The following is a 144179-nucleotide window of genomic DNA, read 5'->3' as shown; positions in this document are numbered from 1 at the left end:
GAAGTTGGAAAAAATTTCCAGTGCTTCAGAGCAGCTTCCTTGTACAGAGAGGCCCTACCTTATTATTATTATTTTTAACAGCTTTATTCGAGTATAATTGCTTTGGCCCTACATTGTTGATCCCTGCATGTCCTGGGGACATGGCACATAGAAGGTCCTCACATCTGGTAAACTGCCCCTTTTTGATTTTTTTAAATTGAAGTATAGTTAATTTATAATGTTGTGTTAATTTTGGGTGGCCAGCAAAGTGATTCAGTTATACATACGTATATATCTATTTTTTTTCAGATTCTTTTGCTTATACACTGTTACAAAATATTGAGTATAGTTCCCTGTGTTATACAGTAGGTCCTTGCTGGTTATCTATTTTATATACAGTAGGGTGTATATGTCAGTCCCAAACTCCTAATTTATCCCTCCCCTGCTTTCCCCTTTGGTAATCATAAGTTTGTTTTCAATGTCTGTGGGTATATTTCTGTTTTGTATATAACTTCATTTGTATCATTTTTAAAAGATTCCACATATAAACAATATCATATGATATTTGTCTTTCTCTGGCTTACTCCACTTAGTATGATAATCTCTAGATCCATCCATGTTGCTGCAAATGGCATTATTTCATTCTTTTCTGTAGCTGAGTCATATCCCATTGTATATATGCACCACATCTTCTTTATCCACTCCTCTGTCAGTGGACATTTAGGTTGCTTCTGTGTCCTGGCTATTGTAAATAGTGCTGCTATGCACATTGGGGTGCATGTATCCTTTCGAATTATGGTTTTCTTCAGATATATGCCCAGGAGTGGGATTGCAGGATCATATGGTAGCTCTATTTTTAGTTTTTTAAGGAACCTCCATACTGTTCTCCATAGTAGCTGCACCAATTTACATTCCCACCAACAGCGCAAGAGGGTTCCCTTTTCTCCACACCCTCTCTAGCATTGATTATTTGTAGACTTTTTGATGATGGCCATTCTGACCGGTGTGAGGTGATACCTCATAGTAAACTGCCCCATTCTGAACACGATCATAGCTGGATAGATTTTGTGTTAGAACTCATTCAGGTGCAAGTGACAGAAAAACCCAACTCATACTGCCTTAAGCGAAGAATGAATTTTTGGTTCACGTAATTAAAATACCCCAAACCAGGTCTTTCGCCCCCTACCCCTCCCCTTCCCCTCCCCATCTCCCTCTGCCGTATCTCAGCTCAGCTTTCCTTTTGCATGTTATCACCATGTAGTAATTCCAGCAGTTCCTGGTAAAGATAATTTTTTTCTTTTCTCAGCTGTTCTATAAAAGTCCCAGATTTATTTCATTGGACCAATTTGGAGCATGTGCCTTTCCTGAACCAATCACAGTGGCTGAAGAATTTGAATCTCTTATTGGCCAACCTAGATCATAGGCCCAGCCCTGGAGCTATTACTGTCACTTGGATAAGATTGGAAAAGTTGTGGTTCTTCCCCCCAGTATGGGTTTTTTTACTAGAAAAACATAAATGGATACCAGGCAAACAAAAACAACTGATTCCAGGTTGCGTTTTGTTTTTTTTTTTTTTCCTTTACAACAGGTAAATATGTCTATGTCTTTCCCAAGTTAAGTAATCATTCCTCCATTTCCACAAGAAGGAAACTGTTCACACAAAGACTATAGAGAAAAGGGAAACACGAAAGAGGTGAGAGCTGTAGCCAGGCTGACTTCACGTGCATATGCAGCTCTCCTCTTAAAATTGGAAAGCCCTTAAACATTCAAGGCTTTGATATTTTGGCTCAAATTATACATTTCAACACCTTACTGTTTGTGTTTGATGTCTGGGTTAGTAATATTAATGCAAAAAGAACCATCTGGGAAAACATTTTTTTCCTTTCTCATGTGGCTTCTTAATGGATAAGCAAAATGTTAATTATTTAAGCAAAAATGTTTATAAAATGAAGCTGCAATGTTGTTTTGAATAAGGGGTTTTATCACTGTACTATCCACTTCTAGTTACAGAAAAACAGAAGCAGATTGCTTTGTACTCATGAGGAAAGTGTGGAGATCATTGCTAGAAACGCATTTTAGAATTTGCCCCAAATATTAATCTGTAAACACCATTCTTTGTAATTAAGCTCTGTTATAGCATAAGAAAAAAACTCAGTAAACCCTTTTAAGTGATATCTCATAAGATTATACAATTTCTGAAACCATTTTTGGATTAAGAAAGCCACAGACACACAATATTCACAGGGAAAAGAGGATTTTTAAAATAAAATTCTTGAAACTAACAGATTGGCATCATTAAATCAGGTGAGTTCTGGTAATTACTGAGAAATAAGACACCTGGATTCAATAAATATGGAAGCATTTAAGCATGTAGGAAAGCACAGAGAGACAGAGTAAAATGTGTAAATTTGAATTCTTATCCTATTGAAAGTCACAACAATAAGAATCACGTCAAATACTCTTGGCTTCCTGGGCAGAAATGAGCACATCAACACTTCAGGCTATGGCAATACGTATTAATGCATTACAGATAAACCAATTAAAGGGTTTGATTACCAAATGTAAGACAATGAAAAGCAGTGCTTCTCATATAAATGTATGTGGATATTAGCGTACAGGACACTGGCCCTAAAAGCCCCAAGGATCTAGATCCTCACTCTTCACACAAATTCTGTCCTAAACCCATCTGCCTACGGACACCCATCTCCTCCGCCGCCACTATCCTCTTTCTCCCACTTCACCAAAGAAGAACAAACCTCTTATCTTCTTTTTTCTTGAATCTAACCATACTGCATTCTCCCAGGGTAGAAAAACCTCTCATCTAACCAAAGGGACTACTTAACATATAAAATATAACGGGGACTTATAACGGTGGTGCAGTGGACAAGACTCCGTGCTCCCAATGCAAGGGACCTGGTTCGATCCTTCGTCAAGTAACTAAATCCCACATGCATGCCACAACTAAGGAGCCCACGAGCCGCAATTAAGACCCGGTACAAGCAAATAAATAAATAAATGTGTTTTGTTTTTTTTAAGTAGGAAGCTTGTTTATAGAGAAAAGAAATTAATTTTAAAAAACAGATAAAATATTGCCACAGGAAAAAAAATCATCAGTAAGAAATGAGGATCTCGATGCCTTATTTCATGCAGGTGACAAATGATTTTTTTCATCAAAGATTTTTATCTATCACAGAATTAGAATATTTAACTGTGAAAAACATGCTGGGAATTTACAGTCAGCTAAGAAGTGCGTTCTGTCTGCATTTTTACGATTTTCACAGCGAGAATGAGCTGTGGTGATTCATGTTATTAACCTGTGTCTTGGTCTGTGTCTCAGTTGCTTATTTTGCATGATTTCAAGGAAGGATAAAAATGTCCATGTTTACTTGCATCAGATTTCTAAAGGTTATAATATAATAGAAATCTTTGGGTTTTTTTTAATATAGGCACACATCTCCTCCTGTCACTCTTCATTCATTCCATTTATTTATGTACTTAACATTGCTGTGCTGTAGATGATGCAATTAACAGCGATCATTTTATTCACTTTTTGTAAACTCTACAATTATTAGGGACTAAATACCTTCTCTTTGCTGTTAATTCCCAGAAGAGTTAACTGCACTCTTTAAAGTAAAACATCTATTTAGGTATGGGCGTATGACAAAATATTCTCAAAATGCAATCTAGTATGTAATACCCTGAACTTTAGAAAATCATCTTTATTTAATAAGGATTAGTTCCTTCCACTCAGATGTTGATATTTTAATACTGTCAAGTGTGTAATCATAAACTTAATAATTTTCATCCAGGAAATGAAATTTTTAAGCAGTCCATATGTAATAATTCTCAACTGTCTGTCTTTAAAGCCATCTGTCATGCCTTTGTAAGGTCCTTCAAATCAACCTAGAATATTGAAATTGGCATAAACTAGGTCTTTGTTCATGAGTGACAGAAAAATTCTTATAGTCTCCAGTTTCATGAGGTTGTTTTTTTAACCAGGTTTGGTCCAAACCCAGCTCCACAAACAAGATGCCTCTAAAGAGAGTATAGCAGGTGTAACTAACCATCAATTGGTTAAGTCTTGATATAGGATGAAGGTATATTTACCAAAAACTGAGAAACTGAAAGGCTTTTAGTTTGTCTGGCAAAGTACTGGATGATGTCTTGGATATTTTAATATTTTGTATCCCAGTATTATTACCAGTAGTTGAATGAAACTCACCTGGAATGGGTTTGGTAGGCCTCCACTCAGTACTTCCAACTTCTGACAAGTGTGTGCAGGGAAGAGAGCTCTCACTTTAGATCTGAAACATGGGTTAGATCTGAAAGACAGTCCATTCTCTCTTTTACTGACCCTCTTCAGACTGACATAACTAATACTCATCACCCATCAAAGACAGCATGCAGAGCTTTCCTGATAAAACAAACATGGTATCTTAGTCTTCTTGGGCTGCCGTAACAAAATACCATAAACTGGGTGGCTTGAACGACAGAAATTTATGTCTCGCCATACTGAAGGCTGGGACGTCCAAGATCAAGGTGCTGGCTGATTTGCTTCCTGGTGAGAGCTCTCTTCCAGGATTGCAGATTGCACCTCCTCACTGCATCCTCACATGGCCTTTCTTCTGTGCTCATGTGGTGTCTCTTCTTATAAGGACACTAATGCTATTGGATAAAGGCCCACCCCTATGACCTCATTTAACCTTAATTACTTCCTTACAGGCCCCATCTCCAAATACAGTCACACTGGGGGGTTAGGGCTTCAACATAGGAATTTGGGGCGATGCAAATATTCAGTCCATAACACACGGGAAATGATAATTAAGTGCATGCCAAATAAATGCAAAAAATAGAAACTGAGCAGTCCTGCATAACAAACCACTCCAATACTTATTGACTTAAAATAACTGTTTAATACTCACAATTCTGTTGTTCAAGGATTCAAAGAGTACTCAGAAGGGAAAGTTATTTCTGCAGTTTGTGGTGTTGGTTGGAGAATCCCTGATAGCCTTCCTCACGTGTTTGGTTTCTTAGCTATTGCCTGAAATGGCTGGGGGTTGGCTGGGTCTCTCTCTCTTTCTTTCTCTCTCTCTCTTTCTCTCTCTCTCTCTCACTTCCCCCCTCCCTCCCTCCTTCCTAATAGGCTTTTCTACTCCAGAGCCTCTTTCTTTCCACATGCCTCTCTTTACAAGGATTCTTTAGATGTCCTCTGATTTCCCCCATGATTGAAAACAGAAGCTATACAACCTCTGAAGTCCTGGGCTCAGAAATCCCAAACTATCATTTCTGCTGCATTCAGTTTGTCAAAATGATTCACAAGTCCAGGTCAGATCCAAGATACGGGGAGATAGACCTACCTTCTTGGTCAGAGAAGTTGCACAGGCGTACGGGGATGAGATTAATTGTTATTGGCTCTAGTTGCCGACAAATCTACCACAGTCTGCCCTCGGGCCACAAAAGTTTACATCACTTCCACATGTAAACCATAATCAACTCCTCCAAAGACTCCCAAAGTCTCATCCAATTTGACATCACGTTCTATGCCCAGAATTTCTTGATCTGTGTTGATATATATTTTTATTTATTATTCTTTAGAAAAATTTTCTTTTTGAAAATGGTTTTTGAATTGAATGATTTTATAGGTCAACAAATATAAGAAAAATAATTATTTGTTTCATAAGTGAATTTTTCTAAAAACTGCAAATGTCCCGGTATAGATTTTTAATGTCATAGTCACCATTCCACAGTTGTCTAGTACACTGCTTTCTGCAGTGATAGAGATGTTTTGTAGCTGCACTGTCCAATGCTGTAGCAATTAGCCACATTCGAATATTGAGCACTTGAAATATGGTTTATGTGACCGAGGAATTAAATTTTAAATTGTATTTAATTGAATCAAGCCAAATGTGACTAGTGGCTACTATACTGGATGGTTCAGGTCTAACAAGTCCTTTTGCTAGTTAAGAGGTATATAATTCTTTTCTTTCAACAGACTTAAAGAAGAGCATAATTGTGTTGTCCAGTGATAGACTGAATGAGTCATGGCAACCACCCATGGTCACATGGCAAGAAAAGTATGGCATATGCACATTAGAATAATTCCAGGAAGATTTAATACATGGACTATTGATAAATGTAAGCAGGATGTAGGGAAACTCCCAAAATAGTGCAATACCTTAGGGATAGTAACAGGAAAGTTGTTACCATCTTTGGGCCAGAAGGGGTAGGTGGAGGGAGAGTTGACCAGAACCCAGAAGGAAACAGGCAATGTAGAGAGGGTCACCTTGAAAGGAGAGAGACCCTTGCAGGGAAGGAGCTAGGAGAACAAATATTCATCTCTTCTCTTCCTATCACCTCCTGCCAAAAGATCTTCATTGGCCAAATCCGACTGGAAGCAAGAAGGAAAGAAAGTACATTGGTGTAGTCTGTACAGGTCAGCCTCTGGACAGAAAGTGGGGTTAAAGAGGATGACATAGATGTAGAAGGATAAGTAGAAGATGCCTCATACATAAAAACATTAAAATAATTTTGTACTATAAATTATTATGTGTTTTTGGCATCCAACTCAAATGGAATTCAAGGAATTGAGTGACATTGCTATAATTAGACTCTTTCTATTTCATTTACTTATTTATGTAAGTAAGATTTTCTCAATCTGAGGTCTGTATAATTTGAGGAATAAGTGATTCATCCAAAGGTATACAAACTGAGTGGAAGGGAAAGCTCCATTCATCTCACATTTTACAAAAATATAATTAGACTTGGCAAATGTTTTATGTATTTAGATTCTTAAATCAATGATGAGTTTTATTATCATAATTATTAGCTTCAGGTGAGTGAGACTTTTCAAAGGAGGTGAATGGAAGCATCAGCAGTCCGTGATGAGAGGCAGCCAGTGGGGGCTCAGACTCTGGGCTGGGTGGCCTCGATTCTAGTGTGCCACCATTTGTTTGCTATGGAGCTTCAGGCAAGTTCATTAACTTCTGTGCCTCAGCTTCCTAACCATAAAATGGTGATGATACTAGTACTCACCTCATAGGATTATTGTGAGGAATAAATGACCTGATGAACATAAAGAGCTTTAGACAGTACTGTATAAATATGTGTTGTATCAGTCAGCCATTGCCACAATAACACTGAGTAACAAAAAAACATAAAATTTCAATGGCATAAAACAATAAGCATTCATTTCTCACTGTGCACTTGTGGATTGCTTAGAGTTGCCTCAGGCTTCAGGTTGAGCCCAGGTCTGCTCCAAGAGTCTCTGATCCTCCTTGGACCAACAGCTAAACAGAGCATGTTCTCCTCATGGCAAAAAGCAGGAACATGAGGAGATCTTAATCTCCTTCTCTGAAGTTAAGAACTTTTCTGAAGTAACTTTTTGCTTAAGTTTTAAATTTTCTTTGGTTGCATATGTCTTTCTGAAATCTTGTATTTTTATTGTAATCTCAATAGAGAATACATTGTTAACTGAAAAAAATCCTTGATTTTGAACCAAATTCATGCTTCATTCAAAAGACCAGTATATTCCATTCTTTGCAAGAGTCTGCATCGTGTCTGCAGCAAACAAATGACATGAATCCTGGACAACATAAAAGAAAATGGAGAGAGATCATTTTCCTTGGATTCTAGATTCGTTTTGAAAATAATTTTTTCTCTCCTTCTTTTGATAAACCTGTCTGTGGACTATCTGAGCAATTTCATAGCATCTACTGAAGATAAATAATTTGGCAAACACATCACATGTGCTAGCTAAGAGATTAATCTTGCCCCTGAGCAGATGAAGTAGGATTCCAGGGGAAATTACGGATCTGTCCATCGTTTGGCCTGCATGTTTTATTATCAGAAGCCAACGAAGTTTTAATTTCACCTTCTTCTGTTTTCTGGTGAGTAAACAACAACTGTAAACAGTGCGGCAATGAACACTGGGGGGCACGTATCCTTTCGAACCATAGTTTTCTCCACATATATGCCCAGGAGTGGGATTGCAGGATCATATGGTAGCTTTATTTTTAGTTTTTTAAAGAACCTCCATACAGTTTTCCATAGTGGCTGTACCAATTTACATTCATACCAACAGTGTAGGAGAGTTTCCTTTTCTCCACACCCTCTCCAGCATGTATTGTGTGTAGACTTCTTTGATGATGGCCATTCTGACTGCTGTGAGGTGACTGATATCTCATTGTAGTTCTGATTTGCATTTCTCTAATAATAAGTGATGTTGAGGATCTTTTGATGTGCCTCTTGGCCATCTGCATGTCTTCTTTGAAGAAGTGTCTGTTTAGGTCTTCTGCTCATTTATTTTTTTTAACATCTTTATTGGAGTATAATTACTTTACAGTGTTGTGTTAGTTTCTGCTGTATAACAAAGTGAACCAGGTATATGTATGTGTATATCCCCATATCCCCTCCCTCATGCATCGCCCTCCTATCCTCCTTATCCCACCCCTCTAGGTGGTCGCAAAGCACTGATCTGATCTCCCTGCACTATGCAGCTGCTTCCCACTAGCTATCTATTTTATATCTGGTAGTGTATATATGTCAATGCTACTCTCTCACTTCGTCCCAGTTTACCCTTCCCCCTCCCTATGTCCTAGAGTCTATTCTCTACGTCTATGTCTTTATTACTGTCCTGCCCTTAGGTTCATCAGAACAATTTTTTTATTTTTTTAGATTCCATATATATGTGTTAGCATATGGTATTTGTTTTATTCTTTCTGACTTACTTCACTCTGTATGACAGACTCTAAGTCGATCCACCTCACTACAAATAATGCAGTTTCGTTTCTTTTTATGGCTGACTAATATTCCATTGTATATATGTGCCACATCTTCTTTATCCATTCATCTGTCCATGGACACTTAGGTTGCTTCCATGTCCTGGCTATAGTAAATAGTGCTGCAATGAATATTATGGTACATGACTCTTTTTGAATTATGGTTTTCTCAGGGTATATGACCAGCAGTGGGATTGCTGGGTCATATGGTAGTATATTTTTAGTTTTTAAGGAACCTCCATAGTGTTCTCCATAGTGTCTGTATCAATTTACATTCCCACCAGCAGTGCAAGAGGATTCCCTTTTCTCCACACCCTCTCCAGCATTTATTGTTTCTAGATTTTTTTGATGATGGCCATTCTGACTGGCGTGAGATGATACCTCATTGTAGTTTTGATTTGCATTTCTCTAATGATTAATGATGTTGAGCATTCTTTCATGTGTTTGTTGGCAGTCTGTATATCTTCTTTGGAGAAATGTCTATTTAGGTCTTCTGCCCATTTTTGGATTGGGTTGTTTGTTTTTTTGTTATTGAGCTTCATGAGCTGCTTGTAAATTTTGGAGATTAATCTTTGTCAGTTGCTTCATTTGCAAATATTTTCTCCCATTCTGAGGGTTGCCTTTACACCTTTTTTATGGTTTCCTTTGCTGTGCAAAAGCTTTTAAGTTTCATTAGTTTATTAAGTTCATTAAGTTTCACTAGGTCCCATTTGTTTATTTTTGTTTTTATTTCCATTTCTCTAGGAGGTGGGTCAAAAAGGATCTTGCTGTGATTTATGTCATAGAGTGTTCTGCCTATGTTTTCCTCTAACAGTTTGATAGTGTCAGGGCTTACATTTAGGTCTTTAATCAATTTTGAGTTTATTTTTGTGTATGGTGTTAGGAAGTGTTCTAATTTCATCCTTTTACATGGAGCTGTCCAGTTTTCCCAGCACCACTTATTGTGGAAGCTGTCTTTTCTCCATTGTATTCTCTTGCCTCCTTTATCAAAGATGAGCTGACCATATGTGCATGGGTTTATCTCTGGGCTTTCTATCCTGTTCCATTGATCTATATTTCTGTTTTTGTGCCAGTACCATACTGTCTTGATTACTGTAGCTTTGAAGTATAGTCTGAAGTCCAGGAGACTGATTCCTCCAGCTCCCTTTTTCTTTCTCAAGCTTACTTTGGCTATTCGGTGTTTTTGTGTTTCTATACAAAGAGTGAAATTTTTTGTTCTACTTCTGTGAAAAAATGCCATTGGTAGTTTGACAGGGATTACATTGAATCTGTAGACAGCTTTGGGTAGTATAGTCATTTTCACAGTGTGTATTCTTCAATCCAAGAACATGCTATATCTCTCCATCTGTTTGTGTCATCTTTAACTTCTTTCATCAGTGTCTTACAGTTTTCTGCATACAGGTCTTTTGTCTCCTTATGTAGGTTTATTCCTAGGTATTTTATTCTTTTTGTTGCAGTGGTAAATGGGGGTGTTTCCTTAATTTCTTTTTCAGATTTTTCATCATTAGTGTATAAGAATGCAAGAGATTTCTGTGCATTAATTTTGTATCCTGCCACTCTACCAAATTCATTGATTAGCTCTAGTAGTTTTCTTTAGGATTCTCTATGTATAGTATCATGTCATCTGCAAGCAGTGACAGCTTTACTTCTTTTCCAGTTTGGATTCCTTTTATTTCTTTTTCTTCTCTGATTGCTGTGGCTAAAACTTCCAAAACTATGTTGAATAATAGTGGTGAGAGAGGGCAACCTTGTCTTGTTCCTGATTAGAGGAAGTGGGTTCAGTTTTTCACCATTGACAATGATGTTGGCTGTGGGTTTGTCATATATGGCCTTTATCATGTTGAGGTAGGTTCCCTCTATGCCTACTTTCTGCAGAGTTTTTATCATAAATGGGTATTGAATTTTGTCAAAAGCTTTTTCTGCATCTGTTGAGATTATCATATTGTTTTTAATCTTTCAGTTTGTTAATATGGTGAATCATGTTGATTGATTTTTATATATTGAAGAATCCTTGCATTCCTGGGATAAACCCCACTTGATCATGGTGTATGATCCTTTTAATGTGCTGTTGCATTCTGTTTGCTAGTATTTTGTTGACGATTTTTGCGTCTATGTTAATCAGAGATATTGGTCTGCAGTTTTCTTTTTTGTGACATCTTTGTCTGATTTTGGTATCAGGATGATGGTGGCCTTGTAGAATGAGTTTGGGAGTGTTCCTCCCTCTGCCATATTTTGGAAGAGTTTGAGAAGGACAAGTGTTTGCTCTTCTCTAAACGTTTGATAGAATTCGCCTGTGAAGCCATCTGGTCCTGGGCTTTTGTTTGTTGGAAGATTTTTAATCACAGTTTCAATTTCAGTGCCTGTGATTGATCAGTTTATATTTTCTATCTCTTCCTGGTTCAGTCTCGGAAGGTAGTGCTTTTCTAAGAATTTGTCCATTTCTTCCAGGTTGTCCATTTTATTGGCATATAGTTGCTTGTAGTAACCTCTCATGATCCTTTGTATTTCTGCAGTGTCTGTTGTTACTTCTCCTTTTTCATTTCTAATTCTGTTGATTTGAGTCTTCTCCCTTTTTTTCTTGATGAGTCTGGCTAATGGTTTATCAGTTTTGTTTATCTTCTCAAAGAACCAGCTTTTAGTTTTATTGATCTTTGCTATCATTTCCTTCATTTCTTTTTCATTTTTTTCTGATCTGATCTTAATGATTTCTTTCCTTCTGCTAACCTTGGGTTTTTTATTCTTCTTTCTCTAATTGCTTTAGGTGTAAGGTTAGGTTGTTTATTTGAGATTTTTCTTGTTTCTTGAGGTAGGATTGTATTGCTATAAACTTCCCTCTTAGAACTGCTTTTGCTGCATCCCATAGGTTTTGGGTTGTCGTGTTTTCATTGTCATTTGTTTCTAGGTATTTTTTGATTTCTTCACTGATCTCTTGCCTATTTGGTAGCGTTTTGTTTAACCTCCATGTATTTGTATTTTTTACAAGTCCATCCTGTAACTGATATCTAGTCTCATTGCTTTGGGTCAGAAACAATACTTGATACAATTTGAATTTTCTTAAATTTACCAAGGCTTGATTTGTGACCCAAGATATGGCCTATCCTGAAGAATGTTCCATGAGCACTTGAGAAGAAAGTGCATTCTGTTGTTTTTGTATGGAATAGCCTATAAATATCAATTAAGTCCATCTTGTTAATGTGTCATTTAAAGCTTGTGTTTCCTTATTTATTTTCATTTTGGATGATCTGTCCATTGGTGAAAGTGGGGTGTTCAAGTCCCATACTATTATTGTGTTACTGTCAATTTCCCCTTTTATGGCTGTTAGCATTTGCCTTAGGTATTGAGGTGCTCCTATGTTGGGTGCATAAATATTTACAATTGTTATATCTTCTTCTTGGATGGATCCCTTGATCATTATGTAGTGTCCTTCGTTGTCTCTTGTAATAGTCTTTAGTTTAAAGTCTATTTTGTCTGATATGAGAATTGCTACTCCAGCTTTCTTTTGATTTCCTTTTTCATGGAATATCTTTCTCCATCCCCTCACTTTCAGTCTGTATGTGTCCCTAGGTCTGAAGTGGGTCTCTTGTAGACAGTATATATAAGGGTCTTGTTTTTGTATTATTCAGCCAGTCTGTGTCTTTTGCTTGGAGTATTTAATCCATTTACACTTAAGATAATTATCGATATGTATGTTCCTATTACCATTTTCTAAATTGTTTTGGGTTTGTTTTTGTAGGTCTTTTCCTTCTCTTGTGTTTCCTGCCTAGAGAAGTTCCCTTAGCATTTGTTTTAGAGCAGGTTTGGTGATGCTGAATTCTCTTAACTTTTGCTTATCTGTAAAGGTTTTAATTTCTCCATCAAATCTGAATGAGATCCTTGCTGGGTAGAGTAATCTTGGTTGTAGGTTTTTCCCTTCATCACTTTAAATATGTCCTGCCACTCCCTTCTGGCTTGAAGAGTTTCTGCTGAAACATCAGCTGTTAACCTTATGGGGATTCCCTTGTATGTTATTTGTTGCTTTCCCTTGCTGCTTTTAATATTTTTTCTTTGTATTTATTTTTTGATAATTTGATATTTTTTGATAATATGTTTCTTGGCATGTTTCTCTTTGGGTTTACCCTGTATGGTACTGTCTGTGCTTCCTGGACTTGGTTGACTATTTCCTTTCCCATGTTAGGGAAGTTTTTGACTATAATCTCTTCAAATATTTTCTCAGACCCTTTCTTTTTATCTTCTGCTGGGACCACTCTAATTTGAATGTTGGTGCATTTAATGTTGTCCCAGAGGTCTCTGAGACTGTCCTGAATTCTTTTTTCTTTATTCTGCTCCCTGGCAGTTAGATCCACTATTTTATCTTCCAGCTCACTTATCCATTCTTCTGCCTCAGTTATTCTCTTATTGATTCCTTCTAGAATATTTTTAATTTCAGTAATCATGTTGTTCATCACTGTTTGTTTGCTCTTTAGTTCTTCTAGATCCTTGTTAAATGTTTCTTGTATTTTCTCCATTCTTTTTCCAAGATTTTGGGTCATCTTTACTATCATTACTCTGAATTATTTTTCAGGTAGGTTGCCTATTTCATCTTCATTTATTTGCTCTTGTTGCTTTTTACCTTGCTCCTTCATCTGTAACATATTTTTTTGTTGTTTCATTTTTTTTTTTTTTTTTGATGTGTGGTGCTTTATTCCTGTCTCACTGGTTGTTTGGCCTGAGACATCCAGTACTGGAGTTTGCAGAAGGTTGGATAGAGGTGGGCCTTGGTGCTGAAATGAAGACCTCTGGGAGGCCTCACTCCAATTTATATTCTCTTGGGTCTGAGGTTCTCTGTTAATCCAATGGTTTGGACTTGGAGCTCCCACCACAGGAGCTCGGCCTGACCTCTGGCCTGGGAACCAAGATCCCGCAAGCTTTGTGGCATGGTTAAAAAAAAAAAAAAAAGGAAGAAAGAAAGAAGAAAAGGAGCAGTACAATATCAAAGAATAAAAAACAAAATAGAATTAGAAAGATAAAAATTATATTAGGAAAAATAAAACTGTAATTGAGACAACTGCAACAAGGTAAAATAAAACCACAACAGAAAAAAGGGGAAAAAAAGAAAAGGAGGTTACAAGCCAAAAGGAGAGAACAATAATGAAGTATAAAGAATAAAATAAAATTAGAAAAATAAAAGATATATTAGAAAAAATAAAAATACAAAAGAATCAACAACAGTGAATCAACAAGGTAAAACAGAACCCCAATCTAAAAGTGGAGAAAAGAAAAAATAGCCTTGGCTATGGGGACGGAGTTTAGGCAGGGGTGGAATTTAGAGGCAGAGTTTAGGTTGGGACAGGACCTAGGTGGGTGGGGGGCTGATGTTTGAGCGTGGGGCGAGGCATTGGCAGGGCGACGTTCGAGCGTGGGGTGGGGCCTCTGCTTAGGACCTGAGTGGAAGGGGAGAGGCAGCATGTCAAAAGGAGGGCCTCTGGAGTGTGGAGTTCAGGACCTTTGAACTAAGGCCCTGAGTGAGGGTGTGTGGGTGGGGTTTAGGCCCAGCTCGTTGGAAGGGGTCTCCCAGTGTAGAGGTGGGGCCCTGGGTGGGGCTGTAGGGGCAGGGCTTGGGTTCTGTGCTGCAGGAGGGAGGCTCAGAGGGCAGAGGATTAGGCCCGGGAGCCCAACAGGCTCCTTGGTGCCTAAGTGGACAGGGAAAGCACTGGCCGCGTTCCCTTTCATTCCTCTGTGCCCCTCACCCATCTCCCCCACCATCTCCCCCATCACTACTGGACCCCTAACCATGGGTGCATCCTATTGGGTGTAGGAACTCCTCCCCTCCCCCAGCCACCCCTCAGGGGTGCCGGTTCCAGAGGTCCAGCCTTTACTTTTGCTCCCCCTTCCCTCCCTCCCACTCCCTCAGGACCCGCGTGGCTGGAGGGGGCCTAGGTGGGCAGAGGATCAGGCCCAGGATCTCAGCAGGTTCCTGCGGACCTATGTGGGCAGGGGAAACCTGGCCATTCTCCCTTGTGATCATGTACCCTCCCAATGGTTCCCCAGTTTCCCCCTTTTCCCCTCCCCCAGCTGCCCCTCAGGGGTGCCATTCCTGTCCCGCCTCCACTTCTCCTCCCCCTTCACTCCCCCCATGCCCCACATCCTACCCGTTTGCTGGGGGTTCCTCCCATACCCTTAGTTGTCCGTGGTCCCCCTCCAGGGCCTGGTAGGTAGTTGTCAGGAGACATGAATTCCACATCCTCCTAGTATGCCATCTTGACTCCGCCCCGCTAGGTCTTCTGCTCTTTTTTTTTTTTTTTTTTTTTTTTGGTGTGTGAGTGTGTGTGTGTGGTACGTGGGCCGCTCACTGTTGTGGCCTCTCCTGTTGCGGCGCACAGGCTCAGTGGCTATGGCTCATGGGCCCAGCCGCTCCACGGCACATGAGATCTTCCCAGACCAGGGCATGAACCTGTGTTCCCTGCATCGGCAGGCAGACTCTCAACAACTGTGCCACCAGGGAAGCCCCTGCTCATTTTTTGATTGGGTTGTTTTTTTTTTTTTTTAATATATTGAGCTGCATGGGCTGTTTGTAAATTTTGGAGATTAATCCCTTGTTGGTCATTTTGTTTGCAAATATTTTCTTCCATTCTGTGGGTTGTCTTTTTTTTTCACTTAAGGTTTCCTTTGCTGTGAAAAAACTTTTGAGTTTAATTAGGTCCCATTTGTTTATTTTTGTTTTTTTCTAGGAGATGGATTGAAAACAGTATTATGCAATTTATGTCGAAGTGTGTTCTGCCTATATTTTCCTCTAAGAATTTTATAGTATCTGGTCTTACATTTAGGTTTTTAATCCATTTTGAGTTTATTTTTTTGTGTGGTGTTAGAGAATATTTTAATTTCATTCTTTTACATGTAGCTGTCCAGTTTTCCCAGCCCTATTTATTGAAGAGACTGTCGTTTCTCCATTGTATATTCTTGCCTCCTTTGTCATAGATTAATTGACTGTAGGTGCATGGGTTTATATCTGGGCTTTCTATTATTTTCCATTTATCTGTATATCTGTTTTTGTGTCAGTACCATAATGTTTTGATTACTGTAGCTTTGTAGTATAGTCTGAAGTCAGTTAGGCTGATTCCTCCAGCTCCATTTTTCTTTCTCAAGATCGCTTTTGCTATTCAGGGTCTTTTGTATCTCCATACAAATTTTAAAAGTTTTTGTTCTAGTTCTGTGAAAAATGTCATTGGTAATTTGAATCTGTAGCCTGCCTTGGGTAGTGTAGTCATTTTGACAATATTGATTCTTCCAATCTAAGAACATGGTATATCTTTCCATCTGTTTGTATTATCTTCTATTTCTTTCATCAGCATCTTATAGTTTTTCAGAGTACAGGTTTTTTTGCCTCCTTAGGTAGGTTTATACCTAGGTATTTTATTCTTTTTAGTGTGATGGTAAATGGGATCATTTTTTAAATTTCTCCTTCTGATCTTTCATTGTTAGTGTACAGAAATGAAAGGGATTTCTGTGTATTAATTTTGTTTCCTGCAACTTTACCAGATTCATTAATGAGCTCTAGTACTTTTCTGGTCTCTTGTGATTTGATGACTAACTTTACTGTTGTGTTTGGATTCCTTATTCTTGAGTGTGTGTGTATCTATTGTAGATTTTAACTTTGCAGTTACCATGAGGTTTTGATATAGCAGTCTGTATATAAACAAGATTGTTTTAAGTTGCTGGTCTTTTAATTTCAAATGTATTTCCAATATCCTGCACTTGCACTCTCCTCTTCTCATGATTGCTGGTTTTGATATCATATTTTTGTGTGGATGATTTTCTACCTTTACTGTATGTTTCCCTTTACTGGTGAACTTTTCCATTCATAATTTTCTTGTTTCTAGTTGTGGCCTTTTTTTGCTGCCTAGAGAAGTTCCATTAGCATTTGTTGCAAAGCTGGTCTGGTGGTGCTGAATTCTCATAGTTTTTGCTTGTCTTCTCCTTCTCCTTCTCCTTCCTCTTCGAGACACTACCTCTTGCAAATGCTTTTTTTAAAGGAATTCTTGCCAGGAGGCTCAGTGTGAACAGTAGGTTAAACACAGGGCTGCTTTGGTAGAGGTGAAGCGGAAATCCCTGCTTACCCTTCCCCCTTCCCACACCCAAGGGATTCTGCACAGACCAGCTTTCAAGGGCCATGTGGGCAGTGTGTGTGTGGGGGGGGGGGGGGCCTGCGGACCTGTCTAGAGGTGGGCTGGAGAGGAAAGAGATTCTATTGTTCATAAAAATGTAACATGCTCAACAATACCCCCCTCCTTTTTTTCTTTTCTAAGTTACTTGCTTTTGTATTCTGGGCTCCCTAGAACTTAGATTGACTTGTAACTGAGCAAATACTTGTTTAGTTCTTGCTGAGCTGCTATCATGATGTGAGGTTTTAGAGAAATATATGGAGCAGTCCTGCCCCCAGAAAGTATATAATCTAATTGGGAAGCCAAGACGGTCACCGTCCTGAGAGTGGTTCCAAATTTACAGGTTTTCATTTCTGATCTCTTGCCTGAATTTTAGCTCTAATACTTTACCTGTCTGTCTGCCTCCTGGACAGTCTCTGCTTGGCTGTCCCACTCTCACCCGAACTCAAAATTTCTAAACCTGGAGCTATGCTCTTTCTCAGAAAACCCAGAAAGTTCACAACATCAACATCAGAGTTGTCTGCTAAGAGAACAAAAGCACTGAGGAGCATCAGGAGACAGCAGGATCATCAAAGTGACAAAAGCAACACAGATAATTGGGGAGAGTTGCCATTAAATATGTGAAGCCCATCATGCATGACAGGGAAGAGGTGTGTCCTGCAGGGAATGTATACGAACATCATCTCGACTAGTCTCAGACGTCTTGTGAGACTCTCTCTCTATTAATGTGATGGTAGTATTAAAAAACAGGTGTTTTATATATAAATGGCCTTTAATTGCTTGTCAACAACTACCACCACTGTTCAGCCACAGAAGTAGAAATCTGTTCCAAAAATGGAGGGAAAACTGGCCACGACAGATTTTCTCCAAGATGGTATTATGTACACAAAACCGTATTTACTATAACTTCTGGGTGGTGACTGGGATTTTCAAGGGTAATATTGACCTCGTCTGCTTACTTTATTTTTTAAATTTTTTATTGGAGTAGAGTTGATTTACAATGTTGTGTTAGTTTCAGGTGTACAGCAAAGCGAATCAGTTATACATATGCCTACATCCACTCTTCTTTAGATTCTTTTCTGCATAAGCCATTACAGAGTATTGGGTAGAGTTCCCTGTGCTATACAGTAGGTCCTTATTAGTTATCTATTTCATATATAGTATCGTCTGCTTACTTTAAAATGAAAATACTCCATGAATTGTGACTTCATTGTATTTGATTTTGCTATAGAGGACAAACCGAGGCTGCAGGTAGCAGACAATTGCTCGGGGTAAGGGAGAACTGCTAACAAGACAGCTGCCCAAAGGCACACTGGGTGGCGGCGAGAGCAGTGTGCTTTCCTCCCAATTCAGACACAGGCCAGGATGAATTCCTGCATTTGGAGGGAGGCTGAATTGAAAAGCCTCCCAAGTTCCTTACAACTAAACATTTTATGAGTGTATGAATATGAGCTCCTTTGGAGGTCAGAGAGGTGAGAAACTAAAATTAGGAGGCGTTTTCGCAGAGGGGCCTTCCTGATGGAGGAGGTTATTGGGGCTTGCTTTGAAGGACTGCAAGGTTGGGGAGGTGAGGCAAGGAAAAGCGTTATTCTGGGTGTCAGAGGTGTGGAAGAGGCTAGGCAGGGGCAGGGGAATGAAGAGGCCAGCTGATGATGATGGAGGAAGAAAGAAAGATGCTAGAAAGAGCCCCCTTGAGAGAGAGGATGAGTTGAACTGTGTTTGAGGCAGTGGTGAGCTTAGCCAAAACCTGACAGCTGTTCATACATTATCTGAGAGACCTGACAGTTGCCTGAGGACACGTGAAGTTTGGAGCAGCTCTGAAATGAAAAGAGGTGGGAAAACTGTACGCTGTGTTAAAGCTTCCTCCGTAGAGCTGAAGAACTGGGGTTTTCCTAAACACAGGGCAGGGCTACCCATCAGAACTCCCAGTAGGTCCAAGGCCAAGTAATTTGCTCTTTTTAGGTATCTCACCCCTCTGTCTATATTGAGATGAAAGGGCAGCGAGAAAAATCTGTGAACATCCCACTAAAGTCAGGACATGACATTTTAAGAACTTTATTTCCCCACAGAGGTGAAAAGGATTTTTTAAGAATATGATAAAGATGTTTTGTTCGTGAACAAACAAGTACAGAAATGGTACAAGATCATTTATAACATAACTGAAAGCAATCCTGACATGGAACTGTTTCAAAAGGACCTTTGAATGATTATCCATTTAGTAACTCTACTCTTGTATTTATAATGAAAATCATACAATAAAACCATTATTGGATAGTTTGCAGTAGTGTGCAGCTTTGAGCGAGGGTGTATCCTCTGGACTATAAATGACCAATCTCTGTTGTCACCCAGTCCCACCTGAGCCTCTAGAGATATGGCTGTGCATGTTATGTAGGTGATCAAAGAAATATCATGATGGTCTTGTCAGAAACTCAAAAGCTGTGATGGTTCTAAGTAGTTTGCCTGTCCATGTTTTCGTGTTATCGGGTTACCACTGTGTAACTCTGTATTTTTATTTTATTCCTTTTATCTATACAAAGGAAAGAAAGGAATACATTCAGAAAATTGGGAGCGACACAAATAACGTTTCAATCAAAGAGACCTCAAATCTAGAAATATCATTAACCTGGAGCAGGTGAAGTCCCAAACGATCTACTACGACCATCCTGTTGTCCAGGTGTGAGGAAAACACTGGTGTGAGCACAGAGGACTAATCACAGCACTCATCATTGGGATAATGAGGCTCCTTGGTAGAATAAAACATCAGGAAATTATGCTCACTCTGAGGAATAGACATAAGACTTTTGTAGCTTGGATGCTGGCAATACCCAGTATTGTTTATATCCCATTACCTTCTGCTATAGAATATTATCTCTCCTTGGGTCCTACCAGTTTATGATGAACCTTGATTTCAAATGAGTTTTCCAAGACATTGTAGTTTTTCCTCCTCTCTTTTCAAATGTTCATACAAGTAGGATTTGGATGAGATGAGGGGAAAGGGACACTCAGGGCAAGGGAAGCAGCCTGAGTAAAGACAGTATATTCAGGTAGGAGGGAAACCAGAGGGGGAGCAACCAGGCTGGGACAGATGATTCCTCCTGGAGGGGGAATAGTGGAAGGTTAAGGAGAAATATTTTGGTGGGCGATCTTATATAGCAGTGGACATGCTGGGTTATAGAGCAGTGAGATGGGGGCCAAAGAGGGGATGTGGCAGAGGAGAATATGACAACTCCTAGGCGGGTCATTATGAGGAACAATGTGGGCAACTGGGTGGCTTCTGAGTGTGGAGCTAGGGAACAGTCCACGAGACCACCCTCATGCAGACGACGAGTTCAAGTTTGGGGGGCCCCAAGGCCAACTTCAGTTTCAATATTTTGCTAGTAAGACTCACAAAACTTACTGAAAGTTGTTATACATGTTAAACCATGGTTATGACGTATTACAGTAAAACAATACAGATGAAAGTGAACCCATGGAAGAGATGCGTGGGGAAGAGTCCAGGAGAGTTCCAAACTCAAGAACTTCCAAATGGAGTGTGGAAAGCATTAACATTTCCAGTAACAATGTGAGACAATGAGCACAAATTATTGCCAATCAGCAAAGCTCACCTAAGCCTTGGTGTCCGGAGTTTTTATGGGAGCTCAGTTACATAGACCTGAATGGCCACCCACATTGCTGACCTCAGTATCCAGCCCCTCTGGAGGTCTAGCTGGTGCCATGGGACCCAAAGCCTCCACCCTTAATCACATTGTTGGAGTACTGGTGTGGCCCATGGCCCTCAGACACTCTGATCAGACATGACATTCCAAGGGTTCAGAGGTCACCTCCCAGGGACCAAGGGAAAAAGCCAGATCTCACTTTTGGGTGCAGTTAATTCTTTACTACACACTGAGGTAACACACTTTTGCTCCTTTTTTCTCCTCCCTCACATTTCTGTCCCTTCCTTCTTCCTTTCCCTAAATCTTTTAACGTTCAAAACGATCCATGTCCCGAAGGACTTCTTCTCAGCTGCTGTCAAGTCAGGCTACAGTCATAGTGACTGGCCTCCAAAAAATGAGAGCAGAGTCAGTGGCGTGTCTTCCTCCTCAGCCTGACAAACTCCATGGAGGGCACTGGGTAGACCTCGTGGTGCCAGGTCCCTGGAGAATGTTATCTGCAAGGATGACTTCTACTAACTTGGGAAATCACAACAAATAGAAATTACCTCCGAGGCCAAGGACTAAAAGTCTGATTTCCATGGTAACATAGAGATCGCACCTCTCTGCTAGGGATGGAGAATATATGGCCCCAGAAGACTTATTCTGGGGCCATATATTCTCAAACAATGAGATTTCTTTGAAAAAAAAATTACCCCAAAGAAAGTGACGATGTGATTTAGATCAGGCTGCCTCAAAGCCTTAGGACAGTTCCCTTTAGAGCTCTCCCAGGTGGCTTTTTGTTTTACTTACGATTTCTTTCTTGGTCAACTTGTTCCCTTCATTGAATGCTTAGCCCAGAGAAAGCCTTCTCAGATAATGGGGAGCTTTTTCTTCCTGCAGATGTTGCCATCGTGAATCATAGTTCATCTTCAGGCTTGCTTAATCATCTGTAGAGATTTCTATGAGGGTTGCCTGCCTTAAACATTTTTTTAAAATTATTTGGAAAAAGCAGGTTTGTCTCAGCTTTGGGCTTAGGGCTGCATGATAACTGCTAAAGGGCTTTATTTGCAAATAAAATGTTTTCCACGAGCACTTGTCTAACCAAATCACAGAGCACAAAAATAAGAGGACTTGAATTGACAAAAACGATCATTATTTGCCAAGGGAAACTCTTTCAAATGTCCTTATACCTATCCACATCTGGTTTTTGATCTTGGGGCCAAAAACCCTCTTGATTTAAGTGTTTTGCCTAGGGTGCACTTATCTCAGAATTGTGACATGAAATAAATAGGGAAAGTAAACAGCATTATTTTAAAATAATGCAATTTGTATCTAATGTGGTCATGTGTGGTACTCTAACTTATTATGTGGAGCTGTAATTTGAAATACTTCATATCCTACATTTTAAAACTAACCGAGGGTTTTCTCCGACGTTTTCAAAAGTCACTATTATATTTTCATATTGTCATTAACATTGATTATGCTACCATTCTAGTGTTCTGCTTTATATATTTTAATTAAATGTTTTATATTGTGTACTTGAACCCTGAGGCAATTTTAACATGAAGGGGACAATTTTATAAATGGAAAAAAATAAAACCTTACAAAATGATTGGTGTGTTCCCTGCTGCACAGAACATTTAAGAGCCATAATTCCTGCCTCAAAATGTTTCCAGGCTAAGTAAAATTATAAGGAGAATTAGATGCTTTCAAAATGTCAAGAGTTAGCTCTTTTATTTGGTTTGATTTTTGGTTTGTTTGATATAGGCATGAAACCTTTTCTCCTTAAAGAGGAGTCCCTTTTTGCTGAAGAGAAGGTAGTATAAAGGTTTATTATATGATTATTTGTAATCATTTAAAAATTGGATACAATATAGGTGTCCCAAAATAGGGGGCTAGTTGCCTGGTTAGGTAGCATCCACACCACGTAATAACACGTGTTTACTATATGTTAAGAGAAAAAATCAGATCATAATCAGTATACACAGAAGAGTCCTTATTTTATTAAAAAATATGCAGAATATGAATAATATGTGTAAATATGCATGGAAAACCCTAAAAGTCTATTTGCACCAGGTTAGTAGTGGTCTCTCTGCATGAACGTGACATGATTTGAACGATCATAAATCCCTAAATCTTAGAGTTGAAGATCATTTAATTCAGTTTCTCATTAATTAACCAGATAGCTCATTCCATTTACAGACTGATCCAAGTATTCGGGAGTTCTCTCTTAAATGGAATTCCTACCTGCCTCCCTGTAGGTTCCACTAGCTGCTGCCCTCTCTGCCCTCGGGAGACGTGTGGAATGAATCCAGTTCCTTATACATCACTGTTCTTGAGCTATTTAAAGATTGCTACTCCTTCTTCCTAAATCTTCTTTTCTTCAGGGTAACATCCCTAATTTATTCAATCATTCTTTGTGATTTCCCAACTCCTCCTGTGGCCCCGATTCATTTTTCTGGAGGTCAGGGAATTGTTGGCATATCCCTCTTAAGATGGGTCATCCAGAACAGACCCCCATGTTCAAGTGCACTCAAGCCAGCCCAAATCCAGTGGACCTTGTTTGCTCCTTTGATCTCTAACCAGTAAAGGCCACGGTTTGTACCAATTTGAAGTCAACGAAAACTTTTCCAGAGATCTTCTATATGAGCGACTGTTAAGGGCCATGTTCCCCAATTTGAATTTATTCTATTAATTCTTTGACTCCAAAGCAGGATCTATACAGCTATAACAAGCTGCAATTCAGCTTCCAGCCTTTCTAGTAATCCTTACTAAGCCATATCTTATTTGTTTTATTCTATATCCAAGTCTGTCAAACTCACTTCAAATCTTGATTCTGTCCAGCAATGTGTTACCTCTTTTTCAGGTTTTTGTGCTTCCTATATTGATAAGTAAACCATCTCTATCTTTAGTCATCTCTGAAAATCATTTTTAAGGGCAAAGACTAGAAGTCTCTGAAATCCCAAATCTGCTTTTCACACAGCACTCGACGGTACAGTATTTCATTGGACGTCCCCCTCTATTCACGACCTGCAACTCTGGGGTGAGCCAGCAAGCATCCCCGATGAGATAGCACGGGCAGCAGCTGGGGAGGAACGCAGCCCTGAATTTCCTACCACTGGGCACAGTAAAAATGTCTTGTGCTTTTCCCACCACCAGGCACAGGAAAAAGAATATGAAAGCCAAAAGTGGAGACAAAACTAAAGAGAGGGTATTTTCCTGAAAGAAAGGAAATGTAGTAAAAGAACGGAGTCCCTGGTATGAATCAGCGCTTCCATGCCACTGACAAGCTAAGACCCTATAAACAGAGTAACGGGTTGGACCCCTGCCTAGTTTCCCCTGTAAATGCCACCCATGTCTGGCCCATTTATTTGAAATGTGGTCTCCAGAAAAATCTTGGATGGGGGAACCAAGTTCCTGGGAGAATTAGTCAGCTGTGAGTTTCACAGACTTTTGTCTTTACTGATTCTGCAGCGTCCCCATGGAGCTCTGGTTCCACACGTCCAAGGTGAGGGAGTTGAACGTGACCCGGTGACCTTCACGTCTTCTCCGTTCAATACTTTTGATATGAAGATAAGTTTGATGCATGGTCAAGGGGCAATTTCCAGTTTTTCCTCATTATGCTGTTCAAGGTTATCTGTGAAACACAGATTTGATATTTCCAGAGCTTCTCTCCTTTTAAAAAAATTTTATTTTATTGAAGTATAGTCGATTTACAATGTTGTGTTAATTTCTGCTGTACAGCAAAGTGATTCAGTTATACACACATATCCAGAGCCTGTCCCTTGCTCAACAGTTCTCTCACATATCTCAAATAGGCTCCCTTCTTTTTCCACGCCCCTCAGGCACTGCTTTCTGCCCCTGCATCCTCCCTGTTTCCTGAGAAAATCGCAGAGCTCTAGCCTGATGGCTAAGGGCAGCTACGGCAGCCTCTCAGGCCTGGACCTCTCAGGCCTGGACTGCACGCCCCTCAGCTGTGAATTCTGCTCCTTCCTGCGAGGGACCCAGCCCACCACTAAATTTCTTACAGCCTCAGTTTACTTATATAAAATGGGGATGATAATTCTCACAGGACCATGGTGAGGCTATGTCAAAGAAAGAGTGTAAACTGTTAAATATATTGTCTGGCACATAGAACACACACACATGGATGTTAGCAAAAAAACCAAAACAACCAAAACCAAAAAAACCAAAACACATTTCTCTGCATCTTCACCCTATCTGATCTGAGAGTAGGATACATATTCTTTTTCTGAGGTGATCACAGTTCCATTTGTACTGATTACTGGCTTAAAACAATAAAGAGGAATTACAGGTTTATGTAAGCGGAGGTCCAGAGAGAGGACAGAATACTGACAGCAACTTGAGGTTAAGGTGAGGGCCCCTCGGGGTCATGAGATGGCTGCAGAAGTTCCAGCACCTCATCCTTCATTTTGCACGTTCAGCAGAGAAAGAGAGTTGCTTCCAGAACTTCACTAAGAAGAGCAAAGCAGCTTCTTTTTCAAAAGTCTAAAGAAAACTCGTCTCATATCTCACTGGTCTAAATGAGATGAAATGCCTTCCCTGGGCTTCCCTGGTGGCGCAGTGGTTGAGAGTCCGCCTGCCGATGCAGGGGACACGGGTTCGTGCCCCGGTCCGGGAAGATCCCACACGCCGCGGAGCGGCTGGGCCCGTGAGCCATGGCCGCTGAGCCTGTGCGTCCGGAGCCTGTGCTCCGCAATGGGAGAGGCCACAACAGTGAGAGGCCCGGGTACCGCAAAAAAAAAAAAAAAAAAAAAAAAAATGCCTTCCCTAAATCAGTCGGGTGACAAGTTCATGCTATTTTAGGCTTGAACCCCATACTCTATTTCTAGAAACAGGGTGGAGTCAAATTTCCCCATTGCATATAGGGTTTGGGGTACCCAGGCAGCATTGTCCAATTATATAGTTTCAGGAGGCCTGATCCCTATGGATTTCTCTTCTGGAACTGTGTTCTATGCTATCCACATAAAATGCAATGGGAATAGTGCTCTGTGGAGTTACTCAGCTGGAAACATTGGACTTGGAAAGAGGTACATGAGTCCCCTACCTACAAACCTTCAAATTGTGAACTTTCAAAGATGTGAATATGCGTTCGTATGTCCAATCACGTAAGTTAGTTCATGTGTCTGGTGTATATTGTCATGTGCGTGCATCCTCTACAAGTGGTTGTGCTTTTGTATCGATCTGCAAGAGGATGACTTCATTGAACTCCTTGCTGTGCAACACAAGGGGCTTACTAATGAAGACCTGATGGAATTGGAGGCCCAGAGAAGGGACGAAGAGAGACAAGAGGAAGAAGAAGTAACTGAAGAACTGAAGAGATTCACGTTGCAGGAAATGGCAAGGGGATTTTCTGTATTTGAAGAGGCACTGTTAGTTTTTGAGGCACAGGTCCTGAACGTAGACGGTACACGAAGGTTGCAGCAGCCGTTCAGAATGCAATCCAGTGCTGCCGTGTCATCCATGGTGAGAAAAAAAGAGCTACTACCCAGACATCCCTGGATCATTATTTCAAGAGGGTAGATAGAATTGAATCCAGCAAGGAACCAGAACCTGTGCCGTCAGCGTGAGGTGTGAGTGAAATTGCAGCCTTCTGTCTCCTGTTGCTGACGATCCTTCAGCTCTACCATCTCCCACCTCATCTCCCTCCTCCAGTCAGTAACTCTTCTTGCCTGTTCCCTCGATGCCAGCCCCTGTGTGCCAGCTGTTGTACTGTACTACTGTACTATTCAAGGTACTGTACTGTAAGATTAAAAATGTTTCTTTATTTTTGTGTTTGTTTTTTATGTATTATTTGTGTGAAAAAGTATTATACACCTATCACAGTACAGTACTATATAGTCGATTGTGTTAGTTGGGTACCTAGGCTAACTTTGTTGGACTTAAGAATAAATTGGACTTACGAATGTACTCTTGGAATGGAACTCGTTCGTATGTAGGGGACTTACTGTACTTGAAGTTCAAGGAAGTTACCACAGAGGTACTAGATATTGGCTAGCTCATCACAAAGGTCATTCCACTAGTGCCTGAGTCCATCTCCTCCTCCTTTTCCTACGGAACATTCTCCTGTTAATTTATCCTTTTTCTTGAATTGGCATCAGCTCCCTTTTTTATTGGGTCACTTGCTTATGCTGATTCTTCTTCATCCAAAACCAAACAAAAATTAAAATTAAATTAAAATTAAAAAATCAAAGCTTCCCCAAACCTGCTATTCCACCAAGCTACCTTAACTTCCCTATCACAGTTCCTGAAAGCACGGTCTGTATTCATTGCCCCAGGTCAATCATCTTGCTTCTGCCTCAACCTCTCCGCTGAATCTGCTCTCTCAGAATCATTTCTCTGTAAATGAATCGAAATGTCAGGCCAGTTCCAACTTCTCTGATCACCACATCCTCCTTCGTGAAACTCTCTCCTCCTTCCTATCCATTTATTTCATCAATATTTATTGTTCACCTGCCACATGTTAGACACTGGGGTAGATGCTGAGAATGCAAAGATTAAAAGAATCTGGTTCTCAAAGAGGTTATAAGGCAGTGGAAGGGCAACCAATGAAACAACAGGTGAGAGCCTGAGTGGAGGAAACATCTAAATCTACTAGGAATAGGAGAAGCTTCTAAAAAGACAATTCTTGGACTGTTTTTAAAAAGCTAGGCGCCTGTTGATTGGAAAATGTCAAAGGCACAGGGAGAAGCATGGTACAATCAGGAAACTACAAGTGGCTTGGTATGGTGTGAAGGATGGCAGAAACTCTGGGGCGGGAGGGAGATAAAGTTGTTCAAGAAGGTAGAAGCCAGGTCGGTCAAGGGTTTGGACAATGTGACATAGATCGTGGGCAGCTGCTGAAGAATTCTAAGCCATTTAATGACATGATCCAATTCGTATTTTACAAAGGTCATTCCAGTGGAGGACAAAATAGGCAGGCCCAGAAGCTGGAGGACAAGTAAGGAGGATGCTAAAGAATTTGGATAAAAATGATGATGTTTCTGAACTACAACTATGGTGGGGGGGCTGTTAAGGTGGTAGAACAAATTCAAAAGATATTGAGGAAATGAAAATATACAGCATATAATATGGGATAGGAAGGTAGGACCAGTAAAAAATGGTGAAACCAAGTGGGAAGAGAAATGCAATAATATAGTGGAGAGGTTAGTCAAGAAAAGAACATAGAATATTCTTGGTTTCCTCGTTACTTCTATGACCAGTTCTTACTCATGCTTAGGTTCTTAGCCCTGCCCCTGAGCAGGGGTGCTTCCCAGTGAAAAAGCCGGAGCAGATCTGCATTCTTCCCTTCACAACACCATCTAATCTTATGGCTTCGACCATCACATCTGTGTCCTAAGCTCCGATTCTACTCATCTGAGTCCAAATTGTTTCTCAAATTCCAGTGTCAGTTTTCAGTGCTTCCTCAGTGTCTTTTGCTTGGATGTCCATCTCTGCATTCTAACTAAACTGAAATCATTGCCTTTTCTCCAAACATATTCCTTCTCCCCTCTTTCTTAATCTGTTAACGCTGCTGCCCTCCTTTTAGCTGGACAATTTACTGTCACCTTTGCATCCTTATTAGTTCATTCATTCACTCATCAAATATTACCGAGTGCCTATGATAGCTCTTGAACTCTTCTAAGTGCTGTAGATATAGTGATGACCTAAACAAAGTTCCTGCCCATATAGAGCTTCATTCCAGTAAGGGAATACATATCGTATTAGATGAGTGCAAGAGGGTAAGAGTGACAGAGTGCTTGCTTGCGACATTCAATAAGTTGGTGAGACCTTTCACTTTAATGTCTTTTGCATTTATCCTCATCCTCTATTCCAACACTGTACCAAAGTTCTGCCTTCAGTGTCCCTCAGACAAATGGTAATAGTGTCTCGGTTTAATCCAATTCATTTGAAATAATATGTAGGGAGCCCTTACTACATGCTGGATGCTTGGGTTGTTACAGATCCCGAAATGAACTCTAAAAACTTTGCAATTTAGAAAAAGTGATGAAATGACCACCTAAACCACTTAAATACAAAACATTGATAAAATTCCACATGGAAATTCTACCTAACTAGCCAGGGAAATTCACAGGATGGGTAGATCACTTCTGAAGTGGGCTCAGTTGAGTTAGGGGTATTCAAAATGCCACTCAAAGGATAGATTGGACTTTTATTGGGTCTGGGGTGGCAGCTGGGGAGGAAAATGCATTTCAAGGGGAAGACACTGGATGAGTAAAGGAAGGAATGTGGGAAGGCATGGGTGTCCAGGTAATAGTGGGGAGTGCCATTTTCTGGGAGCTTCAGTTACTGATAGAGGAAGCTGAGGCTAGGAAGACAGACTAGGACCATCCTGTAAAGAAGCATAAAGGCTGGTCTGATGAATTTATATTTAAATTATGAAAATCCATCATTTTTTCTCTTATTTTTATTATACACATGACCTTTTTATTTGTTAATTTGCTTATTTATAGAACACTTGTGGAATTACTACCCACTACTATCCCAGAATATTGGTAATTTAGTAAAAAATTGCTATACAAGACCCATGTGTTGAAACAGTATCTTATGATATGAAAGTTAAATGAACTCTGGTAGACGGTGGCATGAATGTATTTATATCTGAAAAATTATGTTTCTGAGCTTTGAAATATTTTGGGTTTCCTATTATTTTGAAATTAGATAAAGAATAATTTGGACGCTAGCAGTGAGCTAGCTTCCAAACTTCTATTTTTGCTAACTTCGTAGAATGAAAAAAAAGAAAATTTCTCTCCTGTGGGCTTTCTCAAAATTCTATGAATTGGAAAAGGCTATGAAACATGAGAAATTTGAAGAACAAATCTGAGTAGAATAGCTCCAGACTTTAATAAATGTCTGAATGAAAATACCAAAAATATGGTTTCTTCCAAAAATATGTTAATGATTATCCATTTCTAGAATGAGACATTAGTTTCTAAAGAGGTGCTAATTTGTCTTTCTAAATAAAAGATTGAGTTGTTTTAAGTTTTGCATCACCTTATAAAAGGAAATTCCCATTCAGAGGATTTTCAAAAACAAATAAACCAGTTGAAGTTTCCAAATATAGAACTATGTGTGTTCTATTGATGACATCTCCTGACAACCAGCTTTCTGGTTTAGCTTCTGAATTATTCTGTACATGGACAATCTCTTGAAAGTATATATTTGGTAATGAGTATCATACTGATATGCTCCTATGTGAGTAGATCTGAAACCCAGTATGATTTCAAAATTGGCCAACTTTACCAAGGAAACATGAAGGTTTCCATGGTTCCAGAGAATCAATAGTGCCCTCTAAAGGAAATCCACGTGAGGTGCAGCCCACATCCAGGTTGAATTCAGCAGTTAATCTGCCAAAACGTTACTCAATTGTAAATCCAAAAATGGATTCAAAATTATAAAAAGAAGGCAGGCCAGCCCTCATCGTAAGTCCCCTAGGTAGCTGCCCACCCCACTTTGGGACTGTTGGAGCAGAAAGACCATTCTTCAGCCCTAGTTGCTTCTTCGTGCTGAGAACTGTTTGTCACCACCCTGGTGGAAAGTTCCTGGAAAGGGAAAAGGTGATGGTTTCTAAAGGGAATCCAGGTACGTGTCTTGGGCAAGTGTGTTACGTGTAAGGAAAAATGTGTAGGATAGAGTTTCGAGGAAGCCTTGCCAGCTCTGTGCCCTGGGCCAGCTCAGAAACCCGAAGATCGGGAAGAGAGCCCGACCAGCTGAATTCCAAGGGGACAGACAGTGTGGTCTGGCTGAAACGCATGGAAATAAGAAGAAGTGATAGGAAACATTTGTGGATATGCGTCTGTCCATCTAATTTTGTGGTTTAATCTTACATTTTTGTCTTCTATCCATCTTGCATGATACACAGAGAAATAGCCACAGATGACTTGATAATGTTACAAGAAATATTGGGCAAAATTTTATATTGTTACTATTGATTAGTAGCAGGAGAAGCCTTGGAGATTAATATCTGCCTTAGAGGCATAAAAAGTCAATAAGTACAGAAGATGTTAATCCCAAATATAAATTGCTGAAGCAGGTTATTATTGTCATAATGAGATGGCTGAGAATGAAGTTTACAATATTTCCTTTCTTCTGTTGCTGAAACTACATGTATAGAGAATTGGTTATATTTTTAAGATTTTCCTTCAGCATTCAGGTCCCGTTTTGTCAGACAATAAATATCACGGTGAAGTTGTCACTCGGCACGTACACCTGTACCTGACAGCTTACGTGGCACCTCCAAATGTAAGACTTCACCTGAGCCTCACATTGACCTTGTAAGGTCAGCAGGTCAACTATTTATTTTTAATTAGTTAATTATTTATTTTTGGCTGCATTGGGTCTTCGTTGCTGCGCGTGGGCTTTCTCTAGTTGCGGCTAGCGGGGGCTACTCTTCGTTGCGGTGCGCGGGCTTCTCATTGCGGTGGCTTCTCTTGTTGCAGAGCATGGGCTCTAGGCACATGGGCTTCAGTAGTTGCGGCACACGGGCTCAGTAGCTGTGGCGCACGGGCTTAGTTGCTCCATGGCATGTGGGATCTTCCTGGACCAGGGCTCGAACCTGTGTCCCCTGCATTGGCAGGCAGATTCTTAACCACTGCGCCACCAGGGATGTCCCAGGTCAACTATTATCATAGCAGAGATGGAACGAAATCTCATGAGCATTTAATTTCCCAAGATCCTTTTTTCTACTTATTGATTAGAATATTAAAACACCTGAAGATACATTAGGTTAAAGATGAAGGGAATTTTAAAATCTGCTAAGATGATCCATCAGCCACAGCAAAGCTTTCCCCTACCTTTCGGGACAGTCCAGTTGAAGGGACACATTTCCACAGATATGGCTGTGGTTAGTAGAGTGAGTACCATCTTAATTAGACGTGACCCATTCGTCTAAAGGAATCTGAGAATTATGGCAATTAGAGTCATTCTTAGCAGGTTCCTCAAACTACGAGCCAAGCTAAAAGGTGCATCGTCAGAGCAAGCAGGTGTGCGAGAGCTGACAGGACATGCTGGCTCACTTATAGCACTACGTCTCCTCACAAGCCTCCTAGGATGCATTTGAACTTCACAGGCTAGAAGTTAAAAGGGGTTTTAAGTGTTCATTTAGGTTTCCCTTCCAAATGGCTCTGGGAAAAGACAAATCCTGGAAACTACAGATTTCTTTAAATCTCCAGGGCAGGAGGTTACACAAAATCCCTCCTCCTATGACTTATCCTTTTCAGCTAAGAGGCTATTTTAAAGTAGGTGCCAAAGATGTACTTCTAAGGGTTTATCACCACCACAGCCCGGCACAGTGGCTGGTGGGGCCAGGATCACAGAGTTCTCTGGGTCTGACTGCCCGTCTCAGTGTGGAGTGGGATGTGGGCAGCCTTCTTCCAGCATTTTTGGAATTCTTTTCTGGAACCAAGGCCCCACTTTGGGAACAATGGCTCTTGATGGAGTTTCTGCTCACGGGGGGCCTCTGGCGGGGTGAGCAAGAAAGCTTCTAGCCTGGGACACACAGAAACAGCCTAGGTACAACCGAGGGTCAGAAGCTGTCTGCCTTCAGTGCCTTGGCCACTGAACAGAAACAGTACTTTCTATTTTAGGCACTAAACTCTGTATGAGGTCAGAGCCCGTGGCTCTGAGAAGGGTGCTGTTCAGTTCGTACTGACTCCGTAACTACTGGGTCTTCTCACTGTCACAGACCAGTTTCTCCTTGTCCTGTGAATTATAATTATCATGCTGTTCTGTGTGGTTGTCATACTTGGACATGGCATGGACAGCAACTCCAGAAGTTAGGAGGGCAAGGACTATTATCCCCACCTCGCTGCTGGGAAACCAAGGGTGAAATGAAATGATTGGGCCTGAGGACACTCGGCTGGCTGAGGACACTTGGCCCCACCCTGTAAGCAGTGCTCTTTGCTTTATATCATCTACCCACCCTCCTTCCCTCCTGTGCCACGTGTCCATGAGGCAATGTGATAAAAGAACTAACACGGATAGGATGAGATCAAAAGTGATTCCCCCTTGGTCTCTCTTCTTTAAGATCTTTCTGGAGACAGTATCTTTAAGTGTTCACTGTCTTGGTAAGAATTTGAGGCTGGAAAGGATAGCATTTTCTTGTGGCTTTTGGGGATGATGAAAAGCAGTGAGCAAATGCACACCTTTAATTTTCTTGTATAGGATGTTCAGGAACACACTACAGGTCTTTCGGCTGTTCAACAAAACTGGCCCAGGCACTAGGATTCTGCTCTGCGTTGGGCCAGGGGGACTAGGTGACAGGGCATGGGCGCTACATCGGTTAGACAGAGGATTGTGACCTGTATGTATGGAAACCTTCTGCCAGAACACTGTAGTTGTTCAATGATAGAGTCATTCAGGATGTTTCATGTGGATAATGGGGCAATGATCGCACATTTCATTTCCATTTTACTGGATTTGAACATTGCTTTGGTGACTGGAAGAGCAGGAATAGTTTGGGGGACGGTTTTGAAGTGCAGTGAGAGGGTGAGGAGAGAAGAGCAGGCAGGAGTCAGTGGACCCTTTACCTAAATGAGTGGTTCAGAATATGCATGGCCCACAGAATTGCTTTCTCAGTCTGCTGCTAGAGAAAGCAAATAAATCCTGAGGACTATTTCTGAAGCCTTACCCGTTACAGGGTCAATCACTGGAGGCACTGGCCTCCATTAAACTGGTTCATCCCAGTAGTCTAAGATTCTACCAATCAGGAAGCCACCATTTTCCTGACCTCCCAAAACTGGAAAGTGAAAAATGACATTCCCCAGACTTGTACGTACCTAGGGTTCTGGACGCAATGAGGTGAAGGTTATCTTCTTTCAGTTTGGGGCACTTTTTTTTTTTTGCTGGCAGCCAAGACTGCGGAGACCCCTATATATACCCTCTAGATGCTGTAGGGGCAGCAGGAACTAGACTCCAGGCTCCAGTGTCCAGCAATTGTGGTGATGTTGCTTTCCAATAATGGCTTTTAATTCCCTGAATTGAAGCAGGGATAACGCGTTCTTGAAGTCGGGGGGCCCTGCCTGTGGTGAGGAAGGGGTGCCCTGGGGGATGAGTCAGGCAGTGTTCTGGAAGTCAGCTGTAGGAGCCCAGTCTACAGCCCACTCCTCCAGTTCTTCTGTTTTCATAAGCACTTCATTCCCAGTGTTAAATCCTTTCTGTTCAAGATCTCTCGAGTGGTTTCTGTCTTATGCTAAACTTGTTCTGATACACAGGGTACCAGAAAAAATAGGAGAGGCCTTCAGTAAACATGGCCCATTGACATTTTTATTTCAGTAATAAGGAAAGAAAATCTAGGCAAACAAAGAAGTTACTAAGGGGAGGAGATTTGAATTAGAGTAATAGTTCTCTATAATACTAAATAGCAAGAGAATTGGAGTGGTATCAAATTTAGGAAATGACGCACACTCCACTTACAGATTCATAATATGTAATTGCCTGGTACAGACTCGGAGAAGCTTGCAACAAAGAAGCATGCTTAATTTTGTTTACCCTTGTATTTCCCAAAGTCATTCAGAATGACAGTCATTATTTGGGAAATGCTAGTTTACTTCAATCTGAGGTAAAAAATATAGTCTTAATAACTATTCTTAAAGTAGATTAGTACTTTGTAGTAACTTACTAAGGAAATACTTGAGATGCACACACACAAAAAAATCATGATTTAAAAAGCAAAGACAGGCTATAGAAGAAAAGTCAGCAAGCCATAAAACCAATAAAATAGTGAATGTTGAACTAATTGTTAATGTGGCTACTAAACTTAAAATGCATATTAAGCAAAAGTCTTGAAAGGAAAGATAAAGTAAAATGCTAATAATAACTATAAATTTAAAATCCTCTAATATTTGAACAAAAAACTAAGCAGTAGGAAAGGAAGAATGAAGAAAGTATGTTAATGTTTATATTCTACACTGGGGGGCAACAGATTTGGATTTGTTCTTGATGCTGATAGGAAAATTTAGGAAATACATACATACATACATATTTAATGCTTTAAGTAACAGAAAAGTATTTGGATTAATAGCTTTTTAAAAAAGAGAGAGAAAGAAAGAAAACCTAATAGAGAAATAATATCAAGAAATTCTAGCATTAGATGACAAACATAAAATAAAACCCAGTAGTGACACCTGTAAGTGTAAAAAGCAAAAACACACTGGCTTTTAAAGAAATCCAACTATATGTTCTTTATAAGCAATCTATCAAAACCAAAATCATATAGAAAGCAGAAAATAAATCAAGGGATAAACAAAGATATCACGAGAAATGCAAACCGAAAAGAAGTAGGAGGTCTTGGTATCAACACCCAAATAAAACTCAAGGTAAAAAAAATTAACTGGAGAAAAAAAGGAGATTTTAATGTTGCTAAAAATTACACAGTGATGACAAAGGGGAGAGATGCCATTGTCTTCCTCTCTGAAATAGGAGCTCCCCAGCTCTCAGAAGTGTTAAGGCCCAAGCCTTCAGAAGTGCTTTCCCCTTTGCTCTCCTATGTCCCTTCCAAGGGACGCCTCATTTGATCAGTGAAATCAGAAAAGGATCATGTGTACTCATGGACTCCACTCTTGGCACACTTTCTTAGAGCCACCTACCTAAAAGCACAATGAGTTCCACATGGGAATCTCCCTGGAATATAGAATGATTCCATTGGCGAGTGGCTTTGGAGAAATCCAGCCCCTCCTCACTGAAGCCACTAGAATGAAGAGTGAAACAGTGTGCTTGCTCTGCAGACACGGCTTCAGGATCTGCTCCCTGGCATGCTGTGCCAACCTCACTATACAGAATCACCCCAACTATATAGAAATCCTGGGCTACTGCCTTTTCTGTCCTGGCTACTCCGTTAATGACTAAATGAATTCAGTGAGTAGAGGAAGGTCTATTTTGGCTAGAAATCCCAAGCTAAATCCTCCAATTCAGTTTAGTATGCAATGAAGTTAATATTTTATCCCAATCTGATTTCTGAGTATCTTTACCAATTAGTTTATAAACTAGAAAGGAGAGAGCTGTGGGTACTTACAGCCTCCAAACCTCCAAAATGGGGGCCATTAACTTTAATGAAAATATATTAAAGCAATATATAAGAAGAAATTGACAAAACCACATTCTAGAAGGGATACTTAAAACACTCTGTTTCAATCCTTAACTGAATGAAAGGACAAAGATTACGACAGGAGATAGAGAATTTGAACAAATAATAAGAATATGAATACATCAAAATTTGTGCTCTATGAACAGAGAGGATATGCATTCTTTTCATATATTTATGGAAAAATTTACAAAATTTGATCATATACTAGCCCCAGATAGAAACTCAATAAAATTCAAAAAGTGACAGTTCTTCCTGTTATATTCTCTGACTGTAAAACTAAAACTGAAGATTAACAATACAAGCAACAGTAAAATAAAATTTTAAATGAATTAAAAATATTGAGTAATCCTAAACTTCCAGTCAAAGAGACAATTCGAATCACAGTTTCAGAAAGTTGAAATAAATTACATCAGATGCCGCCTGTGTACCTTACATCCTTCTTGGTTTCACCTCTGATTCCATCTGTATCTGAGACAAATATTTCCACACAGGTTTCAGCCTGTTATGTGCAGATAACCATGCCCCTCAAGGGTGGGTCATACTTAGTACTCACGGATTCTCAACCAGGACGTGTGGGGAAGTTAAGGCCTCAACCAATGGGGATGGGAGTCAGTGGAGAAATAGTTCTTCCTTTTGTCCTTTGGGGAGACAATTCTATGACACTTTCAGTACAGTCCTCAGAATATCCCTATGGGATCAAGGACCACTTTCACATACTGATCATCAACTCAATAACAAATACACACCTTAAATGTCCCTCTTTTCCCTATTTCACTCTCCCTGGTCTCTCACTCCTACTCCTGGTATCACTTCCCAAATAAACTACTTGTACACAAGCTCTTGTCTCAGGCTTGCTTTTCCCTTTCCCAAGAACACAAGGTAGGGGAAGCATGGTCCTAGAAAGCTCACCCTTGGGATGGTATCTGGAACCCAATTCACCAGGCAGATGGCAATAAGAACCCCACTGTGGTGAAATGAACTTCAGGTAACTGCAGGAGGACTGAGAATATCACCACGAAAGGATTGCTGCCTATGAGCACTGAGTATATTTACCTATAGAATTAAGACTAAAGCAAATGAAGAACAGGGTATCAGAACAGAGTGTAAATGTTTTATGTCCTGATATTACGGAAATTATTAAACTTGGGAAAGGAAGGGAGAAAGAAATAGGAGCTATTGTAAGAATATTAATTTCTTCATCTGTAATAGTTTAGAGTTAAAAGATATCATTTAAAGCTGATGGCCCAAGAATCAGAAATATAATAATATTTAACAATACAAAAAGAAGATATTATCAGCTAAAATTTGTTTTTAGAGAAAAGGGGATGGGGGGAAGAAATATGCTATTTTTTTTTAACACTGCAGGGTAGGAAATGAATAGATATTGTCCAAAGTAGTAGAAGACTAAGTAAGGGTATTAGGTAGTAGGGAAAAAACTCACAAACCTTTAATATCAGAAAAAGAAAACACACACACACAGAGGCATATGCATATACAAAGAAAACAAGCCACATAATGAAAGACATTTTAAAAACTGCTAAAATAGAGTACGTAAAATAATACAGTGGAACAAAGGTCATCTGAATATCAATAAATTTAATTTACATATCGAAAGAAAGATTTTCAGATTAGATCACAGAATAATCCCCAACTCTATGCTTTATACAAGAGGCATATCTAAAACAAAACAATCTAGAAAGGTTCAAAATAAATACTAAGCAAACACTTCCAAAAATAAAAATAGGGTCAGGATCTTAATATCAAAAAAGGTGGAATTCATACCAAAAAGCAGTAAACAAGACACACAAAAAAGGACTTTTTTAAACCTAACAGGCACAATCCACAGTGAGTGTATACTTAAGAATCTTTCATGTACCAAATAATGTTGCTGCAAATGTTATAAAGCAAAAATTGCAGAACCTACAAGGAGAATTAGAAACACAGTCTACTAATATCGTTCACCACATTATTAGACCATTCATATAATCCTATCTATTGTTACGAAAAAAGCATTTGGAAAACAACTGAACAATCATTCTTGATTACAAATACTCAAGTAAAATGGGAAAATATGATTATTTGCTTAACCTGATAAATCTATTTCAGCCCAAAAGTCAGCATCATGCTTAAAGGGAAAACAATAGAAGCATTCCTACCAAAAATTATGTGCAAAACGAGTATGACCACTGTCCTGACTATTATATAAAACTGTGCTGGAGGAAGGAGCCAATGCAATCAACCAAGGAAAAGAAATTAGACACATGTGGAATGAAAACAGATAAAGCTACCGTTATCAACATGACCACAAACCTGGAAAACTCAAAGAGTCGCTTTGACATATACAAATAGTAATCAGATAAAATATATGATATGAAAGTAAAGTTGCTATTTACAGTAGCAGCAAAAAGATTAAAAACCTAGGAATGAACTTAACAAGAAATGTGTGAGACCTTTACAAAAACAATAACAACAAAACTTTAAAACATACTGAAAGATACAAAAAAAATTGAACAAATGGAAACACATACTATATTCTTAGATAAGTCAGCCAAATATTAAAAGCATCAATTTAACACAGTTTTAATAAAAATACCAAAAATTTAAAAAAAATAGACAAAAATGATTCTAAAGTTTTTAAGGCAAAAAGCAATATATATCAAGCAAAACTCTGAAAAACATGAGGTGAGAAATGCAGTGGAGGGTCTAGTACCACTAGATATTAAAATATATTTTATAGTTTCAAAAGTTAAAACAATGTAATATTGGCAAATGAATAGACAGACAACCAAAGGAACATAAAAATACCAGAAATACATTCAAATACATAAAATAATTTAGTATATGATAAAGGTAGAATTTCAAATCAAAGTTCAAAGACAAACTTTTAACAAATAGTGTCAAGACAATTGGATAGCCATCTTGAAAAAAAAATTACATTGAAACCCTGTCTCACAGTATATACAAGTATTGATATAAATTCTATCGAAAATGAGACTAAAAAATTGTTAGATGAAAATAGAGGATTCTATTATAACTCTGTGATTCAAAACAAAAGACTGATAAATTTTACATAAAAATGAATCATGCATGTTGAAAAGAAAAAAACACATAAGCAAATCAAAAGACAAGGGATAACCTGGGGGAAAAGTTTCCAAGTCATATCACGGGTAAATAAAGAGTAATAACCTAATAGAAAAATGGAAAGATTATGAACAGTCAGTTCAGAAATGTAAATGGCTCTTAAGCACAATCCCACACTTACTAAGGGAAATGCAAATGAAAACCATATTGAGAGATCTTCAGAAAGGCAAAACAGGCACTTACATTGCTGAGTGTGTAAACTGGTTAAAACCATGGAGGGTAATACTGTAGTATCCATCAAAATAACAAATTATATATCTTCTGGCCCATCAATTCCACTTCTGGGACTTTGTCCAAATGAAGATATACTTAGATATACATAAAACTGATGTACAAAGTCATTCAATGAAGCATTGTTTGTCAGAGCAAAGACTGGAACAATACAAATGCCCATCAATAGAGGGCCAGTAAATTAACTCTGGTTATTCCTCACAATGGAGTACCGTGAAGCTATTTTTTAAAAGCAAGGATGCTTTCTATGTAATAATGTAAAAAGATCATCGTACTAGTTTCTCAGGGCTGCTGTAACAAATCACCACAAACCGGGTCGCTTTCAAACAACAGAAATTTATCCTCTTACTGTTCTGGACATAAGAAGTCTGAAATCAAGGTATTGGCAGGGCCACATTCCCTCTGCAGACCCTAGGAAGCATCTGCTCCGTGTCGTTCTCCTAGCTTCTACTGGTTGCAGGCAATCCTTGGCGTTCCTTGACTTGTAGGCATCACTTTAGTATCTGCCTCCATCCTCTTATGGTGTTGTCCTCTAGATTAGTGTTCGATTGAACAACTGGGTACTACAGCTAGCCAAGTTGACACATAAAATTAACCATCACAATCACCAAGAAATATATTAAGTGAAAAATAATTCAAGATACACAGTAGTATGTAAAATATGCTACGTTTTATTTACAAAAGGGTAAGAATAAGAATTCATATTGCTTGTATTTGCATAAGTTCCGGAAGGATTCTCGTGGTTATCTGTGTGCATGTGTAACTGGTTAGATTAGGGACAAGGAAAGGAACAAGAATTTACTATAAACCTTTTCATATTATTTTAATTTTTGAACCATGGAATGCATTACCTAGGCAAATGTTTAACTTAAAAAAAGAAGATGCAACAGTGAGATCTGTGGTACTGATGTAAGAAAAGGCAGATCATTAGAACAAGATACAAAGTCCAAAAATAGACACATACACACACCCCGTTTAATTTTTTTTCCTATCCGTATTTTTTATTTCCTCAGTGAACTTGTTTCTTCTGTGGCGCTAGAAAAACAATTAAATGTCCTTAATCCCTCTCGGAAAGTTTAGCAGAGACGATGATGGATCAAAGCCTTTTGAGAATCAGAGAATTAATCTTCACAAAAATGTTTAAAAACTGATAGCCTCTCCTATTTTTTTTAAAAGATACATTTCTTACCTTGAAGGATTTGAAGGGTGAAAGAAAACAGAAAGGTCCAGCAACTTCATTATCTGTACAGTTCATGTATTTATGAAACTCAGAATTAAAAGTGAGAACTGATCTTTAGGGAAACTGACACGATCATCTCTGCTATTACCGATGTTTGCATTTGCATCTTTTACATATTTTGTAACCTTGTGCAGACCCATGGCTACGAATTCCAGACATGTGTGATTGAGTCCCAGATCAGTATTTCTGGTGTGTCTCTTCCTTCAGTTTGCCAGACATGTCCATATGGACAAAAAACTCAACATACTTAAACTGCAGTCACCCACCCCACCTCCTACCTCACACACCTGCTCTTTTCAGTCCCCATTTCAGTCTGTGTCACTCACCTCCTCAGTGACTTGGGGCCTCTTCTCTCTCCCGCCCTCCTGTATCTAATGGATTACCAAGTGCTGTCAATTCTCTCTTAAAAAATAACTCTACAATTCATCCATAGTGTAGTCCTATTGACTCTGTCTCTTGTTATTTCTATTTTTCCAGTTTTATTGAGATATAATTGATATACAACACTGTATAAGTTTAAGGTGTACAGCATGATGGATTGACTTACATGCGTTGTGACATGATGAGCACAATAGGTTTAGTTAACATCCATCATCTGATAGAGTTCAATAAGAAGAAAAAGCAAAAAAAGGAAATGTTTTTTTCCTTGTGATGAGAACTGTTAGGATTTAATCTTCCGAGAACTGTCATATGTAACGTACAGCAGTGATAGCTACAGTCATCATGTTGTACATTATATCCCTCATACTTACGTTTCTTATAACTGGAAGTTTGTGTTTTTGACCACCTTCCTCCAATCGCCCCCGCTTCACCCTGCCTTCTTTGATAACCGCATACATCACCTTTTTCTATGAGTTTGTTTGTTATTATATTCTACATATAAATGAGATCATATAGTATTTATATAGTCATTTATAGAATGACTTATTTCACTTAATTTCACCTAGCACAGTGCCCTTGAGATCCGTCCATGTTGTTGCAAATGGCAGGATTTCCTTGTTTTTTATGGCTGTTTTATTATATCTGTATATCTACAGATACAACTATAGATATATCTATATAAATATATAAATATAGATATATCTATAGTTATGTCTCACAACTTCTTTATCCATTCATCCATCAATGGACACTTAGGTTGTTTCCATGTCTTGGCTGTTGTAAATAATGCTGCTATTACATGGGGGTACAGATATCTTTTTGAGTCTGTTCTCATTTCCTTGGGATCTAGTCCCAGAAGTGGAATTACCAGGTCATATGGTAGTTCTATTTTCAATTTTTTGAGGACCTTCCATACTATTTTCTACAGTGGCTGTACCAGTTTGCAATCCCACCAACAGTTCACAAGGGTTCCCTTTTCTCCACACCTTCGCCTGCATTTGTCGTCTCTTGTCTTTTGGATGGTGACCATTCTAACAGGTGTGAGGTGATCTCTTATTGTAGTACTGTTGATTTGTATTTCCCTAATGACTAGTGAGGTTGAACATCTTCATGTACCTGTTGGCCTTACATATATCTTCTCTGGAAAAATGTCTATTCAAGTCTTTTGCCCATTTTTAAATTGCATTATTTGAATTTTGCTATTGAGTTGTATGAGTTCTTTATATATTTTAGATATCAACCTCTTATCAGATATATGGTTTGCAAATATTTTTTCCCTTTCCATAGGTTGTCTTTTCAGTCTGTTGATCTGTTAAGAAATCTGCTCGTTGTCTTACGGGGTTTCCCTTGTATGTAACTTCTCACTTTTGCTGATTTTAAAATTCTTTGTCTTTGACTTTTGACAATTTAGCTATAATGTGTCTCGGTAGAGCGTATTAGGGTTCAACCTATTTGCGTCCTTTGGGCCTCTTAGATGCAGAGGTCTATTTCTCACCACAAGCCTGGGAAGTTTTCAGCCATTATTGCTTTAGATATACTTTCTGTCGCTTTCTCATTCTCTTCTGCTGGAATTAGCTTCCCTACCCAGGCTCATCAGCTAAGTATCTCTAAGGCCACTAATGATCTTTGTGGTCTTGACTCAAGTCAGCCTGCACCCCAGTTTCACTGGCTGAACAGGTGCTACTGACTTTGCTCTGGGGGCCACCGGTTCTGCCCACTCACCTGCCTGTCAGCTCAAGAGTTGCTGGGTTGTGCAGCTTCCAGATGTTCTTGTCAGCCCTTCCCGTAAGATAGGAGTAGGTAAAGACCACACTCTACAGTGGGCGGGGCTGTGACCCAGACTTCTGCCTGGGTGGGACTGGGAGAGACCACTTCAGGCAACTCCCTAGTTTTTTCTGAACAGGATTTCTGGTAGGAGGCTGGGGGAGGAGCTAAGACTCAGCTCTTCTGCTGGGCGTGGGCAGACCAGGCTCCAGGGCTGGCGGATCTCCTCACTGGAAGACCCGAATTAGGCAGACTTGCGCCCCACCAAGCTCCGTCGTCAGACTGTGCCACCAAATGGGCTGCAGAAGAGCAAAGCTGCTGGTTGGGTTGACTCTTTGGGCTCTGCAGGCAGGAGCTCAGTCTGCCAAGATCCGAGTGCTGCTTGTTGGAAGCCCCTCCTCCGTTTCTCCATCACAATCAGATTCCCAGTGGTTGAGCCCACAGATGCTCCTGTGAGCCCCATGGGGTGAAACCAGAGTAGGGGTTCCCATGAAGTGACCCGCGGTGCTGGATGTCACCGCTGTGTTCTCTTTTGCCACTGGAGGAGCTGTAGGCACGGTGCTGTGCTGGCCCAGGGAAAGGGCCATGCGGTCAGCGTGTAGCTGTTCCTCTCACCCTTGAATTCAGTCTGTCTTGGTCTGTGTGGTGCAGGAGGTGTTTCAACCTCACTCCCGTGTTCTGAGATTCTCTGAGTGATGTTTTATTCTTGCATAGTTCTTAGTTGTTCTTCTTGTGAAACGGAGTCAAATCAGGTATGACCTATATCACCATCTTGGTGATGTCATTCTCTCATTATTTCTGATCTGCAATTCCTTAACAGTTTAATCCATTTTCCACATTAGTATAGAACTTATTGCTCCACAATGAAACTCTTATGTCATCAAAACTCCTCTTTTGACTTCTATTAAGTTCCATTTTGTATAATAGAATCTCCATAAACTCTTGTTAAATGAATGAAGAAGTGGACAACTGGATGATAGGCAGTGAGTAGATTTAGGCACAGTTATTTTCAGACTTATTAGCCATAAAACAATTGTTAGAAGAAATGCCAGCTACTTAAACCATTTGCTAGAACTTAACCTCTGAAACAACTGTCCATATCACATCAAACTATTACAGATGAAGTTATTTTTCTTTGTAAGTTTCTTGATTTTATTTCATTAAATCAACCAGAGACAATGATGGCAACTTTATGAAATTTTGGAATTGAAAAGACCAGTAAATAATAATCATAATAATCACAATAGGATTTCTGCAGTACTATAGACACAATGGAGATGTATTTCCTAGTGGTGATTTAAAATTCAGAATTCTTTCAGCTCCAAATCCATATATGTTGTGCAACACAAAGGAACACTCTCCCTCAAAAGAAGTGACTAATTCGCATCCACTAAATTGTTTAAAAACACATTCTTTATAAGTGTACCTGCACACATTTCTGTAAAGCTAAAAGCGTCCAGAGATATAGAGCGCTCATCTTGCTATAAATTTAAATGTAATCCTGACCTGTATTTTTATGAATTAATAAAAATTTTACTTGGGCAATCTGGGTTTTGCAGTTAATCAAGAGAATTGTACCTTTAAGAGAGTATCCTAGCAACCTCTCAGCAGCTAAGGAAAGACCCAGCTGACAATATACACAGATTTAATTACTCTGCTGGTCTCCATCAAACTTCGCAGTTAATCAAAAAGATACTTAAAAACAGAAACAGAAATTAAGCCACAGCTGAAAATGAGAACTATTGGTAAAAGGGCATAAGGGAAGAATTTTCTTGACTATAAAGAGAACTTTTTACTCTGCAACATGTTTATCAAGAAGCAGAGTGGCCATGAAATTGGTAAAGTTATGATTGCAGTAGGGGTGTCAGAACCAATATATTATTACTCTAAGAGATTGCTAGTTCCAGGGTCAAAATTACATTGGAATCATCATAGCTTTACAGATATTCTCAAACTTGAAACCCCACTACATTTCAAGGCACTGTCTAAATGTACACTTTCTAGTGGTGATGCATTAAGGGAGCTAAGCCCTGGAGAAACATGTTTCTCTGGAGGACACATTTGGAAACAGAGCTAATTTCATCACCGCTACGTCCTACGTCCTTCAACCACCAGTCCAAACCCCCCATAATCACCACCGTTATTCTACATGGCCTGATATTCGGCCCCATCTTTCTCTCTTTATATCTATATATGTTTATAACAGATTACACAGAAACAGGTCTGTCCGAGATGAGGTAGGGGATTTTTGGGTAACAGATGCATAGATCAAGGAAGCCAGAGAAAGACAGATGGAGACTTTGTACAGCAAACAAAATCCAAACTTGTGAAAACATGGCCTACTTTGTCTAGAAATAAAAACTTCCCCTGGATGTATATAGGCATTCTTGTTTATATACATGTCTTCAGCAATGCTAAGGAGTGGACATGAGAAATCTGAATACTTAGTTCTAATTTTTCTTTTATTTAACATATTCCCTGTATATAGGCTAATTTAGATAATTTTAATATTTCTTAAACCTCAGGCACAGAAAGCTACTTGCCTGGATCATCAGGTACACACACACACATACACACACACACACACACACATCTGAAACTCTGAGAGAGCTCAACTTTTAGATGTAATGTCAAATTTAAACCACATTGATTAGTTTTCCTTCAGGGAGTGCTGGAGGATGTTTGGAAAGTTTTTCTGGAAGCTTGGGGGTTATAGGCTGTGATGGAGGAATGACATATGAACTAACTAATCTTTTTGGTGCTGGTTGTTCCAAAGGCGTTTCTCTTCCCTGACTAGTTCAAATCTTCTGATATATTAGCCACAGAGAGCTAACAGACCATATCTGGTTATAGCCGTAAAGAAGTGGCTTATTTCTAGCCTAGGTGGCACGCAGTGTGAGGGGCAAAGGTGAGTCCAGATCCAGCACCTGCACACTGTAACCCCAAGCCCTCAGTGCTAAGATTCGAATTTGCAAAAACTTGCAGGCAGCCACTTCTGTCTCTGTAGGAACGTTTCCCCTCACCACCACCTCCTATTGTTAGCTTAGAGCAATAGTTCTCAAACTTCAGCTGCAGTGCGATCCCCTGGAGGGCCTCTTCAAATACAGACTGACCCACCTCTGGACTTTCTAATTCCAGAGGTCTGGAGTGGAGCCCGGGAACTAGCATTTCTAACAAGTTCCTCAGGGGACACTGCTGCAGCTCTGGGTGGGTTTGGGGACACACTTTGAGAACTACTGCCTCAAGTTTAAAGCAAATGTGTCTATTTAAATGATGCTGAATCTGTTCTTCAAGAGAAAAACCATGGTTATTGTTCAGAGAGATACCATTATTTCCGGCTTAGAACCAAGGACTGCATATTTATGATAAAGCTTGACTTCAGAGTTATGCGTGCCATTGTTTCTGGACCCCGGTGATAATGTTTGAGGTGATAACATGACAGATGTTCCTGGCCCCTGTTCTTTGGTTCTACTGATTCTAGTTTTTACTGAAAATATTTTAAATAAAGAACAGATACGTGCTGATTAAGTCAAGGAGGTCCTCTGTAAGTGCTTAGGAGAGTAAATAGTACAGATATCATTGAAATTAGAAGCAAATATTGAAGCGGAATTTAAGATCTGGGGGTAAGTTCTTATAGAAGAACAAAAGGACTTCAATAAACCTTTGTTCCCAGGTGTACCCAGAAATTTTCAGTATCCACGATTGCCTAGGTAGGGTAACTCTTGGGTTCTTTTTATCAGGATAAAAAAAAAAAAAAGATGTGAAATCTATGATGTCCTGTTATATATATAGATTGTATGAAAAGTATGCCTAGCCAGGATCAATACCCACTGGGACAGGAGTTCTGAAATTTGATATTTAGGTCAGTTACACAGAGAGAGGCAAGGCAGCTGCTTTCGGCCATGCTATTCAGGGCGATCCTCGCTCTGTGGCAGGGAGGCTTCACCCTGAATTTCAATGCCCTGTCTTCAGAACACAATGTGGGCTCCGGATTTCCATCTATTCCTCCTCCATGGAAACGGCTAGTGAAGCAAAACTATGTGTGTAAAACTGCTTCTCCCACAGGCGGCTTGTTCCCAGAAGCAGCAAAGTGCCTTCTGTGGAAAAACTGTAACCTCCGCGTGGCTCTGTAAAGACAAGAGCCATTTCAAAGATGGCAGATTATAGGGTGAAATAGCACGTTTAGTTTTTAAAATTCCATATTAACAAGCATCTGCTATTAAACAAAAGTTTGGGGCGTTGATACGGAAGTAAAGTACTGACGAGGTGATGCTCTCCCTATGCTGACATGCCACTGTTTTACTTATTCTCTTCTCTCAAGAATACATCCTTTTATTAATCCTCACAATAACCCTTGTAAGATATGATCTGCCCTACTCCCCATCCGAGGAACCTTAAGTCAAATAATTATAAGGTTGTAATTAGCAAGTGACAAACCCCAAAGCCTGTGTTCTTTCTACCCTACCCTGGCTACCTATTTCTAATTTTTGTTTTGTGCTGGACTGAGACAGAATGTCTTCATTTATATACAGATATAGATTTCGCAAATGTAGCATTTAGTATGGGAAAATATGTATCTGGATCTCTAAGCCTTTTCTATGAACGTAGAAAAGCGTAGTTTAAATGTCTTGCAGACTCACCTACCGCTGAAATTGCTCACCTTTAACAACAAAGTGAACTTCATAACACAAGCATGGTGAAATCCTATCTTATCACAGAAATGGCCTGTTCCTAGGAATAAGGCGTATGGAGTAAGCAGCTAAAGCTTATTCCATTAAGAGCCTTTCAATGTTTTTTTCTGTTAAGAGCCATTCATTTTTTTAATTAATTGGGAAATACAGTAAATATGATTTTCTTTTTTATGCCCAAAGTGTCTTCATCAGGGAAAAATGCCTCCCCCACTCCACAGAAATACCAATCATTCCAGGAAGAGGGCTAAGAGTAGGGAGTCCACGCCTCCCATGCATATGCCACCAGCCCTACAGGCGAGCACGTAACATAAACTAGCCAAGCAGACCTTTGCCAGAACTACAGGAAAGATTTTCTCTTTTTGAGGTGGGTGCCAGCTGAAGGGATGCTAGGGCTTGGGGCTGCCAATTGCAATACTGTCAGCAAATGCAGAAGTTATCTGGAAATGATACCCAGCAAATGATATGCTAAGACGTGGACAGAGTAGGCACTACTGTTTTAACCTCCAGAGCAAACCACATTTTCTTGAGCTTTCCAGATTCAAGGCAAAATTAATTTCCTTGCTCTGCTTCAGCTAGTCTTATTTGGGTTTCTGTCACTTACCACTTAAAGAGCACTACTGCAAAACTCTTCCTAAAATACTTTATTTCTTTGGACGTCTTAAATTGAGACTATTGAATGCAGCCTGTTACCTGTGTAATCTATCATATATTACAACCCGTTAGTCTCAACTGTCAAATGGGAGCAGTAGTAAGTGCCTTCTTTAGAGAAAGCTTTGGGAGGACCACGCGAAAAAAACACCAACTGCCAATTCTATATATAGAATTCAACAATACCACTTCATCCCCCCTTTTCTCCGTTACCTTTCCAGAACATCAACAATTTGAGCATCAAATGGTTCTAAGTTTTTTCACGTAGGAACTCATTTACTGTATGCAACTACCATGAGGTAGGTACTGTCATTAGCCCCACCTCGTAGAGGGGAGGGGCGGTATGCAGAGGCTTTGAACATATCCAAGGACACACGCAGACATTGACGGGGGAGGGAGCTGGGCTACAAATGGTCACATTCTGCAATCCAAGTCCGGTGTTTCCTGGATTTCATTGTCTTTTTGCTATGAGGCTAACTCTCTACCTCTCCTTATGTCACTAAAACTGTCTTCGGAAAAGCTTTCCAAAACTTAGCTGTTCTACTTACTCTTTTGTAGATTAGGAAGCCAGCTCATCAGTCATACACAGTTAGTGCCGAATAAAGGGACATTCTAAGTGCAGACCTAAGAGGCACAATATATTCAGTACAGATATTGTATGTTAATTTGGAGGTTTAGAAGCTCTTTTTGCTTGTATCTTACTCAAAGTATAATGTCAATGTATTTTGTATACATTACCTATGCTCTATTTTTTCCAAGTAGTCCCTAAAGGAAATTCATAACAACTGTGATAACAACAGCTGATGTTTACTGAGTGCTTATAATGTATCATGCACTCTGCCAAACATTAACCTAAGTATTTAAGGTACTCCTCATAGCCACCCTAGGAAGCATTATAAAAGACTAGTGATTGCTAAGTAGCCCAAGGACGCCTAGGGAGTGGATGGAAGGGCAGGGATGCAGCCCGGTTCGTGTCCACACTGAGGGAGAGGCAGGGCCTTACTCTCCCGGCAAGGTAGTGCCGCGCACCCCGCAGGGAGCACGCAAACAAGCAGTCGGTGAATGAATACATGATGTGCTCTTTGCTCAAAACCCAGAACAGAAAAACACTTTCAAGTGATACGAAAGGGGACTTGAAGGTGAAAGGGGCATTTACTGTGTAGAAAGGAAAAAGCTTTAAAAGCAGATCCTTTCTTGACAATTTATGGTAACTTTTTTAATCCTAAAAAATCCACACTGTCACCGTAATACAAGTTTCCCATCCCCTTTTCACCAGGCCGACTTGCAGGCTCTACCCAGGTTAACACCCAGCCAGGGACAGCAGAAGTTTCAGCGTGTCTGAAAGTGAGGTGGGGATGAGCATCAGAAAGCCAGTGCGTCAGCCCTGAAGTGTTTATTTTGATTCAATCTAGTCCCCCTTACCGCCGCCTTTTAATATTATAAGCAACATATGCCATTATGACAGCTATTAAGCGTGAAAGAATTCATTAAGACTATAATTATCTGATAAGGCTAAGCATACTGTCTAACCCGACTTAAGGCAGATTCATCTACTTCAACTAAAAATTCTGAATAGGAAAATTTTAAAAGGTGAATAATGAAATAAAAACCCTGCAGGTCCTATTTCCACTATATATTTCCCAAGTGACCTTAAGGAAGGTACCATTCAAACAAAGAGTCAGTGTGTTTTACATTTTTATTAATAAGAGTTCTGAGTGCAAATAAATTTAACTTGACATTTAGAAAAAGAAAGTTATTCACTAAGGTTTGTTCATAAAGAAAAACTTGTTCTGTATAATCTCCAATTTTAATGCTTAACACTATAATGCTAAGTCTATAACTTAATTTTAGGTTTAATTTAATAATTCTGCCTTATTGCATCTGGTTAAAAAGACTAGAAAACATCAGGTAGAAAAAAGCAAGAGACTAACTAAAATGACCTGAATATAAAACTTTACTAAAGGACTTTTTACAAAAGCCTTTAGAACAAAAAAAACCCCTAAAAATTAGAATACTTTTGGCTGAAAAGTTAGCAGCTATGAACAAAATTAACATTACATAATAATATTTTATCAAGAACTGCACTACAATAATATTGTGGTTTACATATATTAGAATGATTTACAATATACTAAATGCTTATTTATATCAGTCATAGAAAACTCTTTATTAAAAAATTTTTAATATACTTTAGCACTTTTGAGAGATTCAGTTCCCAGACAGGAACACAATTTAGAAGATGCTAGGTGGTAACATCTTTTAATTAGAGACCTAACCAGGTCAGTGTTGTCAAAGAATTATGAAATTATATTCAATAATAAGCATTTATAAGAACTCAAGATAAAACAGTAACTCTAGTCCCCTCATCAGTATGTATGCTTGGCATGAGAAATAGTACTATGAGCAAATATGTAAATTCTTGAAAACAACAGTTCACTTTAGAATTAGTGCCAATCAACATTATTTATTCTTCCCCTGACGCACTATTTCCACCACTCTTCATCTGAACTGTGTTTTCTCCTTGCTTGGTGGTGTATTACTGCTTCTTAAAGACCAATCATGCCCAGCATAACCCAAGGTCATCAGCTCCTTTGCAGCTGAAGTGAGCTACAAACAGCAAAAGACCAAACACTTTTCAACAGAAAATCAACCACCCTACTCCGCAAGGCAGGAGCCCCATCTCTTAAACAATTTTTACCAAGGTTGCTTTAAAATTAGCCCTGTAAGTCCAATAGTATCACACTATCGTTGTCTCTTTGGTTTGACAGTAAGTTCAAATCTTAAAAGTACGTATTAAAATTTCCTAGTTATGTTACTCTGGAAACATAATTGAGTTGAAAATCTTGCTATTTTGGGATGAAATTTCTTCTATTCCGTGTATTTGGTATGAACTCTCACATCTAGTCACTGAGATATAAAAAGCGTAGGAGATCAAGAAGACGAATTACTGATTACACTGCACCCAAGCCTCTGGGAGCCATGACAGGGAACTGTCCACCCAAACAAACATCTTCTGAATCCAACCTAATGTATTAGCACAGTTGTAGGTAAGTGATTTAACGAGACTCTGTAATTGGGAAATGAGTAGCATTTAACTGTGGTTGCTTCCAGAGGAATGGGAAGTCCCCATGTTGTCACTGTTCCACTTAAGAGTACCCTCAGCCTTGCCACACTTCCCAACAGAGCCTCTCACTCTTCATTTCCATTCGACAATCAGCAGGAAGACTGTATTTAGCTCAGAGAGGATAGGGCCAAAAATAAAATAAATAAATAAATAGGGATAAAATAGAAAATGAATACGTACGCCAATGGAGTAAAACTCCCCACTGAGCTGATTCAGAGGTAAAACCTATTTGTAAAAAGAAAGTAAGATGCATCTCTATTTTCGGTTTCAGTCAAAAGAGCATGCTTCATTCTTGGCAAACTAGCTATGTGGTGTGATATGATCTACTTTTTATTTCCGCTGTATTTATACTTTAAAAACTATTGCTTAATAAGGACGTCTTAATATTTATTAAAAACTCTGTTTATAATAAATACTGTATTAAAACATTTTAATATTTACAATTGGAAAAAATATATACTCTAGTCAGTCATCTCAGTGCTACTTCTTCAATTTCATCTTCTACAGAATCACCTTTTACTGCTGGTTTATTGTTTGCATGTTTTAATTGGTGTCTATTTGGATTAAAACTTCTTCCTTCGCTGAAGAAAAAGTCATTGTCATCATCATATTCCCTACCCCTGCTGCTTTTATCCCCAGGGAGAAAATTTAGAGGGTCAAAGTCTCCATTGGTGGCAGCCAGAGAATGTGGGTCACTGCTTTTAGAGGAAATGCTGCTGCCACCACTGGCCCCAAATAGCTGTTCCATCAGATTAGCTTTTTTCTCTTTTCTTGTAATTAAATCGCCACTGTCTTTACTAAATTTCTCTATATTGTTTCTTTGGAAATCCAAAAGGCTACTCTTGTGGCTAACTGGACTTGACTTGCCTAACGTTTTCGCAAATGAAGGCACATAGCTACCAAATGCAAGCCCATCTGGCGAGGCTGGTTTTCTGATACTGCCCGGATTCTGACCATCGCCTTTTGTACTGAAAAGCCTGATGTCTTGCAAATGATGCCCATTAAATGATCTCTCCGAGGATTCAAAGAATGCGTGTGTTTTGGGGTTTCTCTCTGGGGAGCGCAGTTTTGATTCCAAATCACGAAGCAATGGCAGAGAAGGATATTTTAGATTCCGAGAACCTTGGAGTTCTCTGCTGATTTCATTCAGTTTAGCAAGTAGCATTTCTCTCTTTAGCCTTTCTTCTTCCTCTTCTTCCAATTTGTCAGTATTTTGAATTTGGTACGTTTCCATTCGGTATCTTCCAGTTTCCAACACTGGCTTTTCTTCTCTCTCCAACAAAGATGGCTTTTCCTTTTGCTTTTTAGCAAGTTCTTCTCTTTCCCGCTCTGTATAAAATCAAATTTTAAAAATGGGATTTTACAGTAGTCAGTATTTTCAAATAAGAAAACTCAACTCTCATCTTTTACAAAACAATAATAGCTTTATCTAATTTGTGTATGATCAGTACATTGAGGGTGGACACCATAAATTTCATTTTTATACTTGATATTTAGGGTTTCAAAAAATAATATATACTTAACATATATTTAAGATTCACAATTATAGAAAAAATTTTGTTCTTCAAGTTAGGGGTGAGAAAGAAAGTTCTCTGCCTATTTTTTATACCTAATAGTGTGCTGTACACTGAATGGAGGATGGTGGGATGGGTGGAGCAAAAACTTTTAAATTTAAAAATAAATTGAACCTTTGGATGTCATACCCAGAGAGGGACACAACATCACTTATGTAGTGTTCTGACAGAAGATGCAATAACCTGAATTTAATTAACAGAAAACTTCAGATAAACCCCAAACAAGAAACATTTTATTAAAAAAAGGGGTCGGTGTTCATGAAAAATGTTAATCTCACAAAATATTTTTAAAAGGCTGAGAAGCTGTTTTAGATGAAAGCAGATTGAAAAGATATGAGACCTGAATGCAATTCATGATCACATCCTAAAGGGAAGAAAATGCAGAGATGGCGAGGAAGATGGCAGACGAGTAAGACACGGAAATCACCTTCCTCCCCACAAATACATCAGAAATACATCTACACGTGGAACAACTCCTACAGAACACCTACTGAACGCTGGCAGAAGACCCCAGACCTCCCAAAAGACTCGACTGGTGATTGGTGTCTGAAGCAGGAGGGAGGGCAGTCGCAAAGGACCGAGCCCTGGACCTGTGGAATCTGATGCCATCTCCAGCCATGTGGATGAAAGGCTCTTGGTGCTGCAGCCAGGAATCAGTGCTGTGCCTCTGAGGTGGGAGAGCCAACTTCAGGACACTGGTCCACAAGAGACCTCCCAGCTCCACATAATATCAAACGGCGAAAATCTCCCAGAGATCTCCATCTCAACACCAACACACAGCTTCACTCAACGACCAGCAAGCTACAGTGCTGGACACCCTATGCTAAACAACTAGCAGAAGAGGAACACAACCCCACCCATTAGCAGAGAGGCTGCCTAAAATCATAATAAGTCCCCAGACACCCCAAAACACATCACCAGACGTGGACCTGCCCACCAGAGAGACAAGATCCAGCCTCATCCACCAGAACACAGGCACTAGTCCCCTCCACCAGGAAGCCTACACAACACACTAAACCAACCTTAGCCACTGGGGACAGACACCAAAAACAACGGGAACTACGAACCTGCAGCCTGCAAAAAGGAGACCCCAAACACAGTAAGATAAGTAAAATGAGAAGACAGAAAATCACACTGCAGCTGAAGGAGCAAGATAAAAACCCACCAGACCTAACAAATGAAGAGGAAATAGGCAGTCTACCTGAAAAAGAATTCAGAATTATAGTAAAGATGATCCAAAATCTTGGAAATAGAATAGAGAAAATGCAAGAAACATTTAACAAGGACCTAGAAGAACTAAAGATGAAACAAACAACGATGAACAACACAATAAATTAAATGAAAAATACTCAAGATGGGATCAATAGCAGAATAACTGAGGCAGAAGAACGGATAAGTGACCTGGAAGATAAAATAGTGGAAATAACTACTGCAGAGCAGAATAAAGAAAAAAGAATGAAAACAACTGAGGACAGTCTCAGAGACCTCTGGGACAACATCAAACGCACCAACGTTTGAATTATAGGGGATCCAGAAGAAGAAGAGAAAAAGAAAGGGACTGAGAAAATATTTGAAGAGATTACAGTTGAAAACTTCCCTAATATGGGAAAGGAAATAGTTAATCAAGTCCAGGAAGCACAGAGAGTCCCATACAAGATAAATCCAAGGAGAAATACGCCAAGACACATATTAATCAAACTGTCAAAAATTAAATACAAAGAAAGCACATTAAAAGCAGCAAGGGAAAAACAACAAATAACACACAAGGGAATCCCCATAAGGTTAACAGCTGATCTTTCAGCAGAAACTCTGCAAACCAGAAGGGACTGGCAGGACATATTTAAAGTGATGAAGGAGAAACCTGCAACCAAGATTACTCTACCCAGCAAGGATCTCATTCCGATTTGATGGAGAAATTAAAACCTTTACAGACAAGCAAAAGCTGAGAGAGTTCAGCACCACCAAACCAGCTTTAAAATAACTGCTAAAGGAACTTCTCTAGACAAGAAACACAAGAGAAGGAAAAGACCTACAATAACAAACCCAAAACAATTAGGAAAATGGGAATAGGAACATACATATCAATAATTACCTTAAATGTAAATGGCCTAAATGCTCCCACCAAAAGACAGACTGGCTGAGTGGATACAAAAACAAGACCCATATATATGCTGTCTACAAGAGACCCACTTCAGACCTAGATACACATACAGACTGAAAGTGAGGGGATGGAAAAAGATATGCCATGCAAATGGAAACCAAAAGAAAGCTGGAGTAGCAGTTCTAATATCAGACAAAATAGACTTTAAAATAAAGACTATTAGAAGAGACAAAGAAGGACACTACATAATGATCAAGGGATCGATCCAAGAAGAAGATATAACAATTCTAAATATTTATGCACCCAACATAGGAGCACCTCAATACATAAGGCAAATACTAACAGCCATAAAAGGGGAAATCGACAGTAACACATTCATAGTAGGGGACTTTAACACCCCACTTTCACCAAAGAACAGATCATCCAAAATGAAAATAAATAAGGAAACACAAGCTTTAAATGATACATTAAACAAGATGGGCTTAATTGATATTTATAGGACACTCCATCCAAAAACAACAGAATACACATTTTTCTCAAGTGCCCATGGAACATTCTCCAGGATAGATCATATCTTGGGTCACAAATCAAGCCTTGGAATATTTAAGAAAATTGAAATTGTATCAAGTATCTTTGCCGACCACAACACTATGAGACTAGATATCAATTACAGGAAAAGATCTGTAAAAAATACAAACACACGGAGGCTAAACAATATACTACTTAATAACCAAGTGATCACTGAAGAAATCAAAGAGGAAATCAAAAAATACCTAAAAACAAATGACAATGGAGACACGACGACCCAAAACCTATGGGATGCAGCAAAAGCAGTTCTAAAAGGGAAGTTTATAGCAATACAAGCCCAACTTAAGAAACAGGAAACATCTCGAATAAACAACCTAACCTTGCACCTAAAGCAATTAGAGAAAGAAGAACAAAAAACCCCCAAAGTTAGCAGAAGGAAAGAAATCATAAAAATCAGATTAGAAATAAATGAAAAAGAAATGAAGGAAACAATAGCAAAGATCAATAAAACTAAAAGCTGGTTCTTTGACAAGATAAACAAAATTGCTAAACCATTAGCCAGACTCATCAAGAAAATAGGGAGAAGACTCAAATCAATAGAATTAGAAATGAAAAAGGAGAAGTAACAACTGACACTGCAGAAATACAAAAGATCATGAGAGATTACTACAAGCAACTCTATGCCAATAAAATGGACAACCTGGAAGAAATGGACAAATTCTTAGAAATGCACAACCTGCCAAGACTGAATCAGGAAGAAATAGAAAATATGAACAGACCAATCACAAGCAATGAAATTGAAACTGTGATTAAAAATCTTCCAACAAACGAAAGTCCAGGACCAGATGGCTTCACAGGCGATTTCTATCAAACATTTAGAGAAGAGCTAACACCTATCCTTCTCAAACTCTTCCAAAATATAGCAGAGGGAGGAACACTCCCAAATTCCTTCTACGAGGCCACCATCACCTTGATACCAAAACCAGACAAGGATGTCACAAAGAAAGAAAACTGTAGGCCAATATCACTGATGAACATAGATGCAAAAATCCTCAACAAAATACTAGCAAACAGAATCCAACAGCACATTAAAAGGATCATACACCATGATCAAGTGGGGTTTATTCCAGAAATGCAAGGATTCTTCAATATACGCAAATCAATGTGATACACTACATTAACAAATTGAAGGAGAAAAACCATATGATCATCTCAATAGATGCAGAGAAAGCTTTCGACAAAATTCAACACCCATTTATGATAAAAACCCTGCAGAAAGTAGGCATAGAGGGAACTTTCCTCAACATAATAAAGGCCATATATAACAAACCCACAGCAAACATCATCCTCAATGGTGAAAAACTGAAAGCATTTCCACTAAGATCAGGAACAAGACAAGGTTGCCCACTCTCACCACTCTTATTCAACATAGTTTTGGAAGTTTTAGCCACAGCAATCAGAGAAGAAAAGGAAATAAAAGGAATCCAAATCGGAAAAGAAGAAGTAAAGCTGTCACTGTTAGCAGATGACATGATCCTATACATAGAGAATCCTAAAGATGCTACAAGAAAACTACTAGAGCTAATCAATGAATTTGGTAAAGTAGCAGGATACAAAATTAATGCACAGAAATCTCTGGCATTCCTATACACTAATGATGAAAAATCTGAAAGTGAAATCAAGAAAACACTCCCATTTACCACTGCAACAAAAAGAATAAAATATCTAGGGATAAACCTACCTAAGGAGACAAAAGACCTGTATGCAGAAAATTATAAGACTGATGAAAGAAATTAAAGATGATACAAATAGATGGAGAGATATACCATGTTCTTGGATTGGAAGAATCAACATTGTGAAAATGACTCTACTACCCAAAGCAATCTACAGATTCAATGCAATCCCTATCAAACTACCACTGGCATTTTTCACAGAACTAGAACAAAAAATTTCACAATTTGTATGGAAACACAAAAGACCCCGAATAGCCAAAGCAATCTTGAGAACGAAAAACAGAGCTGGAGCAATCAGGCTCCCTGACTTCAGACTATACTACAAAGCTACAGTAATCAAGACAGTATGGAACTGGCACAGAAACAGAAATATAGATCAATGGAACAGGATAGAAAGCCCAGAGATAAAACCACACACATATGGTCACCTTATCTTTGATAAAGGAGGCAAGAATATACAGTGGAGAAAAGACAGCCTCTTTGATAAGTGGTGCTGGGAAAACGGGACAGCTACATGTAAAAGTATGAAATTAGAACACTCCCTAACACCATACACAAAAATCAACACAAAATGGATTAAAGACCTAAATGTAAGGCCATACACTACCAAACTCTTAGAGGAAAACATAGGCAGAACACTCTATGACATAAATCTCAGCAAGATCCTTTTTGACCCACCTCCTAGAGAAATGGAAATAAAAACAAAAATAAACAAATGGGACCTAATGAAACTTAAAAGCTTTTGCACAGCAAAGGAAATCATAAACAAGACCAAAAGACAACCCTCAGAATGGGAGGAAGTATTTGCAAATGAAGCAACTGACAAAGGATTAATCTCCAAAATTTACAAGCAGCTCATGCAGCTCAATATCAAAAAAACAAACAACCCAATCCAAAAATGGGCAGAAGACGTAAGTAGACATTTCTCCAAAGAAGATATACAGACTGCCAACAAACACATGAAAGAATGCTCAACATCATTAATCATTAGAGAAATTCAAATCAAAACTACAATGAGATATCATCTCACACCAGTCAGAATGGCCATCATCAAAAAATCTAGAAACAATAAATGCTGGAGAGGGTGTGGAGAAAAGGGAACACTCTTGCACTGCTGGTGGGAATGTGAATTGGTACAGCCACTATGGACAACATTATGGAGGTTCCTTAAAAAGCTACAAATAGAACTACCATATGACCCAGCAATCCCACTACTGGGCATATACCCTGAGAAAACCAAAATTCAAAAAGAGTCATGTACCAAAATGTTCATTGCAGCTCTATTTACAATAGCCCGGAGATGGAAACAACCTAAGAGCCCATCATCGGATGAATGGATAAAGAAGATGTGGCACATACATACAATGGAATATTACTCAGCCATAAAAAGAAACGAAATTGAGCTATTTGTAATGAGGTGGATAGACCTAGAGTCTGTCATACAGAGTGAAGTAAGTTAGAAAGAGAAAGACAAATACCGTATGCTAACACATATATATGGAATTTAAGAGGAAAAAAAATGTCATGAAGAACCTAGGGGTAAGACAGGAATAAAGACACAGACCTACTGGAGAACGGACTTGAGGATATGGGGAGGGGGAAAGGTGAGCTGTGACAAAGCGAGAGAGAGGCATGGACATATATACACTACCAAACGTAAGGTAGATAGCTAGTGGGAAGCAGCCGCATAGCACAGGGAGATCAGCTCAGTGCTTTGTGACCGCCTGGAGGGGTGGGATAGGGAGGGAGACGCAAGAGGGAAGAGATATGGGAACATATGTATATGTATAACTGATTCACTTTGTTATAAAGCAGAAACTAAGACACCATTGTAAAGCAATTATACCCCAATAAAAATGTTAAAAAAAAAAAGGGAAGAAAATGCTATAAAGGACAATACTGTGTCAACTGACAAAACAGTACTGTGGACTGCAGATTGAAGAAATGTGTTGTATCAAAGTTAAATTTCCTGAAGTTAAACTATACTGGAATGATAGAAGAGAATGTCCTTATTTTGGAGAAATACATATGATAGTATTTTAGGATATGGCCATGAAGTATACAACTTACTCTTACGTGGTTCTCTGGCTATTATTGCCACTTTACTATAATTTTGAAAGGATTTCTAAAAGAAAAAACTAGAAATATTAAACATGTAAGAACACTATGCATTTGGTAACTTTATAAATGGCACATATTCTCACTGATAATCAGATCATTCCACACAGACTCCAGGAAAAAAAAAATCAGTCAAAAATGACTAAGAAGAGACAGTCTTCTGCTACTTTATTCCTTTTCCTGGTTCCTAGACAGAACTGACCATAATACCTATTTTCTACTCTATAGTTTAATATGTTGCAAGCGTGTCTTCCTTTGTGGTTTAGCCAACATTGATATAAATGTGGCTTCTATTTCAACTGTTAGATTGTTTTAAACACACACACAAAAATATACATACTCTAAGCAATAATTAGGTCATGATTTTTTGTTAACTTTAAGGGAAAAACAGTATTTCTCTGTAAGCAGCTAATACATAATTAATAAAATACATGCAAAGGATTAGAGTCTGGGATCCTTCTCACTTATACCTTTAAGACATTTTATCCAAATGGAAATGAATTTATTCCTGAACTTCATTTCCAGTATCTGAAACTATGTGAATTGGTTCACTAAACTTCCACATTAATGGTTGAATATGTTAAAGATTTATTTTATATATTAAAACTGAAGAAAAATTATAGGAATATATTCAAGGCCTCACAATTCATTGATTTTAATGTTTGGGCTGGTCTACAGACTAGACAGGCTCAAGGGCAAGCCAATAAACAGGGTTGTCTTTCAGTTATCTCTTCATCAGGCTTTAGTTATACATAAAGAATTTTTTTCCCCTTTCAAATGAATTCTACTTTATCTGAATTTTCTGAAGGTAACTTGTTTCTATCCCCTAATCCCAAATAGCAACTGACTTACAGTCTTCATTCTTTTTCTTTCCTTAGTAACTTCATTCAAAGGTTTGTGACTGCTTGATAGACTCCCCCCACCACTGTATCAACCTTTTCTTGTTCTGTATAACCAATTCACTGTTCAGCTGGAAGATATTAGGGAATATTAACCCTTTCTTTTCCAAGGCATGCTGACTTATCACTTGCTTAAACTCTTTCTTACCATCCTCCAGCTTCTCAGCCTCCTGTTTCACAGCATGGAGTCCTTGATCTTTAACAAATTTGTCTTCTCTTTCCACAACTGGGTTTAGAATCCCTGCTTCTTCATGATCACCTCTCTCTTGAGATTCCAGATCCTATTATACATTTTTTTTAAAATGCAAGTTCACATGCAGGAAAAGGGGGAAAAAGCAATTTAAATATCATAGATTTATCTCCCATTAAGCACAATCCCAACTGTTAGAAATTAAAGCAAATTTTCCATTTCTAAAGCAGCAAGTTACAAGTTACCACCTTTGAAGATTTTCAAAAGCACATAAGATTCTTACTTTAGTTAAAATTTTTAAAGAGGCATTTGGAAAACATATCAGAACCAATATAATGGAAGCAAAGCCAATGCCCTACATAAAATTCTTAAGAGACAAGTATCAGAAGTATCCTTACTGGGCTTCCTTGGTGGCACAGTGGTTAAGAATCCACCAGCCAATGCAGGGGACACAGGTTCGAGCCCTGGTCTGGGAGGATCTCACATGCCGCAAAGCAACTAGGCCTGTGCGCCACAGCTACTGAGCCTGCACTCTAGAGCCCACGAGCCACAACTACTGAAGCCCACGCACCTAGAGCCCATGCTCCGCAACAAGAGAAGACACCGCAATGAGAAGCCTGCGACCGCAACAAAGAGTAGCCCCCATTCGCTGCAGGTAGAGAAAGCCTGCACGCAGCAACGAAGACCCAACACAGCCAAAAATAAATAAAATAAATGTTTATTAAAAAATAAAGAGGTATCCTTACTTTGCATATTTCACAACAAAATCTGATGAATTCAGTTAACCAATAAAGGCTATTCATCAACTATTAAAGGCCAAGTGTTATGGTGCTGAGCTGTAACACCGACAGTGACAATGGCATAGAATCTTTCAAGTTTATACTATGCCCAAGGTCTCCAGTTAATAAATCTTATAATATTTAAATCAAATAAAAATGTAAACTTAAAATTTATTGTTTCTTATGGTCCCTTTCACGTGTGTGTGTAATTTTTCTTAATAAAAGTAAAATTTATTACTAGTGGATTTGTAGAGAATTGTCTCCTAGTATCCATTTTCCCCTTCTTCCTTTTTGTTACAGAATCCCTTAAGTTTTAGCAGAGCAAGGGCTGCCTAACTGGAGACCACATTTGCTAGCCTCCCCTGCAGCTAGACAGGACCAATGGAATGTGAGTGGACGTATGTATGCAACTTCTGATCACATTTATAAAAACAAAAGCTGCTTGCCCTCCACTTCCTCATTCCTCCTTCTCCCAGGTATGATAAGACAATTGCAACCACACAGATGTGGTTACACGCTTCATGATCAAAAAACAATGAGATAGAGAATGGCTACCATGGAACAAAGGTGTCTACCTATCCTGGGGACTACCCACTGACCTTCAGTTTATTACAAGAGAAAGAATCTTATCTCTTGCTTGAGCCACTGTATTCTGGGTCTCTTTTCCAATAGCAACAGCCTATACTTTTACTAACAGAGCTCCCATTTGCTGGGACCCCTCAAAGTGACAGGATTAGTCTTAAGGGCTTTATAAACTTCGTGATTAGTTATTACCACAACCCTGAAGGGTAACCCACCCTTGTTTTATAGATTAGGAAACTGAGGCTCCAACAAGTCACACAAGTCACTAAAATGTTAGAACTGTAATTTAATTAAAACGCAGTGCCAACTCCAGGGCTATATCCTCTTTCACTATATCAGGTTGCTGCTTCTGCTGAATCTTATAAAGGGCAAATTTTTTAACCCTTCTAAAATTAAGAATTACTTTGCTATTCCACAATTTGCCTTTTCAAAAAAAAAAAAAATTAACATGATCTAGTCTCAAGGATTTGTAAATATAGGAAGAAACACACTTAGCAGATACAGCTAACTTATCTAAATTGTAAAACAAAAACAAAATAAAGGAAAAAAACAAAACAAAACTAGAGTACACACAGGAATCAATTCAGTCCACACACAGGTGATCTCAGGATCCCTGGGATACTTACAAGTAGTATCAAAAATACAGCATTATATGAAATATGCAGGATCCCTCGTATATTGTTTTCTTTAGAGTTTCAACTGTAAACACTAAAGATAAAACCCTATTAGAGAAAAGGACCTTCCAGTACTCAGTATGAGTCCTTTTAAATGAAGATGCAACACAGACCTCCTGAATTCCACTCTAATTTGAATGATATAAAGTCAGATTCCACTGCAATTACTTTGCTCGACATTCAGCTAAACTATAAAATTCTCTTACATAGGAAGCCAAAAAAATTAAATGTAGTCAAATTCTAACAAATCATTTGAAAGCTACTATAACTTGCTATTAAACATAAAAGCCAGAAGGATTTTTAGAGACTATCTGGTAAGAGACATAAAAGGTAAGAAACTTAGATAATTTTTTCTTCTTCCTCCAACCTAGAGAGTACAATTGACATTTCTGAAGCATCTGAAAGATGCAGTGTTAACTAAGAGTCAATCCAAAGGAGTTTAATAAAATGCACAGATGTTATCTCTCTCCCTGTAAAAGGCTAGTTGCGTATTTATACAGCTATGGCACTAGCTTCATTGCTGAAATTTTCAAATGTTTGATATTGTGCATTTAGGAATAACTTCAAACCTAGAGTTTCGTACCTAATCATATTGCTAAACTCACCAAAGAAAGACGTTCAGGTTCTTTCCATTTGTTTTCATAACACATAACTGTTTGTGGTGTTATAGGATATTCCTCCAGCTCGAAGTCTTCACTGGTTTGTACTTCTTTTGTACACTGGTTTGTAAAATCACTCTGGCATGCAGCTACCATGAAAATTATAAAAGAATTTTTCTAATCGTATTGAACAGTGCTAAGATATATGGAATTCAATTGGTATATGTTCACCCTCTAAATGAGAAAATGCATGTTTCTCAGCTCCATGACTACTCACTATTACTGTTTTTATTTCTAGGATTTACTGGCAATTTTGTCATTTGAGGACAACTCTGAGGGATAAATCTATTAAACTTTTACAAAGTTTATGTTTTTAACTTTTTGCAAACCAGAGAAGAAGGAAATTATACTTTTGTTTTTTGAAAAAGTAAGAATATGCATAAAAATAGCAAAGTATTTATGAGTGAAATGAAATGACAGCTGGGATTTGCTTTAAAGTACTCCAGAAAAAAAGTAGAAAAAATAGGTGAAATAAAATTAGTAAAATGTATAACTGTTAAAGGTGGTGATACCTAAATAAAGGTTTATCATACTATAATCTCCTGTTTAGGGTATGCTTATAGTTTTTCATAAAAGTTTAGAAAAATAAGTTATAATTAGAAAAAACATTTCAATTATGTAAAACATAACTGTAATGACCTCAAGGGAAAAAACTGAGAAAGTGAAAGGATTTCTGAAAAGTACCTATAAGGAAATCTATTTCAATAAAGTTCTTTCCCTTCATCTTCCTTCTACTTCAAAATTAATTTATTTTATTATTAATAACTACAATATTTTTCAACAATAATAACTACTATACCATTTTTTTTTGATGTAATTTCTTTTTCTTTCTTTGGAGAAGACTTTGGCAGACGATTAGAATATATGTTTTTTAAGTCCAGTTCTCTCTCCTTTTCCTGAAAACAAACCCAACACAATTAAGAATGTAGAGTCTCAGTTTAAAATAAAAAAAAAATCCTCATCTTTTCAACTGGTATTTTCCTCACCAAATTGGAATATACCTAAGTTCAGCTTCCCTTTGTAACTACCAATTATAGAAAGGAATGTCTTTAGGACATTTAGGTTACGGTAGAGCAATGATTCTCCATTGAAAGTCCAATATGTACTAGCAGTCATGAAAATCAGAATAAGGCCAAATTCATTTTCTACCCACTCCTACATGATATAGTAATGTCTTCAACTGACTTCCAGGCTTAGCCACACAAAGAATTTAATTAGCATCTCTCAAATGTGGGTTCCAAATTAATGGCGAGTTAAAAATTAGACCATTTTTTAAAACACAAGTGTTCTTCACCATTTTGCGGCTATGGCTTTCTCTGAGAATTTGATTAACAAAATGAAAATTCTATGCAAGATAATGCATAAACACTTAATGTTGCACAAAATTTCAACCCATCAATGACCTCTGGATAGAATTAAGAAACACCTACTTTAACAGAATTAATTAATTCTAATGCTTCTTCTAAACACTGCGAAAAGGAAGGGCATTATTTGGAACAACTTTAAAAATAATCAATCATGGGGTTATCTGAGGAAGAACACTGAACTATTCAACCATGCAACACAGAAAAACTCTAGTTCCCATAACTTTCTTGCAGGATTTTATAACTTTTTTCAGTTATATCATTCCTATTAGTGTATCTAATGTCTCATTTTAACAAATATTTTCTTTATAAGTGCCAAAGAAAATATTAGAATTTTGTAAATGATATTGTACCAAAGTTCCAAATATAAATGATAACAACGTTTTAAAATAGAGTCTTCATCTAATATATAACATAGGGAGAAATGATGCCATTTAAAATAAAATGCTTACCTTTAATTTGTGATGTAGTTGTTGTAGCTCATTTTGAAGAATTTTATTTTCATCATGAGCCTCATATGCCCTTTTCCTTTCAGCAAGCAACTGTCGCTGGAAACTGTTAGTACTTAGCTCAAGGTTTCTTGATAGTTCCTATGATATGTGTATAAATACATTAAAAAATAGTACTTAAAAAATAATTCAACAGTAAAATACTGCACTTAGTGTCAGAATGACATTTTCAGTGGTACTAAACAAGACATACAAATCAGGTTGGCCTTAGTGTTCATAAACATACAATAAAACGGAATATAGATTTACCAACAATTTAGTAAGATACTTCACCTATTATTCCTCTCTTTGTTTTCCACAATGATTTGTAGATAAATTGTTAAGCAGTTGCATCCAGAGCACATGGATAGTCATTTAAGTTGGGAGCAAGAGACAGCCAAAGGATGTGACGAGAAGCACTGGCATTTGGGAATCATTGTTTGGGCAAACAGAACCTGAGGCAGCCGTGCAAAATTACACAGCACTATTCAAGGTGCAGCGACCATCATCCCAGTTTTTACTTATTTCAGCTCTAAAGACACACAGGATCAAAGTGAAAGGATGGAAGATGATATTTTAAGCAAATAGAAACCAGAAGAAGGTGGGCATAGTCATACTTAGATAAAATAGACTTCAAGGCAAAAAGGGTAACAAAAGAAAAAGAAGGTCATTATCTAATGATAAAGTGGTCAACACATAAAGAAGACAACAATCGTAACACATACACTCCTGGGACTTCCCTGGTGGTCCAGTGGGTAAGACTCTGCGCTCCCAATGCAGGGGGCCCTGGTTTGATCCCCGCATGCATGCCACAACTAAAAGTCTGCATGTCGCAACTAAGAAGTCCACATGTCACAACCAAGAGTTTGCATGCCACAACTAAGAAGTCCTTATGCCACAAGTAAAAGATTGCACATGCTGCAACTAAGACCCAGCGCAGCAAAAATAATAAATAAATAAATAAATATTTTTTAAAAAACACATACACTCCCAACACCCAAGCACTGAAACATATTAAGCAAATACTGATAGTTCGTAAGGGAGAAATTGACAATAATACAATAATAGTAGGGAACTTCAATACCACACTATTAGCAATGGAAAGACTGTCCAGATAGAAAATCAGCAAGGAAATGTTGGAACCACACTTTAAAACAAATGGACTAACAGACATATACAGAACACTACATCCAACAGCAGCAGAATACACATTCTTCGCAAGTGCACATGGAACAGTCTCCAAGATTGATCATACTGACCACAAAACAAATCTTAGCAAATTTAAGAAGAATAAAATCATACCAACTATCTTTTCTGACCACAATGGTATGAAAATAGAAATCAACAACAAGAAGAAAGTGAAAAGATTTATAAATATGTGGAAATTAAACAACACACTTCTAAACAACCATTAGGTCAAAACAGAAATCAAAAGGGAAATTTAAAAATTATCTCAAAACAAATGAAAATGGAAATACAACATACCAAATCTTGTGGGATGCAGTAAAAGCTGGAAGTTTAGAGCATTAATCCATATATTAAGAAATTAGAAAGATCTCAAATAAACAACCTAACTTTACACTTCAAGAACTCGAACAAGTTAAGCCCAAAGTTAGCAGAAGGAAGGAAATAATAAAGATCAGAGTGGAAATAAATGAAATAGAGACCAGGAAAGCAATAGAAAGGATCAACGAAACTAAGAGCTGGTTCTTTGAAAAGATAAAATTGACAAACCTTTACTTGGACTAAGGAAAAAAGAGAGAATTAGAAGTGAAAGAGGAGACATTACAGCTGAACTACAGAAATGCACTGAATCATAAGCAACTAGTATGAAAGATTATATGCCAAAAAGCTATGTAACCTAGAAGAAATGGATACATTTTTAGAAACACACAACCTACCAAGACTGAATCAGAAAGAAACAGAAAATCTGAACAGACTAATGAGTAATGAGATTGAATCAGTAATCAAAAAACTCCCAACATGGAAAAGAAAAGATCAAGATGGTGGAGGTAAGGGGACGTGGTGCTCACCTCCCCCCATGAACACATCAAAAATACACCTACAGGTGGAACAATTCTCACTGAAAACTAACTGGAAACTGGAAAAAGGACTGAACAAGGCTATAAGGAAGAGGTAACCACACAGGAATGGAAGAAAAGCGATCAGGTAGGGACCTGTGCTCCTGAGAGGGAACTCAGAGGAAATAAGAAATTGCAAAGGTGGATACCCACCCTGGGTATCCAGGAGTGAGTAGGTCAAGCCACAGACTGGGTGTCCTGGTCCTGGGGTCCTATGTGGAGGAGACAAGCCTCCTGGACTGCTTGGACAGATAGAAAGGCTGGAGAAGCCTGGACTCTATTCATGAGGTGTGAGCACTGGCCTGCCTCTGAAGCAGGGTGAAGAGAGGTCTGCTCTAGCAGCTGCCGGATTTCCCACAACCGTGCCACTCTGGGCCCCACTGTACCACACCTCAACACCTCCCTACCCCATAAACGCAGAGAAACTATTCAGGCTCCGGAGGCTGGGAACAGTAACCAGCTGTGAGGGGAAAAGGGGTCTTGCCTCTGAGGAGAGGTCTGGGTGGTTGCTGGGTTTCCCACAGCCACCTCACCGTGCACCAGTGAATGCTTTGGCTCTACTCAGTCTGTGCCACAGTGCGGCACTGGATGTGGGACAGCCACGACCAGGAAAAAGACTCTACCATGGGTTGCATCTGAAGGAGCCACAGACACCTACACAAGCAGTGCATTGAACCTTTGTATGTGAAAGGCCCCACTTGCTTCAGCACTCCCTACTCTGGGGCAAAGGTCTTGGTGCTGGGAGAGAGAAAAACACACACGAAAAGGGAACAGAGGCAGCTTGAGCCTGACACAAAGGGCTTCTGCTTCAGCAACTTGGGATCAGACCCCGCCCCTGACAGAGAGGTGACAGCCACTGAACAGAGAGAAAGTCCCGTCTCACACCAGGAGCCAGCTCTAGCCCCTCCATCCCCAGTCACACCCCACTACCAAGGTAAGAGCTGCCAGCACAACATCAGGAAAGATGTGACTGGCATCCACATCAAATCCAGCCCTCCCACCAAAGGCACTGGGCATGTGCAGTCTGCACAGGGACACTCCCAAATAAGAACACCCCTTCAAGTCCACAAAAGGTCACTGCTTCACCTTAGTTCATAGAAGCAGAGAAAAGTAAAATTAGGGCTTCCCTGGTGGCACAGTGGTTGAGAGTCCGCCTGCCGATGCAGGGGACACAGGTTTGTGCCCCAGTCCGGGAAGATCCCACATGCCGAGGAGCGGATGGGCCCGTGAGCCATGGCCGCTGAGCCTGCGCGTCCGGAGCCTGTGCTCCGCAACGGGAGAGGCCACAACAGTGAGAGGCCCACATACCGCAAAAAAAAAAAAAAAAAGAAAGAAAAGTAAAATTAAAAGGCAGAGGAACTATTCTCAATTCAAAGAGCAAGAAAAACACCCTGAAAAAATAATGAAATGGAAATAAACAACAGATAAGTAATTCAAAACAATTGGTAATAAAAAGCTTAACTGAATTAGGTAAAACAATTGATCTAAACACTGAACATTTTAACAAGGAATTAGAAACATTAAAAAAACCCCACCAATCAGAAATGAAGAACTCAACAGCTGAAAAAAAACACACTGAAAGGAATGAATAGCAGGTTAAGTAATACGGATAATTGCATAATTGACCTGGAAGATATAATCATGGAAATCACCAAATCAGAACAGCAGAGAGAAAAACACATTTTATAAAGTGAAAGCAATCTAAGAGATCTCTCCAATAACATTAGGTGTTCCAACATTTGCATTATAGGGGTTCCAGAAGGAGAGAGAGAGAAGGGGATCAAAAATGGATTTGAAGAAATTATGGCTGAATACTTCCCAAACCTGAAGGAGGAAACAGATATCCAGATACAGGAAGCAGAGAGGGTTCCAAACAAGATGAACCCAAACAGACCCACACCAAGACATACAATTAAAATGGCAAAAGTTAAAGAGAATTCTAAAGGCATCAAGAGAAAAACAAAGTGTCATATATAAAGGAATTCCCATCAGGCTATCAGCTGATTTCTCTGCAGAAACTTTGCAGGCCAAAAGGGATAGGCATGATATATTCAAAATCCTGAAAGGGAAAAACCTGCAACCTATGATACTCTGCCCAGCAAGATTATCATTTAGAATAGGAGAGATAAAGAACTTCTGAGACAAGCAAAAACTAAAAGAATCCAGCATACTAAACCTACCCTAAAAGAAATGTTGAAGGGTCTTCTCTAAATGGAAAAGAGGTAAGAATCTGTAGGAAAGGGAAAATCCCAGTAGGAAAGTCAAATACACAGTAAGGATTGAAGATCACTTAAATAAGCCAGTATGCAGATTAAGACAAAAAGACTATAAAAGCAACTATAACTAAAATTAAATAGTTAAGGGATAATCAAGAAGATGTAGAATATGATATCAAATACACAAAATGTGGGTTACGAAGGTAAAACATGTAGATCTTTTAGAATGTGTTTGAATTTAAATGATTACCAGTTTAAAACAAGTAGATATAATTGTGAGTCAACATATATGAACCCCATGGTAACCACAACTGGAAAACAAGTAATAAAGTGGCAATAAGTATGTACCTATTAATAATTACTTTAAATGTCAATGGACTAAATGCTCTGATCAAAAGACATAACGTGGCTGACTGGATTTAAAAAAAAAAACAAGACTCTTGAATATGCTGCCTACAAGAGACTCACTTCAGGGGTGAAGACACACAGAGTGTGAGAGGATGGAAAAAGATGTTTCATGCAAACAAAAATGACAAAGTGTGGGTAGCAATACTTATATCAGACAAAATCATATCAGACTTTAAAATAAAGACTACAATGAAAGACAAAGAAGGCCTTATACAATGATAAAGGGATCAATACAAGAGGGTATTACACTTGTTAACATAAACACACCCAATACAAGAGCACCTAAACATATAATGCAAATACAGACATAAAGAGAGAAGTTGACAACAATACAACAATAGTATGAGATGTTAACACTCCACTGACATCAATGGACAGATCATCAAGACAGAAAATCAGTAAGGCACAGAGACCTTAAATGACACAACAGACCAGTTAGACTTAATTGATATCTACATGAGACTACATGCAAAAAAAGAATGCACATTCATATCAAGCACACATGGAACGTTCTCCAGTAGAGATCACATACAAAGTCACAAAACAAGCCTCAACAAATTTAAGAGGACAGAAATTATTTCAAGCATCTTTTCCAACCATAGCAATATAAAACTAGAAAATCAACTACAGAAAGAAAAGTGGATAAAGAACAAACGTGGAGATTAAACAACATATTACTAAAAAAAAATGGTCACTGACGAAATCAAAGAGGAAATAAGAAAATACCTCAAGACAAATGAAAATGAAAACACAACTTTCCAAAATCTATGAGATGCAGCAAAAGCAATTCTAAGATGGAAGTTCATAACAATACAGGACTTCCTCAAGAGCAAGAAAAATCTCAAACAACCTAACCTACCACCTTAAAGAATTAGAAAAAGAGCAAAGCCCAAAGTCAGCAGGAGAAGGAAATAATAAAAATCAGAGGAAATAAAGATTTAAAAAATGTAGAAAAAGATCAATGAAACCAGGAGCTGCTTTTTTATAAAGATAAACAAAATTGATAAATGTTTAGCCAGGCTCACCAAGAAGAAAAGGGAGAGGACCCAAATGAACAAAATAAGAAATGAAAGATGATAAATAACAACCAATACGACAGAGATACAAAAAATCCTAAGAGAACACTGAACAGTTATATGCAAACAAACTGGACAATCTAGAGGAAATGGACAAACTTCTAGAAACAAAAAGCCTGCCAAGACTGAGTCAAGCAGTTTTTTTGTAATAAAAAAAAAAAAACCCAGCAAACAAAAGTCCAGGACCAGATGGCTTTACAGGGAAATTCTACCAAGCATTTAAAGAACTTATACCTATCCTTCTCAAACCATTCCAAAAAACTGAAGAGGAGATAACACTGCCATATTTATTCCACAAGGACACCATTACCCTGATGCCAAAACCAAAAGAAGACACTACAATAAAAGAAAGTTACAGACCAATATCTTTGATGAATATAGATGCAAAAATCCTCAGGCAAAGTACACGCAAACTGAATCCAGCAATATGTAAAAAGGACTATACAACATGATCAAGCTGGATTTATTCCAGGGTCACAAGGATGGTTCAATATTTGAAATCAATGTGAACACCACATTAACAAAAGGAAAGATAAAAATCATATAATCATCTCAAAAGATACACACAAAAAGCATTAGATAAAATTCAACATGCATTCATGATAAAAACTCTCAACATAATAATGGCTATTTATGACAAACCCAGAGCCAGCATACTCAATAGTGAAAAGCTGAAAGCCTTTCCACTAAATTTAGGAACAAGACAAGGATGCCCACTCATGCCACTTCTATTTAACACAGTATTGGAAGTTCTAGCCACAGCAATCAGACAAGAAAAATAAATAAAAGGCATCCAGATTGGAAGAGAAGAAGTAAAACTGCCACTATTTGCAGATGACATGATACATTACATAGAAAACCCTGCAGTCTCCAACCCAGAACTATTAGAATTAATGAATTCAGCAAAGTTGTAGGATACAAGATACGTATACAAAAATACATTGCGTTTCTATACACTAATATTAAACTATCAAAAAGAGAAAGTAAAAAAAATCCTGCTTAAAATTGCATCAAAAATAATAAAATACCTAGTAATGAACTTAACCAAAAAGGTGAAAGACCTACACTCTGAAAACTATAAAACACGAATTGAAGATAAAAAAAGAAATGGAAAGATATCCCATACTCTTGGACTGGAATAATTAATATTGTTAAATGACCATACTACCCAAAGCAATCTACAGATTTAATACAATCCATGACATTTTTCACAGAACTAGAACAAGTAATCCTAAAATTCATATGGAAACACAAAAGACCCCAAATTGTCAAAGTAATCTTGAGAAAAAAGAACAAAGCTGGAGGTATTACCCTACGAGATTTCAGATTATATTACAAAGATACAGTAATCAAAACAGCATGGTACTGGCACAGAAACAGACACATAAATCAATGGAACAGAATAGAGAGCCCAGAACTAAACCCATGCACCTTTGGTCAATTAATCTATGACAAAGGAAGCAAGAATATACAATGGAGAAAAGACGGTCTCTTCAATAAGCTGTGCTGGGAAAACTGGAAAGCTACATGTCAAATAATGAGATTAAAACATTTCCTTACAACATATACAAAAATAAACTCAAATGGATTAAAGATCTAAATGTAAGAACTGAAACCACAAAACTCCTAGAAGAGAACATAGGTGGAAGCCTCTTTGACATAAATCCTAGCAATATTTTTTTGGATCTGTCTCCTATGGTAAAAGAAATAAAAGCAAGAGTAAACAAATGAGCTGTAATTAAACTTAAAAGTTTAAAACTTAGAACCCATTCCATAGGTTGTCTTTTCATTTCAACAGAAATGAAACAACCAAAACCAAACAATCTGATCAAAAAATTGGCAGAATACCTGAGAAGACATACAGATGGCCAAGAGGCACATAAAGAGATGCTCAACATCACTAATTACTGGAGAAATGCAAATCAAAACCAAAATAAGATATTGCCTCACACTTCTCAGAATAGCTATCATCAAAAAGAATACAAATAATAAATGTTGGCAAGGATGTGGAGAAAAGAGAACCCTTGGTGGGAATGTAACTTGGTGCAGCCACTATGGAAACCAGTATGGAGTTTCCTCAAAAATCTAAAAACAGAACTACCACATGATCCAGCAATTCCACTCCTGGGTATATGTCCATAAACAAAAACACTAATTTAAAAAGATACATGCACCCAATGTTCATAGCAACACTTTTTACAATAGTCAAGACATGGAAACAACCCAAGTGCCCATCAACAGATGAATGGATAAAGAAGAAGTGGTATGTATATATGTATGTACGTATGTGTGTGTGTATACATGCACACACATAATGGAATATTCCTGTCATAAAAAAGAATGAAATTCTTCCAACTGCAGCCACGTGAATGGACCTAGAGGATATTATGCTCAGTGAAAGAAGTCAGAGAGAGAAAGACAAATACTGTATGATACCACTTATATGTGGAATCTAAAAAACAATACAAATGAATGTATATGCAAAACAGAAACAAACTCACAGATCTAGAAAGCAAATTAGTGGTTACCAAAGGGGAAATGGAAGGGGAGGGGGCAAATTAGGGGTACAGGATTAAGAGATATAACCTACCATGGGTAAAATAGACAACCAACAAGGACATATTATATAGCATAGAAAATTATAGCCATTATCTTATAACAACTTTTAATGGAATGTAAACTGTAAAAATACTGAATTACTATGCTGTACACCTGAAACTAATATAATATTGTAAATCAACCATACTTTAGTTTTAAAAATTTTAATTAAAACAAACCAGGGCTTCCCTGGTGGCGCAGTGGTTGAGAGTCCGCCTGCCGATGCAGGGGACACGGGTTCGTGCCCCGGTCTGGGAGGATCCCACATGCCGTGGAACGGCTGGGCCCATGGGCCATGGCCACTGGGCCTGCACATCCGGAGCCTGTGCTCCGCAGCGGGGGAGGCCACGGCAGTGAGAGGTCCACATACAGCACAAAACAAAAAAACCCCAAAAACCTCCCAACATGGAAAACTCCAACTCCACGATTTCACCGGAGAATTCTACCAAACATTTAAAGAATTAACACCAATCCTCCTCAAACTGTTCCAAAATATCGAGGAGAATGGAACACTTCTGAACTCGGAAATTCTAAGAAGCCAGAAATATCTTGATACCAAAATTAGATAAGGATACCATATAAAAAAAAGAGAAAACTATAGACCAATATCCCTCATGAATATAGATGCAAAAATTCTCAACGAAATATTAGCAAACTGAATTCAAGAACACATTAAAAGGATTATACACCATGGCTTAGTGAGATTTATCCCTGGGATGCAAAGATGCAAATACAAAGATGCAAATACATCACATCAATAAAATGAAAACTAAAATTCATGTGATCATCTCAAAAGATGCAGATAAAGTATTTGACTACAATATCCTTTTATGATTAAAACCCTTAACAGATTGGGCATAGAGAGAATGAATGCATCTCAACATAATAAAGGACATATACAACAAACCCACAGCTAACAATATACTCAGTGGAGAAAAACTGAAAGCATTTCCTTTAAATCAGGATCAAGAGACAAGGATGTACACTCTCACCCCTACTATTCAATATACTACCAGAAGTCCTAGCTAGAGCAATTAGGCAAGACAAAGAAATAAAAGGCTTCCAAATCAAAAAAGAAGAAATAAAACTGTCACTATCTCCTGATAATATAATCATTTATATAGAAGACCCTGAAGAGTTAATCAAAAAACTGCTGGATCTAATTAATGATTTCAGTAAAATGGTAGGATATAAAATCAATATACAGAAGTCAATTGTGTTCCTTTACACTTAAAATGAAGCAACTGAAAAAGAAATAAAACTATTCCATTCATAATAGCATCAAAAACAATAAAATACTTAGGAAAAAATTTAACAAAGGATGTGAAAGATCTGTACAATGAAAACTACAAGATTTTGCTGAAAGAAACCAAAGAACACACAAACAAATGCAAAGACATAACATATTCATAGATTAGAAGAATATTGTTAAAATGGTTATACTACCCAAAGCCATCTAAAAATTCAATGCAACCCCCATCAAAACACCAAAGACATTCTTCACAGAAGCAGAAGAAACAATCCTAAAAATTTATGTACAACCACAAAAGAATCCAAAAAGGCAAAGCAATGCTGAGAAAAAAGGACAAAACCAGAGATATCACACTTCCTGATTTCAAACTATACTACAAAGCCAAAGTAATTAGAACGGTATGGTACTGGCACAAAAACAGATACCAGGATCAATGGAACGGAACAGAGAGCCCAGAATTAAGTCCCAGCACATACGGTCAACTAATATTTGACAAGACAGCCAAGAACACACAATGGGGAAAGGATACTGTTTTGAACAAATGGTACTGGGAAAACTGGAAAAAAGACATGCAGAACAATGAAGCTGGACCTTTATCTTACACTGCTCACAAAAATTAAACTGAAACGGACTAAAGACTTAAATATAAGACCTGATACCATAAAACTCCTAGAAGAAAATGCAGAGAAGCTCATTGCTATTAATCTTGGCAATGATTTTTTGCAAATGACCTCAAAAGCGCAAACAATAAAGCAAGAAATCAACAAATGGAACTACATTAAATTCAAAAGCTTCTGAAGAGCAAAAGGAAAATTTACAAATTGAATAGACAACATACAGGATGAGAAATATATAGGATAAGAGGTCAATATCCAAAATATATAAAAAACTCAGTCAACTCACTAACAAAAATACAAACAATCCAATTTTTAAAATGGGCAGAAGAACTAAATAGACATTTTTCTAAAGAAGGCATCAAAATGGCCAACAGGCACATGGAAAGATGATCAATAAAGGAAATACAAATCAAAACCACAGTGAGATATCACCTCACACCTGTTAGAATGGCTCTCAAGAAGGCAAGAGACAATAGGCGCTGGCAAGGATGTGATGAAAAGAGAACACTTATACACTGTGGGTGGGAATGTAAACTGGTCCAACCACTATGGAAAATGATAGGGAGGATCCTCAAGAATTTAAAAATAGACCTACCATACAAACCAGCAATTCCACTTCTGGGTATATACCCAAAGGAAATAAAAACAGGATTTTCATGAAATACATGCACTCCAATGTTTATCACTGCATTATTCACAATAACCGAGATGTGGAAACAACCCAAATGTCCATCAGTGGATGAATGGATAAAAAGATGTGAATATATATACACATAACAAAATTTTTTTTAGCCATGAAAAAGGAGGATATCCTGCCATTTGTGACAACATGGATGTACCTTGAACACAATATAGTAAGCAAGATAACTGAGACAAAGAAAGACAAGTACTGCACAATATCACTTATGTGTGGAATCTAAAAAAGTCAAACCTGTAAAAACAGAGTGTAAAATGGTGGTTACCAGGGGATGAGGGCTGGGGGGATAACTGATGGTGTTTAAGGGTACAAACTCGTAATGAGGAGTAAATAAGCCATAGACATCTAATACATCATATAATGAATGTAGACAATAATACTGCACTATAATTATGTAACACTGATAAACATCACTACAGTGAATCACATTACAATATTTAAGTGTTATCAAAGTAACACACTATACACCTTAAATTTATTTAAATTTATTATACAATGTTACATGTCAAATTTATTCAATTAAAAAATTTTCTTTTAAATAACTTAAGTTGTCAAGATACCATTTCTAACATCTGGATGAAAAAATGCCTTTTATTGATATAATTATAAAATTTTACTACAAATGTAATAAGTGTTTACTTTAAAATATTAAAAAATCACAAAGAATAGAAAATTTTAAAAAGTGACAGTCTATCACTCTGTGATAATCACTGCCACCATTTTGGTGTGTATAATTTGAGACTTTTATACATTTTTCTCAGTAAATAATATCATAAATGCCTTTCTATGTCAATAAAAACACTAATATCACAACACTTTTTAAGGAGATAACATTCTATATTATAGATTATCAAAATTTATTTAATCATATTCTCCTCAACATTTGAGTACTTCCAATTTTTCCTATGGTGAACATCCTATTACACATAAATTTAAGCTTATTTTTTATTATTTCCTGAGGGTAAATACTAAGAAATTAAGTTTCTGGGTTGACAGACATTTATACGATTTTAACGCTTTTCAAAAGCATTACCAAAATGACTGCTGGAAAGATTGCAACAATTTACATTCTCTTCAAAAGTCTACTAGCCTTTTACTATATATTTTACTATATTCTATATTATATTTTACTATATTCTTGAAATAACTGGATATTGAAATTTTTAAATCTATTGGACTAGCAAAAAAGGATATTAATATTTTAATTTGTATTTCTTGGATTAATACTTAAGTTAATTTTTATGTTTATTGGCCATCCATATTCTTTATAAACTTTTTATATAGTGTAATAGGAATTTAAAAGATAATGACACAATAGGGGAAAAAACAATATTGAAAAAACAAAAAGACTAAGAATTTCCATAAAGAAAAATATAAAAAGAAGATATAAAAAGAGAGAGCTGGAAAAACCATCACAATTAAGACTGGATCAGGAAAGAATCATCAATGGATGTTAAACTTTGATGGGAAATAAGATATATAAATTCCAAGTGGCTCATCACAGACTGCTTATTGGTTTCACTGAAGGGGAAAAATAGTAATTGTATATATGGTGTACAAATCAAGAAACATCGGTAAAGTGATCAAAATTAACATCAAAAATAAAGGATAGGTGAAGATCATGTACCTCCAGCTGTGATATCTTAAGAAGGAAATTACATCACCTATTCAGTATTCTAGCCAAGAATACAAAAACCTCAGTCTAATAACAATAAAACATCAGAGGGCTTCCCTGGTGGCGCAGTGGTTGAGAGTCCGCCTGCCAATGCAGGGGACACGGGTTCGTGCCCCGGTCCGGGAAGATCCCACATGCCGCGGAGTGGCTAGGCCCGTGAGACATGGCCGCTGAGCCTGCGCGTCCGGAGCCTGTGCTCCGCAACGGGAGAGGTCACAACAGTGAGAGGCCCGCGTACCGCAAAAAAAAAAAAATCAGAGAACTGCAAATTAAGAACATTCTATTAAATGAAAAGGGATGGGGTACCATATTCTTCAAAAATGTGAATGTTGTAAAAAAGACAACAAAAGTATGAGGAAATGCTCCAGATTAATGAAGGCTAAAGACATCTAGACAACCAACACACTACCTGACTCTAGACTGGACCTTGTACTGAAGGAGTGAAGTGGCATAAAAGACAATATTAAGTCAACTGAAAAAACTATATTGTGGAGAGATTCGAGAAAATTATTTTACAAATGTAAATTTATATCATAATTATACTATGTTTATACAAGGGCATATCCCTATTATTAGGAAATAAAACCAGTGTATTTAGGGGTAAAAAGCATGATGTGTGGAACTTGCCCTCAAATCGTTTTTTAAAAATTTACCTATGTACATGTATGTCTGTGTTCACATGACAGAGAGATAGCATGTGTACATAAGACAAATGGGGTAACATGTTAACAAAAGGTGAATCTGCGTAAAGAGTATGAGAGTGTTGTTAGAACTACATATATATTTACAACTCTCTGTAACCTTAAAAGTAATCCCATATAAAAAGTTTATTTAAATAAGTGTACCCTTCGATATTTGGAGGCAAAACAGGAAACCACTATACATAAAGAAAAAATGTTGAAAGCTACTGGAATTAAAAAAAAATCAAGTTCTAAGTGATAATAACTGTCAACCTAGACTCCAAGACCCAGTAAAATTATCATTCAAGAGTGAAGATAAATTATGTACAAAGACTAGAAAATTTTACCACTCAGAAGCCCTCACTGAAAGTATCACCAAAAGATAAGAAAGACAATGAACCGTGAATGAAAGGTGCAGTAATGAGCAACGGTGATGTGCAAGTAACAATGGTGAGCAAAGAAACTAATGGTAAACCTCATAAGCATGGTTAAAAAATTGAGGAGTTTCAAAATAAGGTAAATTAAGACAGACAATAATAATGTGGAAGATGACATGAGAAGAGACTGGAGAAAGAAAGTGTTCTACTGTCCTGAGAGAATTTGAAAAAAAAATAGATATTAATTGCTTTAGACTTCCTTAATTCAAGTACACATATCTTAAAAATTCAAGGCTAAACTCTAAAAGAATAGTAGAATCTGTCATTCTGAAATCAATGGAAAGTCAGGGTAAAGGGTTAAGAAGCAGGAAGTAAAAAAAAAGAAGCAGAGAGAAAAATGATAATTTTGTTTTTAAAGATAACCCACGTAGATCTAACAATCTCAGTAATCCCAAAAAACGTAAATAAATAATTTTGTGGAACGAGATATTCTTATGTTGGATCCTTTTTAAAAATGAATTTAGTCAAATATTGTACAAGCACAGAGATAAAACATTCACACACAAAAAGATGAAAGTAAGGGGCCTCCCTGGTGGCACAGTGGTTGAGAGTCCGCCTGCCGATGCAGGAGACACGGGTTCGTGCCCCGGTCCGGGAAGATCCCACATGCCGTGAAGTGGCTGGGCCCATGAGCCATGGCCGCTGAGCCTGCGTGTCCAGAGCCTGTGCTCCGCAACGGGAGAGGCCACAACAGTGAGAGGCCCGCATACCGCAAAAAAAAAAAAAAAAAAAAAAGATGAAAGGAAAAGAAAAAATATATTAGGCCAAAAAAAAAAAAGTAATGTAGATTAAATAGGCTTTAAGACAAAAAGCATTATTAGGGAGAGAGAGGAATTTTTATTCAACATTGAAAAAAAAAAATCACCAGAAAGGCAAAACAACCCTGAATATGTTTTAGTTTCAATTCTGAACCTATAAATAACACAGCTTCCAAACATGCTACGTTTTTTGGCAAGCTTTATCAAGAAAAAGAAGAGGTACATATTAACTACATTAGGAATAAGAGTTGGGTATGTAACTATAGAAGTGACAGAAATTTAAACATCATAAATACTATGAAAAACCTAATGCCAGCAAATACAAAATCTGAGATAAAATGAATAATTTCCCAGAAAAATATAAATTATTAAAACTAAAAATATAAGATCTGAGTCAATCTACAAATGAAGTGAATAAGTAGAAAAAATTAAAAAAAACAAACTAGATCCAGGTTTCAGAAGTGATAATCTACAAATTTTAAGATAGAGATATTTCCTATCTTTTATAATCTGTGAAAGAGAACAGAAAGAAGAAAAAGCTCTCCAAGTCATTCCCTGTGAGAACTTATATAACCTTGATGCCAAAACTGGATCAGGACAGCTTGAAAAAATACATCATTTTTACATATCATTTTTATATTTTCCATTCTTACATATGCATATTGCTGCAAAAATCCCAAATATTAGCAAAAGGAATTCAGCAATGTACAAAAATTACATCACAAGAAGCACTTCTCCCATAAAAGCAAAGCGTAAGAGTAATGTAACAGTAAAAATATATAAATGTAATTTTCCATGTTAATTAAATGAGAAAAAAATACTTGATCACTTCAATAGTCGCAAAAAAAGGCATTTGAACATTTGACAAAATTCTCCACTATCTGTGATTTAAAACAAAAATCTTAGGAAGCTAGTAATAGAAAAGCTAGTAATTCTTCATCTATAATACATATTATACACATACACAGAAAAGATCAAGAAGGATATACGGGCTTCCCTCGTGGCACAGTGGTTAAGAATCCACCTGCCAATGCAGGAGACACGGGTTTGAGCCCTGGTCCGGGAAGATCCCACATGCCGCGGAGCAACTAAGCCCGTGCGCCACAACTACTAAGCCTGTGCTCTAGATCCCACGAACCACAATTACTGAGCCCATGTGCCACAACTACTGAAGCCCGCGCGCCTAGAGCCCGTGCTCCGCAACAAGAGAAGCCACTGCAGTGAGAAGCCCATGCACCACAACGAAGAGTAGCCTCCGCTCACCGCAACTAGAGAAAGCCCACGCGCAGCAACGAAGACCCAACGCAGCCAAAAATAAATTAAAAAAAAAAAAGGATATACACTAAAATGCTAAAACTGATGATATCTGGGTGTAAGAATGTTTTTATTTTTCTCAAGATTTTAAAAATGTGTATGTGCTACTTATATAAAATAAAAGGACAATTTCTAAAAATACATTTAACTGTAAAAAGTCAAATAGGAAGAAGATATATCAACTTCAGAATAGTTACTTCTGAGGAGGGAGAGTAGAAGAGAGATGTTTTGGAGAAAGTGTACAGGGGAACTTTAACATCTTATTTTTTAAAATATGACCTAAAGCAAAATTAACAAAATATCAAGTAGGTAGATGAATGTTTTAAATATTATTCTCTTTTTTATACGTTCAAAATATTTCATAAGAAAAAAATTAAAAGTGCTTTAAGAAATTAAAGATATGGAATAGAAAAAGAAGAAAAATTTTTGGAAGGACTATGGGTGTTTTTCCCCTACTTCACTGTAAGTCTAAAAATGTCTTTAACAAACATTTTTATAATACAAAAAAAAAGTTAAATAACTTATTTTTTTCCAAAAGGAAAGAGCACAGAATTCTAACTGTTTAAAAGAGAGAAATAAAGGTTTACATAATTTAATTTTTGCAAGCAAACCCAAAGGATAACTGAACTTACCTTCACTTATTTTATTAATTAATAGAGCAATACATACTTAAATAACAACACTCCATTTGTTAAAACAGGTCTATAAATGTCAGTTGTTTTATTCATTGCTCAGTGTTACTGTAACTCAATTCTGAAGGCTTAGACCCTTGTATAAGCAAGGAACCTATAGCTGTGGTCCCCAACCTTTTTGGTACCAGGGACCGGTTTCGTGGAAGACAATTTTTCCACGTACTGGATAGGGATGATTCAGGCGGTAATGTGAGCTTCACTCACTCGCCTGCCATTCACCTCCTGCTGTGCAGCCCGGTTTCTAAGGGGGCGGGGAACCCCTGCCCTATAGGAACAGTTTTTACATTCCTAGTAGGTGGTCATGCAGCCTCTGTACAAATACCTGTGGTGGCAGGAAAGCTCAATAATATAAAGGGTACTGATTTCATTATCATTGGACTATTAGGAAGCTCTTGTTTATAAATGAGTGGAAACCTGCTTCCCAGAAATATCCATTAGGTTCATGTTGCCTTCAGGAACATCCAAAAGCATATCTGTTTCTCCTCTTTCACACAACAGCTCTTTAAATACTGAAGTTACATTTTCCCTTAATTTGAATCTTATCCATAATTTCATGCTTCTTCCACTGTTCCTTATATGCCAGTTCTTTGACCCCTTGGTTCTTCTGCTTGCTCTCTACAGGTCAGTTTGTTACCTAAAATTGGGTACCTGTTATCAGATGTGATCTGGCCAGTAAAATAAGTTATTATTACCTTGAGAGCCTGGGCACCGCCATACTCAATTAACTTTTTTCTTTATCTTTTTAAACAGTTATATGATTATAGGTTCCTCAACTGAAACCTTAGACTTTTTAAAAAACTGAATAACTTTCAAGCCAGGTCTCCCCATATGGTATCCATAAAATGGATGGAAAAAAATTGAGGACTCAACAGTTAACTTGATTAAATTTTATCTTGCTTGTTTTCTGCCAGATTTTGAACCTAAGGAGATCAATTCAATCTCAGTCTTCTCATCCATCAAGTTAGCTGTCCCTTCTATTTGTGAACCTGTCCACAAATGCCACTTTATTTTATTGATCTATCCATCCATTCATTCCTTTAAGAGACACTAAGTCTAGCCAGATAGTGTATCAAATGTTGCAAATACAAAATCAAATAAGACTTGTTCTTGTCCTTAAGGAGCCCACTCAAATACACTGATAAACATGCTGAAAGGGGCAGGGCCTAACATGGCACCCCAAACACCCACCTAGAAATGTTCTCTCCAAGCTGACAGCTGTGTGTTTATTTGCACTCTCTGGGTTCAGTTACTGATCCAACTGTAATGCTTTCTAACATTATTTTCAACCAGTCCACATTTCTCCACTAAATCACAAATATGAAAGATTTACTGTATCTACTGTATATCAAGATATATTCTACTTATTATATATCAAGATATACCTATTAGAATCCAGTAGATATAGTATATACCTACAGAATATAGATGTATGTAGTATATATACTATATAAATGGTATAGTATAATCTGTAGTATATATTGTATAGTATAGAGCATATAGTTTAGAATATGGATGTATACATATACTATATGTAAATAGTAGAAATATAATAAAGTATACCTCACTGTACCAATCTACCAACCTCATGGGGAAAAAAGTGAGGATACTTCTAAGTGAGAAATATTTTCCAAAACATACTCAAAAATTTGGTAGAGACTGGCATTAAGTATACTGATTGATAATTTCTAACATCTACTTCCACCTATCTTTGAAAACACTGGTACTTGTTTTTTGTTACTTTTCTTGCCTTTCTTACTCTTCCTAACTCCACAAAGAATACTGACAAAGATTCTGAAATCACATTCACAGGGTTCTTCAGTCCTCTGAGGTATAATTCATCTAAATCTGGAGACTGAGATTTTTAAATGAGTTACCCATCACTTATTATTTCTTCATCTGCCTCGAGCAGGAAAAGAAAGAAGCAAAACACAGAATCCAAAAGTTATGTTTCCTTTGAGCATTTCAAGTGTTGAGTTTCGGTAGAATTACTCTAATGAAACTTCTACTGTTTTCTTTTAAAATGTTTGCAAGCCTTTGCTTACTCTGAGTTTTTGTCTTCCAACATTGTTAGATTTTACTCCACAGTATTCACCACAGTTAGCGCCAAAAATAAAACAGATTTCCGAAGTGTTACCTACTCAACAAACTGCATATAGAAAATTAATATGAGAGATTCTGAAAAAATGATTTGTTTCTTTAACAGCATGTGGATACTGATAAAACAGCCAAGGTTAATTTTAATCTTAATTCATGCTATCGTTAAAAATTATGAAAAAAACACAAATGCACTATAAGAGGAACATATTATTCAGCATTTAGATACATGATAAAATCCTAAGGCTTTTACTAAAATGATAATAAAATAATAGAGCAACAGAATGGGAGACAAAAGACTGCAGCTCTAGTTCCAGACATGTGGTCCTAATGACCTGTGCGACTCTATGTAACCTAGAACATGGTAAATAACATCTGTCTGTCATAACCTCCTCAAATGTAAAATGCTTGAGTTGGACTAGAGAGTGCCCCATGAAGGAGTTTCATGGGCTGCCTCAGATTGCTGGGCAAGTGACTTTCTAAAGCCCTCTCTGCAGCCTGACTCACCAATCACCACACAGAATAGTTCAAGTTCACCCTTTGTCTGGTTTTCTATGAAGAACTGCTAAAATTTGAAAAACAGATGGACCAAATCAGTAGTTGTAAACTTAAAAAAAAAAAAAAAAGAACGCTTAAAGTCCACTGAGCTCAATTTGAAAACCAATGCACTAAACCATTTCTATGGTCCTTTCAAATTGTAGGATACTAACTGTAATGTACTTATTTTTAAATAGTGTACTTTTCCCTCAGTGTATTTTTTCTTTTTCAATTCATATATTAGGTGCCTGATAAATACCAGGCACTAAGCCAGACTCTTTATGAATTTTATCTGTAAAATGGTTCATCACCACCTGCAAGGTTTTACAGACTGAAAACAGAGGTTCAGATAATCTAAGTGGTAAAGCACATCATAAAGCTAGCCCGGTATAGAACAAGACTTGGAACCTGGTTTATATAATGTATGTCCATAAACTTCCAAGTTTCATTAGGATATAACAGCTTAAGAGGTAGGTATTAATTAACAGAATAATTAAAAGAAATAATTGTTATGTGGCCTTGAATGCTAAGGCCATATTTTCTAACAACTAAGTTACAAAATTCAACAGTTTTCATATTAAAGATGCTTACATAAAAATGCATATGTTTTAAAATCTTAGGTGATATTAATCACAAGGAAGGCCAATTTGATCCTTCAAAAAACAGAATAATTTACTTTATTACTCCAAGAAAAACAATTATCCAGCAACCTTCTTTAGGACCTTATATTAACAAGTAGCAAAAATGATTTTTAAATGACTTGCTGATCCAGAAACTTTAACTTGCAGAAATTTTGCATTAGTATACTTATATATGCATGCAAAGACTTATGTTCCCTGCCATGTATATTAGACTACCCCCAAAACAAGAAACTAATATATATATTAATAAGGGAAAGGGTCAACATAATATATATACACAATTGAATAATACAAAACCTTTAAAAAGAATGAGAAGGTTAGAATGACATAACCAAGATGATGACGTAAGTTGTTCCTGACTTGGCTCTCCTTTACAAGAAAAACAACTAACAACTATGCAAGAATAAGACATTACTTAGAGAGTCTCAGAACATGGGAGTGAGGCTGAAGCACCTCCTGCACCACACAGACCAAGACAGACTGAATTCAAGGGTGAGAGGAACAGCTACACGCTGACCGCATGGCCCTTTCCCCGGGCCAGCACAGCACCGTGCCTACAGCTCCTCCAGTGGCAAAAGAGAACACACCGCCAGCACGGGGGTCACTTCATGGGAACCCCTACTCTGGTTTCACCCCATGGGGCTCACAGGAGCATCTGTGGGCTCAACCACTGGGAATCTCATTGTGATGGAGAAACGGAGGAGGGGCTTCTAACAAGCAGCACTCGGATCTTGGCAGACTGAGCTCCTGCCTGCAGAGCCCGAAGAGTCAACCCAACCAGCAGCTTTGCTCTTCTGCAGCCCATTTGGTGGCACAGTCTGACGACGGAGCTTGGTGGGGCGCAAGTCTGCCTAATTCGGGTCTTCCAATGAGGAGATCCGCCAGCCCTGGAGCCTGGTCTGCCCACGCCCAGCAGAAGAGCTGAGTCTTAGCTCCTCCCCCAGCCTCCCTACCAGAAATCCTATTCAGAAAAAACTAGGGAGTTGCCTGAAGTGGGCTCTCCCAGTCCCACCCAGGCAGAAGTCTGGGTCACAGCCCCACCCACCAGAGTGTGTGGCCCCCAGCCCCATCTGGAGGAAGGGCTGACAAGAACACCCAGAAGCTGCACAACCCAGCAGGTGAGTGGGCAGAACTGGTGGACCCCAGAGCAAAGTCAGTAGCACTGTTCGGCCAGTGAAACTGGGGCACAGGTTGGCTTGTGTCAAGATGACAAAGAGCATTAGTGGCTTTGGAGATACTTACCTGATGAGCCCGGGTTGGGAAACTAACTCACAGCCCCACTTATTGCTGAAGACAGACTTCAGCCCGCCTGACCAGGGAACCTCACCAGAGCACACAGGGGGGCTGCAGAGCCCAGCCAACATCCCTGCTGACAGTAGCACTTGAACAGAGAGCACGGCCCATGGCTTTCCCTGTCTGCAGAGCAAAGCTGATGGCCTCACCTGATTAGGATATTCAGCGCACACTCTTGCCTGATCTGGGTCCCCAAACAATGAGGCACCCAGGCATCCTGTTACCCCACCACGGCAGGGCCGCTAATTCATAGTCCCATCCACTGCTGAGTGTATCTCCCAGTCTGTACTGTCTGGTAAGCCTCTCCAGATCCAGGCAATAGCAAGGCCATCCTACAGCCTCACGTGGTCAGGGAACCAAGCCAGCAGGCCTACCCAGCTGCTCTCCACCAGTGGCACACCCCGCCACTCCTGACCTCAGAACTCAAGTAGTTGCCTCAGCCAAAAGTAGACCCTAAAAGCAGGCCCTGCCTGCTCAAGGATGTGACCAGCAGAAACATCCAGAAACCCAAACTGAGCTGACGGGTGAAGAACTGTCTCTGCCAAAGCAAAGCTGCAAAGTCTGGAAGAAGGCACCACTTAACGCAAATGCACAGACAACCAATGCAGGAATCAAGGATCTCACTCACACACACACACACACACACACACACACACACACACACACACACACACACACACACATCAGGTAAATATGACACCACTGAAGGGAACTATTAAAGCTCTAATACCTGACCCTAAGGAAACGGAGAGCTATGAACTGTCAGACTAAGAATTCAGAATAATCTTCTTAAAGAAGTTTAGTGAACTACAAGAACACACAGACAACTAAAAATATTAGGAAATCAATGCATGAACAAGACAAGAAGTTTATCAAAGAAACAGAAACCATAAAAAACAAATGAACAAACTGAAATTCTAGAGCTGAACAATACAATAACTGAACTGAAGAATTCAATAGAGAACTTCAAAAGGAGAGTCAACCATACAGAAGAAGAAATTAGCAACCTGGAATTAGGATACTTGAAATTATCCAGTCATAGGAGTCAAAAGAAAAGGGAATGAAAACAGTGAAGAAAGCCTATGGGACTTATGGGACAAAATGAGAAGAAACAATATTCAAATTATGGAAATTCCAGAAGGAGAAGAGAATGAGAAAGGGACAGAAAGTATATTTAAAGCAATAATGGCTGAAAACTGCCCAAGCTTGTGGCGTGAAACAGACCTCTACATCTAAGAGGCCCCAAAGACCCCAGATAGTCTGAACACTAATAAGGCTAGACAGAGACACATTGTAATTATATTGTCAAAAGTCAAAAACAAAGAATTTTATAAACTCAACAACAACAAAAAGACGTTACATACAAGGGAAACCCCACTAAGACTGCTGGCAGATCTCTTAACAGAAACTACTCAGGCTGGAAGAGAATGGAATGACATATTCAAAATATTAAAAGAAAAAAATCCCAACCAAAGATACTATACCTTGGTTATAGGTTATAAAGTTATCCTTCAGAAGTAAAGGAGGGAAAAACACTTTCCCAAACAAATGAAAGCTGAGGGAATATATGTATACCTGAATCACTTTGCTGTACAGCAGAAATTAACACAACATTGTTAAACAATTATACTTCAGTAAAATAAATTTTGAAAAAAACTGAGGAAATTCATCACCAATAGACTTGCCTTACAAAAAATGACTACGGAAGTTCTTTGAGAAGAAGTAAAAAGATGGTATTAATGTCATAAAAACAGAAGGTAGTAAAACTCACTGGTAATGGTAAATATATAGTCAAATTTGGATTCTGTAATATGGTAATGGTGGTGCATAATTCACTTACAATTCTAGTTTAAAGTTAAGGAAACAAACTCAGTAAAAATAATCATTACTACAATAATCTGTTATTAGTTACACACTATAAAAAGCATGTAAACTGTAACATCAATAACCTAAAATGGGAGGTAAGAGAGAAGTGAAAGTGTAAAGTTTAGGAATTTTACTCAAATCAAGTTGTTACTAGTTTAAAATACAATGTTATAACTTTAAGAAATTTTATGTAAGCCTAGTGGTAACCACAAAAGAAAACTCTACATTTATTGCCTCAGAGAACATGATAAAGTCAAAGCATAATGATACCTCAAGATATCAAAACACACACACACAAAAAGACAGCAGGATAAGAAACAAGGAAGAGTGGATCTACAAAACAACCAGGAAACAGTTAACAAAATGGCAATAGTAAGTCCTAACTTATTAACAATTACTTTAAACATAAACAAATTAAATTCTCCAATCAAAAGACACACAATGGCTGATAAAAACAAGATTCAACAATATGCCACCTACAAGAAGCCATTAGCCTTAAAAGACACACATAGACAGAGTAAATAAAGGGATGGAAAAAAATATCTCAAGCAAACGGTAATAAAAACAAAGCAGGGGAGAGGGGGAAGATGGCGGAAGAGTAAGACGTGGAGATCACCTTCCTCCCCACAGATACATCAGAAATACATCTACATGTGGAACAACTCCTACAGAACACCTACTGAACGCTGGCAGAAGACCTCAGACCTCCCAAAAGGCAAGAAACTCCCCACGTACCTGGGGAGAGCAAAAGAAAAAAGAATAAACAGAGACAAATGAATAGGGACGGGACCTGCACCAGTGGGAGGAAGCTGTGAAGGAGGAAAGGTTTCCACACACTAGAAGCCCCTTCACGGGCAGAGACTGCGGAAGCTTCGAAACCGCGGAGGAGAGCGCAGCAACAGGGGTGCGGAGGGCAAAGCAGAGAGATTCCTGCACAGAGGATCGGTGCCGACGGGCACTCACCAGCCCGAGAGGCTTGTCTGCTCACCCGCTGGGGCGGGCGGGGCTGGGAGCTGAGGCTTGGGCTTCGGTCGGATCGCAGGGATCGCAGGGAGATGACTGGTGGTGTGAACACAGCCTGAAGGGGTTAGCGCACCATGGCTAGCCGGGAGGGAGTCCAGGGAAAAGTCTGGACCTGCCAAAGAGGCAAGAGACTTTTTCTTCCCTCTTTGTTTCCTGGTGCAAAAGGAGAGGGGATTAAGAGCTCTGCTTAAAGGAGCTCCAGAGACGGGCACAAGCCGCGGCTAACAGCGCACACCCGAGAGACGGGCATGAGGCGCAAAGGCTGCTGCTGCCGCCACCAAGAAGCCTGTGAGCGAGCACAGGTCACTATCCACACCTCCTCCCCTCCTGGGGGCCTGTGCAGCCTGCCACTGACAGGGTCCCGGGATCCACGGACAACTTCCCCGGGAGCTGTGCAAACAAAGAAGGGAAAGGGAAATTTCTCCCAGCAGCCTCAGGAACAGCGGATTAAATCTCCACAATCAACTTGATGTACCTGCACCTGTGGAATACCTGAAGAGACAACGAATCATCCCAAATTGAGGAGGTGGACTTTGAGAGCAAGGTTTATTATTTTTTTCCCCTTTTGCTCTTCTTGTGAGTGTGTATGTGTATGCTTCTGTGTGAGATTTTGTCTGTACAGCTTTGCTTTCAACAATTGTCCTAAGGTTCTGTCCGTCCGTTTTGTTTTTTTTCACTTTTTAAAAAATTTTTTTTCTTAATAATTATTCTTTATTTTAATAACTTTATTTTATTTTACCTTACTTTATTTTATTTTATCCTCTTCCTTTCTTTCTACTTCTTCTCCCTTTTATTCTCAGCCATGTGGAAGAAGGGCTCTTGGTGCTACAGCCAGGAATCAGTGCTGTGCCTCTGAGGTGGGAGAGCCAACTTCAGGACACTGGTCCACAAGAGACCTCCCAGCTCCACATATCAAATGGCGAAAATCTCCCAGAGATCTCCATCTCAACACCGACACCCAGCTTCACTCAATGACCAGCAAGCTACAGTGCTGGACACCCTATGCCAAAAAACTGGCAAGACAGGAACACAACCCCACCCATTAGCAGACAGGCTGCCTAAAATCATAATAAGTCCACAGACACCCCAAAACATACCACCAGACGTGGACCTGCCCACCAGACAGACAAGGTCCAGCCTCATCCACCAGAACACAGGCACTAGTCCCCTCCATCAGGAAGCCTACACAACCCACTGAACGAACCTTAGCCACTGCAGACAGACAACAAAAACAATGGGAACTACGAACCTGCAGCCTGCAAAAAGGAGACCCCAAACACAGTAAGATAAGCAAAATGAGAAGACAGAAAAACACACAGCAGATGAAGGAGCAAGATAAAAACCCACCAGACCTAACAAATGAAGACGAAATAGGCAGTCTACCTGAAAAAGAATTCAGAGTAATTATAGTAAAGATGATCCAAAATCTTGGAAATAGAATAGAGAAAATGCAAGAAACATTTAACAAGGACCTAGAAGAACTAAAGAGGAAACAAACAACGATGAACAACACAATAAATTAAATGAAAAATTCTGTAGAAGGGATCAACAGCAGAATAACTGAGGCAAAATAACGGATAAGTGACCTGGAAGATAAAATACTGGAAATAACTACAGCAGAACAGAATAAAGAAATAAGAATGAAAACAACTGTGAACAGTCTCAGAGACCTCTGGGACAACATTAGACACACCAACATTTGAATTATAGTGGTCCCAGAAGAAGAAGAGAAAAAGAAAGGGACTGAGAAAATATTTGAAGAGATTATAGTTGAAAACTTCCCTAAAATGGGAAAGGAAATAGTTAATCAAGTCCAGGAAGCACAGAAAGTCTCATACAGGATAAATCCAAGGAGAAACACACCAAGACACATATTAATCAAACTATCAAAAATTAAATACAAAGAAAACATATTAAAAGCAGCAAGGGGGCTTCCCTGGTGGTGCAGTGGTTGAGAGTCTGCCTGCCAATGCAGGGGACACAGGTTCATGCCTCGGTCCGGGAAGATCCCACATGAGGCGGAGCGGCTGGGGCCGTGAGACATGGCCACTGAGCCTGTGCGTCCGGAGCCTGTGCTCCGCAACAGGAGAGGCCACAACAGTGAGAGGCCTGCGTACAGCAAAAAAAACAAAACAAAAGCAGCAAGGGAAAAACAACAAATAACACACAAGGGAATCCCCATAAGGATAAGAGCTGATCTTTCAGCAGAAACTCTGCAAGCCAGAAGGGACTGGCAGGACATATTTAAAGTGATGAAGGAGAAGAACCTACAACCAAGATTACTCTACCCAGCAAAGATCTAATTCAGATTTGATGGAGAAATTAAAACCTTTACAGACAAGCAAAAGCTGAGAGAGTTCAGCACCACCAAACCAGCTTTACAACAAATGCTAAAGGACCTTCTCTAGGCAAGAAACACAAGAGAAGGAAAAGACCTACAAAAACAAACCCAAAACAATTAAGAAAATGGGAATAGGAACATACATATCGATAATTACCTTAAATGTAAATGGATTAAATGCTCCCACCAAAAGACATAGACTCACTGAATGGATACAAAAAGAAGACCCATATATATGCTGTCTACAAGAGACCCACTTCAGACCAAGGGACACATACAGACTGAAAGTGAGCGGATGGAAAAAGATATTCCATGAAAAAGGAAATCAAAAGAAAGCTGGAGTAGCAATTCTCATATCAGACAAAATAGACTTTAAAATAAAGATTATTACAAGAGACAAAAAAGGGCACTACATAATGAACAAGGGATCAATCCAAGAAGAAGATATAACAACTGTAAATATTTATGCACCCAACATAGGAGCACCTCAATACATAAGGCAAATACTAACAGCCATAAAAGGGGAAATTGACAGTAACACATTCATAGTAGGGGATTTGAACACCCCACTTTCACCAATGGACAGATCATCCAAAATGAAAATAAATAAGGAAACACAAGCTTTAAATGATACATTAAACAAGATGGACTTAATTGATATTTATAGGACATTCCATCCCAATACAACAGAATACACATTTTTCTCAACTGCTCATGGAACATTCTCCAGAATAGATCATATCTTGGGTCACAAATCAAGCTTTGGTAAATTTAAGAAAATTGAAATGGTATAAAGTATCTTTTCCGACCACAATGCTATGAGACCAGATACCAATTACAGGAAAAGATCTGTAAAAAATACAAACACATGGAGGCTAAACAGTACACTACTTAATAACCAAGTGATCACTGAAGAAATCAAAGAGGAAATCAAAAAATACCTAAAAACAAATGACAAGAGAGACACAACGACCCAAAACCTATGGGATGCAGCAAAAGCAGTTCTAAGAGGGAAGTTTATAGCAATACAATCCTACCTTAAGAAACAGGAAACATCTCGAATAAACAACCTAACCTTGCACCTAAAGCAACTAGAGAAAGAAGAACAAAAAAACCCCAATGTTAGCAGAAGGAAAGAAATCATAAATATCAGATCAGAAATAAATGAAACAGAAATGAAGGCAATGATAGCAAAGATCAATAAAACTAACAGCTGTTTCTTTGAGAAGATAAACAAAATTCATAAACCATTAGCCAGACTCATCAATAAAAAAAGGGAGATGACTCAAATCAATAGAATTAGAAATGAAAAAGAAGTAACAATTTACACTGCAGAAATACAAAAGATCATGAGAGATTACTACAAGCAACTCTATGCCAATAAAATGGACAACCTGGAAGAAATGGACAAATTCTTAGAAATGCACAACCTGGGCTTCCCTGGTGGCGCAGTGGTTGAGAGTCCGCCTGCCGATGCAAGGGACATGGGTTTGTGTCCCGGTCCGGGAAGATCCCACATGCCACAGAGTGGCTAGGCCCATGAGCCATGGCCTCTGGGCCTGCACGTCCGGAGCCTGTGGTCCGCAACGGGAGATGCTGCATACTGCACAAAAAATTAAAATCTTCCAACAAACAAAAGCCCAAGACCAGATGGCTTCACAGGCAACTTCTATCAAACACTTAGAGATGAGCTAACACCTAACCTTCTCAAACTCTTCCAAAATATAGCAGAGAGAGGAACACTCCCAAAGTCATTCTACAAGGCCACCATCACCCTGATACCAAAACCAGACAAGGATGTCACAAAGAAAGAAAACTACAGGCCAATATCACTGATGAATACAGATGCAAAAATCCTCAACAAAATACTAGCAAACAGAATCCAACAGCACATTAAAAGGATCATACACCATGATTAAGTGGGGTTTACTGCAGGAATGCAAGGATTCTTCAATATACGGAAATCAATCAATGTGATACACCATATTAACAAATTGAAGGAGAAAAACCATATGATCATCTCAACAGATGCAGAGAAAGCTTTTGACAAAATTCAACACCCATTTATGATAAAAACCCTGCAGAAAGTAGGCATAGAGGGAACTTTCCTCAACATAATAAAGGCCATATATGACAAACCCACAGCCAACATCGTCCTCAATGGTGAAAAACTGAAACCATTTCCACTAAGATCAGGAACAAGACAAGGTTGCCCACTCTCACCACTCTTATTCAACATAGTTTTGGAAGTTTTAGCCACAGCAGTCAGAGAAGAAAAGGAAATAAAAGGAATCCAAATCGGAAAGGAAGAAGTAAAGCTGTCACTGTTTGCAGATGACATGATACTATACATAGAGAATCCTAAAGATGCTACAAGAAAACTACTAGAGCTAATCAATGAATTTGGTAAAGTAGCAGGATATAAAATTAATGCACAGAAATCTCTGGCATTCCTATACACTAATGATGAAAAATCTGAAAGTGAAATCAAGAATACACTCCCATTTACCATTGCAACAAAAAGAATAAAATATCTAGGAATAAACCTACCTAAGGAGACAAAAGACCTATATGCAGAAAATTATAAGACACTGATGAAAGAAATTAAAGATGATACAAATAGATGGAGAGATATACCATGTTCTTGGATTGGAAGAATCAACATTGTGAAAATGACTCTACTACCCAAAGCAATCTACAGATTCAATGCAATCCTTATCAAACTACCACTGGCATTTTTCACAGAACTAGAACAAAAAATTTCACAATTTCTATGGAAACACAAAAGACCCCGAATAGCCAAAGCAATCTTGAGAACAAAAAACAGAGCTGGAGGAATCAGGCTCCCTGACTTCAGACTATACTACAAAGCTACAGTAATCAAGACAGTATGGAACTGGCACAGAAACAGAAATATAGATCAATGGAAGAGGATAGAAAGCCCAGAGATAAACCCACGCACATATGGTCACCTTATCTTTGATAAAGGAGGCAGGAATGTACAGTGGAGAAAGGACAGCCTCTTCAATAAGTGGTGCTGGAAAAACTGGACAGGTACCTGTAAAAGTATGAGATTAGAACACTCCCTAACACCATACACAAAAATAAGTTCAAAATGGATTAAAGACCTAAATGTAAGGCCAGAAACTATCAAAGTCTTAGAGGAAAACATAGGCAGAACACTCTATGACATAAATCACAGTAAGATCCTTTTTGACCCACCTCCTACAGAAATGGAAAGAAAAATAAACAAATGGGACCTAATGAAACTTCAAAGCTTTTGCACAGCAAAGGAAACCATAAACAAGACCTAAAGACAACTCTCAGAATGGGAGAAAATATTTGCAAATGAAGCAACTGACAAAGGATTAATCTCCAAAACTTACAAGCAGCTCATGAAGCTCAATAACAAAAAAACAAACAACCCAATCCAAAAATGGGCAGAAGACCTAAATAGACATTTCTCCAAAGAAGATATACAGACTGCCAACAAACACATGAAAGAATGCTCAACATCATTAATCATTAGAGAAATGCAAATCAAAACTACAATGAGATATCATCTCACACCGGTCAGAATGGCCATCATCAAAAAATCTAGAAACAATAAATGCTGGAGAGGGTGTGGAGAAAAGGGAACACTCTTGCACTGCTGGTGGGAATGTGAATTGGTTCAGCCACTACAGAGAACAGTATGGAGGTTCCTTAAAAAACTACAAATAGAACTACCATATGACCCAGCAATCCCACTACTGGGCATATACCCTGAGAAAACCATAATTCAAAAAGAGTCATGTACCAAAATGTTCATTGCAGCTCTATTTACAATAGCCCGGAGATGGTGACAACCTAAGTGCCCATCATCAGATGAGTAGATAAAGAAGATGTGGCACATACATACAATGGAATATTACTCAGCCATAAAAAGAAACGAAATTGAGCTATTTGTAATGAGGTGGATAGACCTAGAGTCTGTCATACAGAGTGAAGTAAGTTAGAAAGAGAAAGACAAATACCATATGCTAACACATATACATACAATCTAAGAAAAAGAAACAAATGTCATGAAGAACCTAGGGGTAAGATGGGAATAAAGACACAGACCTACTGGAGAATGGACTTGAGGATATGGGGATGGGGAAGGGTAAGCTGTGACAAAGTGAGAGAGTGGCATGGACATATATACACTACCAATCGTAAAATAGATAGCTAGTGGGAAGCAGCCGCATAGCACAGGGAGATCAGCTCGGTGCTTTGTGACCACCTAGAGGGGTGGGATAGGGAGGGTAGGAGGGAGGGAGACGCAAGAGGGAAGAGATATGGGAACATATGTATATGTATAACTGATTCACTTTGTTATAAAGCAGAAACTAACACACCATTGTAAAGCAATTATACTCCAATAAAGATGTATAAAAAAAAAAAGCAGGGAGAGCTATACTTACATCAGACAAAATAGTCTTTAAACTAAAAATGGTAAAAATAAATAAATAAATAAAAACTACATCAGTTTGCACATTCTAATCACTTTCCAGGATCAAAAGGGAGATTTTTACTTATATAATAGTCCTAGTGTATGCAGCTGGTAAAACCAGAGGCTACAATCCAGTATTACTGCTAAGAGACATTTTTCATCCACCAATGTTGTACACGTATGAAAATGGTGTACAGTACAATAATGTAAATCCTAAAAGCACCACTCTTTTAGCATAATAGAAGAAAGTCCGAAGAGCTCCTATACAGACTACTGTAGATAACTTCACTTCTTTGATACTTGTAGCTTATTGTAATTTTTAAAAAATAAATTCAAGGTCATTCATTGTAAAAAAAAAAAAAAAAGACAAAGGTCATAATATAATGAGAAAGGGTCAATACACCAAAAAGATATATCAGTTGTAAATATTTATGTACCCAACATTAGAGCACCTAAGCAAAAGGAGAAATAAACATCAATATAATAATAGTTAGGGACTTTAATAATGCACTCCCAACAACAGATAGCTCATCCAGACAGAAAATCAGTAAGAAGACCACAGATTTGAACAGTACTATAGACCAAATGGACCTAACAGACACACACAGAACATTCTATCTGACAACAGCAGAATACACATTCTCCTCAAGCAGACATGGAAAACCACATGCTAGGGCAGACCACATGCTAGGCCACAAAACAAGTCTTAGCACATTCAAGAAGACTGAAATTATACCAAGTATCTTCTCTGACAATGGTATGAAATCAGAAATCAGTAACAAGAAGAAAACTGGGAAATTCACAAAACATGAAAATTAAATAACATTCTCCTGAACAACTAACGGATCAAAGAAAAACTAAAGAGGAAATTTAAGTGTATCAAGACAAACAAAAATGGAAACACACCATACCAAAACTTACAGGATGCCCCAAAAGCAGTTCTAAAATAGAAGTTCAGAGCAATAAATGCTGACATTAAGAAGCAAGAAAGATCTCAATAAACAATAACTCTATGGCTAAAATAACTAGAAAAAGAAAAAACTGAGCCCAAAGTTAGCAGAAGAAAGGAAATAATGAAGATTAGAGCAGAAATAAATGCAGTAGAGAACAGGAAAACAATAGAAAAGATTAACCAAACTAAGAGTCCGTTCTTTGAAAAGATAAAATTGATAAACCTTTAGCTAGACTAACCAAGGAAAACAGAGGATCCAAATCAACAAAACTGTATGAAAAAAGGAGACATTACAACTGATATCACAGACATACAAAGACTCCTAAGAGGCTACTGTGAACAACTATATACCAACAAACTGGACAACCTAGAAAATGTACCAATTCTTAGAAACATACAAACTACCAAGCCTGCTAGTTCTATTTTTAGAGAAACCTCCATACCGTTTTCCACAGTGGCTACCCCAACTTACACTCCCACCAACAGTGTATGAGTATTCCTTTTTCTCCACATCCTTGCCAACATTTGTAATTTGTGTTATTTTTGATGACAGCCATTCTGACAGGTGTGAGGTGATATCTCATTGTGGTTTCAATTTGCATTTCTCTAATGATTAGTGATGTGAGCATCTTTTCATGTGCCTGTTGGCCATCTGTATTTCTTCTTCAGAAAAATGTCTATTCAGTTCTTCTGCTCATTTTTTAATCAGGTTGCTTTTTTTTCATGTTGAGTTCTGTGAGCTGTTTCTGTAGATTGTATATTAACTAACCCCTTATTGGTCATATCATTGGCAAAAACTTTCTCCCATTCAGTATGCTGTCTTTTCATTTTGTAGATGGTTTCCTTTGCTGTGCAAAAGGTTTAACTTTATTTAGGTCCCATTTGCTTATTTTTGCTTTTATTTCCTTTGCTTTAGGAGACAGATCCAATATTGCTACAAGTTATGTCAAAGAATGTTCTGTTTTTTCCTCTAGGAGTTTTATAGTATCCAGTCTTACATTTAGGTCTTTAATCCACTTTGAGTTTTTTAATCAATATATAGTGTTAGAGAATGTTCTGATTTCATACTTTTACATGTAGCTGTTCAGTTTTCCAAGCACCACTTACTGAAGAGACTGTCTTTTCTCCATTGTATATTTTGCCTCCTTTGTCACAGATTGACCATAGTCTGTAGGTTTATTTCTGGGCTCTCTATTCTGTCCCATTGATCTATGTGTCTGTTTTTGTGCCAGTACCATACTGTTTTGATTACTGTAGCTTCGTAGTATAGTCTGAAGTCTAAACTACCATATGACTACCATATGACTACCATATGACCCAGCAATTCCACTCCTGGGTATATATCCGAAAAAAACAAAAACACTAATTCAAAAAGATACATGCACCCCAATGTTCATAGCAGTATTTACAAGTGCCAAGATATGGAAGCAACCTAAGTGTCCATCAACAGATGAATATATATATACCACATCTTCTTCACACACACACACACACACACACACACACACACACACACACAATGGAATACTACTCATACATAAAAAAGAATGAAATTTTGCCATTTGAAGCAACATGGATAGACTTTGAGGGCATTATGATAAGTGAAGTAAGTCAGACAAAGACAAATACTGTATGGTATTACTTATATGTGGGATCTAAAAAATACAACAAACTAGTGAATATAACAAAAAAAAAAACACAGATTCACAGATATAGAGAACTAGCGGTTACCAGTGGGAAGAGAGAAGGGAGAGGGGCATTATGAGGGTAGGGGACTAAGAGATACAACCTATTAGGAATAAAATAAGCTACAAGGATATACTGTACTACATGGGGAATATAGCCAATATTTTATAATAACTATAAATGGATATTAACCTTTAAAAATTTTGAATCACTATATTGTACACCTGTAACTTATACTGTACAGCAACTATACTCCAATTATAAAAAACAAAGACAAGGGGCTTGCCTGGTGGCGCAGTGGTTGAGAGTCCGCCTGCCGATGCAGGGGACACGGGTTCGTGCTCCGGTCCAGGAAGATCCCACATGCCGTGGAGCGGCTGGGCCCGTGAGCCATGGCCGCTAAGCCTGCGAGTCCAGAGCCTGTGCTCCGCAACGGGAGAGGCCACAGCAGTGAGAGGCCCGCGTACCGCAAAAAAACAAAAACAAAACTACCAAGACTGATTGAAGAAGAAACAAGTCTGAATAGACCGATTACTAGTAAGGAGATTGAATCAGTAACCAAACTTCCAATGAAGAAAAGCACACGACCCAGATGGCTTCACCAGTGAAGTTTGCCAAACATCAAACTCTTTCAAAAAATCAAAGCAGAGGGAACACTCCCAAGCTCATTTTACAAGGCCAGCATCACACTAATACTAAAGACAAAAAAGAACAGTACCAGAAAATAAAACTACAGATCAATATCCCTGGTGAACACAGATGCAACAATTCTCAAGGACATACTAGCAGACCAAAATCAGCCCCATATTAAAAGGAACATTCACCATGATTAGGTGAGATTTATAGCTGGGATGCAAAGACGGTTCAATACATGCAAATCAATAAATGATATACCACATTAATAGAAGGAAAGAAAAAAATCATATGCTCATCTCAATAGATGCAAAAAAAGGAGTTGAGAAAATTCAACATTTGTTCTTGATAAAAACTCTTAACAAATTAGAAGAATTATTCCTCAACATAATAAAGGCCACGTATGACAAGCCCACTACTAACATGATACTCAATGGTGAAAGCTTGAAACTTATTCTCTAAGATCAGGAATAAGACAAGGATGCTCACTCTCGCCACTCCTATTCAATATAGTACTGGAAGTCCTGGCCGGAGCAATCAGGCAAGAAAAAAATAAAAGGCATCTGAGGGCTTCCCTGGTGGCACAGTGGTTGAGAATCTGCCTGCTAATGCAGGGGACACGGGTTCGAGCCCTGGTCTGGGAGGATCCCACATGCCGTGGAGCAACTAGGCCCCTGAGCCACAGCTACTGAGCCTGCGCGTCTGGAGCCTGTGCTCCACAACAAGAGAGGCCACGATAGTGAGAGGCCCGCACACCGTGATGAAGAGTGGCCCCCACTTGCCACAACTAGAGATAGCCCTCGCACAGAAACAAAGACCCAACACAGCAAAAATACATTAATTAATTAATAAACTCCTACCCCCAACATCTTCTTAAAAAAAAAAATTTCTAATTTCCAAATTAGAAAGGAAGAAGTAAAACTGTCTCTATTTGCTGATGACATGATTTTATATAGAGAAAATCCTAAAGACTTTAGCCAAAAAACCGTTAGATCTATTCATTGAATTCAGCAAAGTTACAGGATACAAAATTAACATACAAAAAATCAGTAGCATTTCTATACACTAACAAATTAGCTGGAAAAAAAGAAAATAATCCCATTTACAATAGCATCCAAACAATAAAATACTTAGGAATAAACTTAACCAAAGAAGTGAAACATCTCTTCTCCGAAAGCTAAAAGATACTGACAAAGAAATCAAAGAAGATATAAGTAAATGGAAAGGCATCCAGTGTTCATGGAATGGATGAATTAATATTTTAAAATTGTCCACACTTACCCAAAGCCATATACTGATTCAATGCAATGCCTATCAATATTCCAGTGGCATTTTTTTTTTTTTACAGAAGCAGAAAAAGAATCCTAAAATTTATAATGAATGGCAAAAGACCCCAAAGAGCCAAAGCAATCCTCAAGAAGAAGAACAAAAAGCAGGAGGCATCACACACATCCAGACTTCCCGCTAATACTATAAAGCTATAGTAATTAAAACAGTACAGTAGTGACATAGAAACAAAGAGATCAATGGAACAGTACTGACAGCCCAGAAGTAAACCCAAGCACACACAGTCAAAACTAATATTTGACAAGGGAGTCAAGAATACTCAGTGGAGAAAAGACAGTCTCTCCAACAAATGGTGCTGAGATAATTGCATATTCATATATAAAAGAAAGAAACTAGACCCCTATATTACACCACTCACAAAAATTAACTTGAAATGGATTAAAGACTTAAATGTAAGACCCGAAACCATGAAACCCCTAGAAGAAAACATTGAAAATAAGCTTCTTAATATGGGTGTTGGCAATAATTCTTTGGATATGACACCTAAAGCACAGCAACAAAGTAAAAAATAAACAAGTGACACTACATCAAGCTAAAAAGCTTCTGCACAGCAAAGGAAACAACCAAGTGAAAAGACAACCTATGGAATGGGAAAAAAATATATGTAATAAGAGAATAATATCCAAAATATATAAAGAACTCATTCAACTAAACAGCAAAAACCACAAATAATCCAATTAAAAAATAGGCAAAAGACATTAATACACTTTTTTCCAAAGAAGATATATGAAAGGCAAACAGGTACATGAAAATGCTCAACATCACTAGTCATTAGAGAAATGCAAATCAAAACCGCAACGAGTTATCACCTCACACCTGTTAGAATGACCACCATCAAAAATTGAGACAACAAATGTTAGTGAGGATGTGGAGAAAAGGGAACACCTGTGCACTGTTAGTAGGACTGTAAACTGGTACAGCCACTATGGGAAACAGTATGGAGGATCCTCAAAGAATTAAAAATAGAGCTACTATATGATACAGCAATTCTATTTCTAGGAATATATCCTAAGGAAGTGAAAACACTATCTCAAAAAGATATCTGCACCCCATGTTTGTAGCAGCATATATTTACAATACCCAAGACATGAAAACAACCTTAGTATCCACTGATGTCCATTATTCATCAATGGATAAAGAAGTTGTGGGGTGTGTGTATAAATGATCTTAAAAAACAACAACAACAACAAACAAACTCACAGAAAAAGAGATCGGATTTGTGGTTACCAGAAGTGGAGGTGGGGCAGGGGGCAGTGGCGGAATTGGATGAAGGCAGTCAAAAGGTACAAACTTCCAGTTACAAAGTAAGTACTAGGCATATGATGCATGTATAGGATGATGACTATAGGTAACACTGCTGTAGAATATACATGAAAGTTGTTTAAGAGAGCAAATCCAAAGGGTACTCACTACCAAAAGCAAAACAAAAAATGTTTTTTGCTTTTTATTGTATCTATGAGATGATGGAGGCTAACTAAACTTGTTACAATAATCATTTCACAATATATGTAAGTCAAACTATTTTGCTGTACACATTAAACGTATACAGTAATATATGTCAATTATATCTCAATAAAACCTGAAAAATAAAAATGAGGCCGATTTAATATATGTGTATGTGAGTGTACACACATATATATATTACATATACATCCACAATGATATGTAAAGAACACCAAAATATGTGAAAAAAACACACATTAAGCAATGTGTATGGTACACTTTCATTTGTAGTTAGAGAGTAAAAAAAGGGACATACACATATATATGTATGAATTTGTGCATGTAAAGACGATTTCTTAACAGCGATTACTTCTTGAGAAGAGGCCTACAAAAGGATAGCATAGAGGGATACTGATGTTTCACTGTATACCTCTCTGTATTATTTGAATTTTTAGGCCCTTTTTTTAGTACTTCTATTACTTTTTCGATAGAAGGTTTTTACTGTAAATATTAACACAAAATTGCTGTAATAATTGTTCTACCTAAATGGTTAGTTTCTAAGCACCCTACCAAATTTATTCTCTGCAATGGTTTTAAACTTTACCCTTCAATCACAGATCTCATAATTTCATTGTAAATCTTCTTCCACCAAAAATGATAAAAATTTTGTAAATAATATAATAAAATCTAGCCAATTAAGGATCTCAATGGATGCTATTTTATTTCACAATCAGTTCCTTTCTTCAACATTAGAAATCTTTCATTTCTCCAACTTCAATAATAAGCCTAATAAGGACTTAATTTTTTTTAATAAATACGGTTTACCATGCTAAAAATACTTTTGACACATGAAAGGTATAAAAACATGATTTAGACTCTGATTCAGATTTCAGAACTGAGAGGGGCCTCAGAATCATTTAATTCTGCAAACAAAGCAACCAAAATCTGGGCATTAAGAGGGCTGCACAACGTCAGAATAGGGCAAAAACTGAGCTGAGCTCCTGGTCTGACCTCCATTACTCTGTCCTAATTAGCTTTTTTTTTTTTTTTTAAGAAACAAAGCAGGTAGGTGAGGCAAAGGCAGGCCTTCTGGATTTGGGTTTCTGGAGGGTGAAAGGGCAAAAAAAACATTTAGAGCAGAAACCTAGCCACTGGAGTAAGGTATGGCAGGGAAAGATACAGGAGAAGGAATCTACCTAGCCAACACTACACAGCTCAATTCTCATTCTGAATCAACTAGGAAGGGTAAGGGAAGACAAAGCTGAATCAATTCTTACTTTTGAAAATGATTTACAGTGGAGGACAATATTATTTTTTTATCGACAAGAAACAAATACCTGCTTGAGGGCAGCTCCAGGGCCAAGGGAATTTGAATGCCAATCTGTTACAAGAAAAACTATCAAAAGAAAAAGAAGTCTATTCAAACTTCATTTTAGAGCTCTATGACATTCAGGCTACTCAAATCATTCCCCAAAATCTTCAGAAATTTCTAAAAAGTGAGAGAAAGCCTTGTTAACAGTTTCATTATATTTTTCTGACAAGGTAATTCACTCTGTGCCAATTTAATGTTAAAATAGAGTTGGATTTTTTTTTTTTTTTTTTTTGCGGTACGCGGGCCTCTCACTGCTGTGGCCTCTCCCGTTGCGGAGCACAGGCTCCGGACGCGCAGGCTCAGTGGCCATGGCTCACGGGCCTAGCCGCTCCGCAGCATGTGGATCTTCCCAGACAGGGGCACGAGCCCATGTCCCCTGCATCGGCAGGCGGACTCTCAACCACTGCGCCACCAGGGAAGCCCTAGAGTTGGATTTTTTAATGCATTAAAATGTGTGCCCTACAGCTTACTGGAGTATTTTAATAATTATGTGCATGCTATTACATTTATGATCTTTTCATAAAACTTAGTAGATAACTTCCCATTTAGTGATTAAGGATTCTTATGATAGTTAGCAATTCATGATATTTGCTTTATGACAGACTGTTGATCATATCTCTGACTAATCTGCTACTGCATCCTGAGATTGGGAATGCAACCCCAGCTGTAAGGCTTTCTTATGAGGGACAGGACAGAATCGGTGCCTTTACCTTCAGCCCCTACTGGAGGACAGTTCCAGGCCCAGTAAACAATAGTGCAGTTTGGCAGTCATCAATAGAAACTGCAAACTGGGGGAATCGCTAATGAAGTTGCTAACAAAGAACCACTGATACTCAATCAGTGATTCTCGAAGAGTGGTACAGGGACCCCTAAAGGTCTCTGAGACACTTTCGGGAGTTTGCAAGGTCAGAACTACTTTATAATACAATATTATTTGCTATTTTCACTCACTGTCATGAGTGTACGATGGAGCTTTCCAAAGGCTATATAACGTGATATTATATAACGAAACATGTCAATGTTTGGAAAGTGTGCCTAATGCAATGAACGAACATTTTCCAAATAACGAACGTTTTCCAAATGACTAATCCATGATATTACAAAATCATTCATGAGTAAAACATTCATTCAAAGGAGAAGACCGATGGATTTTAAGGCGACAGAGTACAAAAAATTCTTTGACACGGTTTTAGATTCCACATTGCAACAAACCTTTGAGAACACCACTTACTAAGTTTTGATGTAGTATCAAAGAATATCCAGTTATCTGAAAAGCTTTTAAATATTCCTCCATTTTCTAACTCCTATAGACATCTGTGTGAGGCTGAATTTTCTTTTATTTATCAAGCGTAACAACATATTGCAACAGATTGAATGCAGAAGCAGCTATGAGGACCCAGCTGTCCTCTATTAAGTATGACACTGAAGAAATTTGCAAATATATATCAATAAAATGATGCCACTCTTGTCCCAATTTATTTTGGGTTTAGAAAATAGATATTTTGCATTAAAAGATTTCATGATACCATTTAGTGAGTTATTGTTTATTTTAAATAAATTAAGAAATATTTTTGAATGTTCTCAATTTTAATTTCTAATATGGTAAATATCAACAGGTATAGCCATATAAACAAAAGCTCCTGTGGTAATGGTGGGGGGGGATCTGCAATAATTTTTAAGAGTATAAAAGGGCCTTCAGAACAAAAAATTTGAGAATCACTGCATTATATAACTAAAAATATTTTACTGCTGCAAATGTTAGCACTTTAACAGTTTTTTGCAGCTTTTTTACAATTTGTTGTTTTATTTAAATATTAATAGATATAGCTATTAATATTAAAATAAACATATTTAACTGGGGCTGCTACTTTGATAGGACCCTACTCAATAAACTTATTGAAGTAAAAGCCTAAATGAAGGTATAAAGCCAACGCTAAATAAAGAAATAAACATGTAGTCTGATTTAGCTGTCTGTACCTTTGTACAGAGCTCAACAAATTTAACCCGATCAAGCAGCTCTTCATTCCTGGTATAAGGCCCAGGATCCGGCAGACCACGGGGCGCAAGGCTGGTGAAAAACAACTGCTATGGGTGATGGATTGTCCCTACTCGTATTTTAAAAGGTTGTTTGTCTAACCATGTGTCCACTTCTAAACCACAGTACTCTTAAATTACTCAGACTATGCATTCTGTCACTTCCATCAACTAACAAAATAAACTTGTATCCAACTTACAGAGGGTGAAGAGGGAAGTTTTTCACAGCTCAACTATTTAGAGGTAACCTTGAAGAATGCTTCCCTGCCGCCCCTCGCCCCCGCCCCAGGAAGAAAATGTAACACAAGGGGAATAAGAATTTTGGCCTGAAATCCTTTCTGGGATAAGGCAATCTATAAACAAAGTTGCCTGTCACAAACTCCAGCTTAAGGACATATTCCTAAAATAAACAAACAACACCGTACAGATAGTCATCCTTAGTAAAGAATAGCACAAAACTTAAAGACAGCACTACTAGGATTTTACTGCAATTTCAAGGGACACTCGGGACTTTCTCAGGTTTTAGTTAATTTGCAAAATGAAACACCACAATTGAGCTCCTAGATTCTTCCCTTACCCTTAAACTCAATGGTACCGAGTCTGAAGAAAAAAGATTAACTTAGTGTTAAATAAACTTTGAAAAACTGAATGAGGCATGAGAACAAAAGCTAACAAAAGCTAAATTTCACACTAAATTAAGACAATAGTAAATATTTCGAATTCTGGATTGATTACTGAGATTATGAAAGATAATTTTCTTTCAAAATGAAAACTTTAGGAAGTATCAAAACTTTAGGAAGTATGAAAAGGTAAGCTAAAAAGCAGAGAATAATTACCCTCAGGTGGGTTGCAGAGGCTCCTCCATTCATAAGAGAGCTAGTTTGATATGACAGCTGACTTGAGATTGATTTGAGAGTAGGTTCATAATAACGTATTAAATGTTGATTCCAATATAATTTACAACAGAAATGAAGCAGTTTAGATCTCCCAAACAAACTTTGAGGCTTGGAGCTAATAAACTTAACATTCCTGAAACTTGAGAGTAAACTTCTAAAGCTAGGCCATTCCTTTATGTGCATTAAATAGTCATAACCCCTTGTGAAAATGATTTTTGCAATAAAAATGAGCTTTGAAATTTGAAAATAAAAGTTCAAAAATAATTTTCTCATCCAGAAAAAACTGAGACTATTTACAGTTGCTTCAAACAAAATGAAATATTTAGGTATAAATCTAACAAAACCTGTTTCGATCTGAATCCGGAAAATTAAAAAATGATGATGAAAATAATCAAAAATGGAGAAATATACTGTGTTCAAGAATTGGAAGATTCGGGGCTTCCCTGGTGGACCAGTGGGTAAGACTCCATGCTCCCAATTCAGGGGACCCAGGTTCGATCCCTGGTCGGGGAACTAGATCCCGCATACATGCTGCAACTAAGAGTTCACATGCCGCAACTAAGAGTTTGCATGGCGCAGCTAAGAGTTTGCGTGCCACAACTAAGGGTCCGCATGCCGCACCTAAGAGTCCACATGCTGCAGCTAAAAGATCCCATGTGCCGCAACTAAGACCCAGTGCAGCCAAAATAAAAAAATAAAAAATAAATATACTAAAAAAATTGGAAGATTCAACATAATAATGATGTCAATTCTCCACAAATTGATCCATGTTTAATGAAATTCTTATCAAAATCTCAGGAAGGTGTTGGTAGACAGAGACAAGTTTATTCTAAAGTTCATTTGGAAAGGTAGAGGACCTAGAGTAGCTAAAATAGGTAAAATTTTAAAAACAAAGCATAACATGAGATGAATCCCTCTACCATAATCATATATATATGGTTTACTATGTAGTCTGTAATGAGGAGAGTGTGCTATCATCAGAGGGACAGACACATATATCAGTAGAATAAAGAATCCAGAAATAGACCCACAAAAATAAGTCCAACTGATTTTTGACAAAGGTGCCAGATTCAGTGGAGGAAGAACAGCCTTTTCAACAAATGGTACTAGAGCAACTGGGCACTAAAAGGTGGGGGGAAAAAAATGAACCTCGACCTAAACCTCACAACTTATACAAAAATTAACTCAAAATGAATCATGGACTTTAAAACATAAAACCATAAAGCTTTTGGATAAAAACACAGTAGAAAATCTTTGGAGCTACAGACAAAGGGTACCAGGGATAGCAAAGAATTCTTAACTTGACACTAAAAAGCACAATCCATGAAAGAAAAATCTGATAAACTGGACCACATCAAAATTTAAAACCTTTCTTCTGAAAGACCCTGTGAAGAGGATGAAAAAACAAGCTACAAACTGGGAGAAAATATTTGCAAACCACGTACCTGACAAAGAACCTGCATTTAGTATATATATAAAGAACTATCAAAATTCAACAGTAAAAGCACAAACAATCCAATGAGAAATATAGGCAAAAAACAAACAAAATGAATAGGATCTTCTGATGGCAAATAAGCATATAAAAAGATGTTCAACATCATTAGCCATTAGGAATAAAGCAAGTTAAAACCAAGAAATAGTGCTAAAAACCTGTAAGAATGGCTAAAATTTTAAAAATTGTAACACCAAATGCTGGCAAGGATGTGGAGAAAGTGGATCACTTATACATTGCTGGTAAAAATGTAAAATGGTACTGCTGCTCTACAAAAGAGAAAGGCGGTTTCTTACAAAACGTGTGCTTATCGTACAATCCATCAAGTATACTTTCATGCATATATTCCAGAGAAATGAAAATTTATGTTCACACAAAAATCTGTACATGAATGGTCATAACAGCTTTATTAGGTAATAGCTAAAAACTGCAAACAATCCAAATGCCCTTCAACGGGATATACCATAACACTCTGTTGTATATCCATGCCATGGAATACTACCTGGGAATAAAAAAAGGAACAAGCTATTGATATACGCAACAACTTGGATGGAGCTCAAGGGAAAAAATGAAATCTGCCAACCGCAAAAGGTTAAATACTGTATGATTCCAGTATTTATATTACATTCTTAAAATGATGAAATTATAGAAACGGTGAACAGATCAGTGGATGCCACAGATCAGAGAGCTGGGGAAGCCAGGAAGGTAACTGTGCCTATAAGGTGGTAACACAAGTTCCCTGTGATGGAACTGTTCTGCATCTTGACCACGGTGATGGTCACATGAATCTACACATGTGATAAAATTGCATAGAACTAAATACATACACACACAAACAAGTCCAGGTAAAACTGGTGAAATCTGAATAAGGTTGATGAGTTGTATCAATGTATTACCACCAATTTCCTAACTGCAATATTATATTCTAAGTATGCTATATGTTACCACTGGAGAAACTGGATGAAGGATCTATGCGATATCTCTACATAATGTTGTTAAAACTTCATGTCAACCTAAATTAACCAAAAATAAAGTTTTTTTAAATTTCTTAACTCCACTAAGAAAAAAAAGTAAGAATTGAGGACACTATACAGTTAACAAGTATTTCAAAGACTTATCATCACAGATGACTGATTTTCAGCTCTCAAGTGGGTAGCCACATAATTCAACTCCATCTACAACTCAGAAACCACAGACTTATTCCATTTTTCCTCTCTTCCTTCTTTCTCTTCCCTCCTCTACCACTCCATCAACCCCCTTCATAACTGGCTATAAGAGAGAACTGCAGTATGTGTATATGTGTGTGTGTGTGCGCGTGCATGCGTACTGCAACTCCGTGTTCTCTCTAGTTTTATATAAACACGCACAGAGGTGTGGGTTGTTTTCAACCATACTTATTAATTAGCATTCTGGGCTCTTGGTTCCTAATTTTAAAATCCATTATGTGGCACATTTTATACTTCCCTTTAAAAATCATTAAAATGTCAGCTATTTGTTTATGACAATAGTTGCTTCCATCCCTACCCCCACCCCACTACATAGGAAAGTGGTCCTTAAAAAAAAGTTTTCGTATGTTGCTCTGAAGTTCGAGTTGATCACTGGTGGAACCTATACAATAAGATATCTTCTGTGCACTGAAACAGAAGTTAATGATTGCTAATTTTGGAGAATAAGCTAGGCACTTTTTCTGGTCACTGATATACACTCCATTTAATAAGTCACTGTCTCTGGGCATGGCATTGGTAGATTGAGCCTGGCATACTATACAGACTACGAAGTACTATTATCATACCATGTACTAAAAACATCTAATTAATACACTGCAGAAAGCTAGTTTATTTATAGTTCTGACTTTCCCTTGCTCAGAGAGCTCTCACAGCAGGCATTATTCTCATACTTTTTCCCTACCTTTGCTTTCTAAACTACTTTGTCAATTCTAAGTAATTCTAAGCCCTGACTCAGGGCTTCTGTTTGATACACACAGACACACAGACACACACACACACACACACACACACACAGCACCACATTTCAGTGGATGTTTAACTCCATGGATCTTAGTCACTTGCGGAAAATATAATATTTGATTTGAGATATATATGTATATATGTGTGTGTGTGTGTGTGTGTGGGTGTGTGTGTGTGTGTGTGGGTGTGTGTGGGTGTGTGTATGTATCTCACAGGTATCATCTAATATAAGTTTTCCATATAACAGTCATGGGGTAGTACTCTTTTCCTAATTATAAGAAAAAAATATTTTTATAAGATCTGCTGTATTCTCAGACCATTAACTCAACATCATTCCACCCACCTCTCACATCAGTTTTTATTTGGGGGAGTAGAGGCACACCCTGTCCCAAAATATATCTTTCACAAATGTTCAAAGAAATAAAAACAGAAAGTATTATTCATGTGGCATTTCTTACACAATGGCCCCAAAATGTCAGTTTTCTACACTATAGCTCTTATAGTATCATTTTCAATTTCAGAGAAACAATCACATAATCAAATAGCATATTTCCCCCAAATGGTCAAGATCCATGGAATTAAATATCCATTAACATGTGGCCCATTAATGTACACAATCTTTTACATCTTGCTCTTAAAGATAAAATCTTAAGTTTTTCCTAATCTCTTACTCAGAAAGATAATACCAAAAAAATAGTTTTCATTTCCAAGCAATGCAGAACTGCAATAAGCAGTCTTAAAAGAGCACATTAAATGCCCAATGAAGAATAACACAAAACAGCACAATTAGAAACTGTAGAAATTTTACCTTAATTCTTCTCTCGGTGTCATCTAATTTTAACTCTGCTGAAACGAGTTTCTTTGCTAAGTCATCTCGTTCAGGTAGGTGTCTAGCTTCAGAGATCTTTTTCAGTTTCTGTAAGGAAAGTTTTGTCCTAAATAGTTCACCTTCTGTATCTTTCACCCTTTTCTCAGTTGCCCGTTCTTTCTCTCGAGATTTTCTTAAGCGTTCTTTGAGTGCTGTAATCTCATTGTTATGACGAGCAATAAGTTGTGAGATTTCATTTTCTGTATCTTCAAACTTATTCAGGGCTTTCTCCTGCCGATACTGAAGCCTTTTCAAAGCCTTATTTTCTTTTAGCAGCTCAGCTAACTTGACCTGGAGTTCAGTTACTTCATTCTGCAATTCATTGATTTTTAGCAGTCTTGCAGAAAGAACCCGTTTTGTAACAAGATCAGTATCTTTCCGAAGTGGCTCCCTATTGAGGCCCTGGGAGTGAAATCCCGCTGGGACTCCCCTTCTGTTTGGTGGACCCTTAGGGCTTGGTTTCCTAGGGACTAAAAAAGAAACAGTAATAATGTAAAGTGAAAGCTGTACCAGATGTAGTATTATTTACTCATCCTAACACAAGTGGATCCACAACATTCTTTAGTTATCTTGTTTCCTTAAAAAACGATTTTACAATATTTAATTAGATATCAGGTTTTACCTAGAGCTCTTAATATAATGGTTTTATAAGAAAGGTTTGAAATCTTTTAAGAAAGTTCAAGAATTATATTCTGATCCAGCAAAATAATATCCCCATAGTTTATAGGGAATTATTTTACCATTTTTAACTTTACAGATAAGATAGCCAGCCAGCATTTGAACACAGGCACCGTCAGCACTAGCATGGTGCCTAATAAATACTGGACAAAATATTGTGATACTCAAGTCATTTGTCCCAAGATATTTGGGATCATTATTTAAAATGTGGAAATGTATGGGTTTTTTAAATTAGTTAGAAATCTTTATTTGGGGAAAGAGGATGACAACATGACAGCAAGAAGATTTGCGACTCAGATTTACCACTTAATAAATCCTTGAGCAATTCAACTTAAACCTTTTCCAGGTCTATCTTCCCTACCCACAGAATAAGGATAACAACTCATTTGTTGTCGTGAGGATTAACTGAAGTTTGCATGTAAAACAGAAAGTTCTCCACAAATATTCTCTGTCAGCGACAAAAACTTAATCCCAGGTATCAGTGATTGGAAACAGAAAACACTTCAGCAGTACAGGTGTGATTCTAAATGCTTTCTCAGAGGCTTTCTTTTGTGTGATGTTCGAATCAAAAACATCTGGCATAATTTAAGAACAAGATAAACAAAAAACTCCACCCTAAAAAGTACAAGCATGTGAAATCTTTAAAGTTAACTAATACACATTAATCACAATATTTCACAAAAATTTGGAATGTTTTTTTTTTCTTTTTACTAAAAGTTCATTAAACTTAAGCCTCAATATACAAAGCACCTGCCCTTTAAAAGAGGCATCTGGAAGTCTGCCACAGTTGAGAATAACGAACTTTAATCTCCAAGGTGACTGCATTTTTTCAAGAAGGAAATGCATTCCAGAGGGAAAAAAAAATGAAGAAAAACTAGAAAATCCAATGTTTCCCTACCCGTTTTACCAGCCATGGATACCCTGATTTCATTATGTAAACAAGGGTAAGAGTAATATTTACAATTTAACACTATAAAGTTTCATTAAAGAGATGGAAGTTTTATAGAAGCTATTTTGAATGTGTAACTGATTCGGGATTGCAGCTCTATAAATGCTTGAATATATGAAAGGAAGTGGTAATAAAAAGAAATGAGGGAAAACCTACTTGTAACTCTGAAACTATGCTATCCAATATAGTAGTCACTAGCCACATGTGCCTACTGAGAAACTTGAAATGTGGGTGGTCCAAACTGAGATACCCCGTAACTATGAAATACATACCAGATTTCAAACACTTAGTTTAAAAAAAAAAGGAATGCAGAATATTCCACACACTATGTTTTATATTAACTATATTTAGAAATGATAATATTCTGGATATGTTGGGTTAAATAAAACATATTATTAAAATTAATTCCACCTGCTTTTCTTTTTAAATGTGGCAGTAAAAAATTGTATATGTGGCTTGCATTTGTGACTTGCATTATATTTCCATTGGAGAGATTGCTCCAGTTTTAAATTGGAGCACCCATCATTTCAATTCTTTTTCTTTCCCAACATACTGAATTAATAGAGTTTTAGTATCTATATGCTATTATAGAATATGTATTCAGCTCTTGGAGTGACAGAAACTTTATACATAAAAATGACTGTACATAAGGAAGAATGTTAATCATTCCAAATCTCTGATTTTTATGTATAAAATTATATTGCTCAGCAAACACGACTTCATACAAATGGAAACTTAATTTGAAAAGTTAAAGCCTAGATATTATACGAATCAGGATAAAAATTTTCCACTAATATTTTATTGAACAATTTAGCCAGAGAGAAAGGGCTTCCACAACCAACTTTTGACATCCTAAAAATCTGAACATTGATTTTTAGCATATTCTATTAGTACATCTACAGACAAAGTACACTTAACCAGAACTCAAAAATATTTCTTAGCGTTCATCTACCTCTTTCATTTTTAAAACTATCAAGATGAAATACAGGGCTAATAGGAGTCGGAACAAAGATGACTTATTGTTGTGTATATCATTCTTCATCTCCCCCTTGTTAAGTCACCACCAAAAAGAGAGTGGGCAAATAACTGCTTTTTTCCTTCCATCAGGTGTTAAAATTACGGTATGACTCATTTAAAAAACATGTAACAAAGATAAACTATGCGTCTACCAAAAACTCAGTGTTTATATTACTGATAAAACAAGAAATAGAATAAGTATGTAATATGTAATACACAAAGATGTATAAATTATTAAATTTTATTATAACTTCTGATAGAGCACAAATTTTACTTCTGATAGAGCACAAATAACTTCTGATAGAGCACAAATAAAGCATGCTGAAATTTAAAAGGAGGAAGAATATGTTATCAAACATGAAATTCCACAAATTCAAGTGTTAAAGATGCTTTTTTAATCACATTTGTTCTTTCCTTAATTTAGTCTACACTGATGATTGTGACTTAAACCAAAAGGAATTAACTTAGTGTTTAAGGAAAGTTATCAGTTTGGTTATGTTGTTTGATCTAAGGTAGACAAATTACCACAGATTTTAATTCAAAAGATAATGCAAAGCAGAAAACAGTACAAGTCAGATTGAAGACAATAACCGAAATTTTTCTGGGTGATATTAGAACTGTTTCTCATAGCTTTTTCTCAATTATCTTCTTAAATAAGATAAGGTGTAAGAAGTTCTGACTCCTTAATTGGGTAGCCTCCTAAACTGCTTCTGGGTAACAAGTGAAAAAGTATTCTTGCCAGTAATTCCCAAGGTATGTAAATGATTTCTTGGGAATAAACAGTCATTTTCTAAGGTTCAATCCTAAGGTCTGTTTGTTCTTAATTATATAGCAAAAGTTTAATATCAGATCATGCTCTCAGTCACAAAATCAAAGCAAGAAAACTGCACTGAGACAGATTTGGAGGAAGAGACTAAGAAACCTGCAGCATTGTACTTGCAGGACAAACAGACAAACAGAAGAAGAAAATGCACCCAAATTGTTCAAAGTATCAACATCCCTGGGAAGCTAGATCAGGGATCCATGAGAGGGCTGCTTTCAAAAGGAACATACACTCTTCTAAAAAAGCAAATGTTACTTTTCAAAGTAAAAATCTGTAAAGGCAAATTTAATCAAACTCCTGAATAAAACTTTTCAATAGCTAACTATTCTCCTGTACAGAAACAGTCAATATCTTAACACAAGATTCCAGGTGTTTCATTGCCTTGCCCCTGTTTTCCTTTTCATCTCCCAAACTTACCACTCCCTGCCTTGCAATCTTACCATTCTAAGCTACTGCTGTTATATTGTGCTGTATTTATTAACATATATTATAAAACCTCATTTACCTTAGCTTACTTTTCTATGATATACTCCTTACATATTTTGTTACTAAGTACACATCAGGGTTTTCTTGACCAGGGATTTATTAAGATGAAGAAGAGATTTCTAGAACATTATCTCGTCAAATATATATTAATAACTAGTTCCAGACTAGTAACATTTTAGTAAGAAAAATTATTTCTAATGATTTATGTTGTTTCCATTATAACACAGCTTAATAGAAAACAGACTGGTGGACCCAAGCCCCAAATTCCAATTCTAGGCTGAATTTGAACTTTTGTAATAAGTAGGGAAAGTAATTTTACTCAATCTATAAAAATGCCCCTTAACCACTTTATATCAATGCTTCTCACTACTTTTTGAAATTGAAGATAAAGGAAGGTCCACGTGTTTTGTGGGGCTTTTTGTGGTTTTTTTGCCTTTACAGTACCTCACAAACTCCAAGATAATCATTTATTTAGGAACAAGAGAAAACAAAATGAGAAGCCTCAGTTATGGTTCTTTCTTTGGTATACCGTATGACTTTGAATATAGCAAAGGATAATACACAGTACCATAAGCAACATTTATAAAAATATATCCTATTCTAAATGTAAATCATCCCATTTCCATGCACATATCCATATACATATTAATAGAAGAGTTTCATTCATACATGTTTTCCTTAAGCATTCAAAATGAATTTTCTAGATCTACTGGACTTTTTTAAAGGATGCTTACCTTGATGACGCATTTGGCTGTCTGAAATTTGTTTTTTAGGATTTTTTCCCTTAATACTTGCCGGTGAGGACGGATGGACCAGCGATGACCGGCCAGAAGACTGTGGCGTAGCTCCAAAATCAGATGAACAGTAAGAGTAATAATGTCTGCCTGCCTTACTTTCTTTACCAGTACCTGGACTTCTTTCTCTTTCCCCCATGGCTTTGAAAAATGGCCTCTATTCACATAATTTCACAGATTCTTTTCTTCAGAAAAATCCACGGCAATCCTGAAGAGCATTTTTTAGAGTCTTCAGATCCCGGGGGTAATATTCATGTATGTGCAATTTGTTTTCTCTCTGTATCTGTGGTCCACAATTCACAGGAGGGACCAGAAAATACACTTTTTCCCCTACAATTAAGGAAGGGGGAAGGAAACTCATCATATTTCATGAAATAGATTTCTACAGTTAATTACAATGAAATATACTAAAAGCAAAATAATATACTGCTTATAATTTTTAAAAGAGGCTGTAATTTAATTCATCTATATTTTCACACAGTTGTTTACAGTATTTGGAGAAAAGACAAACTGTCATAGCCTAGACAGAGAACATGTAAAGTACCTGACATATACTTGCTTCTGAATAAATGTTAACTGCACTTGACTCCCTTGAATCTTAAGATTTAAAATAAACACAAGTGCTGATTTTTAACAGGTGAATTATGATCAAATCACCAATTTCTTTCTTTTTTTGGGGGGTGGGGTGTTGGGGGATGGTGGTAAAGGACAAGACTGCTAACAAAACCAAAGAAAAATATCTAAAATTGCATAAAAATGTAAAACTGAAAGTATGTAAAAAAATTAATCAAATTAAAGCACTTGATGAAAAAACGTTTGCAGCACGACAGAAAAATGGTTACCACCCTTAACAATAAATACCTCATATCATGCCATAAGAAAAATATGAAGTCCAAAGATAAATGGGCAAATACATATTAAGACCCACAGCAAGCAATACAAACTATAGGCACATAATAACATTCAACCTCAGATACCATTTTTAAACCTATCAAATTGTCACAGATTTCTCAACAGTCAATGCTTCCAGAATGGATGTCAAGAAAATACTGGGAAAAAAGTTGGCAAAATATATTAAAACTTTAATTATGCTTTTAACCTTTGATCTGATAATTCCATTGCCGGATACCAAGAAAATTACCCTAAAAATAGGGGGAAAGTTTATGCACAAATATTTAATGCAGTACAATTAAAAAAAAAACCAAAAAAGGAAGCAACCTAATCTAACCACTGCAAAATAACTAACAAAATTAAGGAAAGTATTGAAAAAATCAATATAGCCTAGTATCATGCAACTGTTAGAAATGTTTACAGAAAGTTTGTGTTAACAACGAAGATGCTTATACTATTACAGTAAAAAGAAAAATTCAAACTGGTGTATAAATATGATCTCAACTACACACAGTCATTGAAAAATACTGAAAACACTGAGTATTCTTTTTAACTGAACTCAGGAACTGAAAAAAAATTGCAAACCAAGGTATACATAATATACCAAAATAACGTCTGGAATTGGATTACTTTTATAATTATAATTGTTCTTAATATTTACAAGAAATGAAAAGCCCATTGATGAAATTAGTGTTAAAAGTATATACTAGTAATAAATGAAAATGACACATGCACAAGGTAGCACTACTACTATTCATGTAGCACTTTTGTAGGGGCAAAGGACTAAAACAATCAAAATGACCATCAATAGGGAACTGGCTGCATACACTGTAAACCTCCACACAGTGAAGTACAGTACTATGAAGCTATTAAAGGAATGCGGATTACCTCTGTATATTCTCTGCAGTCTGAAGTGATCTCTAGATTAAGAAAAGGAAGAGGGAGAAAAGCATGTATAGTACGCTACCATTGAATGAAGAAGGAGGGTTATAAATTTATATACACAACTTTTTATATTTTTAAAAAGTAGAAGAACAAATTAAATAATGAACAAACAATGGGTTCTCTAGGGCAGGGCTGTCCAACAGAACATTCAGCAAGAATGGAAATGTTCTAAAATCTGTTCAGTATGATAGCTAGCCACATGTAGCTACTGAACACCTAAAATGTGGCAAGTGTGAATGAAGAACTAATTTTTAATTATGCTGAATTTTAATTAATTTAAATGTTAAAAGCCACATGCACTAGTGGTTAGCTGATTGGACAGTATAGCTGTAGAGGAAAGCAGGAAGCAGAGTTCAGGGATAGGGATAGGAGTTAGACTTCTTTATAACTTTTGTAGACTCAACTTTGGAAATAATAATTTTTAGAAATTAGATTTTTAAAAAGCATTTCCTACGAATCCAAAGAAAATGAAACAAATAAATGTAACTATATATACAGTTGGTGGCAAAACCACACAGATTAACCAATTCTAATGACTTTAAAACACAATCCCTAGTGAGATATATCTTACTGACAAAAAGGTACAAAATTTTTCTAAAAACTAGTTTCAATAATCACATTGTTGGCATTGTTATTCTCAGGCTACTACATGTGCACTGTGAGATAAAGCAAACAAGTAATTACATTGGTTCGGTTAGGTATTAGAATTTTCTAAAACAAACAAGTATAAGCCAATACGAGTTTTAAAATTCTGGAGCCCAAAAGGTGAATTTTGAGTATCAGTATGAATTTATAACGGATTTTACATTAAAAAAAAAAAAAACACTGTTTCCCAGCTCTGTCCACTGAAAAACCCTAGAAGCAAGAAACGAATTAATAGCAACAAACATTCCCAGCACTCAAATGTAGTGTCTAAATACCGTTTCCCTTAGAAGAAACTAGAACTCCTTGTAAAACGTCTTATTCCACATCTAAGAGAGGAAACATACAAGATGAATCTAAAAATCTAGAAATTTGGTCATACTAGAGAGCGAGAAAGCTGTGAGGCGCTCCTGATGGAGCATCAGAAGGGCTTGGGAGCGCACTCCAAGAAGCTCCGACTAGCCAACAGTGGGACAATTGCATCGTCAATAAGAATTATATCAGCAAAGGATTAAGACACATCAAATATGTTTAAATTCATGAGGTCATATGTTATTTTAAAAAAACTAATTAGTTACCTCTGAAAGACACTAGGCAACCAACTCATTCATATGAAATTGATACATAAAGAGAAAAAAATCAAACATGTATCCTACCTATACTGTTAGGAGCTGTACCTTAAAATAACAAAACAGTAGATAAGGGGAAGTATTGGGTTGGCCAAAAAGTTTGTTTCTTTACAGAATTATTCTAGCTAATAAATTAAAAAGGGAATATCAGAATGACAGAATTAGAATACTGCCACTTTGTAGCCACTAACGAAATAATGAAAGTAGACAGTGCTCACTAATGGCTGCTAACACCATAGAAAAGAAATAATCAGACACTGTGTGCCTTCCAGATAGGACAAGGATACTTCTGAAGTAATCGGCTCCTCCTACAAGAAAAATAAAATCTGATTCTGGTCAAACTTCTAAACTGAAATGACAATTTATAGAAAATACAGGGGACAGAGGTACAAGGAAGCAATTAGCAAAATCCACACTGTGGCAAATCCTATAGGACAAACTGGCTTCTTTAACGCATAAATTGCAAGCAGGAAAAGAAGAGATGGCGAGAAGGTTTCTATATTTTTTAAAAGTCTTAAGGAAAACAAACAATTGCAATCTATGAGCCTTGCTTCAATCTTGATTCAAACAAATTATATAAAAGAAAATTATAAGATAATTTAAACACTGACTGGATATTTAATGACATTAAGGAATTGCTATTGCTTTAGGTGAGATCATGATATTGTGATTACTTTATTTAAAGAGTCCTTATATTTCAGAGGTAGATGTTGAGATATTTATAGGTAAAATTAAATAATGTCTGGGGTTTGCTTCAAAATAATCCAAGGGGAAGGAGGTAAAAGTAGAGATTAAATAAGACTGGCCATGGGTTAATAAAACTATGTAAAAACTGTGGAGACTTGCAGCTTCACTATTCTACCTCTGCTTTCATATTGTTTCAAATTTTCCTTAACAAAAAAGATTTTTTCAAAATCAAGCAAACAAACTTAGAATTTTGTTTTACTTCCTGGTAGATTATTAGTGCCTGGCAATCTCAGTCTCTGTTACAATTAGCTATCTGATCTGAAATCAGCAACAAGTATTAATATTAAAAAATATATAAATCAGTCTGAATCTTTCACTTTGCAATCATGACAGAAAATATTTACACATTTAAAAAACTGTCTAGGAAAAAAGGATGATGGATTAAAGCAATTAAGTGGCTCTATCACTTATTAGCTGTGCAAACCTGGAGAAGCCACCTAACTTCTCAATCTAAATCTAAATCTCAATTTTCTCATCTGTAAAGTGGAAATAATAATGGTAACTTCCTTAAAGAATTGTTGTGACAATTAAATGGGATAATTCAATAACTATCACACAATAAGCACTTGGTAAATATCAATAATTGTATATTACAATTCAAACATACAAGATGCTCAGTAAATTCTGATTAATACTCTTTGTCAAAGACTTTCAGTTTTAACAGTATAATTAAAAGTTGATTATATGATATGGATGAAGATTATTTCTGTTTATATGCACATAGCAGCAGTAGCTTCCTATGACCTATCCCATGTAAGTCAGGGGTCCCACCTAACTTTTTCTTGCGAAGGGTAAGAATCCACAAAAACATTACCTGCCATTCATCTCATATACACCAACACTAGCTCTCTCCCCAACCCCTGCCCCAAACATATACATATTTAAAAAAAAAAAAAGGAAATATCCATTGCCCTGTTATCCAAATCCTGTTTCCTGGGACAACTATTTTAATGGCTTATACTTTTTGCTTATACTATTTTTTTTAATTGAAGTATAGTTGATTTATAATATTGTGTTAGTTTCAGATGTACAGCACAGTGATTCACTTATGTGTATCTATATATATATATTCCTTTTCATATTCTTTTCCCTTATAGGTTATTACAAAAATTGAGTATAGTTTCCTGTGCTATACAGTAGGTCCTTGTTGCTAATCTATTTTATATATAGTACTGTGCTTATACTATTTCTTGAATTAGCAATTTTAGACTACGAAAGATGAGGATTTAACTCACACCTCATTTTAAATGGCTGCAACATGCAACTACATGTTGGTTACGCAGAGGTTTTTCTCTAGAATTCCTAATTGTCCTTTTTTCTTGAGAGGAAAAAGCATCCTTCTTATCACATCACTGATATCTATCAGTTTCTTAGTCATTCTATCTATAGCCTGAAATCCATTATTCTTCCTCCTAAAAGACATTTTTCTTGGAGACCAGTAATTTCCTATTCTAATGTAAACCAATAACTTTCTACCCGCTGCACCACTGTCATTCTGGAATAACTTTTACCGTACTTCTGAGTTAATCTACCATTTCTAGTGGCCCATGTCATCGTCTTTATTAGTTTTCATTGTATTTTACTGCTCCATATCCTCAAGCAGCTTCTTCCGAAAGGGTTATCCGAGGTAAAAGTTCTGAGTCTTTGCATGCCTGAGAATGTCTTTATTTTGCCTCATACTTGATAGTTTTCATAGGTTCCAAATTCTAAGTGACTCTCTCAGAACTTTGGAGACACTGCTCCACTGTCTTCTAAACCCTCAGAGCTGCTTATGAGATGTGACAGTCATTCTTTTACTCAACATATACTTTTCTTGAGCTCTCACTATGCAACAGTAATGAAAAAACAACAACGAAAGATCCCTGCCCTTATGGAGTTCACACTCTAGTTATGTTCATCTGATTCTCATTCTTCATAGGTAATCTTTTTTTTTTTTTAACTCCCTAGGAACTTTTAGGATCTTCCCTCTTGCTATATTGAAATGTCACAATGATGTACGTAGGTGTGGTTCTGTTTTCATTGTGTTGCCCTTTTCTTTCCCTCTTCCTTTTAATGTGGAAACTTGTGTCTTTAAGCACGAGAAATGTTCTTAGGTTTCTTTTTTGATAACTGACTCTTCCTTTACTCTTTTTGAAACTTCTACTGGTTAAATAACAGACTTGCTCTCTTTGTCTTTTTGGACTATTTTCAAAGACATTTACTCACTCTATCTTCTAAATCATCCAGGAATTTTTTTTTTTAATTTGTGCAAACATCTTAATTTGCAAGAACTCTTTCTTGTTCTGATTTTTTAAAATAATTATTCTGTTCTTACTTTAATGAGGCAATACATTCTCTTTCCCAAGAACACTAAATAGAGATTTTGTTTGTTTTAAGGTCTCTTCTGATCCATAAATTATCTTCGTTTCACACAGTTACAGTTTTTCAGTTTGTTCATCTTAGGTTTTTTTTATACACTGCTGATTTTATTTCTTTGAAGATAATTTTTAGTCACCCACTGATATTTAGGAAAGAAGAAAAAGAATGAACAGAAACCATGTACATGTGAGCGGGGCCTCCTGACAGGCACATGTTGCTTTAGGATGAACAGCAAAGAATCAGTCATTATGCTGGGGACTCCCTAAAAGTTAGCAATGAGAAGGGATTATCTCCAAACACAAATGTCCACCATGGCAACTCTACTTCTTCTTTAGTGTCATCTTTGTTTTTATTTCCAGGAGAAATTACTTCTATGTTTTTTGATGGGAAAGAGAGTGAGGGGTGAAGGGCAGAGAGTATTACACTGACGGTCGCTGTGCATGAGCTTGGGTGGAAAAGGAGGCACAACTATTCCATTTATAGTTTTTTAATTATTCTTCCTCCCCATTTTCAATTTTCTTTTCTGACTTTTTAAATCCCAAGATACTCTGAGACTCTGTTGGATATATCAGAATATTTCTTTGCTGCAGTTCCCTCTTGAATATCTTGGGACATAGTTCTGTTCTAATCTATTCCACCCGTCATTTCTTTCATGTTTCAGGAATGTGTTGTTATCTCTCGTCTACTGAGAGTATTCCATCATTCTTACAATGTTATACGTTTATTCTCTTTTTTTCTTTAATATGATTTTAATGTTGTCTCCAAGTAGAAGAGACAAATACATATGGTCAGATCTATATCTTTAACAGCAAATATAAGTCATCTTTAGGCTAATTATTCATAACAATTATTCTCGACCTTTCAAGACAACTTGATATAAGCAATCACTTTTCCAAAGTTCATGAAACTACTATTCAATTCATACACTTATTCAGTCAACAAAAATTACTGATGATACAGACGCCATTTTAGACAATGAGGAAACTAAAATGAGCAAAAATACACTATGAGTTCTTTTAGAGCAGCGTCTGGCTCTTCCATCAAAGAGAGACGATTAGAAAAAACAGTCACAATAAATTATGTATGTATCCTTTATATATTCCCTGAAAATATTACATGTTAATTACACGAGAACACTTTAAAAGTGATAAATTCAAGAACAGCCCCCAGGACATATATGTGGAGAAAACCATAATTCAAAAAGATACAGGCGCCCCAATGTTCACTGCAGCACTATTTATAACAGCCAGGACATGGAAGCAACCTAAATGTCCATCAGCAGAGGAATGGATGAAGAAGATGTGGTACATATATACAATGGAATATTACTCAGCCATAAAAAGAAGGAAATAATGCCATTTGCAGCAACATGGATGGACCTAGAGATTATCATACTAAGTGAAATAAGTCAGACAGAGAAAGACAAGTATCATATGACATCACTTATATGTGGACTCTAAAAAAAAAAATGATACAAATGAACTTATTTACAAAACAGAAACAGACTCATAGGCTTCGAAAATAGAAAATAAACTTATGGTTACCAAAGGGGAAACGTTGTGTGGGCGAGGGATAACTTAGGAGTTTGGGATTAACACATACACACTACCATATATAAAACAGATAATCCACAAGGACCTAGTATACAGCACAGGGAACTCTACTCAATATTCTGTAATAACCTATGTGGGAAAAGAACCCGAAAAAGAATGGATATATGTATGACTGAATCACTTTGCTGTACACCTGAAACTAACACTACATTGTAAATCAGCTATACTCCAATATAAAATAAAAAATTAAATTTAAAAAAAAGGAGAAGAATAGTCCCAGGAATGCTAGAGAACATTTTGTTACCTTTGCCAAACTTATGATTACTTAGGATCTATGCTGAAATAAGGTAGGTATTTCTAATCCCATATTATGTTACAAACCTTCATGACAACAAACAAGCATTCCTTAGAAAATAAAGCAACCCAAAGATCTAAGCCTTCCTAGAAAATGGAAATTTAGACACTTGTGAAAATTTTCCTTTATAAAATTAGTCCTTAGTCCTTGTAAGAACACCGTTGCCTGGCTGTCAGTGGCTGCCAGAAAAACTGTTCAAACAAGCAAACAGGAAAACAAAAGTTAACAAGTTAAAAGAAAATGCATGAAATATTAGACCAAAATATGAAAGGAAGAAATGGATAAAGATGAGGTAAGACAACTATTAGAATAATAACTAATAATGTTTTTACGAAGTAAAAACAAATGAACTACTATAGTTCAATAAGATTACATAACAATTTAGCACTGGAAGGAACCCTGGGAAATCACTCCTTTCTTTGAATAGATTAAGGAAACTAAGACCCAGAAAAACAAAGTGACTTACCCAAGATCCCAACTTATCTAAGGTCACAGACCTAAGTTAGTAAAACTGGAAATGGACTACAAGTTTTCTGACTCTTGGTTGAGGGACCTATTCAATATTTCAATACCAACCATCGATGAGAACTACCTCATCTTTAAAGCCACCTCCATGTGCATCTATTCCGTAGTGTGGCGCTCCCCCTACTAAAACTGAAGCAGCATTTCTGCTCCTTTTTAGAGCTAAACTTTTCACCTGTCTTCCTTCCCACTCCTCTCCATCTCAAGGACTGTGCTCCTGCAATTCTGCCCTCTCTACAGGATCATTCCAATCAACAAAGAGGTTCTAGTAAAGCTGCTGCTTGACTCCATGGCCTATTGCATCTACAACCCAATTTCTCCACTCCAATTTTCCAGTAAAAGTTTTCGAAGAGTAATTTATAATCTAGAATGTCATCTCTACTTCCTTTCCAACAATGTTTTCCTGAATCCACACTAGTCAGGTTTTCATCCCGACCATTCCGCTGAAATAGCTTTTGTCAAAAGAGACAGTGACATTCAGCCTGGTGAAATCCAAGAACCAATTTTCTGTCCTCTTCACCCCTGACCCCCCAGCAGCATTGGACGAGACTGACCAGTCCCTCCTGCCTACAACACTCTTTTCTTACTTAACTTCCACAGCCACCTGCCTTCCTGGTTTTCTCATTACCTCATTGGCTGTCTCTTCCCAGTCTTCTTTGTTGAATCCGCCTCCTCTTCCTGACCTCTAAAGGTTGGAGTACACAAGGCACCACATATTTGGCCCTCTTTTCTTTTATCTACGCTCTCTCCTTAGGTGATCTCACCTAGACTTCATTTACCCTGCCTTTCGGATTCATATATTCACCTTCCTATGTGACAACTCCAGCTAGGTATCTAAACATCATTTCAACCTTACATGCCAGCACAAAATCATGATCTATCCCCTTTCTACTCCTACCCACTCTTTCCTATTTTTCTGATCACATTAAATGGCATTTCCATCTACTAAATTATCCATTTCACAAATCTAAGGATCATCCCGGATTCCTTCTTACTCTCACATCCCACAACCAAACCATCTGTAAAACCAGGCTGTTTTATCTCCAAAATATACTCCACATTTGATGATTTCTTACCATCCCCACTACAACTGCCCTGGTCCAAGCCACCATCTTTTCTCACTTGAACTTCTTCAACAGCCTCCTAACTGATATCCTGCTTTCATTTTTGTTGCCCCAGTTAGAGAAACCTATTGAAACTTGACAAAGAGATCAGACAGCATGACTCTCCTGCTTAATTCCCAATTTGTTACTAATTGATAGTTGTGGTTTGTCTGAGGCCACAAAGTGAATGAGAGGTTTAAACTCAGGTGAAAGTCAATGAGAGGGGTTTAAGCTCAGGTGGAAGTCAGTGAGAGGGGGTTAAGCTCAGGTGGAAGTCAGTGAGAGGGGATTAAGCTCAGGTGAACTGGACCCGTGCTCTTCACTACAGTTAAACACTACCCCGTGGTCCTGCCGACTTAAAACGCCAAGTATCTGAGCACCCACTCCGATTCACCGATGCCAAGAAGGCACTTCTTTTTTTTTTTTTGCCAACTCTCCCCTCCTCTCATCCCATCTCTGAAGGATGTGTAAAAATTTCACAGCCTGCACCAAAGAGCCGTTCCACTCCAATCAGTCTTAACTTCCTATCATTTATTAATTCCAGGGCTACAAAGAGCCTCACAGCCTCCTTCCCCTTCTTGCCCCGTCCCTCCTTTCCCATCTTCAGTGTCTGCAGGCCCCTAGGGCTTTCTAATAACTCCGAACCCCTTCTCTAGATCCTCCTGCAAGGCGCTCCCTTCCTTCTTTGCCTGATCTCCCAAAGCAACCCCTCCCGAACTCGTTCTCATTCTAACTTCCCAATCCCCCATCTCTCGGTCAACCTCCCCTCCGCCCAACCCCCTCCCAGCCGCCGGGCTCCAGATTTGTTTTCCGAGGACTTTCCTTCTCCCCGCGTCCCCCAGTCCTCCTCCATCCCTAATCCTTTAACAACTCCACTCGCACGCCCCCAACCTGCTTGGCGGGTCCCGCACAGCCCTGCCTCAACTCGCACCCTCAAGTCCCCCCTATCCCCACGCCCACCCCAAAGCCCACCTCCAAACCGCTCCTGCCCCTCCTCAACGCGGACGCGGCGCCCGCCTCCTTACCTTCTGTCCGCGGGGCCTCGGCGTCTGGCCGCCAAAGAGGGGGTGCCAGACTCGGCTGCGGGGCGGGCGCTCAGGGGGCTGGGGTGCGGAAAGTTTGAACACGGGGCTAAGGTAGGGGCAGGGACGTCAGCTCCTGGGTTGCAACGGCGCGGCGACCTCGGCTCCAGGGTAACGGAGGGGGAGGCCCAGACTGCACTGCGGGACGCCCGCAGCCAATGATAAGCCCGCCCCCGACCTCCCATTGGCTTCTGTTGTTAGAGGGCTCTTTCTATTGGCTTCAGTGGAACCGGAAGGCGGGACGATGAGTACGAGACTAGGCGGCCATTGGTTGACCGCTCTGGCTGTAGAGGCTACGGAGAGTGGCGAAGTCGTGCGCACCGAAGCTCGTAGAAGCGCGCCCGGCCCTTTAAGCTGAGCGAAGCCAGGGGCGGCCGCAGAGGGTCTAGGCCCCTGGGTGGTGGGAGGTGAAAGGCGCGGGCGGAGAGGAGAGGGGTTACTTGACGTGAATTGTAGAAATGAGCAACTGCGTAGTTGAAAACATTGAAAATTGTCTCGAATCGTTTTTGGAAATCGCTTGGTTTTAAATTAGAAACAAATAGCTAGTCGCTTCTCTGTCTTAGCACTGAAATTGCTGATTTTCAGGAGGATGTGGAATAAGTGTACTGATGCGCCTGCCTCGAAGACCTGGCTTTAGTGAAGCACGAAAGTGCCCCGAATTAGGCTAAAAAGTGATTGTTGGGTTTTGGAAGGGGTTTGAGGTGGAATGACATTTGTGGGGCATGTCAGTAACCTATCGAGAGCTGCTTTAAGGCATATTTTCCCTTCAAAAATAATTGACAGTGTATATTAAATGGCATTAATTGCGGGAGGCAGGGAAGGTAAAAAGAAAATCCTCTCTGCGATGAAGTTTCAAGCCTTTCTGAGCCTTCTGATTATTATGATGGTTTAACACCATACTCCGGTGTTCTCGCCTTTGTTAATTTCTCTAGCACCTTCATTCTGCAGAGAATCTAATTCTTGAAGGCAAAGGCGTTCTAATCAATCTTCTGACCATGAATTACGGTAATTCCGTTTCTTGCTTGACCATGTTTTCGACTTGCACTGTTTCAAACCTTTCATTTTACCCTGTCAATATATTTTACTTCAAGTTAAAGATTAACCCACCTAAACAATACCATAATTAAATACAATCGTCTCTGCGCAATAATCGGGAGAAGATAGTAATCATCTGTTAGTAAAAAAATTAAGATGAGTAATACCAGAAACTGCACTGAAATAGCTTTTCATTAATTTGTTTAAATCCGCTAATACTCTTCATTAAACTAGTTCACTGGTTATTACTCCGTTAAAGTTAATACTATGTAGCTCAGTAAACGCATTGATGGATTACTTTTAAAGGAAGTTGCTATAAAGAGTCAAAAAACATGCTGTAACTAGATTAAAAAACAAAAACAAAAAGAGTCTCTCCCCAAATAGTCAAACTGGGGTTTGCTAGCACTCAAGGTGAGCTGAGAATGAAACGGTATTTATTTAGCACTAACAGTGTGCTAGTCAGTGTAATATTCTGGCTTCATTCAGGTTCTAGACTGGTATTGTTATTCATCGTTCTACCTGAGGAAACAGATTCTGAAAGGTTAAAGGATCTACCACTAGATACTAAAGTAGTAAGTGGTGGGGTCAGGATTCAAGCCAAGGTCAGCTAAGTTCCAGGTTTCAAATTTAAGGCCTTTAATGTGTTTCACCTACAGGTTAATAGAGTTGCTGGCGAGCAAGAAAGAATTTAAAAGTTCAGGAGTCTCCACAAAATTGTCTAATTGTATGTAACACATTTTCAAGATCTTTACAATGTACAGTTTTATTCACTCTATCGTATTTGGAATAACAGTGACTATCAATTTGTTGGACCTAGGAAAAAGACCAAAAGAATTTATAAACCTACATAAGTTAAGAATCAGTTTATTGAACTAATTTTTTAAAAGGTTATCCCAAAATAGGAGATAATTTCAAATGTTTTTATGTGATTTTACATGGTTTTGATATGATTTTGATAGGGCTGGAATTTCCTAAGATTATACCATTTGCCATTTCATTTCACTATATACTACATAGAATTCTGCTTTTCAAAAAAAAAAAAGGGAAACAAAGCCAACAAAAATCACATCTTTACATTTCTGCTACTTGAAATTATAAGCAACAGGAACCAGACTTATTATTTTTAAAGATTATGTTTATGAAAAAATTTATGTTAATAATTATTAAGCACTTTGGAGTTTTATTTTTATTATTTTGGGGCTTATATTGTTATTGCAATATCTCCAGATTTACCTGAATGTTAACTTTTTGCAGGACTCTGATTGCCTTGTTTAATACTATGTGGCAACAGTGATACAGATGATATCAATTAAAATCTTCCTAGAAATGCTTACCAGTAGACTTATTCCCATTTTGCATATGGGGAAACTTAAGTGTTTGAACAATTTGTTAGAAGCTTCATAAAATTAATAGACTAGTAAGTAGACTTTCCAACTGTAGACAATCCAGAAATTACAATGACTATAATTTAAAATGGGCATACTAGAAATAATCACAACTTAGAAAGTACACCAGCATATAATTATTCTTAGCTAAAGTTCAGTTGTCCATTTAATACAATTCTTAAAAAAAAGAATATATATATAAGAATATATATATTCTTATATATTTTACCTTTTGTGATAAGTAATACAAAATTCGAAAATTCTAAATCTAACTTTTTGGTGTCCATATTGCTAGAAAATTTTAAATTTATTTATAAATTCCAGGTAAATAGTGGGTTGCCAACACATAATATTAACTTTTAAACATTATCTAATACACTAGATGTTTAAAAAAATGGAATGGCTTAGGAAAACTTGAGTAGGGTATAAAGAACAGTAAAACTGGGGACACAGAAAGTAGTCTGCTCTTATAAAAACAAATTTAGTCTAATTGATTTTTGTTATTATTTGCCTTTGCAGTACAGAAAGCTGATACTCTTTGACTAATACTTTCTTTAAAGGATAAATCTTATTTGATCGCTTGATGAAATTTACAAGTTAATTATTTTGTTAGTGGAGAAAGAAATAAGGCTATTGAGATGTTTACTAGTATTTTTCTTTCATAATTGGTGAGTAAATCATTAATAGTTTCTCAATTTCTTAGAGTTTATTTGAATTTGGGGGGCTTTTGCTTTTGTTTTGCATAGAAAGAACTAAATCAAAAGCTGCTTTAAGCTAGTTTTTAATACATGTTTTCATATTTTGTTACTCCACAATTACATCTTTAAGTAAATTGACCTACAGGTCAAATGCTGTCTCCAACGCAGTAGGACTAACACTGAAGGAAAATGTAATTCTATTTGTATTCACATTGTTAGATTTGAAAGGGAGAATGTTAGTATAGTTTTCTTAGTAGATGATTTCCTGTTCTCAACTGAAAATAATCCACAGGAGATTCTATTAAAATCAGTGACTGTCTTTTTAATTGACAATAAATATCCTAGGTAAAGAAAAAAGTGTTTTTACTACTTTGGAGTTCAGCATAATAGACAGGTATTTCTCCAGTGAAAACAGAAAAATGGCATAGCAGAGCTGCAATGGGAAATTTCTGAGGTAGAAACCTTCGTTCATTAAATACATATTGAGTACTTGGGGAACACAGAGATGAAAAATGAAGTCCTTGTCTTCCAGCTGCCTGCTGTCTAATGAACAAGAAAGATAAGTTTTTCTGATTGCAGGTCATCTATGTAATAAGGGCAATTATAAAGATATACCTAAGGTGCTAAGGGGACTTGGAGAAGGGACTCTTAACTCAGCCTGGTGGCCCAGATATGATTCCCAGAGGAAATAACTCTTGAATTAGAGCTTATGCCACATAAAGCTAACCAGAAATGGGAAGATAAATAAGGTAGAAATAAATCAGTATATCCCCAGGCAGGGCAGTATATGCCCAGAGGCAGGGCAAATCGTTTAGTAAACATCATGGGGGAGGGCATGGGGAAAGGTAGAGCATACACTGAGAGAGGGAGTAGCCCCTTCTCTCGCCAGTGTATGGTTGGATAGGAGGCAAAGGCTAGAGATGTTTAAATGCTTTTTTAAGCTTGTATTTAATCCCAAACACCATAGGTAGTGACTGATGAATTTTTGGACTGATATGATTTGATCTGCACTTTAGATAGATTATCCCAGCAGGGTGAGACTAGAAGCAGAAAGGTCAGGTAAGACCTTTAAAACTTCAGGAAGGGGCTAGTAACATAGGCAAGAAATGAGGAGGGCCTGAATCAACTAATATTGATCAAGGGAGCAATATTGACCAATATCAAGTGAGCATCTTCTATTCCTGGCCCTAGACATACAGTTTTACATACTCACTTTAATCCTTGCCGCAACCCAATTTAATCCTTACTACGGCTCTGATATAGTATTATTTTTGTTATTTGTTTGTTACAAATGAAGCCTGGGGCTGAAAGAGGCTAAGTGTTTTGCCCAGGGTTACAGTTAGGAAATAGCAGAGTAGGGATTTAAATCCCTGTCTGACTCTAGGACCCGGGCTTTCAACCACCTGTTTTTGTGGTTTATTAATGAATTATCAAATCAATTTATGGTTTGTAATCACATTTTTTAATGGATATAGAGGAGAACAGAAAATACCAGAGTATTTTGTGTACAGAAAGGATAAATATCATTTTATGAAACTTCTGTTTCAGTGATTTTTATATATCTATTATGTGGTATTACTATGTCTCAAAGTAAAAAAAAAGAAAGTTTGAAAATGACTGTACTATGTTATACTGCAATTGTAGTAGGGAGAGAAAGAAAATGGGTGTGTATTACCTATGTTATAAGTTTGGGTGACTGATTGTATGTGAGAGGGTGATGGGGAAGAAGAATCCCAGGTTGACCCCAAATTCCTGGAGAAGACGCCTGGTACCCTTCACCAAAGACAGTGAGTACAGAAGGGCAAGTGTGAGATAAAGGACAGTAATAAATGGTTTGGGGACCATGTTTGAGATATCTTTGGGATATCCAGGTGAAAATGTAAACAGCATTTCTTAGGAAGTTAAACATACATTTATAACATGACCCAGTAATTTCGCCAAGGTATTTACACTAGAGATATAAAAAAAAATTCAAAAAATACTTAATCAATAGCATTTATAGCAGCGTTATTCATATTAGGCAAAACAGGAAACAACCCAAATATCCATTAACATGAGAATAATACTTTTAAATACAGTATTATCCTTACAATGTAATGCTGGTCATCAACAGAATTAACTACTGGTCAGCATGGATGAATTTCAAAGGTATAATGTTGAGCAGAAGAAGTCAGACACAAAAGCATATATTCTGTATATTTCCACTAACAATCAGTTAAAAACCAGGCGAAGTTCATCTTAACTGGTGAAAATCAGAACAGTAGACTATGGGGGTGGGGTAGGGACGGACTGGAGAGGAGTGAAAGAGTGATGTGAATATACTATATCTTGACTGAGGAGGTAGTTAAGAGTGTTTCCTTTATCAAAACTCATCAAAATTTATAATTAAGATAGGTGTTTTTCACTGTATGTGAACTTTACCTCAATTTTTTAAAATGGCTTAGTAAAAAACAAAGAAGAATAGATTGTTTTATATGATAGAAAAATCTAGAAGTAAACCCAGCTCCAAATATGGTTGGATCCAAGTGCTCAGTGTTATTGATATTAAATTTTTGTTTTCTCTTTGTCTCTTGCATGTACTTCTTTATGTGTAGGTTTTATGTCAGGCAGGCTTTCCCTGCCAAGTTTGACCACCAAAGCGCCAAACTTACATTCTATTCATCTAGCAACCCCGTAGGAAAAAGAACACCTCTTTTCTGATTGGTCCAGCAGAAATCCGGGTATTAACTCTGCTCGTAGCTGAACATGAACTAATTACTGTGGCCAAGTGGCTCCTTGGGGTGGGGAGGTGGAAAGGGTATGACCAAGTCACCTGTATTTTTATGTTCACCCAGAAGAGCTGAGAGAGGTGCTTCTCCAGAGGAAAACTGGAATGCCATTACTAGAAGAAGGAATAGGGGACAAAACCAACAGATGTCCCCAAAAGTGATAATAATTTTATTCAAATAGGTTCGGATGGTCTGCTGTTTTTTAAAGTTCTTTTTAGAAAAGCACATGTAATTCTAAGATCCCCAGTCTGTAAATACAGATCAGATCAGCCAAATTTTGTTGTCCTTTGACCCCTTCTGACTTATAGTTGACCCTCCACGGTCAAAAGACTTCCCCACCAGTAATTTATGGGACTTCCCAGAGAGTGTCTCATACTTACAAACACCATTACCTTCAATGGTAATCCTTCTCAGGAGAGACAATAGGACCACTGCCCTATCATGGTTAGTCTCTCCCCTTTCTCTCCAGAACCCGGCAGTTTCCACTGGTGGCTGTTACTGATTCACTAAGTACCACCACTATGTCAGTGCCAAAGTTGAACTGGAATAGTGCCAGTTAAATGCCTACTGTTTCTCACTTCCTAGCCTGCCTTTCTGTATTCTATTATGTGATGCTGGTACTAGGACTTGGCTATCTGCATTTCCCAGACTCCCTTGTGAGTTGGCTCCCTGTCAGGTTCTGATAGCAGAAGGCACTGGGGAAAGTTTAGAAGGTTGGTGGTGAGCAGAGAGACATTCCTTCTTCGTGTCCCTGTTCCTATCAGTATTGCTCCAGCAGCAGAAGCAGTTGGCTCTAGTCTAACATGTCTTTTGCTGCTCCCAGGACTAGATACCTAGAGCTCTCTCCTCTGGGTGTAGATACCAGACCTGTGGGGCCTTCTCTCTGAGTCCCTAGGTTCTAGTGACCCCACCTCTGTGTTTATTCCTTTAATCCATAGAGGTAATTGCTTTTTGCAGTTACAAATATCTGGGTTATCCTTTGTGATCTTTCAGCCTTTCAACACCTGTGTACCAGTTCCCTGTATTAAATATGCTCATTTATTTTATTTTATTTATTTACTGCCACACAGCACGGCTTGAGGGATCTTAGTTCCCCGACCAGGGATTGAACCCACGGCCTCGGCAGTGAGAACATGAAGTCCTAACCACTGGACTGCCAGGGAATTCCCAAATACCCTCTATTTAAACCTAGTGCGGTTTCTATTTTCCCAACAGCATCCTGACCTAGTGTTCTAGAGCCAAGGTTTGGAGGCGAAAGTGATATGCCCCCTTCCCTATGTGTCACTCTCTGTTACGTGGGTCCCAGTTAAGTGTTTCTTGCTGTTATAGACTGAATGTTTGTGTCTCCCTGAAAATTCATATGTTGAAATCTAATCCCCAATGTGATGGTATTATGAAATGGGGCCTTTAGGAAGTGATCAGGTCATGAGGGTGGAGCTCTCACAAATGGGATTAGTGCTCTTGTAAGAAGAGGCCAGAAAGCTAGGACTCTGCCATGTGAGGCTACAATGAGACAGCTACCTGCAAGCCAGGAAGTGGGTTCTCACCAGACACCAGATCTGCTGCCATCTTGATCTTGACTTCTTAGCTTCCAGAACTGTGAGAAATAAATTAACGTTGTTTAAGCCACCCAGTCTATGGTACAGTATTTTTGTTATAGCAGCCCACACTGACTAAGACACTCATTATGCCCAGATGTTTTACATAATTTAATGAAACAGTGCTTTCATTTCTCTTGCCTTATCATACAAACACAGTAGGGAGCAGGACTGGCATGGATTTGAGTGCTGTAGTCAGACACTACCTTCTCTGACAGCTCTTGATCAAGGTAGATGTACTTTACCCTTTTCCCCTTGGAAAAGTTCTTTCCCAGGAGGATTCTGAGTCTATGGCTCAAGCTGAGATCCTCACAGCATGTAAGTATAGCATCTACCATTTATACGGTTCAGTACTGAGGCTGAGTTAACAGACTCAGTGCATACACAGAATATAAATGAGAAGACTGAGTGAATGTGCTCATTATTATGTTTGTAGCCTACACTATTACTTTACCTCCCCCTGCCCCACCCTCCAAAAACATATAAACAATAACAAAGAAAAAACTCCACAAAACTTTCCAAGGAGCAACTAACACAATGGGTGACCCAACAAGCATTAAAATGCCTTGGAGTAGGATCTTAGATTTGTGTAGCATTTTGCATAGCACTTTCACAAAGATGACCTCATTTGATTTTAAAACAATCCTGAGAAATAGAAAGGGCAGATACTTTCCCCTTTCAATAGATGAGGAAACTGACCCCAAGGTTAAGTCAGATTTGTCTAATAGACCCATAATGTGAGCCACATGTTTAATTTTAAACTGTCTACTACTCAGACTAAAATAAGTTTTAGACAATTCATTTAACATAATATATCCAAAGTATTATCATTTTCAACATGCAATTGATATTTGAAAATTATCAATGAGATATTTTTTTCTACTAAGACTTTGACACTTAAGTGTCTATTTTACAGTTACAACACATCTCAGACCAGCCACACTTCAAGTACTCAACAGTGGGTTGTGGCTGCCCTATTGGGCAATATAGGGTTAGACTATTTACCCAAACACATGTAATAAGGAAGGTAGTCAGCTTCTGAAAAGGGAAATAATAGTCTAAAAACTTAAAGACCTGAATTTTAGACATGACTCAGCCTCTTACTGGTTGTGGGATAGAGGACAAGGAATTCTTCTTCTTTAAAACAAAGCAAATGGCATTAATCACTTGTCTTTACTCTGTTCCCAGTCTTCCTCTTTCCCCCATACACACATCGGAACCCTTTCCTCAAGGGAAATCTTGAATGGAAAGCCAATATTTAAAACATAAGATGTGGGCTTCCCTGGTGGCGCAGTGGTTGAGAGTCCGCCTGCCGATGCAGGGGACGCGGGTTCGTGCCCCGGTCCAGGAAGATCCCACATGCCGCGGAGCACCTAGGCCCGTGAGCCATGGCCCCTGAGCCTGCGCGTCCGGAGCCTGTGCCCCGCAACGGGAGAGGCCACAACAGTGAGAGGCCCGCGTACCGCAAAAAAAAAAAAAAAAAAAAAAAAAAACATAAGATGTGCTTCTCTGTTGAAGGAGGAATGCCAATGGGGAGGGAGGGGTACAAGTGGCTCACAACCTGTTTAGCATACACACGTGTTTGTGCATACACATGCACACACACACAGAGCATCTTCTGAGGGGACTTGGATGAACCCCTTGGGCATATTTGAAACCCTTGGAGGAAATCACCTCTAAGTTCTTCTCATTTTAAAGTCTATGATTCCATGGGTACAACTCCACTCAGGTATGGTTGACTCTTTCAGCCACTGTTTAGTTTAAGATTTAACCAAGAAAAAGAAAGTACTACTGTGAGTACAGTACAATCCACAGACATCATTATACTTGTGTTTGACTCACATTTTTAGTTGCATAAAATCGTCAGTTTTCATAAATGGAAGGGGGTCTTTAAGATCAATTATTCAAGTGGCTTTCTGATTATTTTCCTGTAGTAACAGAAGCTTCTTTTCAAACAGTAGGTTACACAGAAATCTAAAATAGACTCTATGAGAAAAAGGAACCCTTCTACGCTGTTGACGGAAATGTAAATTGGTATAGCCACTATGGAAAACAGTATGGAGCTTCCTTATAAAACTAAAAATAGAGTTATCATATGATCCAGCAATCCCATTCCTGGGCATATATCCAGAGAAAACTATAATTTGAAAAGGTACATGCACCCCAATGTTCATGGCAGTACTATTTACAATAGCCAAGACATGGAAACAACCCGAGTGTCCATTGACAGATGAATGATTAAAGAAGATATGGTACATATATACAATGGAATAGTACTCAGCCGTGAAAAAGAATGAAATAATGCCATTTGCAGCAACATGGATGGACCTAGAGATTATCATACTAAGCGAAGTAAGCCAGACAAAGACAAATATCATATAACACCATTTATATGTGGAATCTAAAAAAAAAAAACACAAATGAGCTTATTTACAAAACAGAAAGAGACCCACAAACATAGAAAATAAACTTATGGTTACCAAAAGGGAAGGGGGGGTGGATAAATTAGGAGGATGGGATTTACATATATACACTACTATACATAAAATAGATAATCAACAAGGACCTACTGTATAGCACAAGGAACTCTACTCAACGTTATGTAATAATCTATAAGGGGAAAGAATCTGAAAAAGAATATATATATGTATAACTGAATCAGCGTGCTGTATACCTGAAACTAACATGATATTGTAAATCAACTATACTTCAATTTTAAATAAAGGAAAAAATATATATATATACTCTATGATAGAGTCAGGAGGATAGCTGTGCAAAGGGGAAGTGCATATGAGGATCTCCCAAACCCCTCCCAGAAGCAGGCCCCCAAGAATCCTCTCTCAAATCACCAGGGCAAACCAACACAGAATTTTAGCAACCAAAGTTTAAGTCCAGTTCCAACCCCTTCATCCCATGAGGAAACTGAGGTCTTGTGAGATGCTTGGAGTCCCAGGACAAGCTGGTGTCAGAGCTGTCACAGAAACCAATCAATGACCTGCGAAAGCTCGCTGGTACTGGCTCCCAAGAGCCAACTGTTAACATTTTCAGAAGGTTTGTAAGCCAGCTGACATCAGGACAGTAGCCGGAAATCAGGCATGGCGAAAATATTTAAACCACAGAAATCAGCAAACACTACAAATCAGGGCTTTCCCCAGAGAACCGGTTGTTATACCTTGACCAGCACACCTCCCAATCCAGTTTCCAAGTCCAGGTCTTTATACGCTAGGCAGCAACCTGAGAATAAGATGCACTCATTGTCGCTTTATAGGAAACAAAATTTTAAGTTAATAAAAAATTTTAAATAGTAAAAATTGTGTCTGTTCATGAAGAAGAACTTAATACCTAGCAATTTGTCTCAATATTTACCACTTTGTATTGTCCTGTGGGTACTGGTCCCATTGAGTCTTTTCAGCTGTTATTTGGAGATTTCAGCTACTTTGGGGATTGAGGTTTTTTGGTTTTTGTTTGTTTGTTTTGACAGAGCCGCGCGCGGCATGCGGGATCTTACTTGCCGGACCAGGGATCAAACCTGAGCCTCTGCGGAGTCTTAACCACTGGCCAGGCAAGTGAAACCTTTAGAACATTAGTTAAAATTAAAGTCTAAAAATAAAATAAGGAGAACAAATGAAACTATCGAAATTGCCGTTTGAGTAGCGAATGGTCTGCTATACCTCTTCTCAGTCTTCCTCTGGTTCTATTTCTGGCTAAGAAGGTATGTAAAGGTCATTGTAAACAACCGCTGGTCTCCAAGCTTCTCAGCTGGCCTCGTGCCTCCACCTATTTAATCCTCCCAACCGAACTTCTGATTTATCATTTTAACAATAACCCATTCCCTCTGCCTCTTCCTCCCCTCCCTTCGTGGCTTTTCTTCCAGTCCTTTGTGGCTCCGCTCCCCTCCCTGGCTTGTTTGGACATGCCTGTGATGTCAGATGCCTGCACTTGAGCTGTCCTTTTGTATCCATGGTGATGGATGAAAAGTAAGCTGCTTTGCAGTGATTTGAACTTTAATCCGTTCAAATGATGCATGCTTTATTACTCAGGTGATTTTTTTTCCCCAATACTTTTGGATCACTGAAATCTTGAATTATTAAAGAAGAATTAACATGTTTTCTCTTTTCTTTCTTTCCTTTTTTTTTTTTTAACCTTTTTTTCCCTCGGTAAATTCGAATAATCTTTTTGATCTCAGCAACTGCACTTTTTTCTTGATAATTAAATCAATAGGAAGATAATTTCAAAAATATGATTCCAAAGGAAAAGGAATTATAAAAGATATTTAAAGTTTCTTCTCACTACATGTATATAAGGAACTTATACTAGGTTAAGTAAAGTTTGGGGAGCCTACATAACACTATAAGAAAAGGGAAACAGGCTCACAGATATAGAGAACAAACTAGTGGTTTCCAGCTGGGAGAGGGAAAGGGGGTGGGGCAAGATAGGGGTAGGGGATTAAGAGGTACAAACTATTAGGTATAAAATAAGCTATAGGGATATATTGTACAACACAAGGAATATAGCCAATATTTTATAACAACTATAAATGGAGTACAACCTTTAAAAATCGTAAGTCACTATATTGTATACCTGTAACATATAATCCTGTACACCAACTATACTTCAATTTTAAAAAAAGAAAAAAAGAACAGAAAACAAACAAAAAAAACCATAAAAATCTGGCACTCAGTGATCAGTGTAACCAGAGGTGAGTAAGCCTTGGGGAAAACATTAATACCATATGAAATATCCAGAATAGGCAAGCTCAGAGAGACAGATAGTGGAACCGAGGTAACCAGCAGCCAAAGGGCAGGGAGAGAATGGGAGTTACTGTCTAATGGATACAGCATTTTTGTTTGAGATGATGAAAACCTTCTGGAAATAAACAATGGTGATGGTTATACATTTGAATTTACTTACTGCCACTGAACTGTACACTTAAAATGGTAAATTTTAGGGCTTCCCTGGTGGCGCAGTGGTTGAGAGTCCGCCTGCCGATGCAGGGGACACGGGTTCATGCCCCAGTCCGGGAAGATCCCACATGCCGCGGAGCGGCTGGGCCCGTGAGCCATGGCCACTGAGCCTGCGCGTCCGGAGCCTGTGCTCCGCAACGGGAGAGGCCACAACAGCGAGAGGCCCGCGTACCGCAAGAAAAAAAAAAAAAAAGAAAGGTAAATTTTATATATATTTATGTGTATTTTGCTACAATTTTTAAAAATATTGCAATTCATGGCTGTTCTTATCCTTGGTGAAAGAAGTTTTAGTGAACTGGCATGGGCAGAAGCTAGTGATAGGCCACAATCTAACATTAGAGTTTAGGGAAGCTGACGTGCACAGGATGCCCTTCCTGAAAATTCAGAGGCAAAGCAGGACACCCAGGGCAAGTCCAGGCTGTGGATGAGCATCAGTAACAATGCAATTCACCACACTGGATCCTGAGATAAGAACGAGGGACCTGGCTGTGAAAGCTCAGGTAAGAAATCAGACAGCAGGGAGCAACAGCTTGTCAAAAGCATAGTGGCGGGCTTCCCTGGTGGCACAGTGGTTGGGAGTCCACCTGCTGATGCAGGAGACACGGGTTCGTGACCCGGTCCAGGAAGATCCCACATGCCGCGAAGCGGCTGGGCCTATGAGCCATGGCTGCTGAGCCTGCGCATCCGGAGTCTGTGCTCTGCAACGGGAGAGGCCACAGCAGGGAGAGGCCCGCGTACCGCAAAAACAAAAAAGGCATAGTGGCCAGTTGCCTGCTCCTAGTGACAGGACAAGAGTGGGGTTAAGGTCATGGTATCTGGACCAGGTAGAAGGTTAGGGAGAACAGGGTAGCCATTTCATAAGCTTTGGTCCAGTCTATAACACCCACATTAGTAACTGGGAACAGACACCAGGCAGACTCTGACACTAGGACAATACCTAAGACATTTAAGAAAACTGCAAGAGTTGAATGAATTGAGAAGACTTTTCTTTTCAGATAATAAAAATTAAATAATACAAATAGTAGGGTAAAAGTTATTAAACTTGAAAGTGTCTCTAGTCTTCCCCTTACCCACTTCCTGCTTAGTGACATGTTGCATGGGATTTTTTCCTGTTGGTCCAGAATTGTGGCTACTTCCCAAAGCTGAGATCATTCTCTAAAGAGCCATAAATAATTAGGACTCAAAACCTTCTACCAGCGCTTTTTAAAAAGTATAGAAGCAATCTTACCACTACCAACCACCACCCTAGGAAACCCCTTTCTTTGTCTTCATCTCACCAAAGGAAAGGCCTTTGGGCCTTTGGGCCTCACCAAAGGGGTGAGGGGAAGAAATCCAGGAGAACAATTCACAGGTAACTTGAAGAAGAGGAGACTAGCATCTTGCTCCCTGACTGACGACTGCTAAGTTGCAGCCCCTTTGTAACTTTGTGCTGCCATTGGAATAAGGCATTTGAGATGGCTGTGGGAGAATCTTCCATTGTTTATGGGGCATGCCTAGAGACTAATGTCCATTTCTAGTCTAGAAATGTCTGAAGCTGAGAGTAGAAAAACCACTCCCAATAAGGCTTGAAGATACAGTGTGCCTAGAAGAAGGTGAAGGCTCCTGCCCCCAATCAGTTGGCCATGATTTTAAAGGACATGGCAGGGACACCCGAAGTCTCATTATTCCAGGGAAGGAGCGGAGAGTTAGAGAAGCAGAAGAGCATGGAGGAGCAACAGAGGGGACCTGGGGAAAGCTGAGCATTGCCCCAAGGGACCCACACTTCACCTGTCTGGAGACCATCTCATCCTCTGAGGCATTGGCATCGGACAAGAACACGACGAACCAGAGAGAGACAAGTGATGTCTCCCCACCTGTGACCCATGGGCCATTCACAAAAGGAGGTGGATGCTGACCGCCTCCATTGTCCAGAACCAGTCTGTACGGCCTCCCCTACTTCTGTTGTGTTCAGAGTTCCAGCTTCTACTGTACGAGGGAAGGAAAAGAAATTGAATCAGAAATGAGACTGAAGGTTTAAAACTAGACTATACTTCAAAACCTGAAAGTAACCACAGTGTTATGGAATCTGTCCAAGATGTTAATCTGGAATTGAAGAGAGCACAGTTGAAAGCAGTGATACTGTTGTATTTTTGAATATTGAGACAGCTTAATTAACGTACAGAATCAAACTATGTACACAATTTTATACGTGATTTTTTTTACTTATAACAATTTTCTCATCATCTTAAAAAAATCTTCACATGCTCAAAAAACTTTATAAATATTATTTATAATAGCTGCATATTTCCATTTTACAGATATATCACAAGTTTTTAACCATTACTCTGTTGTAGGACATAGATGTTGCTTTCAAATTTGAATCATAATATTTTTTGTTCTTTTAATGTGATTATTATTATTATTATTTTTTACAGTATGTGGGCCTTTCACCGCTGTGGCCCCTCCCGCTGTGGAGCACAGGCTCCGGACGCGCAGTCCCAACGGCCATGGCTCACGGGCCCAGCCGCTCCGCGGCACGTGGGATCCTCCCGGACTGGGGTACGAACCCACGTCCCCTGCATCGGCAGGCAGACTCCCAACCACTGTGCCACCAGGGAAGCCCAATGTGATTATTTTTATCATTATTAAATATCCACTGACTACCTAGTAATTCATTAGAACAGTTTGGGATATCAGTAAGCCAGCCAGGAGTTTCGATGATGTGTTTACTAAGCTGGCAGCATTACACATTTTATCCTTCTAGTGTTTGCCAATTTGTGTGGAGCTGATGGCTGCAGTCCTACAGGATATAACATGTCTCTGCCTTTTAGAATATAAGCACCACAAGGGTGGGTGTTTGTCACTGTTTCATCCTCTGTCGTATGCCTGGTACCTTGAACAGGGCCCAATAAGGGAAGGCGCTGAATAAGTACTTAAAAATAAATTAATGTAGTTTTAAGTAGGAATGGGACATAATTACTCCTCAATTTCCCTTCAGTTTTTGCAGGGTGCATTTATGGGAACCACATAGGAGGCGGTTAGGATAAGAATGGATCTAACAGAAGAAAATGAGAGGAGGCAGAGCCACTAGCAGAAGACAGAGACGAAGGGGAAGAGGGAGCTTTGGGTCCTGGCATCTGAATAAATATCGACATGATCCTATGTGACGTGATCTTGTTTGTATTAAGATCTAAATTAAGTTAATTCAGTTAGTAAGATATTAGGTTTACCATAATATGGCTGAAACCACCCAATGCCATACAGGGGAAGTTATTCCTAGTGTTGCCAAGTGGTGGACTGAACATACACATCGAACCCCCTGCTCCCTGAAGTCCCAGGGAAATAACAGAAGAGCCATCACATAGATTTTTTAAAAATATTTTTGAAGATTAAAAACATAATATATCGGGCTTCCCTGGTGGCGCAGTGGTTGAGAGTCTGCCTGCCGATGCAGGGGACACGGGTTCGTGCCCTGGTCCGGGAAGATCCCACACGCCGCGGAGCGGCTGGGCCCGTGAGCCATGGCCGCTGAGCCTGCGCATCCGGAGCCTGTGCTCCACAACGGGAGAGGCCACAGCAGTGAGAGGCCTGCATACTACAAAAAAAAAAAAACCAAAAAAACATAATATATCTCCGTGGGATGGAGATAGCTAGCAGCTGACCAGAAGTTTGCAGAAGTCCTAGAAGACAGAAACTAATTAGGATCAGACTGAAGGGGCAAAAAGAGTGAAAAACTACAGTCCAAAAGTTCATAGGTAAGAGGAGTCCTTTCTAAAGGAGGCCCAGAGAAATTCCAAGTTCAGAGGCAACACTGGCAAAAGTCAGTTCAGAATGGGGATATTATCAGTGTAACTAATTAAAGAAGTACTGAGAGGACTTCCCTGGTGGCGCAGTGGTTAAGAATCCGCCTGCCAATGCAGGGGACGTGGGTTCGATCCCTGGTCCGGGAAGATCCCACATGCTGCAGAGCAACTAAGCCCGTGCGCCACAACTACTGAGCCTGCGCTCTAGAGCTCGTGAGCCACAACTACTGAACCCCTAGAGCCTGTGCTCTGCCACAAGAGAAGCCACCGCAATGAGAAGCCCATGCACTGCAACGAAGAGTAGCCCCCGCTCACTGCAATTAGAGAAAGCCCGCGCGCAGCAACGAAAACCCAATGCAGCCAAAGATAAAAATAAATAAATAAATTTTAAAATAAATAAATAAGAAGTACTGAGACTGTTGGGTCCTCCCCACTCCCTTTTCCCTCTCTTTCCCCTGGGTTTATATTTCCAAACTCAACCTATAAACACAGCATGGAAGATCTCCTTAAAGCCACGAGACAATATCAACATTATAAATGTCAACAATTTAAAAAATTTAACAAACTCAGGAAGGACAAAGGCAGAGTATCCGTAGGTGTTCAATTTCCTCATCTTTCATGACAAGTTGATGAATACTACCTACAATTAATAAGTCAAGAAATACAAGTGATGCTGTACACCTGGAACTAACACAACATTGTAAATCAACTATACTTCAATTAAAAAAATTTGTTTTTAAATTTTAAATAAAAAAATAAATAAAAGAAATAGAAGTGAAATGTATTATTTGAGGTTAAGGAGTAACCACCACAAACAAACAAAAATCCCTTACAAACAGTGAGTGGACTACTGATGAAAATGATTATGCCCAGGAAGTGACACTTGGCATAGGAGGTGGGGGGAGTGGCAAGGAGTCTCAGAGAAGTTTGTATAATTTAAAAGGTTTTCTAAGTTTTTATATTGCTTTAATAAAAACAAATGTTTAAATGCTTAGTAAGAGGAAAACAGCAAAAATACACTAAAATGTTAATAGTGGTTGTTTTTGAATGATAAGAATTATGGACAATTTTGGATTTTCTACAATTCTACATTCCCCAAGCGTCCTATCTCTATTTCTTCTGTCATAGAAAAAAAAATCATTATTAGGAAAATGTCATGCCTACCATATAGCACAGGGAACTATACTCAATATTTTATAATAAGCCTACAAGGAAAAAGAATCTGAAAAAGAATAGAGATATATATACGTATAACTGAATCACTTTGCTGCACACCTGAAACTAATACAACATTGTAAATCAACTATACTTCAATAAAAAATAAAATTTAAAAAAAATTTAAATAAAAATTTTAACTAAAAATAAATTAAAAAAATTTTTAAAGATAAGAAAAAAATAGGCTCTCAAAACACACACACACAAAGTAATGACCATGGGCTTGCTGTAAAGTATTATACATGCAGATAAAGAATTTAAAATAACATGTATCTGAAGGGAGGAGGCCAAGAGGGAAGGCTGGACTTCGCAACTACCGGTAGCTGGAAGAGGCAAACACTGGACCTGAAGAGAGGAGGCTGGCACTGGTTTCAGAAAGGAATGATTTCTGCATGTACACAAAATGGAGGGTGTGACCAGCCATGGGTTTACTGAGCCACTCCTGGATTTTCCCCCACTGAGATCCTCTGCTTCTCTAGATTTTTCTGTAGGATGAGACATGCATATCCATTTCCCCCCCTTATTTAAAACAACCAAGAGAAAAACCTGACCACTGCAGAGACCACCAATGAGACCTTCCCCATTAGGACATACTCTTCCTGGAGCTGCTGCTTCCTGCTTTTGCACTGGCTGGTCCTGTCTCACACAAACCGGACATGATCTTACAGAGTTAGCTCCACGACCACCTGACGGCTGTTCCTACAAGTGGTCAAGTCAAGACCATGCAGGTTAAGGTCTTCTATGGGATGGTCACCACATATGGTGTGGTTAATGCAGAATATTATCAGAAAGTAACTGATTACCATAGTGGGTGCCTTTTCTAGCAGTTTCCATGCTGGCACAACTATCAGTGCCTCCAGCAAACCTGTCTTACTGGGACTTCAATGTCATGACCATGGCGTCTATCTCTGAGCCTTTCTTTTAATACTTTTTCTGCCAGTGTCCCAGAAGAGCATATTCTTTCATGCAAAATCCAGCAAAGATTTTCTACAAAAGTCAGTAGTCAAAGATGCAGTGTTAATTGAACATCAAAAGGGAAGCATGTCAGCCTACTACAAAGAGGCCCTTTAGAAATGTCTAGCATTTCAAGGCACCCTGATGAAGGCCAATTGAGAATATTTTTGCAATGTTTCAAAATTTGAAGGACTGTTACGTTTTT

General features: G+C 38.0%; 1 protein-coding gene across 4 annotated transcripts; it reads right to left on the bottom strand.

Annotated features, from left to right (window-relative positions):
* Positions 1–49406: 49406 nt before the first annotated feature.
* On the bottom strand, positions 49407–125697 carry LCA5 (lebercilin LCA5). 4 transcript variants are annotated; one of them, XM_067702724.1, is made up of 8 exons: positions 125519–125697; positions 114689–115078; positions 109942–110471; positions 64506–64643; positions 63489–63585; positions 62636–62778; positions 59954–60086; positions 49407–52181 (listed from the first exon to the last, which is right to left on the bottom strand). In XM_067702724.1, the coding sequence occupies exons 2-8, from the start codon at positions 114885–114887 to the stop codon at positions 51322–51324; spliced, it is 2100 nt and encodes a 699-aa protein (XP_067558825.1). In that variant the 5' UTR covers positions 114888–115078; positions 125519–125697; the 3' UTR covers positions 49407–51321. The 4 variants fall into 4 exon arrangements, with proteins under 4 accessions (XP_067558825.1, XP_067558826.1, XP_067558827.1 ...); XM_067702725.1 differs by lacking the exon at positions 125519–125697 and adding an exon at positions 125385–125409; XM_067702726.1 differs by lacking the exon at positions 125519–125697 and adding an exon at positions 116528–116635.
* Positions 125698–144179: the final 18482 nt, after the last annotated feature.

This window comes from Pseudorca crassidens, chromosome 13 (assembly GCF_039906515.1).
Source record: "Pseudorca crassidens isolate mPseCra1 chromosome 13, mPseCra1.hap1, whole genome shotgun sequence".
NCBI classification, from domain to species: Eukaryota; Metazoa; Chordata; class Mammalia; order Artiodactyla; family Delphinidae; genus Pseudorca; species Pseudorca crassidens.
The sequence above is the reverse complement of the archived record's forward strand: the minus strand, read 5'-3'. Positions and strand labels throughout refer to the sequence as shown.

Coding starts and splice junctions, on each gene's coding strand:
- LCA5 (XM_067702724.1), bottom strand. CDS start 114,887: ATGGGGGAAAGAGAAAGAAGTCCAGGTACTGGTAAAGAAAGTAAGGCA. Junction 64,644..109,941: donor ACACCGAGAGAAGAATTAAG/GTAAAATTTCTA, acceptor CACATATCATAG/GAACTATCAAGAAACCTTGA. Junction 52,182..59,953: donor GGCTGAGAAGCTGGAGGATG/GTAAGAAAGAGT, acceptor GATTTTATACAG/AGCGGGAAAGAGAAGAACTT.